The sequence below is a fragment of the Phyllostomus discolor genome, chromosome 1, assembly GCF_004126475.2.
Source record: "Phyllostomus discolor isolate MPI-MPIP mPhyDis1 chromosome 1, mPhyDis1.pri.v3, whole genome shotgun sequence".
Taxonomy (NCBI): Eukaryota; Metazoa; Chordata; class Mammalia; order Chiroptera; family Phyllostomidae; genus Phyllostomus; species Phyllostomus discolor.
The window spans coordinates 43,427,376-43,546,078 of NC_040903.2; the positions used below are offsets into that span (position 1 = coordinate 43,427,376).

Genomic DNA, 118,703 nt, shown 5'->3' on the forward strand with positions numbered 1-118,703 from the left:
AGTGTTATTCCAAACAGAAGGGATATTATTTAAATAGAAAATTTTAGATAAAGTACAAACACTGGAGATTGTGGGTTTTTTTCTTAAGAATTTTTCAAATTTATTTGACTAAGATATGTGTCCTCACTGAGTCCAGGGCTATATAATTTAAATGTTTCTGATACCACATACTGATACCACATTTCCAGATAACACATTTCCAGATAATACAGTATGTTAAAAGTATTTTGCCTAGTTTGTACAGAAAAATAATGTATAAAGCATGATCTTTTATTGATGAGAGCTCATATAGCTAAAGGAAGTATACACACACACACACATTCTCACTAAGCACACTCCAAGCCACATAATAAATAATAAATATATTAGTCCAAATATGTTTAGGGAGATCCTTGTCATTAGAAGGTTGTATAAAATGTCTGGGGTTTAACAATTTTAAACAATCAATTAGGTCACAGCACTTAATTAACGTAATATATGTAGGTTAATTAAATAGGTTAAAATTTTTAAAAACAGCTGATTATTTCATTTCACTGGACAAGTTGTAGAAATAACTTTCCCTTTGAAAATTCTTACAGTAAAAATCATCAATGACTTGATAAAGTATATTGAGGATCTATGGGAGAAGTAATGATAATTAAAATAAAACCCCTCTTTTTGCACTGGGCGCAGGATTGATGCCTAATCATCATTATCAAGAATTTATCCTTTATATAGAGAGGCCAATGTGGCATGTGTTTGCATGGGTATGTGTGTGTGTGTGTCCTGATGTGTGTATGTGTAAAAAAGGGTAGGCAGAAATTAGTTGCAGCAGCACCCAAAATTGGCAGGTCCTGAAGGTGATCACGAGCATCAGCTAACCTAACCACATGTGGAAGACAGGTTAGAACTGTAATTTCCCTAGGGATACAAGTTCCTCTTTAAATAACTGAAAAGTAAGCCTACATCAAGCCATGGCAGTTCCAGAGAGGCAGAGTTTAGGTCTGGAAAACTTACTTTATTGGGACATATTTTACGCAAGGAGTATTTTATTTTCTCTTGCTTACTTAGTTTTCTCTCATTTAAGAGGGTCATGAGTGAGGTGCTTTGGGAAATAATGAGGAAATCTATGTAAAGCATCTTATACAAGTGGGTCAATTCCATTTCTTTTCTTACCCTCCATTCATGATTTCCTACAAGTCCCAACAAGTCCCATTGCTGAAGTAAGTAAGTTACATTTTTCCCCACAGAAATCACCTACAGTGAAATTCCTGGCTTTGATTTCCATTTTGAGTATGCTTGTGCAAAGATCAGTAAGTAAAAGAATTTGAGAGAGACCTTTACAATTCCTTTTTAAAAATTTTAAGTAAAAAATATTTATATGGTTAGATTATATATTAAGTTATAAATTCAGTCACTAAGAATAAGAACACATCACTTTGATCTGGATATTTATTTTTAAAATCCATTTACCCACCACCTATAGTTTACAAATGTAAACAACTTGCAATATTGAAATTAGTCCTTTGTAGTAAGAAAAATAGAACTTAATCAGCCCTGCTGAAGTTTCCCCTAAGAATATGATTCTTCTTTGCCCTATCTCAGAAGTAAACCATTCTGAGTTTGTGTACATGACTCCCTAGCTTATTTATATAACTTTAGTATTCATGCATAAGACTCTTAAAATACATAAAAGGATTTTGTGAGGTTTTAGACATTTATATAAACAGAATATATAACATTGTATATCATTCTGCAACTTTCTTTTTTTACTCAACATGTATGTTTTTGAAATTTATCCACATTGATGAATGGATCAATGCTTTCACTTTAATTGATCTTTGTCATGCTAGAATGTGCAACATTATTTCTGAGTAAAAAGTAACCTTTATTTCCTCTATTATCTTATTAAATGATTTTTTAGGATTTTATTTATTTATTTATAGAGAGATAGGAAGGGAAGAAGAGAGGGAGGGAAACATCAATGTGTGGTTGCCTCTTGTGCCTCCGGCTGAGGACCTGGCCCATAACTCAGGCATGTGCTCTAGACTGGGAATTGAACCAGCGACCCTCTGGTTTGCAGGTCAGAACTCAGTCCATTAAGCTACACTAGCCAGGGCTAGATGATGATATTCAAGGCCTTTGCAGGTGGCCTAAACACACTTTTTTTTATTTTGCATTCTAAGAGTACTCAATAAAATACAATAATGTGTGCATCTGTGCATGAACATGTGCATGTATGTGTAGTATATGTATGTCTTATAAAAATCTTCCATAACCTATATGCAGAAATAAATTTCCCACTTAATTATCTTAATTATTTCCACAAGCTTCTCTATAGATGTTTCTATAATGTAAAATTACAAATCTAGCCACATACTTGACATTTATTTGCTTAATATAGAAAGAGATTTTGCTTATCTCAGAAGAGTTGTTCTTTAGCTCTAGCAATCCGAAGGATCAAGAAAGTGACAATAACCAAAGGACAATTTTTATTAATACCACCTACAGGAATTAATGCAAAATTGGCAATATCTTTAGTGTCCCCAGGCTCATAAACCTGTTCCTTTCTACCCCACTATATGCTCACTCACTTCCTGTTCTATTCCTATCTAAACACAATCTTGCAAAGGTAGCTTAACAGTATAAGTGACATTTTCCAACCACTTCCCCTTCATGGGGCTAGCCTGCACTTCCATTTCTGATCTTGTGAGATTCTAAGTCCTTAGTACTTATGCATTTAGGTAAATAGTCAAGCACTGCTTACAAGAGGCAGCATTTAAACAGAGCTCAAAACACTAAAAAAGACTGCATTTGAATTGAGGGAAACCAAAGTTTGCCACTTTAAATCTGCCTTTGCAGGATATTGATTTTAAACTGTTTACAAAATAAGATTCATACAGAACCTTTGATCCCCACCCCTCCACCACCACCACCCCGCCCCCCCCCCCCGCCCCCCCCCCCCCCCCCCCCCCGCCAACCGCCAGCTTCTTTCCTGAAAAAATTCCAACAGAAAAGCCTGCTGTAGGAAGAGAGCTTTGGCTTAACCAACATATCTTCACCTTCTCAGAAAGATTCCAAGCCCATTAGCTAGATACTCCCTGGTTCCAACTGTTTCTGAGTTGCCTACCCAGAATTCTCCTGCCATGTGTGCCCTGCTCTCTCTCAGCTACAGGTTAATCACCCATTCTCACTTCTAGAATCTCATATTCCATCCTCCTCTTTTTCTCCTTTGTCCAAAAATGTCTTACATACATACCTAAGATTACCTCATTGTCTTTAGAATTTTTATGGAATTATCATGACTACATGAATAACCCATGAGCTTGTATTAAACTTTCATTTTATCCTATTAATCTGTTTCTGTTAATTTGGTTATTAGAAGAGCTTAGAAGGTAGGAGGAAAAGTATTAATTTTTTAATACCAACAGAATGGAGTTCAAAATCTAGAATCAAAAATCAAATCACCTTCTTTGGGAGGAAAATCTGGCATCAGTGAGCAGGCAATAAGCAGAGCTCATGTATAAAAAAAAACTGCCCCGTGAAATGGCTAAGCCATATAAACAGCTGATAAAAATACTGTTTAATCATGCTTTTACATATGCACACAGGTGACTGGCCTCTGGTCTTTTCATTTAAACTTCAGGGAACCAAATACCAGTGTTGTCCACAAAACACTTCGAATTAGCCGCTTGCCTTCATTTGGGATGAATTCAGTTCTATTGACATTTCCATGTGTCTTTGTTTCTTTTGGCTTTTCTCTGGTTGGCAAATGACATGTCTCTGTTCTTATTTGTGAATGTCTTCATTGATTTCAGTTATCAGTTTATTTTCCTTGTGCTAAATAAACTTTTATTCCTGGTATACACTTTGGGTGAGTTTGTTCCTTATTGCCATGAATGACCTTAGCCTATGCCCTTCTAAGCGGAATTCTTACGGAAGCAGGATATACTTCTTAACGTTGTCACAGGGCTTAAGGGATCATTCTGAAAGCTTCTGAGTTGGCACTGAGTCTCTTCTAGCATTTAATATGGGGCATGAAAGCCTGCCCCATTAAAAAAAATCATCTGCAGATTTTAATTGATTCTCACTGCAAGGGATACCATTATGTTGCCTTACTTTCAAATGGTCATATATGGGGGCAGGAAAAAGCAGGTTTACAGTTGTATGTGAAACACAGTTTATTCCTATATTGTTCCTCATTAATTATCATATTATTTTCCATTTGAACAACTGTAGACCTACTTTTGTATACCCCTGTATACTGGCATTATTTAATAAACAGAAGAACCAAACAAATAGCACCTATCCATCACAAACTAGATTTCATACTTAGATTTCCAACACTTAGAGAATTCTTCTAATAGAGGAAATTTGATTTTGTTGTTTTACACTTCCATATTTAACTTACAAAGAGTAAGAGATACGCATCCACATTCATGATTCCAATGAGCGAGCACCTTAACCACAAATCATTCCAGCATAATTTGTCTTTCAGCCTTAGTATCTGTAGCCTTGATGATTCTTCAACATATCCAGTTGGTTGAAATTAAGTTTGAGTTACCTACAATTGTATGGAATGTATTTTAGATGTCATGGGTCCAGCATGTCTTGAAAATTTAGAATGTACCATAATAATTTGCAATTTATACTTCTTACGAGAAAACAAGGGTTAAACTGAAGAAAAAAATGAAACACTAAATTTGTTTGTCTTGTGGAGAGAGTGCCCCCATGTGGTGGTGATACTGCATGCAGATATTGCATGCACGGGTAGCCACCTAACCTGCTTCATGGCTGACAGTTTTATCATCTCAGGGGGCCCACCAAGTGCCTATGGAAGCCATTACTAATTGATTTAGCCTTACAGATCTATCTTAAAACAACACTCTAAGAGGCAACACACAATCAGTTGCCTCTGGCACTAAAGATAAAATGTTAATATGTTTAGTTAGCCACAGAATAGTTTAAGTGAAACACTCAAAGGTAATGAGATTCAGACTCAAGTGTTCAAGTCTCTGATTTTATATTATATTAATTTTCTTTAATTTTACTAACTCTATGTTAACAATCTGTCCAAAAACAAAGAGGAATAGGAAGAAAAGCACATCTGCAACGGTACCACATCACCAACCATATTCTCTTTCTCCCCTCTCTGTCACACACACACACATATGTATGCACACATCATGCTTGAGCATCATTTAATTTAGGGATCTTTTGGCCTGTTATCTGTAGCTTATTCTTATCCAGATAATCCAATGATATTTATTCTATCATTGCTCCATACAAATAGACTTGTCCAATGTGTAGTGTTGACTGGCTCTATGCATAGTTTATGGATACTGAGGATTTTGCATCCTAAAGTAAAATTTGACAAAATACATTCAAGTATGTATTCATGAATATGAACCATCAAGCAGCTGACAGTGTTTCAAAAGTGAATTTGTAGAAGTCATAAAGAACTGATAGCATTAAGACTATCATGAGATCAGTGGAGCTCAAAAAAGTGCCGAGACATCAATTACAGAGTTACAGGACTTGAAATTCAAAGGAAGACTGTGACTGGTCACTGCATTGATTACCTGTTATGGAAATTAACCACCATAAGTTGAGAGATTGAGATAAATAAAGTGAGAATATTAGCAATATCAATAACAATGATGGTTACAGCTTATTATTAATGTGATGGTTACATCACAATCGAACTGCCTTGAGTATCCATTATATGTCAGACAATGATAAAGTAGTTCCAAGTATGTATTTTAATTCTCACACTAGTCCCACAAAGCAGATATGATTAGTCTCAATTCACTCAGGTGTACAGTTTCTATGGCTCACTCAAAGTCACTTGGGTAATATTATCGCAGAGCTAGAAGGGCCTAATGCCACTACAGCTTATTGCTCCCACTGAAAACTTAAAGGAATGGAAAAATCCTAGGAAAAAAACTTAGGATTATGAAGAAAATACATTTGAGTAATCTACATTTTAATAAGAAAGTATTTGGCAAGATAATAATATGACAGGGTGATAATTGGGGCAAGCTAATAACAACCACCAAACCTTAGTGGCTTGAAACTACAAAATTTATTTCTCTTTATGTTACATATTCACTGTGGGTCATTTTGAAGTTCTGCTCCATACAGTCCTCTCTCAGGGGTCCAAAATCAAGGAATTTGTATCAATGGAAAAGGTAACATCTGGAACATTGCCAGTGGTGACAACGGAAAGAGAGTGGTAGGAGAATTCTCTGAAAGCTTCCAGCCAGAGGTGACACATGCCATTTCTTACTCACATTTAATTGCCCAAAGCAAGTCACTAAGTTCAAGGGCTAGAAAGCAGAACTTTATATGTGACCAGGAGGAGGAATGGAAATATATGCTAGACATTACTGATGACTATACATGCATCCCTTGCTTAACTGATAGATGCCAGTTGCCAACAGGATAAAATCCAAGCACATTTATTTGTCTTAGAAAATCCTCTATGATATGGTCTCTGAGTACCTGCCATACCTCATCTCTCATCACCTCCCACAGGAATCCTATATTCCAATTAATTTAAATCAATAATTATATCCCCAAAGTATCAAGCTATGTCATGCCCTAAGCATTTGTACATGATGTACATTTTGCCTGGAATTTTCATTCCACCTATGTCTGTCTGGTGAATTCTTACTCTTCTTTCAGGGCCCAGCACAGGGGTTCTCTGCCCTAAAAAGTTTTATCAGCCCACCCCACCCCTGATCCACACACACAGGGCCCTACCATTATTCTATCCTCATCAAAGAGTATCAGACCCATTTGTTTATATGTCACCCTCCTTTATTACATTAGAATGTAAGTGCTCTGAGTGTAATTACTCTGGATAATTGCTAGTACTCAATGTCTGGTTGAAGGAACAACTTATCTGCATTTTAATAGGGGATACCATGATTAGCAAAAAGAAGACATCATGAGTATTAAACTCATCAATGAGCCAGAAAATGTTTGAAAAAAAAATGTAGGACAGCAGGGGATAGGCATATGCGCATTAGCTTTTTATTCTTTACTGATAAATCTAACATTTTTTCTAAGTTACTCTTCTTTAATGCAACCTGGTTATTTTAAATTAAAGTGGAGGGTCACATATATGTAAATCAGTTTGGAAAGCTTTTTAAAACCACATTTATCTCTTAGAGACTTCTCCCTGGAAAACCTGATGTGTCAAGTTTCTCTTAAAACGGGTTATTAAGAATCACTACTGTAGTGAGCAATGCATTTTCTCATGTAGAAGCATTTACTTTCATAGCTACCCTGGAGATAAGTATGTAATTTTTGCCATTTCACAGAGACAGAAAGAGGTTCAGAAGAGTTATATGACTGGTAAGTGCCTGAAATGGGATTCAAACTCAAGACTTTTTGATGATGAAGCCACACTATCAACAATACCATTTATGCAATAAATGTATTGGTGAATAAATTTGTCATACTCATACAAGTATGGAAGTTGATGTCCTAATAAATCACCCTACTCTGTGTTTTATTAGGAATTTTCTTCACAAAGTTTTTATCCAAAGAGCATCGATAAGTTATAAACTTCAGGTTTTATCACTTATATAGATGATAGCTTGGGACTCATAAATTTTGCTGAAATTGTACTTCACAAACAGTTGTTTTCACCAAAGTTTAGGATCTACTCTGGGCCTGCTACTTTGTGGTAGTTATATATTCAGGAATCACATTACCATCTCCCTTACCCTAACTGACACATGTCATTGGGTACATCATGTCCTTGAATTCTTTGATATTTTTGACAATTCAAGGGAAAAAGCAATGCATTTGTTTCTAGGAACTTATACTAAGAATTTCCTAATATCACAATTGAACTGCCGAAAATTTCTAAAAGGCATTTTTGTTAAATGCCCACATTTAGCCCCAGGCCAGGTTTTCACAATTATTCCTTTCTGGACTCAAATTGTATCCATTTGTGCCAACAGAATTTTTATCAGAAGGCTCATCTGCTCATTAAATCTAAGTCAGTTCTCTGAAGTACCTATGAAATACAGAACTAGGAACTTCATTCTATCATCCAACATAAAATGATTCTATATTATTTTATAGACATATTAAAAGTGTTTCTGAAAAATGTCTTTAGAATAGAAGTTGCACTTATTTCAGCTTTCAATAATATCTTCGACCTAGCATTTGTGTGAAGGCCTCAGGCATGCAAATTGCTTTTTCAACAAGAAAACCCCATGAGCACGCTTCACTGGAGCACATAATTAACATGACTGCTCAGTGAATTTTATTTTCCTGAGAAATCAGGATGGCTAATTACTTAAGAAAGAGGACCCATGTGGTTGGTTCTGCTGTCTCTGAACTGAGACAGGTCATGCTTCTTCAAATGATTTCCCACAAATTGTTTTATTCCCGTCAGTTTTTAAGAGAGTCATTTCCACCCAACCTGACACTTAACTCAAAGTCTGGGCTCAGACAGGTAACCCATCATCCTCAGACATTTCACAAATCATAGCACAGTGTTTACTCATGGACTGCTTGCATCTCCATTATACAGATTAGTTGCCAATTTCATCTCTTGTTCTCAGTAATATTTTTTCACCCATTCATACCTTCAGGGTTAGAACTTACTTTGTAGTATTTTCAATAAATTTATCCCAAGTTACTAGTTTTTCAAAAGTCTTTGTCCAATCAATCAGCATAAGAAATTGATCTTTTTCTCAATAATGTGAACTAGGTATGATAACAGAAAGGAATATTTTAATAATAAATTATCAATAAACATTAAATTTCTTCAACTTCTATGTATGGATGTTACAACAGGGCACACAAAAAGTACATTTGTAGAAATGTAGGTTCATGCCCATTAGACCCATGTCAAAACACCATTCATTTTGCTAAGTAGGATTTTTTAAAATGTGCATGTACATGAAAAAGCAAACACTAAGGTTATGCAGTGGGTCTGTAATACATTTTGGAGTTGCACAAACCTTGGTTCAGACACTGGCTCTGGCACTCTTTAATCACATACCTATGTGGAGATTCCTGAACCAGTGATCCATATGTTACTGATCTATAAAATGAGAATATCAGTATCTAAAGCATTAAGGTTGCAAAAGGATTAAAACAACTGAATTGATTTATATAAATAAAGCACTTAATATAATATCTTGCACAATCTACATGTTAGTAAACATTATTTTTCCAATTAGCATTATCATTCATAAATAGGTATAGAATGAGATGTTACAGAAGTTTGCAAATAAATTTTTACATGTTTGGTATACATATTCATATCTGGAAAAAGAGAATGCAAAGGCAAGAATATACTTTGGAAGATAATAACTCATACATACATGTAGAAATGTGATGAGGCATCTCATGTAGTCATGAATTTAATCTCAGAAGGAAAGAAGAATCCTTTGTAACATTACCATTTATCAAAAATCACATGGGATTCTTATTTGAAAAACCAGAAATTGATTGTTAATTTATAAATGTTTTGGGCTACTGAATCTAAAATATCCAATGAAGCAGACATTTTAATGAAGACACAATATTGGTGTTTCCACAGTTTCTACATTTCTGAAAGCAGTCCTAATGACGAAAGTTGTCTATGACACTGGCTTATTAGTTCTTGGCTTCTGATGCTGTGATTGTTTCTGCAGATAGAAGACCTTCTTAGAAAAGGAATAAAGAAAAAAAAAACTTCCTTTATTGAAATGTGACCAGAACAATAAGCACTATTATTAGGTGACCTTCTTGTTTGGTAATCTCAGCTGAGGACACTTAAGCTGTAGCTGGAACAATCTTGGACATATTTCCTCATATCAAAATGAGTTTTTTAAGGCTACTAAAAAAAGCAGAAATAAATTGTCCAGCTTGGTATCTCTGTCTTTGAAAATTCCCAAGCAACCTAAGGCAAGCTTTTCAAAATTCAGAATTAGGGAGATACTGATTATAACAGAATATATGTCAGAGATTATGTAATTCAAGACACCTGGGACTTGGAAACAAATGATGAGAAAAATTTTTATCAAGAAATTATGACACTTATTTAATATATCTCAAAAGTATATGGGAAGAAAGTATCCAATATTGGGTTCTGTGCAAAGACATAGAGAATGGTGTTTAAATAAACTTTTACTTTGGAAAAAGACCTGTGTTCCAATCTGAGCTCTATCACTAAAAAATTATGCCATCTTGGGCAATTACTTAAACTATTTGAGTTTTAGTTTCTTTATAAGTATAATGATGCCACTAATCCTTTGAAGATTCTTATGAGAATCAATTGAAAAAAATGTATTTAGAGAACATAACCAAAAACCCGACACATGGCACTAAACAAGTGTTAGTTTCACTTATCTCAAAATACCTACACCCTCAGAATAAATTGGCAGCTGATTTATTACATTAGTTGAAATACATCATATGAAATACTTCTGACCAGGGCAACCAGATTATATGATTCAACCATTACCTGTTATGTAAAGACATTAATTTTGGAGCTGTACCTTGAGATTCCATCTTTAAATACGTAGAAATTTTAAAATCCAGTTGTTAAACAGTTGGTAATTGGATGTGGGCCTTGGTGTTAATATTTATACTATGGAAACTGGGAGATAGTACAAATAACTGTTTTCATTTGTTTGCTTTTTGTCAGAGCTCTTATTTAATAGCACACTACTGACTGAAAAAGAAAGGATAAAATTTGAGGAAAAGAGGGGTTGGTGGAATCCAGTGAATTCTTCCTAATGAAATATTGAACTTGATTTTTGGAAATTTTCAAGAGTATTTTTAATTAAAGGATGAATTGATTGATAATTTATATCTTAATAATTGACTGATAATTATTTAGTTTTGGTTCAGGGGCCTACCTCTACCCTAGGGCTCTATGGATCTCTTATTTCTAATACTATACCGGCTCCTTGCTTTTCACTTTTCTTTTACACAAAAAACCATTCAATTCACCATGTTGGCCTTTGTAAGAATAGGTATTTCTGTGTATTATTCTTCCTTTTTTCATTCATTCACCAAATATTCAGTACCAATCTTATGTCAAACCCTGAGACACACAAGGTACCTACAGTCTAATGCTTAATGTAACTAACATTGGGTGCTTTCTATATGTTCAGACCATTAATTATATCAACAACCCTATGAGGTATTTCCATTGCAGAAAGATAAACTGAGCCTCAGAGAAATTTAAAATTTGCCTAAAATTCAAGAGCTTGCAGCTGGCAGTTAGTGTTAGAGTCAAGCAAAATGACTGCAGAGTTCATGCTCTTGATGTTGACCTTATACAGCTCCTCTTTGAGATAAGGATGAGTTAAAAAAGACTAGGTAACAAATGAATGCAATATACTGGGAGGTTTTATGGTGCTTTTTGAAAATTAAATTTCCATAGGCCTGGTTTGCCCTGCTCTTAACTTGGTATTCCACAAATGCATGCAGTGCTAATCTTCCTGGTGCATGCTCTGCAAAAATGCCAGGTGCTGCTTACACTGGTATGGTCTCTGTTCTCTCTCTCTCTTTAAAATGCTTTGAAATGACATGGTAGAGGACAAGCTTTATAAACCATTCTATAGTAAGAATAACCTGCAAAAATTTCCTACCATGGACTCTGTAGGCAGGGCTTTATGGTTTTGCGTCTAAGCATGTTATGCCCATCATTTAAATTATGCAGGATCTTATTCAATATACAGCTAATTGCTAGCATATATAATAAGTCTAACGAGAAGCTTAAGTTTAGATGTTAGACTATGGTCCAAGGCACTAAGATAGCATTAATTTTATAAAAGAGACTAGCAAGTTAGACATTATTTCTCAGAAATAATTCATTCTCATACTGATTCAGGGCTACCTAACTGATGAGAAATAATTAACACCTGATGGTCTATGATCAAATCTTTATAACATCACTCAGAAATAATATTTTCATGACTGAAGACTTGGTGACTATCTCAGGTTAAGATCCCCACAAAGCCAGCTGAAGTAAGGATTAACACGCAGAAAGTTTGTTAAAAGCCTTTGGAATTAACACCATGGGTTGGAGGGAAGGGAAGCAGGAACAGGCAAAGGGAGAACTCCAGCTCTGCGCAGTTAACAAAGGCTTCAGTCAAACTCATGGGAGTTTCTGGAGCTGGGATGCTGAGAGGGCTGACCTTTAGTGAATTAGGGGAGGGTGTTCCTTGTTCTGCAAAGGAGGAATAGCCTTAGGGGAGGCCAGGGAGGCAAATCCTGTTGAGGCTGTTTGATGGCAGCACTCCCAGCAGCCGGGGTATTAAGTCCATTCCTGAGTGGGGTCTGGTTGGAGAATCACAGCCTCCACTGCAGAGACTCATATGGAGTTCTGAAAAAGGAGAGTTAGAAACAAAAGATGACTTTTTTCTTCACTAACTCCAGAGGTCAGAGTGAGGTGAAGATGGATGACCAACTGACCAACACTGGTAATTGAGACAATTATTCCCTGAGTGGAGAGTGAGGCCTAACAGTCCTTTACCTAATTTGTTTCCATAAACTGAGCGTATTATATTGAATGACCTTCAGCATACAGTTCCCTTTTATAACACCACCTTTCATCAACTTAAAACTGATCTTTTCCTACTTCTGGTTCTTCCGTCTACCAATCTAGCTGCCATTTCCGTCCTTGACACAATGATTACATTTGACATTTGGCCTTATTTCCCAAGCAACAAATATCAGCTCCCCTTTGACTTTTCAAATAGCATCGGGGGGGAAAAAGCAGTTTGTAACACTGCTAAGGTATGGATTAAGGCACTACACATAGAGAAACACATAATTACAAATGACCACTCCCTCCTACCAGTAATGAGGTAACAGATTCTATCATAGAGATTAAATCAAGCTAGATATATAATTTTTGGAATATAAAAAATATAGCATTAACAATATATCTGTATGACAGAGTACATTTCTAGAAAGAAGAGCAATTATATTAAACAATGTAATGTCTTAAACACTTCAATGATTTTCAGTATTTGTCCATTTTGTAGGTAACATTTAATTTCATTATGTAAAAGTATCTTTGGAATTACCAAGTAAGAACAGGTATCATATAATTACTCAACAAATATTTGAATGCTGATTATGAGCCAAACACTGGGGACAAAGAAGTAAACAAAACAAAGACTTTGTACTAATGAAGTTATACTCTTATATTCTAATGGTATTGGGTAAAAAATAAAAACAAATAATTATAAATAATGCTAACTAAATAAGTAAGCAATTACATCAATTATGAGACAGTTACACAAATTTTGAAGAAAATCAAAACAGGATTATATGTATGGAAGTTGCTGTTTTAGTTTGGATAATCTGAAAATATCCTTTTGTGGGATGATTCCTAAAATGAATGTCAAGCAGGCATCAGCCCCTTCATGGTCAGAGAGAGAGCATTCCAGGCATAGAGCTTAATGAACAGGGACCTGAGCGAAAAACAATAAAGTGGGAAAACAAAGCAAGAGCCAGATCATTAAGGGCTTTGTAAACCAGGTTAGGGAGAAGAAAAGGAAAAATAACAGGGTGGCAGGTAAAAGAGAATAAAAGAGTAAATAAGTACTCACAGATGGAAGAAGGCAAGGAGAAAGGAAGAGGGGAAAGAGAAAGGAAAACAAGATAGAAAAACTTTTGAACAATAAAATGCCATTGATATTAAAAACATAAAACCTTGATAAACAAATAAACCTTTAATGTAACCGAATGAAAAACAAAAGACAATCAACAGAATTCTGAGGGAGAACTAAGGTGGACTCACCTGGGGTACTTGTCAGTCCTCTTGACTGGAACATTCTCAGGACCGCAGCACAGGCTTGGCTAGATGTCTGACAAAGAGAAAGCCAGAAATCAGCCCAAAACACTAATCTTAAATCAAGTTCCTATAAGATTGTGATTAAAATGGAGTTGTTTCTGGGAGGTTATAGTACAGAAACCTGGTTGGGGCCAAACTCTGATTACAGTCTCAAAAAGAAGAGACAGACAGGAGGAGCATGAAAGTGGTGGGGTCTCAAATTGACAAGAGCAAAGGTCAGAAATAAGTACTATAAAGTTTCAATAGAAAAAAAAAATTCAGGCCAGGGGACAAAGAAAGTGATTTTCAGAGAAGGCAAGGATTGATCATTCCCAGACCAGAATGGGTCATATTTGAAAGGATGTGCCTCTCATCGAGTGTTCTGGAAGCCACTCTAAGGGAACCACGGGCAGTTGCTAGTTTGTAGCCCAAGCTTAGTGTTGTGGGCTGGCCTCTCTCAACTACTCTGAAATTCATGGACTCTTTTGTGAAAAGAATAGGTATTCACTGTTTTATTTTTCTTAATACCTCTATTCCTGAAAAAATTGCTCTTGGAATGATATTTTATAGTCATAATTCACATTCACATACAAGTCTTAAATATAATAAAATTAGACTCATGCAATCAAGCTAGAGCCATTAGGCTAGGATATATTGTCATAGTGGACATGTAATGATTAATATTAAGTAATGTACACTACTTAATGGAGAGGGGTACTTTAGCAGAGTTTTGTAAAAGTTAAAAGTAAATACCCTATGTGCCAAAGGATATTTTACTGAGAGCTTGCTTGTTCTCTTTATTTACTGCATAAGTTACTAATAAAGTAATTGTTAAAGATACAAAACCTATTACCTTCATTGAGTTCAGATTCAGTTTTCAACTCAGGCAGCTTATAAAAACACTCATTTTTAGCATTTATTATTTTTATCTGTTAATTATCTTTGAAGTTGTGCTATGTCTCTCTCCTCTGTGGTTAGGCAGCTTGGTGCTTTAGAAAAACTACTTGATTAAGATTAAAAAGACCTGAATACTAACCAAAATTCTGGTACCTTTTTAATAGTTGGGGGGAAAACAGGAATTCCATGAACCCAGAGATTACATCTGTCCTATTAACATTAAGTTCTCAATGCTTAGCAAAGTTGTGGACTACAGCAACTGCACAATAATTATTAGTTATATGAATGAATGAATGAATGAAGTCCCTGAGCCTTCTGTACCTCAGCTTTCTCACTGAAAAGTGGAGGATTTTATATATATATACACATACACACATATACACACACACATATGTATATATATTCTCATGCCTACCTTAATATGTACTTAAAAGTTCCTGAAAAATTAAAACTCATATGTAAGAAAATTATTTTATTATAAGCAATACTAAAATTCAAATTTAATTTTTGATTCACAGAATATTGGTCTACTTCACAATGGTTCTCTGTAAGCCTCTTATTTAATTTTTTAGGCTAATTGAAGGGGAAAAAACACACAGAGATAACATTTTGAAAGGACTAACTTATAAGCCATTGTTGTTTCTTCATAATTTATGTTATTGCAACAGAGCAAAGATCCGGACAACTTTAATAGTACATAATCCAACAGTCATTTGTACTTGGCATTGATGTATGTTTTTGTACTTTTAGTTGAATAAAGGGTGTCCGATGTTCTGATAATTGAACTAAAACAAAATAATGAAGGTACAGTGACAATATCTGGTTCAGGATTTCCTCATCTTCAGGTTCTTCAATTTAAGGTTTCCACACATTAATCCACACAGACTGACATTGCTCTGGATCTGTATCACCTTTTTCTTCCCGGAATGATGAAATTCATTTCTTTCATTTCCCAGTGGGAATACCTACTCGGTAACTGACATAGGATAGCAAAATTAGTAAGTTCAACATAGCTGAATGGGAGAAATACATAGATAATATCCACACGGGGATGTGACATTGCTACTTCTTCTCCTACCCAGACACCACTTTGCCTCCAATGACACAGGGAGTTAGAAGCTACCTGCCTGGTAGGAAAGCATAGCCTGATCTTTACCACATTAAATTATAAAAAGCAGTTTCAACTGTTTTTCTTTAGAATATTCACATAATGGGGGGAAATGACAGAAATTTTCTTCCAACCACCTTTAGATTTGAGGAATATATATCTAGATGAAACTATTCATCATCAGGATAATTTCTACATTGATTATATATTTTGGCTCTATAATATAATTCCTAAATTTTTCTGTGCTTACCGTTGACAACTTTCTGGCTCAGAGTGAGGTTAGATGCCTAAGACCCTACACCATGCAATAGAAAATCTCAGAAGACTGAGAGTTTATGGTGTACTGCATTTAATTTGACAATACTCAGAATAGACCAAGCTCATCAATTGTAAATATGTGTCATTAGGCAATACAGCACCATCTACCCCATCTATCCACTCAACCAATATGCTGGATTTTCCAGACAACAATGGGTTACATTAACCTCCCAGCTCTTCAACCTGCCCTCAATAATGATTGACAAAGATAACATTCATTAATTTTGAGAAAGTTCCTTTCTAACAATATACAATCCTAGTAGTAGCTTTTCTTCTTTAGTAAAAGAAGAAAAATATGATTTTGTAAAATAACAAAATGATTTTGTTATTTTAATTAATAGTTGTCCTTCCAGGTTTTAGGCTAAATAACAAATGTCCTCATTTTAGTACTAAAGAGCTGTGCAAGTTTTAACAAGTGTATCATCCTGCTGAGAAAAACAAATCTATTTAAAGGTAATAACTTGTTTTCCTGCATGATAACACTACCATTAGTTGTTTAAGATTATATTAGTTAAAGACTTCTTCCACAATAGAAATTACTTGATAACACATTATCACGACACTCATTATCCTGGACTATCAGAATGAAGTCAATATTAACACAAAGAAAAACAAGACAAATAGTCATAAAGCTCAATTGGTAAAGAAAATTGAAATATCAATGGTGTACAGATAATAACACTTAACTGTATTTTGAATATTAATATCATATTTAGTGAAAAAGATTTTTCAAAGTGTAAAACACTCACCACTATTTTTAAAAATACAAAAGCCATCATGTTTCTATTTATAAAATTATTTATACCAAGCAACACACCATATGGGGACATACATGTCATAGATACAAAGATTTGGCTATTTTTTGAGGATTTATTCCACAGTAGAAAGAGATTTACTGATTTTTTAAGGTTGAATTTAAATGAAATTAGTTCATATTTACTTAGTCCAGCATTGAAGAACCAAAAAATCTTGACTGCCCCTAACTAGGTTTTGAATTTTTGTCTTTTATACCTATGCCTTATGTCTAATAATTCTATATTTTACTATTAAAATAAAATAATCATCCATTAATTTTTACCTTAATAACGGCTTTTAAAAAGTCATTGTATTAGGGTATCCATTTTATAGATGATTTAAAAAAAGAAGGGGCAGAATGAAATTATTCCAGAAGATGTAGTCATAACCAAAGCAGAAACCAGTAATGATCACAGGGAAACATTTCTCAGGGGATAATTTAATGACATTACTAAAAGTGTGGAATCCATATACCACCTAGATGATTAGGAAAGGGGTTATTAGCTAAGCCATTGTCTGAAACCCACTGAATCACAGGTCCTTTGGAAAAATAATTGGTTCTTTTTTTCTAAAGATGGGTTCTAAAATATAAGAGATGTTCCAAGAAGCAGAACTGAAAGATAAAAAGAACACAGACCTTGCATGGGCCTAGATATCTCTTCATAGGCAAAGGAGTGAGGTAAGATATCAAATTTTTTCTTTCATAATATTAATAACCAAAATCAGCCAACCCTACAGGATAGCCTGCCAAGGTCACCCTAATCAGCTGTGTAGGACAGTGATTTGAAGTAGGGTAAGGTTTTCACATCTAAAGGACAAGATGTAATATACTTCCATAGGTTGCACTATAAATCAATATTGCAGTTCAATTTCATAAACTTATTAGAATTAGAAAAATATTGACTCAGTTTCTTAATTTTAATATATACTTAATGTTATTAGACTTTTCAATGAAAATTATTTGGTGTTAAGCTGCTATTGTCAGATCTTTATTATGGTGCTTGTATTACTATATTAAATACACATTAAAATTGGTTTCATAATAAGGACCCAGTCACGGTCACTCCCAGGGTCAGAAGGACTCACTCCTTTCAGTGTAGAGCAGCACAAAACATGAGGCCATCTTATTTGTAACTCAATCAGCTACATCATATGCCACTGATTGACTCATTTGATCAAGTTAAAAGGATGAGCAAACAATTTTGGTTTGTCTCTCTATGCAGAAAAAAGAATAATTCCTATCATACTTTAAACTCTAATATATAAGCAAATACTGTAAAATTTATCTAACTGCTCTCCTGATTGAATAATACCAACAAATTATTTTCATGATTTTTATATAGTCTTTTTAAAGCTAAATTTCACAATTACTTTTCCTAGATATTTTATCTGAAAATGAAAACAATAATTCTTTTGGGGCTACTGGGAGCCACAATGTCAGCTCCGGTAAGTGATTCCATAGTACAACCATTACCAGTGTGTAGAACCTTTAACAAATCATTTTTTACCCTTTTTTTTTACCATTTTTTTAGCTTATCCCACAGCGAATTTTGTCTGCAAGCAACAGCAACGAGGTTAGTACTCAAGAGAATCTCCTCCTTTTTGTTTGTTTTTTTTTTTTTAAGACAGTAAGGTAGAGATAAAAGCCAAAAATTCAAAGCGTAGTTAGGGGCAATAAAGATTCTTTGGTTCTTCAGTGCTCTCGCATCTAAATGCATTTCCAACATTCGTGTTTCTTTTGTATACCAGGTTATTTCTAGAATACTATTTTACCTTGTTTGATTGTAAATTTTTGAAAAGCAATGAAAATATCTTGCATATTATTTTGTTTTAATAGCACCTAATACAGGTATATACAGGTATTTAAGAGAATAAAATGACTAACTAAACCAGGAATGTGTTTAAGTTGTACAATCTCATACACAGCAGGGGAGAGGTAGTTAAATCCCAGCCTCTAATCACAGCAATTTAGTATAAGCTTAGTGAGAAAACATCTCATTCCTAACAGGAAACTAAGATTAGTCAGCTCTGACTTATGCTATATTTGTAATAAATATGGTTCTTAATAATTGTACCATATAGTAACCTTGTTTTTATATTATTTTTCCTTTTCTAGTTACTTCTGAATCTTAATAATGCTCAACTTCAGGCACTACAGCTCCAGGTACCTCTACCTTAATAATTAAGAATATTTTTCTACTGCTTATTTCTTATTATGCCACTTTTATAAGAACAAAATGTTTTCTGATTCCATTTCTGAAATTTCAGTTTTTAAAGTTATGAATTTGTCCAATATATTTTAATGACCATACGTTTGAACACTAAAGTAAAAACTATAATCTTATTAGCATTTACTTAAGAATCTAATTAGCATTTATTTATTAAGAATCTCTCTCTGCTGCAATCCAGACAGAGATACTCACAACTACAAGATAGTTAACTATTTTACATAAAATCATACTTAGCTAACTGGTTAAAAAAAAAAAGCTTTGAATCCAGTTTGACAACTGCAGAAACTATACTCTTTATTGACCTCATTCTGCCCCATATTTCTCATGGTCATTGGGAATTTAGCATTCTTCATGCCATTTGCACGGCTCACAATGTGTCAAGATGTTATCTTTTTTTCATAGAAATTATTTACTTGCTCAGGACTGATTTCAATGGTTTCTGAAATTAAAGAGGAAAACTTTCTTTTTTTTAAATTGTTTGATTTAATTTTATTACTTTTAAACATTTTTATTGTTGTTCAAGCACAGTTTTCTGACTTTTCCTCCCACCCATTCTTCCCACCCCAGCCCTCCCCACCTCCCTCCCCTGTTTCCACCCCCCCTTGTTATTGTTCATGTGTCCTTTATAATTGTTCCTGCAAACCCTTCCCCTTTTCCACTATAATCCCCTTCCCTCTCCCCTCTGGTCACTGTCAGCCTGTGATCTCACCTATAACAGGAATCTTTCTTTCTTTTATGTTCTTCCAGAGCCCATTTAATTCATGGATTCCTCCTTTCTCTGGGATTCTACAACAGCAAGCTCAAATTCCAGGGCTTGCCCCATTCTCTTTATCAACACTAGACCAGTTTGCTAGACTGCTCCCAAATCAGATACCTTTCCCAAGACAGGCCAGTTTTCCCCAGGGAAACCAAGTGGGACAACTGGACCCCTCACAGCCTCAAACACCAGTGCAGACCCAACAGGGCCCTAACCACGTAAGTTGCGCCTCTTCCATCTTACTCTGAGGAGAGATCATATGTGTTGAATGTGAAAATGAATACAAATCAGCTTTAAAATAAGACAGGAGTTATTGAGCAAGAATTCTTCTTCATAATATGTTTCTACAATTGCTGAAAGTTCCTTATCTTTTCTGATTTATAACATTAAAAATACCACTTAATCCAACTATTGTAGGATCATAGCCGCAAATCAAAAGTATTAAAACATGTTTTGGAAAATATAATTTGCATTAATGATAGTGCATGTAATAGATAACCTTCTGTTGTCATAGAAGTCTGCTAATATATAAATTTATATGACTAGCTTTAAGAAAAACAGCTCTGGAATTTTAAATTAAAAAGTCAAGTAAAACTTTTTTATGATTCTTTTTTTTTAGCAGGCAATGCCTTATGTGTTCTCCTTTAAAATGCCTCAAGAGCAAGCACAGGTAAATAAATAGGATATCGTCATTCCTATAGAGAGAGGGCTACTAACACTTGCCATTGAATGAATGCTTTCTTTTATATTTGTAGCTCTGACTCCTGTAGCAGGGCTATAAAAACCCATTGGCATCACCGTTTGGATACTGCTATTGCTAGGCTCACATCAGTTTGTTAAAGGCAGGTTCACTTAATAACTCCTGAAGAAAGACCAGCTAGGGAGAGTCCACAGGACTCCTGAGTTCCTAGGACATTACCATGTTGGGAATAAAGGAGCTTACTAAGCCTTAGGTTATGTCCTCTCTGCATCTAAAGTGCTGGCATTTGGGCATAATTCAAAAGAAATACCATGGGCAGATTTTGCCCAACTCGAAATTTTTTTTCAGAGATGCATTAAACTGATAAAATATGATATGATATGCTTTGAGATAAGAAACACTTGGCCACATTATTTGATGGTTATCAAGTTCTGGTCAAAACATTTCCAGGTTCTGGTATATTTTAAATTTAACTCCATGTTACAGTCAAATGATTGATATTTCCTAAAAATATGAATACACACTAGTAGAATCATTAGAATAATATAGAAAACCCTCTCAAGATTAGGCTAATTAATTTTTTAATATCTTGGGTTCAAAGAAATTAGGATATAAGTAAATCACATTATTCACCAGTAGCATACTGAGCATTCACTACTCTGTTAGACTGACTCTACTGTAATCATAATTATGTAATTTTGTCCCACCCAAAACAAAACAAAAGTTACTTCTAGACATTATCTCATTGTATGTCATAGCATTTAGATAGATATGTGGCATGTGGAATTACTTCATCTTAAAGATCAGAAAAATAAGTCTTAACGAGATTAATTTTCTATTGTAATGGGAGTAAATAGCTGAGTTGAAATAGAATTCTTCTCCCTTTTTTAACCACTAAACCAGTGGCTCTCCACCCTGGCTTTGCATTAGATTCTTTAAGGGTTATTTTGAAAATTACAAATGCTTGGACTCTGCCCATATCTTATGATGCAAAACTCCCTGAGTAGTTCCCAAATATGATTATCTGCTGAAATGCTCAACAGGTGATTTTGATTCTTAGCCAGGATTAAGAATCATTGCACAAAATATATTTTTCAAACCAAAGCTTTTTTTAACTCTTATATCTAATCTACTCTAATTTAATTATGTAAGGAAATAAAACAGCATACAAAACTCTGTGTCTGCACTATGAGCCTGATTTTTATACACATATGCTTGTTTAGACATAAGTGGAAGCAATACATGATGATGTGGATGGTAAAGTTGCAGGTGACTTTATTTGCTCCTTGTCTTTAGATTCTCAGAATATTCTAAAATGCATATAGATTGTTTTAATAAAATGTCAGCTACTAAAGGCAATATATTCTTGATACTGTACTCATTATGGTAGAAGGACTCATACCATGTCCTGCAGAATGATTCTCAAAAAGTGTAATGGAAATGCTACATAGGCAATTCTCTTCTTAGATATTTGCAAGATAATTTGTATATAAAGTCTAAATTTTGTGTATAAAGTCCAAAGCATCCTTTTTTAAAACCTGTTATTCAGTTGAGCACACTATTTCCTAAATGTGTTTGACCAACCAGCCTTGAAACAAAGTCCATTCCAATATCATATGCAATACAAGTCCTTTATAAAGTTTGGGAATGAATGTGTATGTGTTTTTTTGTTGTTGTTGCTCACAAAATTACTATATATATATATATATATATATATATATATATCAGGTTTGAGCTAATATTGACTTTGGAAGACTGTTTTTTAAAATGCCTAGGATGATTCAAAGGAAGCTCTTATCTGTGTTTCTGTTTACAAATAGATGTTTCAGTACTATCCGGTTTACATGCTCCTGCCCTGGGAACAGCCTCAGCAAACCGTCCCACAGCCGCCTCCACAAACGGGACAGCAGAAATTTGAGGAGCAGGTACTGCAAGTGTTTGATTTTAATCTGGCTAGATCCACCTGAGAAAAGAGAGGATAAGGTAAATTTTCAGAAAAAAAAAGAATATCTGAGTATATTTAGTGCAAAAACTCAGCAGCTTGCACTGATGGTCATAAAAGATTATAGCGCTTTCTCCTAACATATGGCTACTTTGGAAATGTTCTAAGGCTGGGCTTTAAAAGAATGAATCAATGACAGGACTTAACAAAATCAGGGGTCAAAAGCTAAATTGTCTTAGGAATTGAAGTTTTCTAACTTTAAAAAAACCTACCAGCATCCCTCTTATCGTATATGTGTGATTATTGTTTAAAATACAAATAGCTACCATGATGAAAGTTACCTGTGGTCACCAGATCTTGAGATACGATTAGATAACCTTACATTAAATTTTGTGAACCTGTAATATTTTTTTTAGAATTCTAATGTAAATTCAGGTGGGTCATAATAAGTAGATTTATTTTACTAAAAATGGAAAAAATATAATAGCTTATCACCAGTATAAAATTTGTCATCCAAATCAGAGAAAACTAAAAATTATGCTTTAAATGACTAATAGTGGTAATTCCAATTGCCATCTTAAATTAAAGAGAAAGGAAGAGTTTTAACCTAGAAATTATATAATGTTAAAAAGATGCTTAGTGATTTAACAAAAAATTTTACTGCCTAAAACATATGAGCTTTGAAAAAACATTTAGTATAATATAAAAAATATAGTTTATGTAATCATTTACCACAAAATTATGACAAAAATCATCAGAGCAAATCTAATGCATTTTTTCAAAAATCTGACAGATGCCATTCTATACTGAATTTGGAAATATTCCACAACAAGCAGAGCCTGTAAGTAAATGCATACATTTACATGTAAAAACAAAACTAACTTTTCTCCAGTTCTACTTTACTTTTTTTTATTTTTTATTTTTTTATTGTTGTTCAAGTACAATTGTCTCCATTCTCACTCCACCACACCTTCCTGTCCCACCCTTGATCCTACCCCCTTTGGCTTTGTCCATGTGTCTTTTAAACAAGTTCCTTGATGGCCCTCCCCCTATTATCCCTCCCCCTCCTCCTCTCTGATTACTTTCAGTTTGTTCTTTATTTCAGTGCTTCTGGTTGTATTTTGCTTGCTTGTTTGTTTTGTTGATTAGGTTCCACTTACAGGTGAGATCATACGGTATTTTTGAAACTACTTGCTTCAGAATATTAAATATATCAGTGCCTTTTAGCCAAAAACCACCAGGAACATATTTGATCCTTAGTTGAACAAAGGTGTATTTATTTATCATTGAAACGAGGGAGAACACACACCATAGGGAACTGTAGGGTGTTTTAATAGGAAGGAATTATAGTATCTGGGGTTTTGTCAGGTGATTTGGGGGAGAATTCAAAGCATGATAGTTCACTCTGGTCCTATAATTGAGTAACAATGATTCTTACATCAAAGGTACTAATGGAGCAAGGCAAGGTTGTGATTGGTAAAGATGCAAGTTACTCAGATTAGCCAGAATATGAGGATGCCTGAGGATGCCTGATATTTTCATGTCTCACACTGTGATCTTGCATTAGACAGATTACAAAGTGATCTTGTTGTTGTTGTACTTCATTGTGTTCAGAGGCAAATCTGTCTAATGTGGATGCTCTATAGGATTCTTAATGTTTAAGAGAACACCCAGGCCCTGTAGAGAGTGGCAGGCAAGAAGCTCCTGAGAACATAAGCACAGCCATTGTGTCAAGCCAGTTTCCCAGTGTCAGGAGCTGCTTTTCTGTTTCTCAAATCTAAACGATTATTTTTGTTTTTAAGAAACTAAGAATTTCAGAAGTGTTTAACTGCCTTGAATGCAAAACAACATATTGTAGAGGTTAATAATTCAGACTTTTGTAAACTTCCCAACTTTTCAGGTTATACCAGGAGGACAGCAGCAACTAGCCTTCGACACCTTCCTAGGCACAGCTCTTGAACCCGCTGTGATGGTGAGGTCCCAACCATGCTTCACTAGCAACTGACAACCTACAGGTTCCTGCACTGTTGTTCATGTTAATGAAAATCATTATTATCATTCCATCAACAATTATTACATCTTGACCCTAGCTGGTGTCATTCAGGGGATTGATTGAGTGCTGGCCTGAGCACCAAAGGGGTCACCAATTTGATTCCCAGTCAGGACACATACCTGGGTTATAGGCCAGGTCTCCAGTAGGGACGCTTAAGAGGCAACCCCACATTGATGTTTCTTTCCCTCTCTCTCTCCCTTCCCCACTCTAAAAATAAATAAATAAAATCTAAAGAAAACCCAATTATTATATCATGCCAGTCAAGATTCAATTTACTCAGCTCCTCAAATATTTATTGAGGGACTACCATGTGTCAGATACTCTCCTATGTACACTCATTTAAAATTAGGTATTAAAAGACATCCACATTAGCATAGTCTTTCTAACAGATATATTATATCTAGAAAATATTCAAGACATTTACTTCTTAAATTAGTTCTTTGCCCTACATCTCAGTCCTGTTGCTTTATATTCTCCCTGATTTTGGCCTTATACTTGAACCTGAAACCACTTTGTTTTCTTTCTCATTCTCTATAGCCAGAAGGAGGAGTGATACCATATTTACAAAAAGAAATAATAAATTTTAGGCATGCCAGTGGAGGAATTTTCACTCCTTCGACTTCACAAAAACCCAGCACAACAAATATTTTTGCTTCTGCTATAGATCCAACTAGTACCCCAGAGCTCATGGAAGAGAAGGTAGAGTAATGAAATATTCATTTTATGTAAGACATTGTTGTCTAATAGAAAATATAAACATAAGATTAGTGCTTAAGTTATAAGACTTAGTTATGAAAATGAATTGATACAGTAAAATATATGGTCTTGACTTTGAATGAGGAAGCCTATAATTGCTTACTAATAATTAATCAGTATATAGTTTAATTTTGATTTATAAGAACTTCTTATGAATGTCTTTCTTTCTCACTAGGCCAAGACTGGTAGCCTAAAGGAACCATAAGATGTTGTCCTAATTATGCAGAGGTTTTGGTAGGTATTTGCCAAGAGGCCTGCATTAAGTACCATGACATATCCTAAATTAAAAGAGGGGGAAAAATTAGAGAAACAAATGAAGAGGTCTTAACAACAACAAAAAAGTTATATATTCCTACAAAGCTAATAATGGTTATGGGAATTTAACAATTTTTTAAACCTCAATAAATTTTTGAGAACTATCTATGCCTTTACCATCAACTTGGTATAAACTCTGAAAACACAAATACTAAATATACTGGGTCCAAATAAAAGTCATTCTGCAAACACTATTGACAGAGTCAACTTTCCCAAATCAAGACTTTGCTTTGCAAGCTACAAGTTGTAATTTTATCAGCCAACCTATGATAGATTGGAATGAAATAGTTTCAGAGATAAAAAATTACACAATCACCTGGAAATTTAAAATGTCATGGTTTTCATATTAAATATAACCTTAATTACCTGTTCTAATGTGCTTGGCTGGCTGTGAGGATAGTGAGTGTTTAAGTGAAGGACAGGCTGGCGTGGCACCAAGAAGTAAAAAATACATACTAAAAAGCAAACAATTTGTACTGAAGGGAAAACTAAGAGGCAAGTTGTTGTTGTTTTTTTTTTATCTCTTCCCCGCTGCCTATAAGTCTCTTCTGATTCTTCCTTCTGTTAAAATGAATATTCAGCATTCTTTGGATAAAAAAGTCTATAATAATACAACCAGAAATAAATAGTGTTAGCACTTTTTTAGAAAAGATTGTTTTAGTATGTAAGGTTTTATACAATGCAAGTTACAGTTATTTAATCAGAAATATTAAAGGAATTTCAGCATAGTGTGACCTTAACTCTACATGGCAGTAATGCCAGAAAATGTAAAGTTTTCCATTTTTAATCATTTTTTATTGTTATTCTATTACAGTTGTCCCAATTTTCCCCCTTTGCCCTCCTCTGCCCATCCCACCCCCAACTCCCACAGTCAATTCCCACACTGTTGTTCATGTCCAGGAGTCCATTCATACATGTTCTTTGTGTAGTCCCCATACCCTTCTTTTATTAAACAATTCAGAAAATATCTAGGAAATTTTATACAGAACAGTCTAATGATACTAAAATGTTCTTCTATCTTATTTTTTAGGAAAGAAGACATGACAATGCCTCAAATATCATTTTAGGCTATTTGCTTCCTCACTGCTAATATCAGCTCTTTGATATATGCAAAACATCTTCGCTCTTCTCTGAATTTCTTTTTACTTATCATTTTGCACTCTTTAGAAAAGTCACAGAAAACTAATACAATTATTTAATAAGTCATGTCTTTATAAAATTATATTTCTTTTCAAATATTCTGCCATTGCATAATCTGTAATGTAACAATTAGAGTAAAACTAATATCACTGAATAAACTACATAATGGCATTCATAAGAGGTGGTTCTGGTAAATGGTATACTTGATGAGAATAAAGATAAGCTGACATTGGAATTATGAGTGTGGTGATTGGGACTGACAAGCTGAAGTATGCACCTAATTTTAGCATATCTAATTTCTCCCAGGCCCATTCAGCTAGACTCCTTGCATGTAGTCTCCATTAAAATCAACATTATTTGGTGGCAGATATCATGAAGTACATGCTCCCAGTATGTCACAGCTACAGAAAGAGGGAGACTGTCCTCACCCAAAAGGATAAGTCCCCAGGAGGATGAATGATGCTTTGGAGAGGCAGTACCTGGTACATGATAGGGCACAGATTTTAGATTTCAATCTGGCTTTGAACCTTCAGCAAGTCACTTATGCTGCCTGGGTCTCAGTTTTCTCAGGTGTAAGACAGAAATAACCATACCACCATTTAGAAATTCTAAAAGGACTACATAAACTAACACTTATAAGAAACCTGACTCATACAAAATACCCAGAAAGTGTTGTTTTCCTCTTTTACTTATAACTATGAAAGTGCTTTTTGCTTATTTTCTCAGCTTTGAACCTTTACCTGAAATTCTGAGAAAACAGAAAAATTGACTTTCAATACACTTTACATATTTTTATGTAGATATGTATTGATGTGTGTGAGTGTATGCACAAGAAAAGAAAAATGAATGAGTGAGTAAATAAATGAATATGTGTTAGGTGGTTTCAAACAAATTTGGTTCAGGTTCTAGGCTTTAAAGGTGATCACAATTCATAGAATCATACCTTTTCCAACAGTAGTAATGTTATAACTCTGGAATTTGCTACTTACTAGTGAAAGAGTAATCTACTAATCATTTGTTCTACCTTCATCTTATACTGGATCCTTTTACCCTAAATTGGTGAGTTGAATGAGTGTAATTCTGGGTAATTAACTAATAATATTGTACATGACACAGCAACTTAAACACGAATATACCTGATAAAACATAAGTGGGTCTTAGAAGATATGGGGATTATATAAGTACCATACTGACATATACAACCATAAAATGGATAAGAACTACATAAAAATACAGTGATAAATATTGAGAAGTTACTTCAAGAATACATCTTTTGTTAAAATGTTAATTTTAACTCAGCATGGTAAATTTATTTACTCCAGGCAATATTAATAGGACCTTATGATTCTCTATAGTTTTAACAGATCTGATTCAATGACAACTTCAAAATAATTCCCTAATCTCTGTTCAAGATTCAATCTCTGTTCAAGATTCTGTTCAAGGTATTCTTGAGCAACAACTGTGTTTGAAAACCAGCATACTATAATTGCTACCAATGAACTATTCTATATTTTCAAATATATGTAATAAAACAGCTTTAAAATTTTTTTAACCAAAGTTAAGAGAACAAGAGCATACAGTTTATAAAAATCCACTAGAGTATATGCAAAGAATTAAGCTTTGTTTGTTAGTTTTAACGTTGGCATCCCAACCTCCACATCCCAGGCCAGTAAAAGAAAGATAAAGCTTTAAAAGAAGTTTATAGCAGCGCTATTTATAATATCCAAGTACTGGAAACAGCCTAAATGCCCATCAGTAAATGAGTGGATCAAAAACCTGTGGTATATTTACACAATGGAATACTACACAGCAGAAAGAAAGAGGAACTCCTACCTTTTGTGACAGCATGGGTGGAACTAGAGAATATTATGCTAAGTGAAAGGAGCTAGTCAGTAAAAGGCAAATACCATCTGATTTCACCTAAAAAGAATCTAATGAACAAAATAAACTAATGAACAAAATAGAACGGGCATGGAAACAGAACAGAGTGAAAGTGACCTGGAGTGGGGGATAATGATACAAAGAAGGGAGGGGGGGAATGATGGTGGAAAGAAGGAGAAGGGACTAGACAAAAAACATGTATGAATGACCCACAGACCTGGACAACAGTGTGGAAATTGCCTGTGAGAGCAGGAGGTGGGATGGGCAGAGGAGGGCAAAGGGAAACAAATTGGGACAACTGTAATAGACTAACAACAAAAAATTATTTTAAAAAAGTTTAATTTTGAACAGATGTAACCAGAAAAATATTATGTGGAATGTAAAATAGTTTCTCTGGAATCAGCTTTGCTTAGATTTAAACTCATAATACAGGGTGGGCAAATGCAGGTTTACCGTTGTGATTACACAAAACACAGAGTTTAGATTTCCAGCCAGGATGGAGGCATAGGTAGACACACTGTGCCTCCTCACACAACCAAAAGAAGGAGAATAACAAATTTAAAAACAAAAAACAACCAGAACTGACAGGAAATCAAACTGTATGGAAGTGCAACAACCAAGGAGTTAAAGAAGACATATTCATTCAGACCAGTAGGAGGGGCAGAGATGGGTAACCGGGTGGAGAGGACTCACAGCAAGGCGGCTGCTGGAGGACCGGGTGAGGTGGCAGATTGTGGACTGAGAGGTCCCATATTTGGACACAGATAAACTGGGAGGAACAATTGGGGAGCAAGACAGACCTCACACCCCAGGGCTCAAGCACTGGGAAATAAAGCCTCAAACTTCTGATTGAAAACACCTGTGAGGGTTGAGGCAGCAGTGAGAGAAACTCCCAGCCTCACAGGAAAGTTCATTGGAGAGACCCACAGGGTGCTAGAACATACACAAGCCCACCCACCCAGGGACCAGCACCAGAAGGGCCCACTTTGCTTGTGGGTAGCGGGAGAAGTGACTGAAATCTGGCAAAGAGCAGAGCAAGCACCACTGTTCCCTCTTTGACCCCTCCCCCACATACAGCGTCACAACACAGTGATGTGGGCTGCCCAGCCCTGGTGAACACCTAAGGCTCTGCCCCTCATATGTAATAGGTGCATCAAGACAAAAAAAATGGCCCAAATGAAAGAACAGATCAAAGCTCCAGAAAAAAATATAACTAAGCAACAAAGATATAGTCAACCTATCAGATGCACAGTTCAAAGCACTGGTGATCAGGATGCTCACAGAATTGGTTGAATTTGGTCACAGATTAGATGAAAAAATGAAGGCTATGTTAAGTGAAATGAAGGAAAATGTACAGGGAGCCAATAGTGATGGGAAGAAAACTGGGACTCAGATCAATGGTGTGGACCAGAAGGAAGAAAGAAACAATCAAACAGAAAAGAATAAAGAAACAAGAATTCAAAAAAATGAGGAAAGACAGGAACCTCCAGGACATGTTTAAACATCCCAACATCTGAATTATAGGGGCGCTAGAAGGGGAAGGGGAAGAGCAACAAGTGGGAAAGTTATTTGAACAAATAATAAAGGAGAACTTCCCCAATTTGGCAAAGGAAATAGACTTTCAGGAAATCCAGGAAGCTCAGACAGTACCAAAGAAGTTGGACCCAAAGAAGCACACACCAAAGCACATCATAATTACATTACCCAAGATTAAAAATAGAGAATCCTAGAAGCAACAAGAAATAAGGAGGCAGATACATACAAAGGAGTTCCCATAAGACTTTCAGCTGACTTCTCAAAAGAGACCTTGCAGGCAAGAAGGGGCTGAAAGAAGTATTGAAATTCATGAAAGGCAAGGACCTACATCCGAGATTACTGTATCCAGCAAAGCTATCATTTAGAATGGAGGGGCAGATAAAGTGCTTCTCAGATAAAGTCAAGTTAAAGGAGTTCATCATCACCAAGCCCTTATTATATGAAATGTTAAAGGGACTTATCTAAGAAAAAGAAAATCAAAAATATGAACAGTGAAATGACAACAAACTCAGTTTATTATTAACAACCAAACCTAAAACAAAAACAAAAACAAAAGCAAGCTAAGCAAACAACTAGAACAGGAATAGAATCACAGAAATGGAGATCACTTGGAAGGTTATCAGCAGGGGAGTGGGAGGGGGAGGGGGAGAAGTTACAGAGAATAAGTAGTAGCATAAGTGGTGGGTAGAAGATAGACAGGGGGAGGTTGATAATAGTATGGGAAATGTAGAAGCCAAAGAACGTATATAAAACCCATGGACATGAACTAAAGGCAGAGAATTATGGTGAGAGGGGGTGTGCAGGGTAGAGGGGATTAAAGGGGGAAAAATGGGACAACTGTAATAGCATAACCAATAAAATATATTTTAAAAACAGTTTATTGTATTATTATTTAATTATTGGTTATTATATTTTTATTATTATTAACCTCCTTTTGCCTACCCCTGTATAGCTTCAAATTTTTCCCTACGAATCTCCTTCATGGGGTGCTTCTTATCTAAATGGATTATAACAGCATTAGTTCAAGCCTGAAATAGAAAGTCCATGTACCTCTTCTCCAACATTACATCCATATACATTCTAATAGCATAGTCTAGTAGCACTTTTAAATGTGTAGACTTTGTGTGTAGTCTAATGATGATGACGTGTGTGTAGTTAATTAATGCTGGAGGATCACACTGATCTTGTGGAGGCTTTTGTTTTTATTTACTCATATATTCATATATTTATTTCACTTTTGTCCTTGGTGCTATGGCAAAACTAACTCCTGTCAACATGGTCTTTACACCTGTGGGGTTGACTTCTGGCCTGTGGTGTTTATCAAGCTCCCCTACGTTGGTGGAACTCTAATTCCTATTCAGTCTCCACAACAATACGAAGTTGTTAAAACCTGTATTCTGCTTTTTCCACTTTTCAGATATTATTTCCCTCTGGATCCTTGATATTTTGTTTTGCATATGCATATTTCAGTGGTCAGCCAAGGATTTAGACAGAGTTTAGTCATAGATTTTGAGGCTTCCAGCTCAGAAATTCCCTACATTAATTACCCAAACTCCCTCTTTTGATGTCTCAGAAACTATTACTCTTTTACTGAGGTTGAATTGGCCCTACACCGTGCAGCTAGGGAGTCCCTATTTTAAAAAAAGGTGATATGAATGTAGATTTCACCTTTATTACAGGAATCTAATTTCCTTTTAAGTTTCTTCCTGCTTTTGGTCACTCTCCAATGCCTTTCAAATTGTTTGTTTGTTTGTTTGTTTGTTTGTTTCCATATTATGCCCAGAGCTTATAATTGTAATTAGCAAGGAGGTTACTTCAATATAAACTTTTCTACCACTAACAGAAACTAGAGGTCTATATTCTGGAGATTTTTCCTCATAAGTATCTTTTGAGTCTTTTTATGTTTGTCTGCACTACCTCTCCTGAAGACCATGCTCATCTTCTATGAGGATTAACATATAACCACTTTCATATTTATTCCTCTTGAAAGAGTGGTACATCCCTGATTAAAACCATGTAACACCTTCCCATTGGTTTATACTTAATCTCCAAACTCCTTTAATTGGCTTAAAATGTCTATGTTACTTGCTCCTGCCGATACATTTTCCATAGACCTCTTGATCATTACATCTCAAACTAAACTCATTCTTATTTCACAAAATATGCCGTGAGCTCCAGACACCTGAAATTTCACACTCTGTTCCCTATGCCAGTAAAATTGTTCCTTCTCCTCTTCATTTGACTAATGTCATATAATTTCTTAGGTCTTTACTTTCTCACAGACCATTTTAGGTAGGCATACCTGTCCTGTATTCCTACAGTAACTTTAGTGTAACTGTACTCCCTTAATCGTTTTGCTTACAGATGCTATTGTTAATTCTGTTTATTATGTCTAATAAGCTGTAAGCTCGAGGAAAGCATGGACAGCATCTTCTCTGATCAGTGCGACACAGCGACTTGCATAGTACTTTCTCTCTAATTAAAGCACAATAATGCTTAATATAATAAAATTATACATAACATTAATGAGCAAAACCTACTTTGAATACTACCTGATTTTACCCATCAATAATTTCATGACTTAAACAGCAAGGGCCAACAGCTGAGCAGCTCTGTTTGCTAGTTCTCCCCAAATCATAAGACATATAATGCATTTTATGTAAAGTATTTGTCAGCTTCTAATAATAAGCATTTTGACAGTGTTCCCTTAAATAATGTAAAGGTAAAAGGGCATTTTCTATTTAAGTGGATCCTTTAGGATTTAGTGTAATTAGAATCTGTTAAATACAGAAAGCTTCTTACATTTTGATAATTCAAAATATAAGAAGTGAACCATGAACATGGAGAAGGTTGGATGTGGACATGAAGGAGACCCATAGGCCAAGACCTTTGATTTTCACATGCTGCCATAGATAAAACATAATTTTTATGTAAATTGTTAAAGCTATAAGACAAACGGGGAAATGTTGCTATTGTTATCTTAATGCTCAACTGGGTTGTTATAAAAGGTTTAGAAATTCATCCAAATTAAGGAGAGCAGTGTGATTCAGATCCTGGGTGTGTGACTCTGCAGGCCACTTTCTTAATCTCTCTCTGCCTAAGGAGCAGACATCAGGGGAAACAGGGGAAAATGTCTGCTCAGGAGGAGCCACAGGGAGTGTCTACAAAGCTCTGTGTAACACAGACTGGGTAGTAGTTCTGTAAGCCATGTTTTCTATCAGAATGGTAGGTTCTGTTCAAATATTTTAGGAAAAAATGCGAAGTGCATAGGAGGGGGTCATTAAAATTTTAAGGTTTTGTATTTACCATCTTTAGTTGGAATTTGAGAAAAGGATGGATATACAAGGTCCAGCACAAATAACACCCCTTTTTATTAGAAAATCATTAACTACAAAAGCATAATCATGTAATTCTGTAACATAACACTAAGACACTGAAACATATCATGTGATGTTTTAGATGAAATGTTCAACTGAAAATTATAAATTATTACACCCATATTATTACCCTACCAACCACACTCCAGCAGGTGTTACTCTGCCGGATCCTGTATTTTGCAGAGGGAAAGGGGAGTTTTGCAATGGGCCACATAAGCTATTTGTAATATATATCAAATATGGCTAATTTCCATCAGTTAAGCCATATAAATCATTAAGCCTATCAAATCATTAGTAGAATTTGGAATAAAATTGAAATTATAAAAAGTTATTATGTCCCACAAGTATGAAAAGAGTTAACAAACAGGGCTTCTCAGCTTTTGGCCGTAGGGTTTTAAGATATGGTATAACTGGTAAAGGGCACCAGGAAATATCCAAAGAAGTTTTTGAAGACCATATTTTTTTAACTCGAGAAATATTTATTAACCACATACTGGGTGCCATTATGAGCCAGACCCATTCCAGGGAACACTATAGTGGGCGTGCAGCTGTCTGCCCTTAACTCTGGCACCCAGTTCTTTGCAGGGATCCACAGTCACCACAGTCACTTCTGGTGAAATGTACAACATTTGTACAGGCTTTGACGAAAATGAGGGTATTTGTCTGTATCCACTCTCTTAGAGGGATGATGTCAAAAACTTTTTCAAGTCAAAATTCCTCTTTAGTATTAACATGTCTGCAAATCTATTACAGTTTAGATCGTATCTCCTGGTTTTCAATTCACACACAAAAAAAGTGAGAATGCCTAAAGAACGAGGTTCTATTGAATTTCTACAAACTTTGTCAGCCACAAAATATGGAACAAGATATTTCTGCTCTCTTATTGACGCCAGAATCAGTTAATCCACTGCTAAGACTTCCCATATGTGGCTTAAAATGAGCGCTTCCCTACCACCAATTCTAATCCTTTTGTGAGAATAGGCCTGTGGGCCTTTTTCCACCCTTCACCCCACTAATTGCTAAACTTATTCTGGTAGGTAGTCTAATCCCAGTTTACAACCCAGTCTGAGAGTCATAACTGAAAGGGTACAGAGAGGTCATCTAGTAAAATCCATTGACTGCACAAAAATCCCCTCAGCTATACCTCAGCCTTGGGCCACTCAACCTTCCTGGAATATCTGCAGAGATAGATGTTTTTAAATTTTAAAAAGCTTTTCCTTACAGATTAGTTTTAATGTCTTGCTATACTAATTTTCACTACTGCTATCTGCATCCCCAAATATGAACTCAAGTCCTCTTTCACACGATAGCCTGTCCAGCTTTTGAAAACCACTCACAACCTCTTTGTGAGCAAAACATCTGGGTTGCTCCTCCTTGGCTGACCCTTGAGCTTTGAAAGACAACGATGTGCTCAAAACTTCACAGAGGCGATTTTTGTTTATTAGATTCTGGCCACATTAAGATAGATCAACAGAGGAAAGTAACAATAATTGAATTCACTCAGAATTACACCTATGAGCTAGTTCTTGGCTCTTTGCATGGAGGGTAAAGTTAAATCAGTAACCTGAAAGAATGATCTCTGCTTTTCTGATACTGCTTGGTTTAAAAAATCTTTTATATATATTCAGATTTAACTAACATATTAAGTAAACTCCTATTCAGTTCCAATAGCTATATAAGGTGTGATCATATACCTTTATATTAGCTAAGGAACCTAATTATTTGAGGAACCCTAAGGATATATGGCAAAAAGAGGACTGATTTACTCAAAACTTCTTTGATGCTGATAAAACCATCATTTATGAAGTCAGACACCATGATGAGTGTTTTTATACATTTCATTTCATTTCATTCCCAATTTCAGAGATAATTATCTTCACTTTAAAGATAAGAAAACTGAGACTCAGAGAGTCTGACTTGCTTTCTTACAGCTAATAAAGAAGATCTACAAATGTAAATACACACCTGTCAGATCTAGAGTTCTTCCTTTCATTTAACTCAGGGGTATCCATGGCTGACATCTTCATTATTCCTGTTGCCTCATAATAAGGAGACCTTCAATAACAGGGTAACCATTTATGCAACTTGCTAACTTAATCAGGACTATCTGTGGGCCAACACAAATGGAAACCAAAGAATAGGAAAGCAAAACTTTTTTTTTCAAAAAACATATTGTATGATCTTGCTTATATGTTAAATCTAAAAAACTAGAACAAATTCATTGCCTTGGCCTGTGTGGCTCAGTTGGTTTCAATATCATCCCATAACCAAAGGGTTGAGGGTTTAATTCCCAGTCAAGGAACATGCCTGGGTTGTGGGTTTGGTCCCTGGTTATGGTGTGCCAGAGGCAACTGATCACGGCTTCTATCCCTCTCTCTCCCCCTCTGTTCCCTCTTTCTCTAAAATCAATGAGCATATCCTCAGGTGGGAATTAAAAAGTCAAAAATCAAAAAATCAAACTCATAGAAATGGAGAGTAGATTGGTTGTTGCCAGGGGCTGGGGAGTGGGGGAAATGGATGATGGTGATGGAAGGGTACAAATTTTCAGTGATAAAATGAGTAAGTTCAGGGTACCTACTGTCCAGCACTGTGACTAGTGTTAACAATATTATATTGTATACTTGAAAGTTACTGAAAGTTAGGTCTTACATTCTTATCACATATACACAAAAAGGTAATTACGTGAGGTGATGGATGTGTTAACCAACCTCGCTGTGCTAATCATTTCACAACATATACTTATAACAAACCATTGCATTGTACACTTAAACTACCCAATGGTATATGTCAAATAAATCTCAATAAAGCTGGAAAAATCTTATTCATTTAAAAAGTGTAATATATAAAACTATTATGTATTTTAAAAACCCTCTTTCTGTTGTATGTGTATGTATACTCAGTTACAACATGAGTTGCACTTTAAAAGGCTTGAAAGTCACTTTAGAAGATAATGAGAAAAATGGAGAGAAAATATCGAAGACAGGGAGCCTAATTACGAAGCTATTCTTACAGTTCAAAAGAGAATGAGGAATAAATGAAGGAAATAACAATAATGATGCAAGAGACTGATTCTAGGAATATACAGGAAGGCAAACTTAATAAGCATTAGATGCCAAAGGGAAGAGGCAAAGAAAGTGTAGGGTGAGCTTCAGATTTCTAAGTAGGATGAATAAGTGATTGACAACCATCCTCTGAAGGATTAAATAGAAGTAAGGAGGAGCTTTGGAGTGAAAAATAACAAGTTCAATTTTCAGTCATACTTATCAGAGATCTAAATGGAATATGCAGTTGGATAAAGATGTCAAACTGAAAACTTCAAGCTGAAGACATAGGTTAGGAAGGTACATGTAGATGTTATTATTCAGGCCAAGTAAACTAAAAAGATAAGAGGTTATGTACAATGAATTGAGGAAAAAGAATCAGCAAAGACTGAAGGTAGCTATCAGAAAAGTTGAAAAAGAACAAGAGAGAGTGCTTTTAAGAAGCCTTTTAAGAAGCCAAAAGCTAAAAGAAAAATAAGCTTCCAGATGGGAGCAGACACCACTAGTAAATGCCAAGAAATATCAATAACATGAAGACAGAAAAGCATTTATGGTTTTTCCAATTAAGAGGTAATTGGCAGCTTTTAGAACAATTGTAGGAGTGGAAGACAGGCTGGGTGGCAGCTCTTAATATAATTTCAGATAAGTAAAAGAAATTGAAACACAGTTTGTCAGATAAGGAAGTGAAGAGTATGTTATGCACACACACAAAGACATATTCACACACACTTATTTTCCCTAGTCCTGGGGAAATCTACTCTTAGATTGGTCAAAATGAAAACTGATACAACATGATACTAAATTTAATAATTAAGTTTCTAATCAAAGCAGTTTTCTTTACATCGATGAAATAAGATTGAATTTGCAGTTACAGATAAAGAAAATTTAATGTTTCTCCTGCTTTGCACTGATTTTTCTAAACTGCTACAGTGACAATATAAAAGACTAATGGATAATGTGGGTTTTAGAATGAAATCGTAGGTGCTTGATACCATATCTGCCAGAGTACTAGCTATGATGCCTTAGGCCTGTTGTGAGCATTCTCTACTTCTCACTCTTTTAATCTGTAAAATGGGGCGATGTTGATAATAGCACTTTACTCTTAGGGTTGATTGTTTTAAGGATTAAATAATGCAATACATACAAAGTGCTTAGGTTTGCTCTTAAGCAATTCAAGTCCTCAAGAAATGTAACTTGTTATTATTTTTCTGAGATATCTTGATAAAGGAAAAAGGAAGAGAAGGGGCATTGATACATAATTACTATTTGGATCATATAAACTCTGCTGAAATAGAAATTGACCTCAAGGATTCAATATTCTTGAGAGCTCTCAAGTAAATAGTAAAAGTCCCAAGTTTTATGACTTGACTATAGCACAAACAGTATACACACATATATAATGTGATTCTTGAATTTTTTGAGGTCTGTAGGCTTTAGTCCTACAGTTGATGGTTATACCCTTTCTGTTAACTAAAGCTTTGATTGAAAAAGAGTATAATATTTCATAAGGTAATCACAATGCTTTTATGCTCCAAAACTATGGTCTATTGCTGTGAGAGGCTCTAACCCTGCTTGCTAAAACCTAAGAACTGAAAGCAAAATCATGCAAAGGGTTTTCATCCCATCTTTAACATTTTTGAAGATTCTTTGTCTTCTTAAAATTACACTACCAAAAAAAAAGTTTTCTAATAAATTATGATGAATAAAAACAGGATACTTAGAAAATAAATTTTAATTAGGGAAATTAAAGAAAAATTTTAAATAAGAACAGGAACATCATTAGGTGAAATGACAGGTTTTGCATATACAAGGTACACAAAATTTCACAAGAAACCACAAATAGATACAGTCGGTAATCACTCAACCAAAGTTTCAATGAAACTGCAGATGTCTGTTATTCTCCAATTTCAACACAATGTGAGGGCTGATGATTCAACTGAGTCATAACTGATCCCAGGGGAGAGGCCTTCAAGCCACCACCTTCACTCCATCCACTTCGGAGTGTATAAAACAGCTGTAAAATCCAGGTCCAGTCATTCCCCATTGCCTGCAGCAGCATCCTAGAAAAGAAACTGACTGGAAAGTTTCAGGTGAGAAAATATTAAATATCATTGCAAACTAAGACATATATATAATTTTATATATGTGTGTAAATTATAAATTATATGTGTGTGTATATATATACACACATATCCTGTAAACTGTCAAAAGTAAAATTATTGAGATTTTCATGTAATGGTTGCTTGGGAATTTGTAAGCTAAGTAATTAGACAATCATTTGGGGTAAATATTTCTTAAGATCTCCATACATAGTAAGTGTGTATTTTAGAATGGCCAAAAATCTCAGTGGGGGTGGAGGGCTGGCTGGGTGGCACACTGAGACGGTTACAGGGTGAGCCTCATCATTTTGATTTCATGGGTCTCAAGTCAGGAAACAAAGGGAACATGCAATACCAGACACTCTCGAAAGCATGAACAATTGCACTTTATTTGTAGCCTCTGTTTGACCTTTAAATTTTGCTGTAGTTATATTGCACTCTATATCATGCTGATTTTAATATAGAACTACTTAGTTTCTTATAAATTCTTGAATAAAGGTGATGCTCCAGAGTGATGCATCTTTCAGAGACATACATCCATATACTGCTATGGGTGGTGCAGCTTGAAAAGTAAAAAAAATAAAATGTGGTAATTGGTGATTATGCTATGTCCTGAGTGCAAGACTTAATCTGGAAGTCTGTGATGATATCATTTACTCTTTACTTCATCTGGTTTTGAATAACCCGTGAATTCTTTAATATCTTCCTATTGTAAATGCTCAGCTTGAATGCTGTCTTCTCTAAAATTGTCTCCTGAATTTGTTAAGTGATTTGCCCAACATCAGAGAGCTATTGGTAACTTAACATACACTATACCTGGATTTTTTTAAAATTCATGCTAACATTTGGTCTTTCTGCTGACTTCCAGGCTGTTTCAGTGTAAGATGAAGCTGCTGCTTCTGATCGCAGCCATCTTGGCAATAACAGTTGGTTTCCCGGTAAGTATGCAGTTCTACACACCAGAGTAACCGGTATTATTTTAGTCTAATCAGGAATCCAAATTTTTTCCCTTCACACACACTGTATTCTACTTCATAAACATGTCTAACACCTGCTCTTTTAATACTATATTCTAGAAAACATTATAAATGACGTATTGTTCACTTCATAGTTCAATTCCACATAGCCTTGATATAGTGGAATTAGTGTCATTTAAAATACATGTTAGGACTCGTCAGAAACTGGTTCTTACATTATATTATGGACACTCAAATCCTAGATATTTTAAAGAAATGAATGCTATGAGAAAATATCAGGTAGTGAGAAGTCAAATTCTTTCCTCCATACAATGTGTACAAGTCTCTCAGTTTGTGTACTTTGCCAGCATGACAAATTAATTTCACTGTTTGAACTTCAGGTCACTCCAGGCCAGGAAAGAGAACCACGAAGTGTAAGTTACATTTCCTTTTTTTAACATATAAAGTTTTCATGTGAAATGTCTGTAACTGTAGTTAAAGATACTCCTTTATCCAAACTTCTCAAACTCTAGAGAAATCTTGAGAGTTTATTTATTAGCACTCAACAGTGTAGACTTCAGGGATTTGATCTCTGCTTACACGAAGGGAATAATGGGAGTTCCTCATGTAACAATGGGACCCAAATTGAAATGTGTATCATTCTGTGATAAATTGAGTTATGATATCTTTTCCTAAAATTATCAAGCCTTATTTAATAAAGGTTCATAATTTCTAATTCCTCCACTCTGTTTTAACTCTACAAAGTCTATTCCAGAGAAAGTAAAAATAATGATAATTAAAACCTGAGAACTAGGAAATGTGTGCAAGCATTGATAATCCCACCGGAGGTAAATTCAGTACTGGAACATTTAGGGTTAAACAGTTCATCAAAAAAATGTTTTTAGAAGAGGAAAGAAAATTTGAAAAGAAGGAGTTTTGTTTGGGAATTTGTTTATACTCATAAAAATCTTTTTTAAAAATATGTATTTGTTAGAGAGAGGGGGAAGGGTGAAGAAAGAGAGGCAAATATCAACGGGAGAGAGAAGCATCCATCGGCTGCCTCCCATGCATGCCCCACCCCGGAACCCCCGCATTTGCTCTGGCCCAGAATCAGATCAACAATGTTTCACTTTGCGGGATGATGGCTGACCAACTGAGCCACACAAGTCAGGGCTCATAGAAATCTTTTCACTCAAAAGGCAGCATAGCTTTGAGGCTAAAACTGTAGTGTTAAGGAAATAGAACTTGGTAAGGATATAGATAGAAGATGGAGAGGGAAAGGGGGGAGAGAGAAGAGATGAACAGGAGACTGTGTCTAACACATGGTTTGGGTACAGACCTTGTATAAATGCAAAGGGAGACATTTGACATCCCCTCACCCATATCCTTCCCTTTGGCCTTATATTTATACAAGTAATTATCTGAAAATTTGGCTATGAGTAGAAAAGTACAAGAACATAGTTATCTTTAAGCAATTTCCTAAAATTCCCTAAAATGATGTAAATTAATCAAATCTCTGTTCTTAGTACACATAGAAAACAACAATTAAAAACAAAAAAGTTTTAAAAATGTGAAATCATCAGATTTTCACTTCATAGTGCATTTAAAATACTATGCATGCTATTAAATTACATTATAACAGAAAAATTATACCTATTTTATCACCTACTGTAATAAAAGCAGATACGATTCATTGATTTTTATTTATTCTTTAACTTTTTTATTGTTGTTCAAGTACAGTAGTCCTCAAGTTAATTGATTTTTAAATATACTTAGTTTTAATTACACAAAGAATAGTTAGGTTTTTTTTAAAAGATTTTATTTATTTATTTTTAGAGAGGGAAGGGAGGGAGGGAGGGAGAGGGAGAGAGAGAGAGAGAAACATCAATGTGCGGTTGCTGGGGGTTCTGGCCTGCAACCCAGGAATGTACCCTGGCTGGGAATCGAACCTGGGACACTTTGGTTCCCAGCTCGCACTCAATCCACTGAGCTACGCCAGCCAGGGCTAAAAAGTTAGTTTTTTATAAGCAAAACAAAAGAAAGGTAAATGATTTTAGAGTTTCTAAAGCCTTTTACTTAAAAATGAAGACACATGTTAAAAGATTATCTTTGTCTTTCCTTTCAAAGGGTAAAACAGCCTTTTTAATTTCTTTTTTTTCCCCAGCAGCTCAGTGGGAGCAATGAATCGCCTTCGCAGTTTTATGTGCCTCCTTACCCATACCCACCATTTGGCCCATATCCACCATTCCCCCCTGGACGGTACCCATGGTTTAGATATTGCTTCTTTCCTCCTCTGTTACCTCTGCCTGGCCCCACACCTATCAATGAACAGTAAACAAGAAAGTCCTGGTGCAATGTCAGATGCAATAGGTGGTAAGTATACAGAGTACAAGGCATGTATTTTTTACTTTTGTTGTCTGCAGATTGCAATGCATCATTCCATGAAAACAAAAGGTCACAATGTTTTCACTTAGCCACATTCATTTACAATGTTTCAACCTTTTTCTCTGATAAAGATTGTTAGCATCTCTACTCAGAGATACACACGTGTCCTTCCATGATCTTATCAACACCGCAGTTGGAAACCCTCCTTTCCTGTGATGTAATAGAAACAAATACTTTCTTATTAAAATACTTTTACAAAAAAGTTTTGAACATTTTTCCACTATCATCACCATATGTGTATTTTGGGACTGAATCAGAAGGCTAAAGAAGGCAAAACTTTAACCAAAGTGGAGATTATAATAGATGAACTTGTAGATGTAGTATCTAAACTTGATTTCTGCCTACTCCTTAGAAAATCATGTGCTTTTCTAATTAGTATTAAAAGCTCAAACCTAGCCTATGACTGTCACATTATTAAAAAATTCTAGAGGCTAAATGCTCCACTTATAGTAGAGGCCCCTTTCATCTTCCCATATCAGAAACAAAGTTGATGGTCTGTCAATTACCTGATGAATTAAGGGAAAGTAGACTATATTAAAAGTATATTAAAGATTATATTAAGACCCAGAGAACCATTCTGTGTCCTAGTTTCTAGAAAAAAAAAACGCTAATACCTACCACTGAAAGAAGACCTCTGTCTTCTTTCTTGTATTTACTGTCTCCTTGAGCAGAAAGTTTCCCAGTTCTTAAAGTAGATGTACTTTGAAGACACTTAAAAAGCAAAAACCTTGCAAGTTCACAAGTAAATGACCCATTAAGATTAATAACTGTATGCCTGTTATTTTTTTCAGGTCACTAAAATGGAATGCAAGCCACTTCTTTGAAGAATTAATAATCCTGTTAATCAAAGAAAAATAAATATGATTAAAGTTACATACAGTATTCTGTCATCAATTTCTTTAGTAGTCATCTTTTGTTAACATAAAAAAGATTATAGTTTCCTATTTTCTAAATGTGTGTTATCAGTAGTAATACAAAATATATTTTCACAAGTTTTTTTAAAGATTTTATTCATTTATTTTTAGAGAGGTAAGGGAGGGAGAAAGAGAGAGAGAAACATCAATGTGCGGTTGCTGGGGGGTCATGGCCTGCAACCCAGGCATGTACCCTGACTGGGAATCAAACCTGCGACACTTTGGTTGTATTTTCACAAGTTTTAATGTACTCTTCTTGATAAGTAAACAGTCTAGAGAAAGTACAATGAGTGGAGGTAACCAAAATTAATCAGCCCTGGAAATACCTTAAATGAAAGTCTATTCGGCAGCTTATGCTCTGTATTTGCACTGACTGTATTAATAGAGCCAGAGGCTGATTTAATTTAATTCAAAAAAGTATGAGTAACTGAGTCTCAATAGTTCAATTAAATCTGTAATTTATTCACAGTAGGGTATAAGCATTGGTAAAAGATCTCAAAACCACTCAACTACTACCTCTAACTTCAAAAACTGGTAATGGGTGAGATACTAAAATAGCATGTTTATCATCCTGGTATCATCATTTTTGTTTGTTTTGCTTTGTTTTTGAAGGATAATTTTTATTGCTCTTATGTACAGAAAACTCAACAGTGTAGACTTAGGCCAGTTTGGTGGCCATTTCCTTAGCCTTGGCCTTTTGCAGCTTGGCACTGTGAGCCATGACTTTGGACCCAGGATGTTGCCTCCCATGGTAGCAGATGGGAGAGATGGTAGTGATTTCATCATCTCTCTTGTTGTACTTGGCCCAGATAGCTTCCACCAGCTTAGCCAGAACTCTCTTGTCTTCTGAGTTAACCTGTGTGAAGGCAACAGTGGTGCAATTGTTCCTGTAGACTGGATATCCCAGCCTGGCCTTCTCCTTAATAATGCAGTAGGGAAACCCATCTTCTGGCACAGGGCAGGCAGGAAGACAACCACCTTGATGGGATCCACATCATGTGCAATCACTACTAGCTGGGACTTCTTGTTCTCCACCAGGCTCGTGATAGTGTTAACCTCTACTAGAAGGACAGGTGGCATCTTAGTGGGGACATTTCCTTTGCTAGCAGCTTTTTTCTCAGATGGGGCCAGCCATCTCCACTTCCTCTCTTACTTTGTCTCTGATCAGTACTTGTGGGCCAGCCTGAGCAGCTGTATAGCTGTTTGGCAACCAAAGCCAGGTGAACTGGTTAGTGGCAAGAGGCACTTTCAGACACTTATAGACATAGCCCTTGGCTACTGCAGCCATTTATAGTGGGGCCATTTGACAAAGCAGGTGAGGTCTCTTTTGGGATGAATGTCCTATCCAATGCCAAAATTCTTGGTTTTTTCCTCAGATAGAGGATATACCACTTTCTTGGCCCCTGCCTCTTTATGACAGCAAGGGCCAGCACCACCTTTTTCCCCTTAGCCTTCATTCCCTTCAGCATCTTGGACAAAGGGAGAAGAGAGCCAGAGTCCTTTCTCTGAGTCATTATATCATCAAATCCTTACTTAATCTCTGTACAGTAATCACATTTCAACAGGGATACTGAAGATCATGAAAGTCCTGTGGACCTACCAGTCATAGATCTAGTATATGGCAGAAAAGAAATACACCACCAGACTATTCCAACTCCTATTCTTCTGTTTAGCTGCTGATCTAGCAAACAAATTCTGAGTCCAGGCCTGTGTGATAGCAGTGCTGAAGAAGACTAGTTAAGTCAATGTTTTCACTTCATTTCAGGAGGAAAATCAAAACCATGCTAAGAAAGGAAACAGCCACCCATCACCTCCTCTGTTGATCTATCTGCCCACTACCACCAGTGTGATTTTTCAGAACATGTATTGACTTATATTTTGACTTGCTCCAATGCCTTGGAAGACTTCTTACTGCCTGCGATATAAAATCTGTTTTCCAGCCCTGGCTGGCGTAGCTCAGTGGATTGAGCACGGGCTGTGAACCAAAGTGTCACAGGTTCCATTCCCAGTCAGGGTACATGCCTGGGTTGCAGGCCATGACCCCCCAGCAACCGCACATTGGTGTTTCTCTCTCTCTTTCTCCCTCCCTTACCTCTCTAAAAATAAATAAATAAAATCTTTTAAAATCTGTTTTCCTCTGCATGGCATTCAAGGCCTCCTACATACTAATCTTTAAGTACTTTGCAAATTCCACTGCCACCAGCCCAGCCTCCCTAACACCCCTGCTGTCACACTAGGCCATTGCCATTCGCCACAACTGGCCTTCACTCCCACACAGCTGTGCCTTTGCTGATGTTATGCTCTCTTCACTGAATGTCCACTCTGGGTTTTAGTATGTAAACCCTTATCTTTCAAAGCCCAAATCCAATATTATGACTTTCATGAAAAACTTTCTCCTCTCTCCAAACACAATGAGTCACTTACACCTTTTCACCCTTTCTCACCACATTTTGTTTTTGCTTAGATATGAATCTTATTAAGTTTTACCTTCCAAAAAATAATTCATTTATATTTCTATATCCTTCCTGAGGAGATTGTAAGTTCCTGGAATATCACAATAATATAACTATTCTCCAGTACTTAGCAGAGCTGAAGGTATCCAGTGAATGTATAATAAATAAAATATACAATAAAATGTTCCAAAATATATTGCTTCATATCACTGACCTATATCAACATATGTTATCAAAAGATTTTTTGTAAGAAAAAAAAACTTCTTAAAGTCAATATTTAAATAGTTAACAGTTTTTTCTTACTCGGTTATAATATTAATACCTACCTACACTCTGCTGGTGAAATTGTAGGACCCATAAATGTCAAGTTGTGAATAAAATTACTTTTTCAAAGACAACGTAAGATCACAAAATATATGCATGTCTATGTCTCAAGAACTTAACATTTGTGCCAGATTTGGGAAAAGACAAGTTTATAGGCTTTTACTTTAACAACTATATTTTCTCTTTTGTATAAAGTAAATGCACATAGCAGAAGCTTTGTGAATTTTGAGGGACCATTTGTCCTGCTCATCAGTTCCCATAAATCCCATAATAAACATTCTAGAAACAAACTCTGAAGGAGGAAATGGTAGCAGGCGGTGATGAAAATAAACTCTTTTGTGGTACACAACAAAAGTCACCCAACGAGATCTCACAATAAGCCTTCCATTATGTCACAATGGCAGCCTTTGTCCCTACAGATAAATTATCAGGAAATTATAAAAATTCTCTTTAAACAAAGATTACATTTCTCTGCCCAAGTTTAAATTGTCCATAGCTGAGACCTTTAGCATCAATGAGGGAACTTCTGCCCTGACGCATAAGCTGACTGTGAATCAAGGCCAGCCTAATGAGACTTTGGCCGGATTTGAGCAGGGAAACTGTTGTCTCCCTTGGCCATTTCCAGGGATTAAGGGTTCCTCAAACAATAAATATCCTTTCTTTGGGATTAAAGCCAGTGATCCCAGTTAAAACTATGGGAGAGACAGCAAGAGTATCAAACTGTCCTCAATATAATTTGATAAATTGATTTTTATAGGGAATATTTCCCAACTTTAGAGCTGACAGATTAGAGGCCATGGCATGACTGAAGAAAGGCAGAATGGGAAACCTAGAGGAAGACATAACAAGAAGGTAGGAAACCAGAGCATGAAGGGTGGCCAAAGGCAAACCTTGGCAGCTCAGAACTCTGGGAGGACCAGCTCTGTAATTTACTATTTTTCTTCTGCCTGTGTATGTGTGTTTAAGTCTTTGATATATGTCTTTAACTCTCATATTAGAACTTTTATTCATCTCAAATTATGTCATTGTAACTTTCTGGGGAAAAAGACACTGTCAATAAGTTTTAACTTCTAGGTTTGTGGAGCAAATGCATTCTATTAAAATTAATCCATTATTCTCCCACTAGATTAGGGCAACATCATTCCTTTGGTGATTGTGATTGGTGGGACAGTTTCTCACCAAGCCAGTCAGCCAAAGCCCCGCCTTCTTTTTTAATCTAATGGTTTATGATAATAAAATCCACACAAAAGCACTGCTTCCTAAAATGTGCTTCTCGAAGCATTATTTTTTACCAGATAACCCCCCCCCAAATAAATATTCATCCTGAAAATAACCATTGGAAATTTACAGTATATATACGTATGAAAAAATTCTTGAGAATGCCAGTTTAACAAGTCATTTTGCTTGACTACATTTCCCAAACTAGACTGACAACAGAATGATCCCCATCTAAAACAGCTGATGAAATCGGTATGTACGGAGCACCCTATGCTATTTTAAAATAGAATTAGTTATAAAGACACTAAGCACCACTAATTATTGACAAAGGTTTTTATGGAAAAGTAAACAGAGAGCTAAATTCATCTCTACTATTCTGTTAGTTCCTCAGGGAGAAGACTCACAGGTCTTCCATATAATCTTTCAGAGTTTATTCATTCTCTAAAAAAATAAATACTTATCTTGGGCCAAGCATTATGCTAAAACCTAAGGATCTGGAGAAAGTTTTGTTTTGTTTTTTTGCCTTTAAAAATCTTACAACCTAGTGAAGGGAGATAAACATGCATACGGTTTCAATATATAAGTGCTCCAATAAAGCAATTACAGAGATGTTTGTTTTTAAAACAGAAGGGAAACAAGCTCCACCTACACAAATTAGGAAAGACCCCACATGTGACTTTGAGCTGAATCTTGATGGGCAAATATGCTATCGATGATTAGGTAAGCACAGACTAGTGGTTCAACAGATGTTTACTGGGTAGGAAGTTTTGTACGCAAATTGATCGTTTTTTTTTCTTCACATTTTTTATTGTTGTTCAAGTACAGTTATCTCAATTTTTCCCCTACCACTACCCCCAACCCCAGCCATCCTATACATGTTCCCAACAATCTTTCCCCCTTTTTAATGACATTTAGCTTCACTGGACAAAGTAAATTACAGCAAAATATGGGAATTAAATTATTTAAAATCTATTTCTAATGAATATAAGTTCTTTTAACCTTAAGAGAAACTTCTGACCTTAGAAACAAAGGAAAAGTAATAAATATCTTGGTAATATCTTTGTTCAGTACATACATTTCTGTTCATTTTTTATAGAGATTCAGAGAACAAATATCATCTGATGAGCTGATATTTATTTGTAAATGGGTAAGATATGGAAGAGAGTAGTTTCCCAAAATTCCTTGTCAATTCAATAATATCCAGGCAGAGTTGAAACTTCTGGGAAAAGTTGGGTCAATCCAAGGTAGCTGAAGGTAGTTAATGGCAATAGAACAATGTGAGGCATTGACAATTGATGTGTTCCTCCTCCCAGTAGCTAAAAAAAGCTTCTAATTTCAACTACCCAAGACTTTCACAGGGGAATAAAATAAAACCAGAGTGCCACACTGAAATCTAGCTTCAGTCATCTAGAGCTCAGCTTCCTTGACAGTTGAGGGGAAATCAGTTCTAATGCTCCCACAGGAAAATCAATTTCAGAAAACCCATCTCTTATCTGTAATATCAGCTTTCAGTGAAATAAATTAGAATTCTAGGAGAAAGAGATAATATACCATCCATCTTAGTTCTTCATGACTGGGTTCTGACTTCATCCAGAAGAAAGTAATGATTTCTAAACTTTCTTCCATGTAAACAATTATTTATTAGGTGTTTATTAACCATGAAGATTTCTAGGAACATCCCTTCTGTAAAAATTTGGACTTAATAATGTAAGGTGAGGCAAGAATTTGAAACTTAAACAAATAGTTCAGATATTTAAACATTTGCACAAAACAAATTTATTTCTAATATGTGTCAGACTTAGATGTATGCATTGAGAAACTTTCCTTCTAGTGGAAGAAGAATAAGAATAGTAAGTGAACATATAACAATTTTAAAAATCATTGCATATTGTAATATGTTATGAAAAATAAAAAGTGATGAAGGGAAAAGAATGACTATTTTGAAAAAGAACCAGAGAAAGTGCCTCTAAGAAGAAAACATTCAAGCTGAAACCTGAATAATATAAATGAGACACTACTGAGAATAATCAGAGTAATAACATTTCACAGACTATGAACAAAAGTGAAAAGTTCTTACTCCAGGAAAGGAAAAGAAAGACTATCAAATCTGCACATAGTGAGAGAAAATGCATAGAAGACAAGGTAAGAGTGATGGAGGGAGACTAAGTTATATAGAAACCAATAGGCTCTGAAAAAATATTTGAAATTTACTGTAAGTGTTTTAGAAGGTTTGAAGCAAGAGAATAATTATATGAGTAATATATCCCCAAAAATTCCATTTCCATAACTGTGTGAGGGGTAATTATAAAGTGGCAGAGTGAAATCAGTGCTACAAGGAAGGGACCTATTGGGATGATAAGGTGTAAGATGTCACTAGATGGGACCGACCAATGCAATAAATATAAGACTAGAAAGTGATGGCAGATTTAGGGTATGTTGTCAAGATAGGGTATATCATTTTTCCAATAGATTGTTGAGGAGGAGGAGGAGACAAAAGATGACAGAAGAAAACCCATAGGATTTTCTCTTTAGCCCCTGGTATCATTTACTACAGAGGAAAAGACTAGAGGAGAACTTGGTTGAAAAAGGAGTATGTTTGAAGATCAAAAATATTCCACCTTGTTCATGACACATTTGTTGTGTATATTTCCATACAAATCAAGATGTTAAAAGAATTTTTTGATACCTGAATCTCCAGTGAAGTTAACAGAATGTAGATGATATTTAAGGGTATACGAATGGAGTAGGTCAATTATAATGATACTCAAAACAGAGAGGGAGAAACAGTAAAAGGGTAATAAACTCAGAAAGACTCCTTGAAGTTTTCCCAAACTGAGAGTTTGAGGAACATAAGAACCAAAGAAAAATTAAGAGCAGCCAATAATTTGAGAGGAAAAAACAAAAGAAGAAACCATTACAAGTGAGAAAGACCAATCACCATGCCAAAGGCTGCTGAGATTGACCAAAGGAGTAAATGGTAGCATTGGACTTGGCCACATGAGTGTCACAGTTACCCTGGCTATCTATTTCAAATGATGTGAGATGAACTAAAGTCCTATTAGGGTAAACATAAGATGGCTACCAATGGCCTTGGAATCATAACAAATAAATAATGTTTTACACAACTTAAAAGTATTCTTGATTACTTGTATTTTTAAATCTGTGTTCTTACAATGAACCTAGATACCCTAGGGTCCTAAAAGTTCCTGAAGTGTGAATTTACATGTTGGGTAATGCTAAATTCATAATGACACTTATTCTGGGCTCCAGGTGACATGAAATATCTACTCACAGCCTCAAATGGGTCTCCCTATCAATGTCCAACAGAAAGCATGATCTCTTTACAAGTTTTCCACAAGCAGAGATTGTGACTGTCTACCATATTTTTCAGGGTACTACTTATTTTTATAAGTGTGTGCATTATCTATTTAAGTAAATTATTTACAGGAGAACAGAAATATGATATTCCATTTTGCTAGTGTTAAAAAATGTAAGAGCACCTTATGCTCTTTTCCTATGATTTTTACATTATCAATGGTTTCCAAATTATACAAATTTGCACTAACATGTTAATTTTATGATGCCTTAAGAATTAATTATACATGAATGTATGTTAGCCATTTACATTAGAACTACTGTCATGAACATCTCCGTGCTTCAAGCCCTCAATAGAGTATTAAGGTCAGCCTGGCACTAATGAAGTAGCTGAGAAATGAAAGAAGATGGGGGGAAAAAAACACATGCATACAAATACCACCAAAAGAAGGGAAAGTAGACATAAAGTATGTATCAGATGTAAGAAATGCTAACAGAATAAAAAAAATGTTGCTACAGATAAAAGAATGTATATTGATTCAATAATCATCATTTCACATATTACAATATGTTTACTTCACAGTGCTTGAAATGTGAATGTATGAACACACAATAGCCTCTTACCCACTGTGTGAGAAGTTATGCAAATAGACACTGAGTATCAGGACTTAAATGAAAAGAAGCTGCAACTTGACCCAGAATCCCTGCTGGTCTTCTTCCCAGATCCCAGGGATACTTCAGGAGTAGGCCATGACACTTAAGATGAATATGTAACTAGCTCAAGGTTGGTGTATCAGTTCCAGGCCACAAACACTGTAAGTTTTGTGACTTTGTTCAGCGCTATTCCAACATCCTGTGATGTCCTATCATGGGACTTGTGACTTCACTGTTGTTTTTCTTTGGAAAACAGCAGGGTATCTGAATGGCTCCAGTACAGAATTCTTCCAGTTCATCTACAGCTGTCATTCAAAATGCCTTTGTTCTCTTATATTGCCATATGTGTGTGTGTGTGTGTGTGTGTGTGTGTGTGTGTGTATACACACACATATACTCACTAGTAATCAAGAAAATTAGACTTGAGTTCCACAGGGCCAGGATCTTTGCCTGCTAAGGTTATTAATTTATCCCTAATGTCTGGAACAGTACCTGAAATAATTTAAGTTCACAAAGAATAACACCCAGCCCTGCAAAGCTCCCAAGAGAGCCAGATTCTTGTTTGAAGTAAATGAGTGACCCCACTATACAAATGGTTTTCTTTTGGTAGGGGGAAAGTTTCCTAGCATTCCCAGGTAAAATATACCTTCCTGATAAAACAATGTTTTAAAATTGTTCTGAGTCTCTAATACTTGTAAATTAAAGACTCAGCTAACATCAATATCATTCGATGGCTCTACCACAATGACTGAGAAATTACCATGTGGAATAGAACACCTCCATAATTTGGAAATTGACCAGACCACATTCTCCCAACTGTCACTCGATCGTCACAACCAAAGGAAAATGGTGTGACTAAACAGTCCAAATAGAGTGGCCCATCTGATTACTTCAACAGCTTGTTTGAGCCATTTTGAAACTCTGCCATCTTTCTCTGAACAGCAGAAGCCAACTATTCTGAGAAACAGAAAACCTATACAAACTGCTTAAACATTCTAGGGTTTTGAACTTTGTTCCTAACTTTCAAAGACAAGAAATATTTTAAGAAAAACACAGGAATGTAAAAATTACCACAATGCTGATATTATCTCCTGTTTGTATTCTGGCAGTCGTACACTGATCCCTGTAAACACGCCCATTAGCCAGGCCTTCACAGCTCAAGTCACAGTTAACACTTTCCCCAGAGAAATGCAAGCAAAAGAAAATATTCTGTTCTAAGTTATCTAGGCAAATTGCTTGTTAAGTTGTATTTTACAAAAATATCCCCCATATTGGTGGTTTTATGATATATACTATGTAAGACAGAAATAGCTGTCCTTGAAATGGAAAAACTATCGCCATTTTAATAATTTAATTTTACACATCCAAAATGATTCACATTATTGAAATTTAAAAATCTGAAAAGAACTTTGATTCATAAAAAATTAATAATCAGCAAGTTGATCACTCACTTATTGAATGCTTATACCATGTCACAGCTCAAATGCAAATAAGTTCCTACTTTATATTGATATAAATATTTTATATTTGGATTTACCTTTTGTAAGAAATTGCACTTGTGTGTGTAAGAGGTGGTAACTTTTCTCATTTTTTAAATACAACAGTTGTAATTCTGGAAGGAAAAAGTCCAACCATAGCTCATAATATATGTAGGGTTGCCTGATATATGGTTTTTTTTAAAAAAAAGGACATTTAAAATATGAAACTGTTTTGGCTAGTTGCTTTTCATTTTAACAATACTTTAAATTCAAATAGGTGGGATTAGTTGATTAAGAGTGCCATTAATATTTTTTTAAATGCTTTTATATCTCTTTATAAAAAATAAAAATCCTTTAAAAAGTATCAATAGTCTCTTTTCAATCTTTATGAATAGCAATTCTATTCCCCCCTCTCCATTTCATTAACTAAGATTGACTCCAAAGATAATTCTGCTGTCATCAAATCTTTCCTTTTTGTCATTTTCCTATTGGGTAAACATAGGAGGAAAATAAATTGCATGACGCAGGACATTAATACCCTTTAATTAGCCTTCAATTATTTGCCTTGAGTCTTCTCTGCAGTTAGGAGGCCAAAGCAACCTGCTGCCAAGCAAGATCCAACAGACACAAGGAAAGGTAATTATATTGAAATATCAAGGGAATGATTCCTTTGCATACCAGTTAGTGATAACAGCACCAAAGTTACTTTAGAAGTACATTTTCTTTTTCTGAGCTTTAAATTGTTAAGCTTGAATACATACTGACATCATCTTGAGATTAGTTTCTAACCTAATCTTAGATTTTGTATGGTTTTATGATCTAATTTATTTTTTAAAGACTTTATTTATTCATTTTTAGAGAGGGAAGGGAGGGAGAAAGAGAGAGAGAAACATCAATGTGCCGTTGCTGGGGGTTATGGCCTGCAACCCAGGCATGTCCCCTGACTGGGAATCAAACCTGCGACACTTTGGTTCGCAGCCTGTGCTCAATCCACTGAGCTATGCCAGCTGGGGCTGTTCTAATTTATTTTTTATTTTACTTTGGGTTAAAGTCAAAGTTTGATACTGGCTAAACTACTGAAGATGATGAAAATTTTAAAGAAAAAGGTGTTCAAGATAATGAACCTATCTCTACAGACAGAGGACTAACTTGTCATGAAGATGGGTGTGTTATAATAATCCATGGGGATCCCTTAATTAATTTCAATTTTTATTTCTATCCAAATGTCATAATTTTATTTTTCATAACTATTGTCTTAAAACATGCCTTTCATATCCTCACAAAAGCTGAATAATGCTACTGTTTCACAATAAAGCAAACTTAAATACTCACAGGTTTGACTAGGTAATAACTTAAATATGATCCTCTCTCTCTGATTTCTGTTTATGCTAAAAAGGGAGGAATTACTATCATTTTACAGAATGTTTGCATGTGTCATATAATTTTGTATGAATTGAAAAGATGTCTTTAATTCATCACAGAAAATGTTATAATTTAGTCTATAATCTTAAATAGTTGTTTTTCCCTTGCTCTTTTTGCAATACATGGACTTTTTTAAAGTCCAAGGTCTATGCTTCCTGAAAGATGAAAAGTCTTTACAGTTTAGTGTTGCCTCACAGAATAAATGACAAGTTTGGCTTTGAAAAATAATTAGGTTTTATAAAAGTAACAAATAAATAAGAACAAACATAAAAAAAGGTAGCTGGAGATTGTAATAAAATATTGCTATCTATATTTACTATTCCCTATTAAAATCATCAAACTTGCTAAGGTATTAGATCTTAATTATTCAAACCATAAAAATTATAATTATGTGATGTGATAAAGGTGCTAATTACCACTATGAGAATCATATATCAATGAACACATTATACATCTTAAATTTACACAGTGTTATATGTCAAATATATTTTAATTGAAAAAAAAGTTAGCTGGCAAGTTAATAAGAAATTCCATCCTTCTCAGTGAAACTTGAGTGTGATATAGGTTGTTCAAATTTAATTTCACGTGAGTTCTTTTCCATTCAGTGATATCCTATCAGCAGTTCTGAAGTCAGTTGAGTAACCTTCCTAGTCAGTATTACCTGAGAATCTGAGACAAGAGTGGACTGATGTGTTCCTCTGTGACCCTCCTTTGTAAAACTCCATTCATACGACTCAAGTCTGTACAAGTACAGCATATCGATAGCTGCAAAACATATAGTTAAATATGGTTAGTATTTACTTCACAAATACAATATGCACTTAAATACTAAAGTTTGAGGTGCTACATATATCTCTCTGAAGACGATTTATTGAAAAAGGATCATATAAGCAAATGTGACAACCCAATACTTGATTAGAAAGGTAAGACTAATTTATTTCTTTCAACATTTCAGTCAAATCCACAATTGTCAAATCTATAGTTATCATTAAAACAATAAAGTTAATCATATTATTTATGAGTAATGGAAAAGCAAATTATTAAAAAAACTTTTTCACAATACCCTCCCTCCCCTTCATCTTAAATATTCCTGTTTTATCAATCATGAAGTTACAGAATTTTAGAAATCACTTAGTTTAAACTTCATTTTATAAGCAACAAAGGTAAGGCTCAGACAAGGAAAATTACTTGCCAAAGTTATACAGGTAGAGATAGAGACTCAGATAGGACTCAGTCCTCTAAAAGAATATATAGTCACATCATTCGCAAATTCAAAACCATTCAACTGGTTTGGGTTGTTTACAGAGCCATGCCTACCTCTTTAACCTGGCAAATAAGGCCTATCCCTTTTCTGCCTTAAACTTGCTTTCCAACTTTATCTTGCTCTTCTTATAAAACACTTTATTTGCAATGTGCATGGATATTTCCAAGGTTTTTTCTTCTGCCTGAAAAATTTCTTTCCCTATTATATTAATATCTGCATGGGCAAGTCCCACCCATATACTACCGCCTACACAAAGAATTTTTTCCTTTCTCAGTGGAAAACTTACCTGTAGAAAACCACTTTTGTGGCATTTTTACTTGCTCACTTCTCACAGTAATTTGTGGATAGTGCAGTTCTCCTCCTAAAATTGGTGCTACCTGTTGACAAGACCAAATCAGCCTGATAAACTCACCTCTTGACACACTGCCTTTTTCCTAGTAGGTTCTTGGTGCACAGTAAGTAAATAAATAGATAATTAACCTTGTAATGACACTTTCAGCATTATAGTCAAAAGTTAAAATCATAAACTTTATACTCTAAATTTAGTTCTAGAGGTTTTGACAAAATACATTTCCATATTGGCTAAATCTACCCATCAATCTGTTTTTATTTCCTTAAAAAATAAAGCATGTTCCAAATCACTCCTAAATTATTAATAGCAGATCCTTTTAATTTAATACTTTTAATTTCTATTCTTAGGTGCAATTATGAAGAGTTTTTTTCTAGTTGTGAATATGCTGGCATTAACCCTGCCATTTTTGGTGAGTTAATTTCATCTAATGCATTTATTTAATGGTTCTAATTATGTAAATTTCTCAATACAGTTATACTTTATAGAATTAAATAACTGCAAGATATATTTCTTAAAAGTAATTTATATTTATTTCTATTATAAAATTAAAGTCATGTATTTCTGAATATCCTTTTAGTTCCCAGGAATTAAGAAACCACCCCTCATCATGTATAGAAATCTTTAAAATCTTGCTGTTATAGAGAAAATACATTCTAAGGGGAAAAACAATACTGAAAAATTTTTAATTATAAATTACTTTAAAAATAATTTATTAAGAAGAATACAGACATCACAGTCCAAAATCACAAATTTTAAAATTAAATTCCTATCTCACACAGACTCCAATCTCTTCAGGCACCAAATCCTTAAAAGATTAAAAGCTAATTCAAGTTTTCCCACCAGTTTCAAAGACCTTGACACATTTACCTTTAACATTCAAGTTTTATGGAAACTTTTGTTATACTCTTCCCTTTATGTCAACTGACTGATTTCTTCCCAGGGATCATATACGTAAACAACATTGTGGTTTTCATTTTCTTCATTAGGTGTTGTATATTAAAACTATAAGACCAAGAGAAAGTTTTAATTTTTTGACTAACTTCTATTGTTGTTTTGACTATTGCTCTGCTTTGTTTTCATGTTCATTTGGGCAATACAGGCAATTATTTGCCAACAGCAAGGATAGACAATCATGGAATGATGGGATATGGCCGCCTCTCAGGTCATAGAATTTGGGAGGGCACAAGTCCTTGTTTCATCTTTCATTTGTTATTAAATTTACATTTGCCACTAAGTTCATATCTCCTAAACTATTCTATGAGATAAATTCTGGAGCCAAATGCTTTAAATATTTGAATTATTATGACTCTTATTTATTTTCATTCACTTATTCCTTGAAATTTCATTTTATTGTGGACACCTGCACATTTTGAACTTTGCTTTTATTTTTAAGTGACAGAAATTAAAGTGAAATTAGGAAATGATCTACAACTGCCTGCCCAGTAGCAACCTTTTGTTGAGCTACTAGAGCCTGCTCTAACCCTGGACACTCCCATTTCCACAAAAGTTTCAAGTCCTATGGATTTTAACAAATAATTCAAAAGAAGAATAAACAATGTATAGATTTTATCATTCAATCTTATGAGCAGTCAAGATTATACAAATTAAAAGAGCAATGTGATAGCCTCTTTTATGTGCTCGTGTATTCCTTCTCTCCAAAATAAAATAGTTCAAATAATATTTATATTAACAATTATGATGTGAACTGCATAATTTCATATCCTATTGGTGGCATTATAAGTTGTCACATTTCTGTTCAACAATTTTGTAATTCCTATTATGAATTTTTGTAATTCCTATTATGAATTCCCAGTGAACTAGCTGGCATTGTTGTGAGAGGCTGCATTCAGCTTCAGTGAATTTTTTCTGAAGACCCTTTTAACACATTTGCCCATTTCATGATGGGTAATTTATGAGCATACCTACTGACACCATGCTGAGTGTTCAGCAGTTTTTGACCAAAACTGGCATGATCACCTTGCCCCATCCTTTCTCTTCACCCAATCTTGCACTCAATGTTTCTCTAAATAAAGAAAGTCCTGCCCTGGCTGGTGTAGCTCAGTGGATTGAGCGCAGGCTGTGAACCAAAGTGTAGCAGGTTCGATTCCCAGTCAGAGGACATGCCTGGGTTGCAGGCCATGACCCCCAGCAACTGCACATTGATGTGTGTCTCTCTCTCTCTATCTCCCTCCCTTCCCTCTCTAAAAATAAATAGATAAAATCTTTAAAGATTTTATTTATTAGGGCTTTATAAAGAAAGTCCTTGAAGTGAAATGTTTCACCAATGTGAAATTCGTGAAACAAAAAATGGCAGAAACAGTAAAAAAGCATCAAAATTGACAAGTTCAAAACTGTTTGGGGCAGTGGAAAAAATGTCTCCATAGATATTGCATCAGATGGAGAGCACTTCAAAGGTGACTGAAGTTTAAACACATAAGAATAAATACATAATTTTTATGAAAAAATTTCTGATTTTATGAGGTTCCCCCTTGTATGTTTTTCATAATTTTTATTTAAACAAATATCAAGTAAATTTGTTGGCACAAAAGTCAGATCATCATTTTCAACCTTGAATATTTCTCTGTAGGCAATGGTTTTTGAAGACAATTTAACCATGAGGCTCTTTATTACTATTTTAATTAGTAAATTGCTATTACTTTTTGAGTGACTCACAGACTTTATAGATTAAATAACCATAAAAATGTTTTATAATATTTCACAATACCATAATTAAAAGGAAACATGTTTTGTCTTTATTATAAAAGTTTTTAAAAGCACAAAAAATAATCTAGACCCTGCCTTACTTTTTAAAAATCTTCTCATTTCTTTTTATTTCTTTGAACCTCACCAGTGTGCAGAGGTGCAAAACCAGGAACTAACAGTAAGTTTACTTTAATATTTCTGGTAGAGACATGAACTTCCAAGTATAACTCTTCCAAGTTCAGTAATATTAAAATGCATGTGTCTAAAAACTAAATAAATATTTAAATTCCATAAGTAATCTAGTAACTACTATAAAAAAACTCCAGCAAACCATGATATGAATCAACCTCAATTTTCACCTGAAAATCTTAACTTTGTTTTATAGCCTAAGTCATATGGTTTTCATTTTCAGGTATACTGAGCAACATGAGAAAACTGTCTCAAAATTTAGTATTGAGAAAAAATGAAAACAAATGCAGAATTTAATGTCTCTCCAGCCTATTTTTTTAAGACTTTGGGAAATATTCTGCTCTGAGCACATTTGAATATTTTCCTGTACTTGTATCTACTTCTTCCTTTTTTCCCAAATATGTTTAAATGGATATATTTAAATGTTTCTCTTTGTGAGAAATGCCTGCTTGCAGTGTAATTTTGTTCATTTGTTTCCATTTATATGGAAAAATCTAGACATATTTGGTAACTACACATAATCAGTAGAATAGAGACCAATACAAACAGAAAACTCCCTAAATGATGTTTAATGAATAAAAGAAGAGGGAATTTCAGGGGGGGATGGGTAGGGTTTACAGGAACAAATTTGGAGGACACATGGACAAAAACTAGGGGTGGGGGGTAATGGGGGGGAAGGGGGGAGGGTTGGGTGGGTGAGCTGGAATGGGACTAGGGGGGAGAAAACTGTACTTGAACAATGATTAAAATAAAATTTTAAAAAAGAAAGGTTTTAACAAATTCAATAAATATTTAGTCATTATAAAAAAAAAAAGTAAACTGAAAATATTTAAACTATAAGTCCAGGAATTCTCCCACATCATATTTTACTATCCTGTTATAATTCATTTAGAAAAAAACAAGTGTCCCCTCAGCCTAATCTCTAGATTAAATAAAATTCTAAACAATTATGAATATGTGGTGAGGTTATATATATATATATATACATACATATATCTATATAAAAATCTTGATTTTTCTCTGTGTGCTGTTATGTTTGTGTATAGTTTGTCAAAGCTTTCTATGAGATTTTTATAGCTACTGTACTTATCATAATGCTTGACATTTACTGAGCACCTTATATATGCCAAGCTCTTGCCAGTGTGGTTTACATTATGGATTAACTCATCTAATTTGTCTGAAACTAATGTTATTTTTAATCTTTGTTGAAAATTAAGTGGAAGGAATGTACCAGTCATGTCTCACAAAATAATATGGTTGCTGGATTCACTACTTTTAATATTGTACTTAATGTTAAATACTACAACACTATTTCAAAAAAATATCTAATTTAAGATATCATTACATTCTACTGTATAGTAATACAATTCTGCTTAATTTATTCTTTGCAGTGTCATGAGAATGATAAAAGACTGTTCAATCAAAAGACAGTCAAATATATTCCAATTCATTATGTTCTGAAGAGCTATCCTCACTCTGAACTCAATTACTACCAATATAGACCAGCTGTATCAATTAACAGCCAATATGTGCCTCACCCATACTATGCAAAACAAGTGTCAGTTAGACCATATGCCCAAATTCCTCAATGGCAAGTTCTGCCAGTTATCTACCCACCCACTAGAGTACGTCACCCATACCTATATCCACGATTTATTGTCGTTCCCCCAAAGAAAATTCAGGATAAAACAGTCATCCCTACCATCAACACCATTGCTGCTGTTGAACCTACATCTACTCCTACCATTCAACCAACAATTGTAGTTATTCCAGAAGCTTCCTCAGAATTCATCACAAGCACATCTGAGGCCACCACAGTCACATTTACTTCACCCGCGGTTTAAAAACTCTATGGAAGCATCAAAGAAGACAATACAGGTAAATGAGCAAAAGAAAAAATGAAGACAAGATTTATGGATTTATCAATACAATTATAAACTCTAAATAGTATAAATGGATAAATTAAGTCTGTTATGAGGACAGGAAAAATGAGTTGATTGTAATTTTAATTTGATGGTGTCATAGGATTGGTACACTAGATTCCATTCCAACAAAAAATGAAAAATAATCTTTTAGGAAATGAAGAAAACTTGGAGATTTTACTATCAAACTTTTTTTGACAGTCGGAACACTCCCAGATCTATTAGTTTCATTTTATTAGTATTCACACATAATAGAGTAAAATATAATGTTTAACTCATGATTTTTCTTATTTCAAAAATAAATTTTCTTTGAGTTTAAATACATATTAATCATTTAACAGTATTCTTGCACTCTAATTTTTGTATGAATAAAGTGAAAAGAAGTATGTTTCCCATACATACCTTTATATCAGACATCATTTATGAAAGAATCCATGCCATTAAGTACCTCAAATGTTTTTTATTTTAAGATAAATCCATGGAAAAAAATCTAATTCTTAGCTTAAAAAGCATATACACATTAAAAGAATACTTTCAGAATCTTAACTGTGATGAAAAATGTTTCCATTTATTACCTGAGACCATGAATAATGGCAGAGTCTAAAATAATTTGAAACTTATGGGAAGAAGTTAAAATAAAGAGAAAGATTAATGAAGTAGAAAAAGATCAAAGAGAATAAAATAATATGGGGAGAAAGTCACAAAATTCTGAGTCTTTACAATAAATATCTTCAGTGCATTATACAATGTCTACATGTTTTGTGATCTAAATACAACACTGTTATGTGACATAATGGTAATAGAGGCAGATAGAGAAGATGTTTCTTCTACTGTGTGACCTTAGGCAAGTCATTAGTCTCTCTAAAATTTCATTTTCTCAGAATTTTGGTTACTATGAGATGTCAATGAGACTGCATATTGTAAAAAAAAATTGTAAAAATTGATCAACCTGTAAAATGTAATGCATTAGAAAAGAAAAAGTAAAAGTAATAAATATTAAGATTTCCCTATAGCCAATGCCTCACATCCTTATTGAGTTTACATAGTAAGGGCTAATTGCTATTCACCTATTTCCATGCACTAATTTGAAAAAAACAACAACAAAAAACATTTATTTACTCAAATCAGCATATATATAAATTTTATTATCTAACTGATATTTAATAGAACGTGTAGTAGGAAAAAAAAGGTAACAATAAATTTTTGATGTAAAATTTAGAAAATAAAATTAGAAAACTAACAGAAATAATATGAAAGCAAGTAATTTAGTATGTAGTTACATATTTTATTAATCTAAAGTATATTATTTTATTATGATGATTTTAATGGTATAATCATGATTTCTGTAGTTGTATTTGTTCAAAACCCACAAATCTAGATTTCTAAGTTAAAACCATTCCAAAATATCACTTATAAATAAACATGTAAAGGACAGTATCTTTATGTAAATATTAGATGAAAATTATTTTCAGTTCACTATATGCAAGTTTAAATATTTAATTTTATAAACTCCTTTGTATACTAACTCCTTGTATATAAAAAGACAAGTCATGAAAGCTAAATAAAATCCACATATCCTAAAAACTATTAACAGATAATGAACTGTCATTATTTTTTGTAGATCTTGCTGAAATCAAATCAAGCTCTCCTTTGGCCACTTGTCTATCTTCAGTCAAAAAAGAAATGTGATTTTCACAGATTCAGCTCTGTCTCCTTCCCTTATATTGTCCTTTCATGCAACATTTAATTTTTTTGTTTTTATACAATAAAGCCAACTGAATGCAACTGTACCTCCTAACTTAAGAAGAGTCTGTGGATATGCCTTAGGGATCTTTAAAACCTTAAAATTCCGAGGCAAATTTAATGTGAGTTTGAGTACCCAAGTTTAACTGGGGGCAAAGTTCATAATTTCATCTGATTCTCCAAGTGCTCCACGGTCTAACACTGATCAAGAATGTCTTCTCCAGGATAACACTGGAACGCCTAAATTTGCAGCCTAGTCATTGGGCCCAGAGAAGAACTAAGCCATGGTGTTTCAATCCAGGTGACCCAAAAGTGATTCTTTGGAATCATAGGACCCATAGAGTTAGCATGAAATTTATGTGCGCAAATGTATTGCTAACTTACAGTCATCCCCAACAGCAAATTCTGGGCATAGGCAGGCTACAGATAACCACATCTACAAAAAGACTCATGACGACAATCAAGGAGTTGTTGATTGAGGCTCTTGACCTGCATGGCCAGTTTCCTCCAGAATCAAAGCTACAGTCTTACATCTGTTCAAACATATACACACACACACACAACCATGAAGCCTCGGAGATTGAGGTTCTCCCAGCTTACAAAAATTGATGAATACTCAATATACAAAAATATGACAATTTTTTCTTTAGTCAAATATTGTGAGGAAAATGAATGGGTCATTAATGTGCTTACTCCATATTTAACACACTGTGCCAGGAAAAGTATAAATCACTCAATCCTTACAAAGTGCTTAGTAGTCACCCATAAAATCTTTTGCTGAAACCCTCAATAGATGTGATATTATTAGGAGTGATTTACAAGTTTTCATTTTCTCTTTCACCCAAATGCTAGAGTCTGGAAGAAAGGCATGTTCAGGAATAGGATATAAACTAAGTTTCAAGTACTATGACCATTAATTTGGGTGAAAGAAAAAACTGTAAATTGTGAAAGAGATTGAATTTAAATTATTTTTTATTGGTGTTCAGTTACACTTGTCCCACCTTTTTCCCCATTTTTCACCCCTCCCCCGTTCCCCCTACGGGGGAACAGTCAGGATGGACAGTCAGTCCCATCCATTGTCTGTGCTCGTGAGTCCTCTAGTAGTGTTCCTTTGCTTGTCCTTTCCCCTTCTTTCCCCCATTAATTAAAAAAAAAAATCACTCTAGCTGGATAGCTTAGTTGGCTGGAACATCATTCCATACACAAAGTTTGCACATTGGATTCCGGTCAAGACATGTACCTAGACTTCAGGTCTGATCCCAGTTAAGCAGCGGGTTCACAAGGCAGCTAACTGATCGATATTTCTTTCTCACATACATCTCCCTCTTTCTCTCCCCCGCTCTTTCTCTCTCCCTTCTTCTCTCTCTAAAATCAATAAACATATCCTCTGGTGAGAATTAAAATAAAATAAATGTAGTAGCTTGAAAAAAGTTAGCAATAGTTCTAAGCTTATAAGCCAAAAGAAAATGGGCCCATCAGTCCTACAACCACAAGGAACTAAATTTTGCCAACAATCCAAATGACCAAGAAACAGAGGTTCCCCCAGAGACTTCAAAAAAGAAATAAAGTCTACTTACACCTTGGTTAATGTTTTGTGAAATTCATCTCAGATTTCAGACTTTAAGAACAGTAATATAATAAATTTGTATTTTTAAGTCACTAAATTTATGGAATTTGTTATGGCAGAATAACAAACTAATACAATAAACTTTTATAGTTTTCAGTACAGAACTTGAACATATCATTAAATTTAATAAGTATTTTATGTTATTATAAATTATAATTATTTTTAAATTTTATAGTCTTTGTTGATATATAGAAATATAATTGGTTTAATTAACTGCTTATATAATGATATTGCTATATTCTCTTAGTAATTGTGATCATTTTCCTGTATATTTCTATAAATTTTTTACAGGTAACACATGTCTAGAAATCATGAGAATTTCCTTTCTTTCTTTCCAGTCTTTTATTTACTTTCCTTGCTAGGATCTCCAGTATAATATTGTATAGAACAAGTGATCAGGCATCTATCATTTTGTAGCAACAGAAAAATAATACTTGTTCTTGTTATATTCAGCTAATCATTGAGCACTAGAATGGAATGAAGGGAGATATTCACTTTCTGACTATATAACCAGTTTCAGGATAAAAGAAGAATGGATATATGGGTGAATAGCTAGGTGTCAAAGGCAAAATAAGAAAAGAGTATGGACTGGAAAAAGGTTAATGTAAAATCAATGGCAGCTATACAAGTCTTCTCTCAAGGGAAATATAAGCATATAGGAATTGACACAGAAAATAAACTAAAAATTTCCCTTAAAAGAGATTTTAAATAGATCTATATACTATTATAAAGTCATTTTACATAATAAAGTCAGAAATTTTGGAAAAACTAATAAATATTTCATTTTACTACAAGCAAATTTTATTTTACTGTAAGTATAATTACTTCAACACTGTTAAAGAGCCCAAATAGTTCAATAAATCTATAACTGAAATATTGTGTTGGTAATTAAAAAAGCACCATATTGAATGTTAAAGTACACATGTTTGAATTCTGACTTGTTTATCCATTCAACAAACCAATTTACTAGCTTAAATTATAAGCTGTTGAGGGAAATCATATTTCATTATTCTTGAAAATGGTGAGTTAAAGATGGTGTGACTGTGAGCAAAGAAAAATAAGCATTATCAGAAAATTGAAAACACAAAAGATAAAAAACATTTCACAGTGAAATTATCATCACCAAAATGTCCATACTACCCAAGGCAATTTATAGATTCAATACAAACTTATTAAAATACCAATGACGTATTTCACAAATATAAAACAAACATTTCAAAAATTTACATGGAACCATAAATGACCCCAAATAACCATAGCAATTTTGAGAAAGAAGAAAAAGTAAGAGGAATCACAATACTTGATATAAAACTATATTACAAGGCAACTGTAATCAAAACAGCCTGGTACTGGCATAAGAACAGACACATAGACCAATGGAACAAAACAGAGAACCCAGAAATAAACCCTTGGCTTCATAGTCAATTAGTATTCCACAAAGGGGGCAAAAGCACAAAATGCGGTAAATATAGCTTCTTCCACAAATGATGTTGGGAGATCTGGACAGCTACATGCAAAAAAACAAAACCTGATCACCAATTTACACCATGCACAAAAATAAATTCAAGGAGGATAAAAGACTTAAATGTAAGTCATAGCACCACAAAAGTCCTAGAGGAGAACATGGCAGAAAAATGTCAGATATTGTACGCAGCAATGTTTTCACTAATATATCCCCTAGAGCAAGGGACATAAAGGAAAGAATAAACAAATGGGACTTCATTGAAATAAAAAGCTTCTGCATGGCTAAAGAAAACATCAGAAAAATGAAGAGTGAACCAACCATATGGAAAAATATATTTGCAAATGGTATCTCAGTGTTGGGGACCACCCTGCTTGGTCTCAGGAAGCTGTAACTCCCTGTGACTTAGGCTGAGTGAAAGACCTCTGGACCAGGAGCCACTAAGGAGACAAAACTTATTTCCCTGGCATGAACGCTACCTGTTCTAATGGCTGGCTTCCCTTTTGCACGATCGACAGTCAATGATGGGTAACAATTCTCTAAGAGAATGAATCTAATACAGATGCGATCATGTGGGAATGCCCTAAGGGAAGAGACTCAGGGCTGTGAAGGGGTGATGGGCATCAACCCCTGCCTCCTTGGCTTTGTCAAAGCCTGAGTCCTTGTGAGGAATCCAAGTCTCCTGGCTGCCTTTGTCTTCTCTGTTAACTCAGGCCTGCAGGGGCGGCCCAGACCAGAAACGAAATGGCGGACCCCCAGGGTAATCAGGCCTGGGACATAGAATGTGCAAGATCCTATGAGATCTGTTTGCTGGAGGGTGTTATTAGATTAGAATTTAAAGGCACAGACAGGAAACCTTTGGAGCCTGTAGCCCTTTCATATGATAAAACCCCAAACTCTGCCCAGAATCACAGCAGGAGTTCTGTCTGCACCTTTATAAGTTACCTACTTCTTTTGATCTTTTCTGCCAGACTGTGAATCCACAAACTAAGTCTGTTTTCTCAATAAATATCTGCTTGGGAATGGAAACAGGGCGCTCTCCCCACTAGAGAGAGGATAGCCATTCCGTTTTTACTTCCCCACAGAAACTGCTTGTCTCTGTGTATGTCCTTCTCATATTTCGACAAGCCATCCACAGCGTTCCACACTTACTGCTGGCAGGTGAATGTGCGTCATCTCAGACAAGGGCTTGATGTCCAAACTATATAAAGAACTCACACAACTCTACTCCAGGAAGACAAACTACCCAATTAAGAAATGGGCAAAGGACCTGAAAAGACACTTCTCCAATAGGGACATACAGAGGGCCCGAAGACATACGAAAGGATGCTTGGCATCACTAGCCATCAGAGAGATACAAATTAAAAACACAATGAGGTACCACTTCATACCAGTCAGAACAGCCATTGTAAAAAATCAACAAACAACAAGTGCCAGCGAGGATGTGGAGAAAAGATAACCCTAGTGTACTGTTTGTGGGAATGCAGGCTGGTGTAGCCACTGTGGAAAACAGTATGGAATTTTCCCAGAAACCTAAAAATGGAACTGCCTTTTGACCCAGTAATTCCACTGCTAGGATTATACCCTAAGAATCCTGAAACACCAATTCAAAAGAACATATGCACCCCAGTGTTCATAGTAGCAAAATTTACAATAGCCAAGTGCTGGAAGCAACCTGAGTGCCCATCAGTAAATGAGTGGATCAAAAAAACTATGGTACATTTACACAATGGAATACTGCACAGAAGAAAGAAAGAAGGAACTCCTACCCTTTGTGACAGCATGGATGGAACTGAAGAGCATTTGCTAAGTGAACTAGTCCAGGAAGTGAAAGTCAAATACCATATGATACCACCTATAAGTGGAACCTAATCAACAAAACAAACAAGTAAGCAAAATATAACCACAGATACTTAAAGAACAAACTGACAGTAACTAGATGGTAGGGAGAAGGATAATGGGAGAAAATAGGGGAAGGACCATTAAAGAACATGTATAAAGGACACATGGACAAAGCCAAAGGGGGTAGGTTCAAGGGTTCAAGGGTGGGAGGTGGGGATGGGTGGGGGGTGGGGCATGGTGGAGGGAAAATGAGGACAACTATACTTGAACAACAATTATATATATTATATATATTAAATTATAAGCATACAGATTTTATATATGTACATATGAGGTCTCTCCAGAAAAAGTCCAACCATTGTTAATATAATGAGAACAGTTTGAGTGACATTGATGTAACCTAGTAGCTAAGGAGAGTGGACTGGAATGAGCATTGCATGAACAATGACAACTTCGCTGTACTAATCAGTGGGGCAGTAAACACAGTTGAGTGATCATGTGTACTGTGTGGCTATTTTATTCAAAATGACTGAGCAAGTAGAGCAATGAATCTGAATCAAATTTTGTGTTAAGCTTGAACATTCTTCTGTGGAACTATTTGGATAATTCATGAAGCCTCAGCTATGGGCAACTGATGATTGGCAGCTTCATCACAAGAACGCACCCACTCATGCATCATGTCTCATGAAGAGTTTTTTAGTGAAACATCAAATCACCCAGGTGACTCAGCTGCCCTACAGCCCAAATCTGTCAATCTGTAACTTCTGCCTTTTTTCATAGCTAAAATCCTTTACTTTCCTTTGAAAACCCTTTCCTTTGAAAGAGAAAAGATTTCAAACTGCTGATGAGATTCAAGAACATAGGACAGGGTAGCTGATGGTGATTGGGAGAACTATGTAAGGTCCCAAGGTTCCTACTTTGAAGGGATCTTAGGCGTCATTGTCCTATGTACAATGTTTCCTGTACCTTGTATCTTCTTCATTAAATATCTTTATTTTCATAGTACGTGGCTGGATACACTCTGAACAGACTTCACATATATATATATCAGAATGAAGGTATCTCCACTTAATACATTTTTCTTGTTCCTCAAATGGCACTATACCTGCAAATTCTAACCTATTTTTGAATTGCTACCTACTATCTGGAACCTAAAACCATAGTTTCTATTTATTTAATCACTCTTTTCCTTCTTTCAAAAAATATAATATATTTATTTTCCTTTCAAATTTCTACTAGACAATAATTTCACATTGCCTTGATTTTGTAAACAGTATATTTTAAGACAGACAGGTAAGTTAGTATGAAACTCCCTTATTTAATTATTGGGTATGAACCACATGTCAGCAACTAGTCTCCTACTTTTTTCAAAACAACCTGATAGAAATATGTCTAAGGTCATGTTAATATACAAAAATTTTATAGAAATATATCCAGAAATATTTTATTTTATCTTGATTGGTGTTTAAATGTGAAATTTTAATAATTTATTTTCTCCATGTCAATAACATGTAAATAACTATATAATATGTTATATTGATGGTCAAAAAAAAAAGCTTTTCTGAAACTTCCTGAATATCCTTGAATTCATGTTGGAGAAGGCATGAATAATTTTTATATAAACATAGAGCTTATAATGTTATATCATAAAGTTTTCACATAGGTACTCTCTTACAAAAATTGTTAAGTCAAATCAAGTAATAATGTTAAGTATAAACTGTGCTATAGAATATGCAGATCAGCCTTTAGCCTCCAAAGTTATTTCCACTATATTCCATTTTCAATCAAAATAAAAACCATAAATTGGAACACCTGAAATATTTACTTCATAAAAGTGTTATGATTAGTGTTCCAAAGTAATGAGGAACATAAAAGAGAAAGGAATCACACCTCATTATGAATCAAAATAGTGTGTCAGTCATGCAGATGTATAATTGTATTAACTTTAAAGTGATTACCTTAATTCTCAGAAAAGACAATATTGTGTATTGTTATTGCACAGTCTTCATAATCATACAAGCATCCAACTATTTAAGGTCAGCCAAACCCTGACTTTGATCTTCATGAGGTTCTTGGAAGAAAAGGTAAAGAAAATTTGTCCAAAAGAATTGTTGAATGAAAGTGTACTTGCTAAGTTAACCACATATCATTGGATGAAAGCCATTCTTTTCTGTTTGTGTTATACTGCTTTCCAATGAACCCCTACCCCACCAAAGTAGGAACTGAGACTCTCTTGCTCCTACTGCATCCACAGTACCTTCTTCAGGGTGGATGTCTAAAAAATATCTGTTAAAGAAATAAACAAACCAAAGTTGTCATTCCAAAACCAATAATGTTAAAATTAGAAGTTATATTAAATATACCTATAAATAATAAATTATTAGGAAAACTCAATACACAAGTTGTAAACAATATTGTCACGTAGTGCTCTAGAGTTTACAAAGTAAATGAATATTCTAATTTAATCTTAACATCAACTCTTTCAAATAAATAGAACAGGGGTGATTCTCATTTATAGATGAGAAAACAGCATGGCAAATAAGTTTACCAAGATCATATAGTAATAAAACGACATAGCTAGGAGTTAAACCTAAGTCTGCCAGGCCAAGTTCAGTATTCTTTTTGCCATTCTAAAATTGCCCTTAAAATCTTTTTGCATTTTTTTCTCAAACACACTGGTGATTTTTCAGTTTTTTAGGTGGGAATCAGAGACTTTGACATGTGTTCTGATGTGTGGGTTAACATCGTGAATATGTAGAAATGGTAAATCAGTATAAAATGAATAAAAACAAGTATGCCAAATGAAAATTATCTCAATTTCTTGATGCACGATCACAACTGAAAAAGTAGTGAAAAATTTTATTGTGAGATCATTAAATGTGTGCTCTTCAAAATTTGAGGCATTCCAGTTCAAAGAGAGAGTGGTATGGGGGTGCAGTGGGGTAGACATATTTCACTAACATGGGCACCTTAAGTTTATATGCTTATATCTGTTTTCACTGAGTGGTGGAAAGAGTATACCTTCTTGTTACATTCTATCAGACATTTATCTTTTCAGTTCTCTTAAACTTTGGAATATTGAAGTATACTGCAAAAATTAACTTGATCAACTTTCAAAAAATTGAGAATGTTTGACAATAATGAATTATTTTACAACAGCAATTAAAAAACTGAATCATGGTTTTCTTAAAATGAGTAATATACATAGAAACCTTATACTTTAACGATCAGATATTTTATGAATTTTTCTATCAGGTTTATCATTACCTCTTGCACATAAAAGATGATAAAGAGTTCTCAGTGTTCTTGGCACAGAAAATCTGAAGGGAAATTTTTTAAAGATTAACCTGAAATAATCCCACGTATTAAAATTTTTTTCCTGGCCCCTGCTTCCTACCACAACCAATAGGCAAAAAGTAGGAGGTACTAAGGGAAGGTACTATTGTCTTAGATGGAAGAACCATGCAATTAGTTCTTCTTACATGGGCAAGCATCAAGTCTTACAGACACTGGATGGATCAAAAAGAATCAAGTCCTGACCAAGATCTCAAAGAGACATTGCTTTCAAGGTAATTGTGTGGATAATGACAATGCTTCTAGAATCTTTTTTTCTCTATTAACACCTGGTTTCTTAATCAAGAAGAGGCCAGAGCTTCAGTTTTGTCAGGCTGGGTTAAAGGTGCAATAGTACAACCAAATGGAGGTGATCATGAAAAAGATGAATATAGAAGTCTTGATCAATAAACTTAAAAGTCAGCATATAGATGGATGCTGTTTCAAAGTAGAAGAGCAGGAGATGGTGCAGGGATATTACTACAGAGGGAGGGAAAAACAGGACTGATACCAGAACCCTAGTGTGGAGAGGAAGAAAGAAAATCCATAAATATAATTTAGAAAGAATTTCAGAGAGGTATAAAGAAAGCCAGAATAAGACAATTTCACAAAAGCCAAGAGAAGAGAGAATGACTGCTTGTTGTACACTAGAGAGAATTCCCTCCTTTAAGATAAGAATTAGATTGACAATAAATACATCATTAGCTAACTTGATTGAAGTTATTTAAATATGTAAGTAGAATAAAAGCCCTTATTTCAGTGAATTGTATAATAGAATATGTATGTAAAGGCCTTCAAAAAAAGCAGTATCACAAGCACACACATACAGTGTGGGTGAGACTAGAGAGTGTGACTGAAGATCAATTAAAGGCAGGACTGAAAATAGTTTTGTAAGCCACATGAAGAATTTTTTTTTTGGCATTAGGCTAAAGAGCAATAGGAAACCAGTGAAAGCTTTAACCAGAGAACTAGAATAATGAGATTCATATTTTATAAATAGCACAATGACTGTAATTAATTAAAAGCAGGAGTGTGGGCCAGTTAAGAGACTATTTTGGTAATCATGAAATTGAAAACCCGATAGGTCAGGGACACTATATCTTCATCTTCCACAACAGTGCTGATTACATAATAATATTTGCTGAGTTAAGAAGTGGCCCAAGTGAGATATGATGCTAATTTGCATAAGCTGATGTTGGTGAAGATAATAGAAGTGAACTGATTCAAAACACTATCTGGGTAGTAAAATACAGAGAGGATTAAGTGATTGAAGGGCATAGGAGAATGAAAAAGAGTCAAGACTGACTCAGGTTTCCAGCTTATACTAACTGCTGGTGAATAATGTACCAGTGACTGCAATTGGGAATGCTTGGAAGAGACTGTTTTGTGAGAAAAGATGGTGATGTAAACTAATTCAGTTCAGACTTCAACTGAAGCACCATGTGGCTTCAAAGGTTTTCTGAAGATGATCTAAAAGTTGATTTGTTGGCACTGATGGCAATAAAAGCTGGGGGTTCCACCATCATTCTCACAAGCTACACACCACTAGAAGTAGCTCATTTATGCTGAGCTTGCTTGGTAATTCTTAACATAGCTACAGGATGCCTTCATTTTTCATTTTGCTTTCACAAAATCCTAGTAGGAGTTTTTTTCTGTATACTCATCCTGATAAACTGGCATCATGGAGACATCATACACTTTGCACCCACATAACTGTCTTATATCAGAAAGAACACAATAGTGTTCTTCAAAAATTAGATTAATACAGACCAAAAATAGATTTGATAGTTCAATAACTTTAACTGTGATGTGCACCTCATCCAAAAATGAAATAGCAATAGGCAAAGTACACAATAGTATTTTATAAAATATTTTAAGAAGAACAGAATAGCATCCGGCAGACTAAAATTATAATTTGGAGGGAGATGAACAAAACACAAATAGTACCATCTCAGGACCTCATGGAACTTGTTATTGCAACAGAGTAATACATAGGACACCTTGTCATCCATCATGCATATAGGAACTGAGTTCCATAAGTTGAACACTCAGTAACATACCATATAGCTTCCTAAGACTCTCTTTATGTCACAACCACTACAGTTTTCCTAAATGATGGAAGTTGGGAGAGTATGGCAAGTAGGATTTGTGTGTGGTGCACAATTCACACAGTGAGTGGAAGATAGGTGGGTGAGGAATTTCTTAATTAATATAATTCCCAATAGAAGACGAAACTATTCTCATAGGTGAGAATTCAAAGAAGTCTCATCAACAAACCAAGTAAAAAACTAATTTTTTAGTGTTTTTAAACAATGATGGTGTCTTCAGAAAATATGTGTCATTTGATTTTACATCCAAATTTAACTTTAATTTTAGAAAAATAATTTTTCTTTATTATTTAAATTGCTACTGAAAGTTTAATTTTGTATCACAAAGCAGTTTGGTAAAACTCATCCTTCCATAGTCAAGTGGGTAACAAACATTTTCTCTTGTTTCTTTACTTATAGGAGTTAAAAGGACAGGATGAAGGCTTTAATCCTGACTGGACTTATCCTGGTCTTTGCCTTTTGTTTCTCGGTAAGATTCTATACACTTGAAAACTAAAAGAACTACCTAAAATTGAGAGCTACATAATATTGAGATGGGGTTCAGTGTAAGACTATGGCATTATATTTCTTTTTTAAAATATATTTTATTGATTATGCTATTACAGTTGTCCCATTACCCCCTCCTTCATTCCCCTCCACCCTGCACACCCTCTCCCACCCACATTCCCCCCTTTAGTTCATGTCCATGTGTCATAAGTTCTTTGGCTTCTACATTTCCCATACTATTCTTGCCCTCCCCTTACCTATTTTCTACCTACATTCTATGCTACTTTTTCTCTGTACCTTTTCCCCCCTCTCCCCCTCCCATTCCCCTGTTGCTAACCCTCCATGTGATCTCTCTGTCTGTGGTTCTGTGTCTATTCTAGTTGTTTGCTTAGTTTCTTTTGGTTTTGTTTTAGGTGTGGTTGTTAATAATTGTTAATAATTGTGAGTGTGCTGTTACATGTTTTTTATCTTCTTTTTCTTAGATAAGTCCCTTTAACATTTCATATAATAAGGGCTTGGTGATGATGACCTCCTTTAACTTGACCTTATCTGAGAAGCACTTTATCTGCCCTTCCATTCTAAATGAAAGCTTTGCTGGATAGAGCAATCTGGGATGTAGGTCCTTGTCTTTCATGACTTGGAATACTTCTTTCCAGCCCCTTCTTGCCTGCAAGGTCTCTTTTGAGAAATCAGCTGACAGTCTAATGGGAACTCCTTTGTAGGTGACTGTCTCCTTATCTCTTGCTGCTTCTAGGATTCTCTCCTTCATTTTAATCTTGGGTAATGTAATTATAATGTGTCTTGGTGTGTTCCTTCTTGGGTCCAATTTCTTTGGGATTCTCTGAGCTTCCTGGACTTCCTGGAAGTCTACTTCCTTTGCCAGAATAGGGAAGTTCTCCTTTATTATTTGTTCAGATAAGTTTTCCACTTGTTGCTCTTTCCCTTCTCCTTCTGGTACCCCTATAATTGGGATGTTGGAACATTTAAAGATGTCCTGGAGGTTCCTAAGCCTCTTCTCATTTTTTTGAATTCTTATTTCTTCATTCTTTTCTGATTGTATGTTTTTTTCTTCTTTCTGGTCTACTCCATTGATGTGAGATCCAGCTTTCATTCCATCATTATTGGTTCCCTGTGCATTTTGCTTCATTTCACTTATTGTAGCCTTCATTTCTTCATCTAATTTGCCACCAAAATCAACCAATTCTGTGAGCATCTTGATCACCAGTCTTTTTAACTGTGCATCTGATAGGTTGGCTATCTCTTGATCACTTAAAAGTATTGATGGTGGAGCTTTCGATTCTGTTTGAGCCATTCCCCCCCCCTTTGGTCTGGTCACACCTGTTATGTATGAGGGTCCGAGCCTTAGGTGTTCACCAGGGCAGGGCATCCCAGTCACTGGGTTGTGATGTTGTATGTGGGGGCGGGGTCCAAGAGGAAACAATGCACTTGCTCTGCTCTCCTTTGGACCTTGGTCCCTTTCACCGCTTCCCTAGAGCAAACTGGGCCCCTCTGGTGCCAATTCCCATGTGGGTGGGCTTGTGCACCCTGTGGGACATTCCAATGACCTCTCCTGTGAGGCTGGGAGTCTCTTCCTGTGCCTCAACCCCCACAGGTGTTTCCAGTCAGTTCCCCAAGGCTCTGTTTCCCAGTGCTGTGATCCTGGGTTGTGCGCAGTGTCTTGCTTCACAATAGCCACCTCACTGGGTCTGCAGGTTGGCCCCCCTCAGCCAGGGTCTGCCAGCTGCCGCTTGCATGCTCAGAGTCCACCCCCTGCAGTCTTGCACCCCCTGATGCCTTAAGTGCCCTGTCCCAATGCTGTCTGCTCTCTGCACTGCAACCTTCGCCTGGCTGCCCAACTGTGCCCCTCCTACCGGTCTGGATGAATGTGTCTATTTTAACTTCTTGGTTGTCCAGCTTCCATACAGTTCAATTTTCTGTCAGTTCTGGTTGTTATTCTGTTTCTAAATTATTGTTGTCCCTATATTGGTTGTGTGAGGAGGCACAACCTATGCCTCCATCATGGCCAGAAGCCTTGGCATTGTATTTCTAAAATCAGAACTGAGTCACATGAGATGGAAGGAAACATAAACAATTACCTTCTACTTCTAACACCCGTGGAAATATTGAAAATCACCTGGAATTTGAGGAGGGGGGGAAAGAGAGACAGACATGAAAAGGAAGTAAAGAGAAAAGAGGTAAAGAAGCAGAAGAGAATGACTATTAGTTGAGGAGAATAATGTATGAGAAAATCTCCAAATAAATTTGCAGAAATATGACTAAACTTTAAGGAAATCACCAAGACTTTACTTTTCCTAATGTCCATGTTCCCCTACCACTTGTATTTTAAGGACAGCCCCTTCTGAAGTTTGAAAAATGAGGGTGAGTTTATGTATATGTCAAGTTTGTTTTTCACTCACCCTCCTAGTCTTATTAAGTTCTCATGGTCAAAGGCTATAATATGTTCTACTACTTAAGATATAAATGTAGTGAGCCCTGACCAGTGTGGCATGCTTGGGAGTCATACCACAAAGTGAAGTGTCACTGGTTTAATTCCCAGTCAAGGCACAGGCCTGGGCTGTGGACCAGTAGAGGGTGTGTGAGAGGCAAACAATCTATGTTTCTCTCACACCAATGTTTCTTTCCCTGTCTTCCTCCCTTACCCTCTCTCTAAAAATAAATATTAAAATTTAAAAAAGAAAAATTAAGACATAAATCCAGTGAAAAGAAAGAATCTCTTCTATTGGTATCTAAAGTAAAATTTTGTTGTATGTCACAAATTTGATTTATCTAAAATATAAATATAGGTTTTATATACTCTTCTGAGAGCCTGGTTCTCTCAAATTTTATGACATTTCTTTCTTTTTCTCTTTTATATCTCCTGCAGAATCTTAAGAAATACCCTCTTCTGCTCTTCTGATTTAATTATGCATGCACTCATCACTAGTTCCTTATATCTCTTTTTGATCAGATAGCATTGTTTCTAGTAATACTATGATTATATAGGCAAGCTTCAAGTGTCTGTTGAATTCTGTTTAACCAGCCATGCTTCACTCCAAGGATCCTTTCTTCTTATGCCACCACTATTATTTTCTCATAGAATTCTTCCCACATCATTCAATGCCTCAGACAAAGCTTTTACAGGCGAAAGAAACTGAATTTTTGTTTAATATTGTTAATATCCAACTTTCTGCAGTCAAATATTTCTCTTTCATATAATTTCTAAACTGACCTGTTGCTATAATACTTTCAGTGAGATTCATGTAACATGGTTGCCTATTTGATTCTTTGGTTAATTGCTAAAGGATGTGACAATGATAGTCACTCTGCAGTTTTTAAGGAAAAACAAATTTTCTTAGATTTACTGGTAGTATTTCAGAAAACCAACTAATTGGATTTCATAAAATTACATTTTTGTATTTGGTTGGAGTTTTGTGCTAAACACATTAGCATTGAAAGTAATGACCAAGTATTTTTTCTAATCACCCACATATTGTGCCTTGTGATTTTAAATTCATAGCACAATTTATTCCAAATTTATATTGCACTCAAAATCAAAGCACTTCTCAACCTAAAGAGCAGACCAGTTTCTGTACTTGAAATGAAAATAGAAAACAATAATGGACTGAATATTTCACTTGGTAACATCTTCTGTTTCCTCCCCCTACAGTTCAGTGTAAGTCAGCAATCACAGCGCCAGGCAATAGGAAAGGTGATCAACAGTCAGCCAGTGCGAAGTTCCCCTGCCAGGACATCACAAGGGAGGTCTCCATCCAGCGAGGGCATTGGCAAACCTCAAGGCTATTCTCAGGCCTCTGCCCCATCTGTACTGACTAACAAAGAAAGGGGCCAGTTATCTTCAAATTCCAGGACATCAAATAAAAAGAAAAAACCTAACCAGGGACCAAAAAGACAAAGTATACCAGTCAGGCCTAAGAAAAATACACTGACTTCTACCAAGGAAGGATTGACCTTCCATTCATCTACTCTAACAAGACAAAATACCCCATTGTGGGCAAGCAAAACTCTAAAACAACCTAAAAAAAGTCAAAAGACAACTGTCAAGAAACAGTCAAAATGGACAGCAGCAGCATCAAAACCACCTGCAGCCATAAGGAAAAATCAAAATGCATCTGCAAAACCCTCATCCACCTCTGCCAGCAAGGGCTTGTATTTGCCAAACACTGTTAAGGCAGCATTAGAAAGAATTTCAGCTACAAAGAAAAGTTCACAAAACTCTAAGAAAATCCAGTCTATACATGCTAAGAAACAGTTAAAACAACCCACAATTGGGACCGCTTCAAAAACATCTCTACCTAAAAAGAAATTTCTTAAGACTTTTAAAAATACCTTGCCTGAAGTATCCAAAAAACAATCACCTAAGTCCACAGCAATAAAAGCTTCCCCCAAAACTTCTTCAACCTCAAAGAAAAGACCAAGTAAATATCACAAAACTCTATCATCACCTGCCAGAAAAAAACAAAATCAGGCAAAAGCAGCTAAAAAAGCCCCCCAGAAAAGTTTGGCCAAAAAGAAAACTTTAGAGAAAGAAAAAAATAAACAGTTAACTCCAGTCAAAAAAGAGCCAACTAAGGCAACAGCAACAGGAGCAGATTCCAAAGTTAAAAAGAAAAATCTAACTAAATCTAAAAAGACAGTGTCTATATCTGCCAAGAAAACCCTCAATCAGCTAAGAGAAGTAGCAACAAAAATGAAAACATCTATAGCCAAAAGCAAAGTACCAAAAAAGTCCCAAAAAACCTTTACTGCACCTGCCAAGAAACAAGTGAATCAACCTAAAGCCTTTAAATCAACAGTAAAAACACAACCAGCCTCTGAGAAGACACCAAATCAGTCTAAAAGCTCCTTGTCTAAAGCTTCCAGGAATCAGTCAAATCAAGCCAAAGAAGGCAAAACTCCAGCCTTCAAAGAAATTCTAGCCAAAAAGAAAAACCTAAAAAAATCTAAGCCAGCTGCCAAAAAACTGCTCAATCAGTCTAAATCTGCTCAAGCAGGACCAAAAAGATCCCTAGCCAAAAAGAAAATTCAAGAGAAATCTACACAGAAACAACCCACATCAGGTAAAATGGCTGCAAGAACAGCTCTTGCCGAGGTTAAATCTATAAAACAACCTAAAAAAGGGCAGCCTACATCTTTAACAGTAAAGAAAAAAACAAATAAATTAAAACAGAGATTCTCTAAACCTCTTAGGAGAAATGTAAATCAGCTTAAATTCCTTCAAGGAATGAAAATACCGCCCCACCTAGTAGACAAAAGTATAAAACAATCTAAAAAAAGGAAACCTACACTGGCCAAAAAGAGGTTGAAATTATCTCAACCAAAAAGACCTAGCTCTCTTCAAGCTGCATGGAAAAAGTATCCACATAAAGTCGTTATACCATTTCCTCCACATGTTCCATCTTTATATCATCAAACTAAATTTCCTTATCCACAACAAAATCTACCACATAAGTACCCACCTCAATTCTATCCACCTCCACCAAGACCATGGCCAAATGGTCCACATTTCCAGGCACACCAGCAGCATCACCAACCTCATTTGCCTTGTAAGCCACCCTGTCATAAACCAAAACCTCCAAAAAGGCCAGCTGAAAACACTACAGCTAAAGGCCCAACCACTGTGACTAAGGGATCCAATGTAGTCACCAGAACACCTGAAACTCTATCCTCAGTGGCTGCCACCACAGTCCAGGTGACATCAATTACTAACTCAGCAATTGGTGCTGCCTCCACTATAACTTCCCCAACATCTCTGGTGGCCTCCGTGACACCTTCAGTGGAACCCACATTGCAAGGGTCTGCTGCTTCTAGTGCTGCAACCTTCATAAACCCAGGGGCTGGCTCCACAGCTCTCTTAATCTCTGCCCCCACCATTACCCCTGATGTTACCACAGAGGCCTCAGAAGCTGAAGCAAACACAGCTGATGACACCACTCTCCTAGATGATTCCACTGCTCAAGGTGCCATTACAATGTCAGCAAACACAGGACCCACATTCCCTGCTATGGCTGCCACCACTGGTACAGCCACAACCTCCACAAGTGTTGTCCCAATGGTAACACTTTTCACAACCCTAGGGATTGGCGCTGCCAGCACTGATGCTACCTCATTATCAGTCAGTGCTGCCATGACTCTTGCTCCTGCTACCACAAAAGCAACCAAAACTGGTATGAATAGTTCTGGTTCTGTCACAGACACAGCTGTACCAGGTTTCAGTACTATAGTTGCATCAAGTTCTATAACCACTAGGGTATCTGACACTGCCACCACAGCTGCAAACCATTCAGTGACACCCACTGAAACAGCAGATGACACAACCACTGAGACTGCTACTATAACAGGTGCTTCATCTGCAACCACAACTATTATGGCAACCGACACAGCAATAGCTGCCACCTCCACAAGTCTTGCAACCACACTGTCAGCCTCAGATACCACAACTATTGCCCAGTACGAGTATACTGGCACTGCCACCACTATTGTAGTTACTTCTGTCTCCAAGGAACCTGATTCTTCAACCACTGAAGATACAACTAGAAATGAGGCAATCTGAGGCTCAGTCTGTAAATGTAACTATTCTTACAGCTTCCAGTATGACTCCATCAGTTTCCATCTCTAAGAGTGCCTCTGAAGCTTTAGTTACTAGTCCCAGAACCTGAAACATCTGCCTCCATTGATGTCAGTATTTCCTCAGCAGAGAATGCTACTCTCCTTTGCACAAATACTGCAGCTACCCCAACATTTGCAGAATCCACATAACTCACTATGGTTTCCTCACCTGAAGCAGATTTTTGTATTCACCTCCACTGAAGGAACCTCCACTGCCCAGCCATCACAATGGTAGAAGCAACCACACACCTGAGGCTTATGCCATCGCCAATGGCCCAGATGCAAGCACCCATTCCACAGCTCTGGTCACCAAAAATACAGTTGGAACCACCTCTACCCATCAGTAGCAGCACACAACCATTACCAGATGCTACAACCACAGCCAATGTACCTATAACTGGCATTAACACTTTCTCACAGTAAAAGAAGTACAAAGGCACATCTAACATGTCTCAGTAGAGTAAATTATGACATGCAAAGAGTTAGATGGGGAAATTTAATAATGCTCTGTATATTTCCAAACACTTTACACAATTGCTGGTTGCTCCTCATCTGCCAAAAATATGATTTTTTGCAATTCTGTGAAATAGAGCAGATATTCTTCCATTTTACATGCAGGATACAGAGGTGTGGGATTTGCTCAAATTCAGAACACATGGTGGCAAAGCCAGGGCTAGAATTCACATCTTAGTAAAATATTTCTAACAGCAGTCAGAAAGCTTAGAATTATAGAACAGTAATCCCAAAAGATAGCTTCATAGATAGTTGAATTACAATTACTTGGTTTCTTTTCTCCAAATAAAAATTACTGAGATTACCACACTAGAAAGTATATTTTTTTAACAAACTACTCAGGGGGTGGCATGAGGAAGAGGAGTCGGATGAGGTTACAAGTGTGAAAACACCCAGACGTTAATTTAGGAAGGGAAAATGGCAGGTATACAAGCTCAAACACAAGAACAAGTATCATAATCAATAAATTGTAATCAGTTGTACTTGACTGAACTATATCATGCACCACAAAAAATTGGGATATATTTTGAGAAATGCATCTTTAGCTGATTTTGTCATTGTGCAAACATCATAGGATGCACTTTTACACAGCTAGAAGATAAAGCCTACTACACACCCAGGCTGAATGGTGCAGCATATTGTTCCTAGGCTACAAACCTGTCATCATGTTACTGTACTGAATACCAAGAGACCTGGGAAACATGAGATGTATGAGGCTGTTGCAGCACAACACAGCATGCAGATTTAGAGCAGCTTTTTATGAGTAAAAAACAGGGTTTTTCTGAGTAAAAAGGAGTATACTCTAACAATACAGATAAAAATATAGTAAATACATAAATGAGTAACATAGTTGTTCACTATGATTATCAAATATTATGTTTTACACATAATCATATGTGCTAAACTCTCATACAATTGGTAGCACAGTAGGTTTGTTTACACCAGATTCACCACAAACATGTGAGTAAGCATTGTGCCATGATATTATAATGGTGCAACATCACTAAATGATAGGAATTTTTCAGCTCCATTGTGATCTTACAGGACAACCATCATATATATAATTTATCAAGGAGTAAAACATCAGCATGCAGTTCATACCTAGATAACATAAGTAACACCTCATTTAAGTTCAGCTGGAAATGAGGGGAAAATGCTACCATCAATAAAGAACAGCCATGGAGATGAAAACAATTTAGAAATTTTTATAGTCATCAACATGCCACATGATAAAGAATTAGTCTACATTATAGAACCACAATATAAGACTCTAACAAAGAAGGAGCAGATCTGAGACTATTTTAAAGAAAAGATTTACCAGAACATATAATCTACAAAATTTTTGTATGAGGTTCTGTTTTTGTTAAAGTAGATGAAAATATTCTAAGTCATAGTAATGAAGGACTAGGTTTTAAACATAGGTAGCTAACTACTACACATTACTCTTACCATAAACCATGTAACTGGGTGTGTTTTGGTCTAAAATAGAATTACGAGCTGTCATGAAAATAAGAAAGTGGTGCTGGGGGCAGGGGAAGGCAAACAGAATGAAGTTAATTTCATCTAAAAATAGAAAGTAGAAATTTTAAAACAAATCATGTTTGTAGGACTATAGGAATTAACTTGGTATTTCTGAAAGTTCTTTTGTAGGTTCTATTTTACCTAAATATTAAACTTCTGACCTTCACTTTTGTCAATGCCTCAAGAATTGACTGTAATCACATTTTAGAAATGAGACCATTCTAGAAATTCTGCTTTTCACTCTCACTTCTTAAATGTAGTCAATTTTACTTCTTCAGTTTTTGTTCAATAAATCATTTTGAAGATCATTTGTTTTCTGTATGAATTTGTATCACTCTCACATAGTTGGAAATGAATTAAAAGATTAATATGTTTATCCCTCTAGAAAGCTCCCAAGATGAGCAAGACTTAAATATAAGGTTGACCAAGCTTAACTAAACTTTAGACAGGTTTCTTCCTGACTCCAGGCCCCTGGAGTCTGAGGATATTTCTTTAGAAAACAAGCAATTATAAATTCTTTCTCTGTCACTTTGAGATACTGCCATCTTTCTACAAGCCTCTTTCCAACTGTATAACCCTGGAGTTGCCCCTATCTTTCAGTCTCTATGGCAGGTTAGGAGCCTAAGTCAGATAAGCACCAATTAGCAAACACAAATGGTCTAATCACAGAGAAAAACATTTGCAGACTCAAGAATTACAGTGTGTGTGGCACATCCCATTTATCAATATTCTGTTAACATCCTCCAGCTCATTGCAGCATTTAAGAACCTCTCACTCATTTTGTTTCAGCAGACTTGACTCTTGCAATAGTTTTGAATGAAGTCTTTCCTACCTGTTTAATTTCGTCCTGCAATTTTTGCTTTGACAAGGTAAATGCGTGAATGCAGAAACCATAAATAAGTAAAGTTTGAATGAAAACTCCCATCAGCCAAGCTCCACAAGAAGACATCAAAGGAGCAAAAACAGAGAGTCCATGCCCACTGACATAATCTGAAATGTTCTTCCTATTTTACCTATTTTTAAAACCATGGAAAATACATATTAAATTTTGAGACAGAAATTTTGGATTAAGTGTAATAAATATACTTTTGTTTTTAATTATTTTTTATTGTTTATACTATTACAATTGTCACCATTTTCCCCTTTTGCCCCCTCCACCTAGCTCCCCACTCCTTCAGGTAATTTTTAAATCTCTAGCTGACTTTTGAAGAAAATAAGAAGGTAAAACCACACAATACAAAATGGAAATGAAATCGAGGGAGGGGAAGATATGCATGGAGTCTAAGACTGCCCTGAAGGACATGATTGGTCTTGGTAATTCAGAAGCTTGAATTTTAAAAGCCAGGTAATGGGCATTGAGCCTATTCCAGAAGAAGAGTTGGAACTAAGTCTCTCCACATAAACGTAAGACTCTCAAAAGCCACATCCTTCCAACAGATACAAAAACAATTGATTAGTAATAAAAGGAAGTGAGAAACTGTGGTGGACTCCGGCCGGCAGAGTACACCTGTTGTGACTGAAGATGAGAATAAATACACAGGAGACAGCAATCCTGTGGAGAAAAGGGGGACAGCACGGCTGCTCTCCCAAGGGGAGAGTGCCTCTGAGTGCCTCGGCCACTCTCTCAAGGGGAGAGCACCCTGACCCTTGCCTAGACAGGCTTTTATTATTTTTCTCAGGTCTTACATCAAAGAAGGATTTATTATCTATTACATAGAATATTATTGTCTACATTCTAGGTACATTCAAGGAAATGAAAATAGCATGCAGGAGGGAAAAAGGCGAGCTGATTAGCTCTGTCCTTGGGAAAATTCACATAGGCTTTGGAAATTACCTTGAAGATAGATAACGCCCATTTGTTGTTTTAGACCAGAGTAATGGAGTATTAGCAAGAGCAAGCCCTAACAATCTGAGTGCATTTTCTAGGCCTGATTCCCATGGGAAAACTCAGTTTGAAGGTCTGACTCCTGCCCACCACTTCACTTCTGTAGGTTTTCAATACAGGGCTGAGTCACATTTGCCAGACTGAAACAAACAGTCCCCTATAAGAAACAATATGCTGTACTCACTTCAGTCTGAAAGATTAAAGAAAATTCAATGGCCATATAATATACAGCATAGGGAGTAGAGTCAGTGACATCATAATAACTACATGTGGTGACACATAGTTACTAGACCTGCTGTGATGATTACTTTGTGAAGTATATAAATGTTGCATCACTTAAAGTTAACAGACACTCAATTAATACTTGAATGACTAAATAAATGACACTAGATGTTGTTATCACTTACATTCCTTTCCTCCTAAAATAGATTATAAATTCTTTGAGAATTTGTGTTATATCTTCTACTTCTGTTTTTCCACCAGTGCCTTTCACAGAACTAAATAGATATTTGTTGGACCAATATATTCTCATCCATTCAATGTATGGTACTGATAAAAAATGGAGATTCAATCAAACAAAACAAGCATTCTGTAAATGTCAATTAAGACTACGCCTTTAGGCTTCCCTTTTGCCATGTAAGAATCATAACTACATGTGAACACTAATTAGTCTGTTTTGTAATCTGTAGCTTCTGCTTCAATGTGATTATTTTAGTATACAGAAAAGCATTGGTGTTTGTCTACTTACTTGTTATAGAGGACAACTTCCAGAAATAGTGAGTAGGCCATTAACTGCAAAGCATGTGAAAAAATAAATGAACTATTCACCTGCATGAAGAGGGAAAATGGATTAAGAATTCTTGGAATACTAAAAAATAATTTCAAAGATGAAGTTTCTTAACTGACAAAGCTTTGATCCTATTGTTCCAGGTTCAGCTTTGGAAACCATTAAGTGGAAATCTTAGCTCTCTTTGATCTTCTAAAGATAAATTAGTGCCAACCAGTAACTCTGAGCCTGACAGCTTACGTGAAATGAAAAGACCTGTAAATATCATCTTTAATTGAATGAACATTGAATCCTTAAGTATGTATTATTGCACTAGTTTTCCAACAATTACTTCAGTTCCCTTGAGGAACAAAAACTTAATGTCATGGGAATGGTATTTCCAAGCTGCTAAAGTGATAACATTATAATTGTTCAACTCATGACACATTGCTTATCTGAAGGTAATTTATAATGTATGTAGATGTTTTATACATCAATCCTCCTCCTGATAAAAAGAACAATTCAATGACAGTCTTGGACCTAACTGTAGGAATTCAGTATTTGTTCCAGTGTATAGTGAAAGAATGTCAGCTACAGAAAAGTATTAAGATGAGCCAGAGAATAGGGAAATTAAGGAAGCCTAAAGAAAAAAAAACTGCAAGAAGTTTGACTTTGTCTTTCTGCCTAGTAAGATCTGGTAAAATTTATATATCAAAAGTATTCTTGAATTTTAGGGTCACACGATATGAAAGAACTATGCAGAGTACAGAGAAAGTTGTAATTGTCAGTAAGATTTTAGTTGTCTTCAAACAAGGACAGCAAACCAATTATGTTCAGAAGGAGTCTCTATATTGTTCTAGAAAAGTCTTGCTGTGCCATGCCTTGTGTAGTGTAGCATAAAGAGAAAGTTAATAGCATAAAAGGAATGTAAGTTCAGATTTTTATGGAGGCTTTAGAATATATAGCAGTGAATTACCTCAACAAGTGGCATAATAGGAATAATGTATTTTAGTGAATTCCACATAAATGAATTAGCTTCAGAAACTAGAGTTATGAGCTCAATCAGCCAGTTTTGAGTTTACCAAAGGAAGCATCTGCTTGAGAGGTCAGCATGGGACTTATAGAAATCATGTAGAAAAAGGGGGGGGTTGATGGCTATAATTCTGTTATTTTAAAAAATATGTTCCTTGTCTGTGAGTCCTTTATACAAATACCTTGACTTCACCCTTCTCCTTTTTTCTCCCATTATGGGAGAATGGTTGACTGTGGAAGGTAGAGGGTGAGTAAAGCAGGAAAGAGTAATGGGGGTGGGGGAATGGCAACAACTGTAATTGGACAACAATAAAAAAGATAAAGAATAAAAATGTATTCTTTTTCCTGTATTATAAACATAATTTCCAGACACTCAACCAAATACAATTCTGTCCTTACAAAAACCAGAACATTATAGGGTGAATCCCAGTGTGAACTAATAAATGGCAATACATGTTAAATAATATTATAATGAATCAAATTTTTGCTGTGGAAGTAGCAATTTTTTAACAAATAGCAGGAAAATAGGGAAGACATGGCACTACAGTCTAGAGAGTTAATTTTTAAAGGGCTTCTTAATATTTAAAAGATGAGCCTTACCCCTTTCAAAATGATGTTAACAAGGTCACTGCGTGCCTGAGAGTGCTTGCACAAAAGCCAACTGCCACTTCCTTTCTTTTGTTTTGGGATTAGCTCAGAAGCAATCCCTTAGAGTGAAGCCTCTTCTCTCCCCACTGAAATAAAGAGGAGAACTAGGAGCTTGTTTCTCAGATTTAGACAACCTCAGCAAGGATTTCATCTCCATGCATTGCTTAACCAGGCTGATTTGGTCAACGGTTAATGTTAGAAGGCAGCTGAAAAGAAAGATTTCTTTGCAAGGTAAGTATTTGAATAAATTAGGTTTGGAGCCATTCTCTCACCAAATACCTAATTCGTTCTTTTTAAATGTATTTTTCTATTGTATTTTTTCATTACCATTTGTCCCCCTTGTACCTCCCACCCCACCCTGCAATCACCACACTGTTGTCCATGTCCATGAGTCCTTTTTTCCTTTTTGCTCAACCCCTCTATCCCCTAACCTCCCCACCACCTTAGCTCACTATCTTAGACTCTGGCTCTCTATCTATGAGTTTGTCTCTATTTTGCCTGTTAATTCAGTTTGTTCATTCGATTCCACATATGAGTAAAAGCATATGGTATTTGTCTTTCTCTGACTGGCTTATTTCACTTCACACAATGTTCTCCACATCCATCCATACAGTTGCAAAAGGTAAAATTCTCTTCTTTTCTATGGTCAAGCAGTATTCCATTGTGTAAACATCCATGGTTGTTTTATCCACTCATCTACTGATGGACACTCGGGTTGCTTCCATATCTTGGCAATTATAAATGTGCTGCAATGAATATAGGGGTTCTTATGTTCTTTTGAATTAGTGTGTTGGGTTTCTTTAGATAAATTCCAAGAAGTGGAATTGCTGGGTCATGAGGCTGGTCCATTTTTAATTTTTCAAGGTATCTCTACACTGCTTTCCACAGTGGCTGCACCAATTTGCATTCCCATCAACAGTACAAAAGGGTTCATTCCCCTTTTTCCACATCCTCTCCAGCACTTGTTGTTTGTTGATTTATTGATTGTTAGTGACATTAAGCATCTTTTCATATGTCTATTGGCCGTCTGTATGTCCTCTTTGGAGAAGTGTCTATCCAGGTCCTTTGCCCATTTTTTAATTGGATTGTTTGGGTTTTTTCAGTGTTGAATGTTATAAGATTTTATAAATTTTGGATATTAAACCCTTATCAGATGTATTGACCTATATGTTCTCTGATTCAGTGGGTGTTGGGAAAATTGGACAGACGCATGCAGAAAAATAAAACTACACCACTTTCTTACACCACACACAAGAATAAATTCAAAATAGATTAAAGACTTAAATGTTAGACCTGAAACCATAAAAATCATAAAAGAAAACATAGGGAGTAAAATCTTGGACATTGCACATAGCAATATTTTATCTGATACATCTCCTCAGTCGAGGGAAACAAAAAATATATTAACAAATGGGACTATATCAAACTAAAAACTTTTTGCACATAAAGGAGACCATCAACAAAATGATTATTTCCTATAACCTTTTTGTTTAAGGAATACATAATTAGATTGATTTAAATCTCTGGCTGAATATAAGTTGAATAAATTAACTTTTGTCTAAATGCTCCTGAAAATGCAACAAATAGATCATTATTAACATGATAATAAGGGTGAATTTATATGATGAAGTCCTCATTGAAGTATTCTGTCCAAAATATATTTGCTAGTTAGTTTACTCCTTGATTCTCTATAAGTTATGGATAATAGCCAAAATTCTTCCTATTCATACTGTTAAAATAGTATTGACCTTAGAACTACAGTATTCTTTTCCACGTATTATCATTTCTAATAATGCACTAGAACTTCTTGGGTAGTGTGTGTATCTTATTAGGAAAGCCAGCATTTTAATGTCAGTAATACTAAAATAAAATAGATTATTTTTGATGTTTTTAAAATTGTCACTTAAATTATCAATATGTTAACATAACATAAGACAATCTTGTACCTTAGTTGCAGGAAATAGCAAAACAAGATGAAGATCCTAGTTCTGACTACGACCATCTTGAATTCTGTGGCTTTCTTCCCGGTAAGTTTCAGTATTTTGGATAACAGTATCCTCATGGAACTAAAAATCAGATGGAGGGAAAGAATAGATATAGATCATCAGCCTAGGTTTAACACAAGAAAGAATATTTTGCTAAAAATGTCACTATATTTTTAAAATTCTATTATTTTATTTATAAATTTCCTTCTTTTAAAATTGGTCATACACATAGTAAAATAAAGATAACAGAGGGTATAATGCATGATAATATAGGGTCTGAATGGGGCTGCTCTATCCTTTCTATATGGTAAAAAATTTCTTACTAAATGTTTAGCATGGTATACCTGGGTTTATATTTACAGAGCGTGCTCAAAACTGACATATTAGCTGTTCCTTTTTATATTGATATTGTGTATTCCTAACTTGACTAACATAAAAATCAATGAATAAAGAAGAAAGCAAAGACCTGCAGAATGTTTATTTGATCAAGTTAATACAGTAACTATTAATTTCAGATTTTTAATGAAATATAATCTGCAAGGGGAACCTCAAAATATGTTGTACTTCTTTCCCTTTACTATATGGGAGTCAGGAAACATACAGTCAGACAGATCAGCATTTGTCTGCCAATTCACCTTTGTCCTTATGAGACAGTCCAACAGCAAGGCAACTCTTTTCCATCCTAAGAACAAGAGAAATTTCTGTACCTACAAACTATTTAAATACCTACTCTGAGTCTATTGATAGAGTAACAAGGTTTTCCGGATCTCTTTCAAAGAGAAATTTCTCAGAGACGCTTCAAGCTAGGGTGTATAACCCCATGTAGGGGTTATGCTCCAAGTAACCCTTCAGCTTTTCAGACTTCAGCTAGTTTTGCTTATGCTGAGGGTATAGCATACAGTTCTACCCTGGCAAAGTCTTCAAAGAATAATGCTTCGCCTTCATCTGATGCTATGCAGGATACACCTGCAGCTATGCAGGATACTTCTGCTGTCAGTACCACAACGTCCAGATTTCCCCCAACTCCAAAATAGCACAGAGCAGGATAACTGTTTCAAGGGACAATAACATCTCAGCACCTGTATCCATGACCTCCCACCCATAATAAGTCTGCTTCCATTGCAATTCCTCCCCTTACAGAGAGACACCAAAGCAGCTCAAAGAGTTGAACCCTTCTTCCCACCCACTGGAAGATCTAAACCATTCTTTGCCCCTAATACTGCTGCGCACATCCAAAGTACTAAGAATGAGAATGCCTCCGTAGATGACAGTACCATTGCCATATCAAACGCAAACAACCTCCTTAGGACTTACACCACTACTCGAGAGGAAGAAGCAGAACCAGCGATTATATCCTTTATTGGTACCACAACCCTCATGAGAGAAAGCAGTACAAAAAAAACTGATGCCACAGCTATTCTAGAGAATTATACAGCTCTGCTTGATGTTCCTGATTTGGAGAACCAAAACACAATTAATGCTACTTACCGGGAAAGATATGGCAAAACTGCAAGCAACATTACTGATCTTTCACAGAAAGACAATTCTATTGTAATTAATGCTACAAACAGGAAGAATGATCATAGAACTACAGTAAATACTCAAATACCTAGCATTTCCTCTGCAAAAAATGACTTTGAATCTATTCCTATTTGGAGTACTTACAAGACTGATACTAAATCTATCATGATTGCCACTGACATTGATGAAGCTACTTCCAATATCAACCCCATTAATACTATTTCCAATATTAATCGGATAAATCCTGTTCTTAATTATAGAATGTATAAAGAAAACAGTAATCTTATTGGTAATTCTGATGATACCAAAACAATGTTAGATGTAGGTAAAAATATGCATGTGGGGGACTTGATTACTTTCAACACAAACGGCATTAGTTCTATAAAGGATCGTGCTAACCCTAACCCCATAGAACCATTGCCAGACACCAATATTAACTTTAAAATAACTTCGCCTTCAAAGGATAATCCAACAATAAAAGGCAGACACACTGTTCGGATAGAAAACATCAAAATGCCTAACAATAACTATATTGCTAAAGCAACTAGATCTAAAGTAGATGATTTAATAACTAAGCGCCATTCTAATATTCCTGCAAATGCATATGTCAAAACAGATAGGAACAATTTTAAGTCTGTGAACACTGATAAAATTGAGTTTGTTATTCCTTGGGTCCAAAAAATTACAAATATGGACCAAGATGATGAAGTTGGAGGAGAAGTCATCTTCATTCATCCAGATACTTCCATGAAAGAAATTGGAAGAAAAGTTTACTCTCTTTACCCTGATGTAGATTATGCCCAAACAGCAAGAAACAAAATCATCCTCTCTGACATCTCTGATATGTTCAATCCTTTTTTCAAATACAAAGTAAAGCTCATTAGTCTCTCTATCAATAATGACCATGCTTATGGTGGTGCAGGACCTAACCCTAAAACAGACTTTCCTATGCACAAAGTATACACTCTTCTGTCAGCAGCAGAACCACCTGCTCTAATGCCTAATGCTCAAAATAATCAAGCTCAAAAGCCCCTGCTAATTAAAGATCCTTTGAGTGGTGCTTGGATATCAGATTCTGTGACTGAAAATCCTCATGTCATTAATGATACCATTATACAAAAACAGAAAATCAATAAAGGATCAGAGGATACTTTGAACCATCCATTGGAGTCTACTTTCCTTACTGCTAATTTCACCTCTCCCAGTGATGTGTACAATGTCACTGCCAGTGCAAGTAAGCAGACCACAAATACAACAAACAGTTCTGATCTGGTGATTGATAAGGCCACCATGCCAGAAGGAAGGCACACTGTAACCACTGCCTCTCTGTCTGCAAGGACAGCTGGTATTCATACACCAAGAAAAGGATTTGGAAGTCTGATGGACAAAAAAATGTCTGGTGAGGAAGAATCTACTCCCTATGTGGAAGTAAAGTCTTCAGTGGGAGATGATGCTGTTTTCCAAGTAAAAGAAGACCTTCTACCTGCACATAATTTCAAGTACTTTGAATCAGGAGACAGTGGCTTTGAAAGGAATGGATTTGTGGCTGTTGATACCACAAAGTCTCTTTCCCAGTTAAATAGTATTATACCTATTGCTGAAGTAACAATAAGTGAGAGAGACCTTACCAATTCTGGAGAAGATTTTTTTGATATTCTGTATGATTTCACTAACCCAGAAAATGGCAAAACACATTTTAAGACAATGGCTACTGATAGTCTGAGCAACAGTGTAGCTGTGAAAGAGAACATGGCAGCAGAAAGCACTGAATTCCTTCCACCTCATAATTCTATCTTCCAGACTGGAAGAGTGGATCACCATATACTCCCTAATGCATACTACAATGTAATCATTGATAATCCACCTACTATTACCAAAGAGAACCAAAATCTTGCTCAGAGCATCATGAAACATAAATTATCACTCCCCACATTGGGCAATGCACACCTTATTAATTATAGGGATGGCCATCAAACCCCTTTTGCTGTCACTTCAAGTAATAATAAAAGACTGACCAGTGATGACAAAATGGATGGGGCTGAAATAGCAAACACCCCTCTTGGCATTAGCTACACCCCTGTAGCTAATGATATTTACTATGCAGATCAAAACACTGAAGTTATAACAGACTTGGCTTTAACAGCTTCCACCTCACCAGTAAAGAAAGGCCTTCTGACCATGAATAAAGTTAGTACTTTTAGCTATAAACCTAATAAACCAGGAGATGACTTTACCATTTCCAAAGATCTTGATGTATCTAGAGATAATGGCACTGTATTAATAGTTGATCCCTCTATCTTTACAAAGTCTATTGCCCCTAGTCAAGCAACAAGCCCTGTAAAAAAAACCTCTTTGGCAGATATCATAATACCAAAAACTTTTTATATTAAGTCTACCCCAGTGACTTTGACTGTACCTGTCACCACTGCTCCTCAAGGATATATTGATACCATGTTTTATATTCCACAATATGAATCTGAAAATACTTTCAAGGAAGATATAACACTGAACTATGAAGCAGATCCTCCAAACAACATAGACATTATGGCAGAGGAAGAAGACATACTTACAGAAGAAAATGTGAGGGATCATATTTATGTTACACCTATTGCAGGTGATAATGTTCCTGAAGGCAATAACTTGGCAGCTAAACACTGTTCTCTTAATTCTGATGTATATAACTCCATCGGCTTCAAAGGAACAACCAAAAGCATAGCTGGCCAACTTGACTTTGAGGATCCTGCATCATCCTATATGACTGAAATCTCAAAATCTCCATTTGAGAAATCCATTCCTGAGTTTCAAGAAAAAGTTGTTGTAAGAAATAGTAATAGTGGTGCTGAACATGTTGCATTTTTTGGTGATATTTATCCAAAGATGAAAGAAAATGTCCCAAAAGGATATACTTTTCCCCCTAAAAGAAGACACAACTTTAAGATTCCCATGAAAGATAATATAAAGTCTGCTCTGGAAACCACTATGTTATTAGATAAAGGAACTTCCAGCAAAAAGTATTCATCCTATATTGATGAACAAACTCATCCAGGAACAGAAAAAGACCAAGTTGCTACAGGTAGCATAACTAATTCTCATATGATCATTATACCTGTGACCTTCTCCACACCTGTTTTCTCTGAGGACATAAATGTGGGAAACTATTACAGTGCACCAGAAACAAGTCCTCCTTTATCACTGAGATATGCAAATACATTGAGAGATGATTTCTTTATCCTTAGGCCAGTGGCCACTCTAGCAAAGGAAAATAATCTAGATGGCATGGACTTGATCACCATTGAACCTGATAAAAGTGATTCTGAATATATTTCAAATAAGCATACTTTTGAACTAGAAAAGGAAGAAAACAATTCTATTAAGAAACCTGTTCAATCTACACATGGACCCAATAGATTTTTGTCTTATATACCCTCCCCTAAAGGTGAGACCTCAAAGAGTCTCCTGTATAGACTAACTCAACCTGAATTTAAAACTAAAGAGAAGTATCAAACTATTATTCTCAAAGAAGAAAATTCTGACTCTGATATTTTTGCCACTTCTTTCAAAGATTACACCAAAAACTTCAACACTAGGCATCTGAAAACCCTGGTGCCTTCCCTAATTGATGAAGATGAGATGTTGTCCCCTGAGTTCCAAGAAAAAACATCTGCAGGAAAGAGCACGCTAAGTGAAGATGATGTTATCATCATTCTTCCTGAAGTTTCTGATTTGGGAAATAAAAAAAGCAACTATTTCCCTGTACCACACACAGAAACAATTATCATGGAAGAGAGCAGAACATCTAACGATGTCCCCACTGACTATGGTGTGATGGCCAGCCCCATAAAAAGTCAAGGTCATTTCTACAGGAAAGGCATTTCATCCAATGTTTACAACACAGCTCCTGTGGGGTTGGCTGACTCCATCACATCAGAAGACTCAAAAGTCAATGAAAATAAAATGGGTTTCTCTGAAGTAATGCCTTCAGATGATCACATTAACCCCTTGCCTCAGGACATTGCCTCCCAAGTTAAGAACATCCCCTACGTTAGTGAAATTACTAAAGGTGTAATAAAAACGACTTCAGTAGCTTCTCTGAATCCTGTTAAAGCCAACAAAATGCGAACAAATGCCACCACTATTTCACATAGCGTCTCTGCCTTGGACTCTAAGGAAAGCAATGAAAATGGTGAATCCATTATGCCTGCAGTGGATGGTATCCTGTCCAACAAATTAAACTCTCTATTAATTCCCAATCAGAAAATACCTAGAACTGCAGTTGTTTTTAGTAAAATTGATGGTTCTTTATCTGATAAACTGGTGTCACTACAAGAATCAGAGCCATTGGGTGAAGACTCTGTTATTATAGACCAAAATAGGGGAGTCACCAAGGAGCACAGTGACCCTCAGTTCTTCTCTATGATCTCCTCTGTTCCTCTAGATGTTACTACTCTTTTAGAGAATTCTACAAATGTAGTCACTGGCATGCCTACCACTGAAAACGTAGGCATTAATAATAAATCTGACATTATGGCCTTTGTACCTAATATATCCCTTCAACCTATAATCTATAAAAATGAGCAGATAAATAACACTTCTGACCATGTTGTAAATAAAGCAGTTACCAATCCATCTGCAAAAGAAGTCACTACCTCAGAAACTGAAGCCAATGCATTCCTCAAGAAAAATACAGGTGTTGTAGAAGATGAATCTCATACTTCTGAAGCCAAAATTCCAGTGAACTTAAGAGACATAAATTCAATGGACATTAATCTTTTCACTCTTAAACCTGATGTTGCTTATGTTGAACAGAAAGCACCTGGAACTTTAAAACAAATATTTTACCCTGATTCCACAGTGAGCACCACAAAGCCAACAAAGGCCAGGACTATGAGCTCATTTTCTCTTGATAATGATAACTTAAAGAGATCTACTACAAACTCTTATAATAATAACTTATACCATCTACCCTTGAAACCAACCCCTCCTCCTACTGATTTTGTTGCTGATTTTATTAAAATCACTCACTCTGAACTTAATCCAGCACTCAATATGAGAGAGAGCAACAAAAAATTGACTGATGAGTCTATTATATCTAATAGTATAATTCTCCTACCTGATAAAGAAATCATTTCACCTAACAATATTATCTTTTTGGATGACATAAGGAATATTGCAAATGAAAAAAGATATGTAGATTCTACAGAAAAAGATAAGGTAACTCAATATGAAGATTTTTCAGTAGACTCAGATGTGGTTTTTCCTGCAAGGGAAAACAATCCAAATAATATAAATCTATCAACTGCTGGGCTTGATAGCAGTACTGTTAAATATGTAACAGAGGAAAGTACCTTTAATGTTGAAGAAGAAGGAAAGAGCCCCACAACAGAAGTACCTGCTTTTATTCAAGGTCTCCACAGATTTGAATCTCCCTTCTCCACTGCCCATGTCACTGGGAGTTTATTGAATGAAAATCCTGTAGGATTCAAAACTAAACAAAAATACCAAATTCTGATCTCCAGGAAAGAAACCCCTTATTCTTATGAAGATGACCCCTTTCTCAAAGATTATACTGCCAAATTCATGAATAAGTCACCTGGAACCAGGACTCACTCCCTAACATATGAAAATAAAAAAATGTCCCCTAGGTTTCCAAGTGATTTAGCTCTGGAAGGTGGTACCTTATATGGAAATGACATCATCACTATTTTTCCAGAAAGCAAATGGATTGAGCAAATCAATGCCCCAGAGCTAGACTCAAAGGAAACTGTAGGAGAAAGCAGGTCATTCCCAGATGAAATCACTGATCTCACCTTAAGTGAAACTCCAATAATAAGCAAAGACCAGCTCAACAGGAGATATGTCACATTCACTTTTCTTTATGACCAGAGGAAACCCACTATTTCACTCAAGTCAGAACATAATCAAGACAAAACTTTGAAGGCTGAGAATTATCATTTACAGGATGTCACTACTCCTTTAGTTACATTCAATGTCAACCTTGATAATGAATTTCACTTTGTTGAGGAAGATTCTGAGACTACAAAAAACAAGCCTTTAACTTCTTCAGCTATGAAGACAGCTCCTACTATGGCTGGTACCCCTGTTCTTCCCATTCAGAACAATTATGAAGTGAGTAATTCAATGCAACCCGATAAAAATAATGTTAGGTCTAGAGAATTCCAATTTCCACTAACAACTGAAAATGACATTCTCATGCCAGAAGTCTTAACTGAGGATTCCATCCTAAAGAGTAATAACCCCTTAACTGACTCCTCAAAGTCAGTATTGGGAGTATTAGAGACAGTGACTGAATACCTTGATCTTATTGATGGAACTGATATTTCAGGAAATCAGGGCATTCAAATTCAAACAGACCTTCAGCCCCACTCCTTGGACTCCATTATTTCTCCTATTGATTCAACAACTTTTACCAGCAGTTCTACAGATGATGAGGCTGATTCAACACCTACTATGGAGAGAGACACTGCTAATTCTAAAGTTAAGACAGATGCCCAACCTCTGAGCACAATAATGAAAATCCTTTCATCTAGACAAAGAAGACCTTTCCCTTCTGAAATAAAGAAAATAGCTAAACTCTCTGCTGAGGAAGAACCACCTGCTAAATTCAATTCAGGTCCCATTATAAATTCAACAGCACTTGTTCCAACTTTGGAGAAAACCCTTGTCTCAACCCCTGATTCCAGTGCCCTCTCCAAGAGCAATAACAGCAAGGGGGAGGAACACAGTATTTCTGGAGCAGGCAATTTTGCTTTAGGAGATTCAAGGATGTTGAAAGATGATTCATTTATTGATAAATTTAATATTTCTACTAAAATTCAAGCTCCTCCCAATTTAAAAATAATCCATTCAGCTGATTCCTCCATGACTTTGGGAAAGACTATAAAGCTTAAGGATGAAAACTCCACTTCTTTTGATGAAGATACAGGCACAGCAGGTTTGCTTCATAATGCTCCCACTGGAATCTATGAATTACTATGGAAGTTGAGTATTTCTCCTAATTTCACAACTTCTCTGAGTTCATCTAAATATTCTGAACTTGATCCAGTTGTCAAAATGAAAAAAAATACTACAACAAAGACTAATAACAGTGTTCCATTTCAGGAAAGATACATTCCATCTCCAAAGCACATTACTTCACCAAGTAACAATTCTTTAACAAAAGATATGTTGAACACTATTCTTAAAAGAAGATTTGTGCACAGATATTTTGTAGGGAAAGATATAATCCCTGAATATGAAGTATTATCTATTACAGAAAACATTTCAGATATTTCTTTAGATAGTGAAAATATTCCAAATGATGATTATATAATAAGCACTGCTCTTGACAACAGAGGTCTTGAGTATGTTGCAAATGAATATGTCTTTGAACAACAGGAGGAAAAAAACAACTCCATTACCAAGACACCTACTCTCAGTTATGACCCCAAAATAGTTGGGTCATGTCCATTATACTCCAGTGCTGATACCTCTGAATATGCATTTCAAGATGCTCCAGTTGAGAACAAAATTAAAGAAATACTACGAACTTTGATATCTAGAAAGGAACTTGCCAATTCTGAGCTTGATGCTATTGTTCCCAAAAGTTCCACTGACAATTTGAATTCTAAGTCTTTCAAATCCATAATTTACCCCCTAACTCACTCAAGTGATAATTTTTACAACATTTTTCATGAAACAACTCTAAAAGAGGACAGTCTGAGGGAAGATGACACTATCATCATTCTCCCTGAAGACAAAAGGATGGAATATATCCTTGTCCCTGACTCAGAAATAATAGTAACCATGGTAAAGGAAAAGATGTTCCCAAATGAACCCACTGATCCTACTGTGATCACTTCTCCATTAAAAAATAAGAATCAATTCTATAGGAAAGTCACTTCATCTATTTTTAACATTAATGCCCAAGATGAAGCAGAAAATATCTTATTATCCAAAGTGGACAATGTTAAAGATAGAAATCATATGGCAGAGACTCAACACTCATGGGACAGCATAATTCCTTTGGCTGACCTCAGTGCCATCCCTGATGGTAAATTTCCTTTTATCAATGAAAATACTGAAATTATAAACAACAGGGCTTCAACCTCTTCCTTACCAGTGAATACAGTCCACACTGTAAATGATATAACTACTCTCTCCACTGAGAGCAGGTATGAAGAAGGTGATTCTATGCTACCAGAAGACAATAATAAATCAAGAGGATTCCTAGCTCTCCCAATTCCAGAAAAGCCCATGTTCATTCCTAATGCCTTAAGTACAAATCTTGAAATCTCTGACCCAGCGGCAAAAAACTTCTTGGCTAATTCTTCAGTCCTATGGCCAAACATGTTTAAGTCAATAATTGAATACCCTAGTTCTATTAATGGTGGTGATAATCCCATTAAAAATAAGACTGACCTCAAGCATTACTCCTTAACCTCAACTAAACTTCCCACTGGTTCCATTACTTTTTCAGATGATCTCACAAATAGTGAGTTTGATTCCTTGCCCTTAGTAAACAGAGAAACTCCTGATTTTTCTAAAACCGATACAGGTGAAATATACTCTGAATTTCAGAGAACAGTCATGAAAGCCTTTTTTCCTACAAAAGTCTCTCAACACAGGGTTTATGAAGAAAGAAAAAATGCTAATTTTTCTGATCAAGATCTAGATACTAAATTTGACTTAAGCCACATAATAGATGCAACTATTCTCAGTTCGGTTACAGAGAAAATACTTCCCTCAGTAACCAAACCTAGTACTCTGTCCAAGAGTGACACTAATGTGGAAGAAGTCCATATTTCTAAAGCAGGCAATTTTTTCCCAAAGGATGCAAGTTCATTGAAAGATAATTCTTTCACTGTTGAATTTGGTGCTACTCTTACTGAACCTCAAGCACCTCTCAATATAGAAGAAATATTTTCAGGTGAGTCCACATTAAGTCTTCCCAAAGCATCTAGGTATAATGATCAAAGCTCTTCTCTTGAAGTCACTAGAGGAGAAGGAATCATTGCAAACACTCCCACTGGGACATATGGCCTACCACCATGGAAATCAACTCTTCTTCCTTCTGATTTCGCAGTCTTCAGGCATTCATCTAAGTATTTTGAACTTGATCCAGTTACTAAAGTGAAAAAAGATACTACAACAAAGACTGATAATATTATTCCAACTGAAGAAAGAAATACTCTACCTGACAAAGTCACTATTTTACCTACTATCATTATTTCAACAGAAGACATGAAAAACCCTATTGATACTATTAATAACAATAAATTTGGATATAATACTTTTATAAAGGAAGATATACCCACTGAAGAAGTTCCTTTTATAGAAAATATTTCAGAAGAGGCATATAACACCCTTTTGGCAGGTGAAAATATTTCAAACAATGAGGATATAATAACTATTATGCCTATTGACAATGCCCTTGATGATGTAGAAGATAACTCTGTTTTTGAACTAATAAAGGAAGAAAATGTTCCTCTTATAAGAAAGATCACACTCACTGACTCCAATGTCTTTGAGTCTCATGCACCCTATGCCAGTGTGGCAACCTTGGAACATTTATTACAAGGATCTCCAATTGATATCCAAACCACCAAAAATCACCGAAGCTTAATCCCCAAAGAAGGGAATCATAATTCTGACACTGATGCCACTCTTCTCAAAAGGTCTACTATCAATTTTAGTATTAAGGCCCCTAGATCTGAGATTTATCCTCTAACTGATTCAAGTTGGATGTTTTTACCTGAGTTTCTGGATGAAGCAGATATAGAAAATAGTTTCCTAACAGGAGATAATATTGTCACTACTATCCCTAAAGGCAAAAGACTGAATTACCCATTTATTAGAGACCCAGAATTAATAACAAGAATGGGAAAGGGCAGTATATTCACAACTGATCCCACTGATCCTGCTGTGATGATCAGTCCCATAGAATATGAAGACCAATTCAACAGGAGAGATATCTCACCTGCTTTTTATAACAGTGCTGTCCCAGATGAAGCAAAAATCACCCTATCAGCCAGATTTGATGCAATGAAACATAAGCCAAGCGTGGCAAATATGCTCCATTCACAGAACATTATTCCTTTGGCTGAGTTCAATGTCATTCCTGATGATCTCCTCTTTATCAATCAAAATACTGAAGAAAACAACATAGCTTCAATCTTTTCCTCACTTATGAATAAGGCAGCCAGCACTATGGGTGATTCCATTGTTCTTTCCACTGAAGGTAGTTATGAAGGTGGTGATTCTATGTTACCTGGAGAAGATAATGTTAAATCTAGACAATTCTTATCTCTATTGACATCTGCCATGCCTATTCCTAATTCCTTAACTGAAAATCCTGAAACCTTGGGTCTAATGACAGATAACTTTTTGTCTGAATCTTTGATAACCATGCCGGAAGTGTTAGAGAGGGCAACTGAATATGGTGATGTTCCAGAGAGACAAATAATAACTCAAGCTGATATTCATTTCTATCCATCGACATGGAATATTCCTCCAACTGGATTGACTTTTTCAGAAGGTATCACAGATGGTGAAGTTGATTCATTTTTCTTTATGAGTAGAGATATTCCAGACAATTATAAAACTAAGACTGACAAAATGCATTCCAAATCTCAAAGAAGAATAATAAAAGCCTTTTCCCCTAGAGAAGACTCTCAAAATAATATCTACAAGACAAGAAAAATAACTAATATTTTCAATCAAGATCCAGCTGCTAAATTGGAATTAAGTCATTTTACAAATGCATCAGTTTCTATCCCAGCTATAGAGAAAATCCTTTCATCAGCAACTGAGTTCAGTCCTCTCTCCAAGGATGACAACAATATGAATGATTATTTCACCCGTAAATTTGGTGCTACTTCCTTCAAACCTCAAACACCTCCAAATTTAGCAGAAATCTTCTTAGCTGATTCCACATTAACTCTTCCAAAAACATCTAGGCCTGCCTCTCCTGATGAAGTCACTAATACAGAAGGGTCCATCACAAGCACTCCAACTGGTTTATATGGTCGACAATGGAGGTCAATTTTTCCTCCTCCTGATTTTACACAATCCATGGGAACTTCAAAATATTCTGAACTTGTTCCTGTAACTATTATGGGAAAAGACACCACAAAAGAGATTGATTATAATATTTCACCTGAAGAAATAATTATTCTATCTGATGAAGTTAGCCTTTCACCTATTATCATTTCCCCTGACAAAGGCATGGCAAGTACTTTTAAAGGGAACATACATAAGCACAAAGATCTAAGAGAGAGAAAGAGGGCTGATGAATATGATGAAATCATTTATTTTACAGAAGGCACTTCAGAAAGTGCGGGTGATAATTCTGCAGGTAAAATCATTCCAGTATATGTGGACCCTATAATTGTTATGTCTGATGACAGTGGTTCTGAACAGGTCTCAGATAAATATGGCTTTGAATTAGAGAACAGAGCAAATAATTCCCTTTAAAAATGAATATAGTGGGCTCTCTCCAGAGCATACCCATACCATTCCTCCCCTGATGTGTCCTCCTTTAGCTCTAAGGGTCCCCACAAGACTTGCAACTGGGGGAAAGTGGGCAGTGGCAGTTCATCCCTGGTTTATTCCTTGAACCTGTCTCCAAGGGCCCCTTTTCTCTGGCTTTTTAGTGAGCCAAAGCAGCCTTGTCTAGGCTCTCTGCTGTTTCTTCTTCTATCCTAAACTCCTCCTTGTTTCATTGTCCCAAGCTTTAATAAATGTACTCTCAAGATCAAAAAACAAAGTAAAATAAAAATGATTATATGCATATATGCCTCAAAGACATGTGTTTCATGCACCATATGCCACAATTTCTGCTTCAGGCAGCCTACCTAAAACATGACCTTCAGCATTTAAAGCTAAAGAAAACTGCCAACCTGTGATTCCTAGACAGTAAAACAAGAACTCTGACACTGATGCCATTGTTCACAGACCCACGACTCACTACATGGTTGATGCAAGTAAGAATTTCCTTCTAGTTTATCTGACAAAACTTCTGTGGGGAAAAAGCACCATAAATGTTCATGATGACAATGCAATTCTCTCTGATAACCTTGACTTAGGAAATAAACTTATTGAGTATTCCCTTTTTGAAAACACAAAACCCATCACTGACAGCAAGACATTCACAACTGATGCTACTAATTATGCTTTAAAAACAGTGCTAATTGCCTCAGGAAAAGTGTATCAGCTGCCATTTATAACACATTTATACCCAGGAGAGTAGACACTGCATACCTAGTATATCTGATTTGACTGAAAATGAAACATGTATAGCTTCAGTAATTTTTGTTTAGCTCAGCTTTCCAGTGATGACATCACTAGTGAGAATGAAAACACAGAAAGTGTAATTGACATAGCTCTTACTTTCTTTTAGCCTTTGAAAGAGATGTCTGCCAACATGCCAAATGTTCCTGCTATCTCCACTAAGAACAAAAATAACATTGGCCATTATAGCCTACCATCATCAGAGAGCATTGTCTCTAACTTACATCTATGGAACTATTTCAAAGTTTCATCCTAACTTCTAATTCCCCTAGTAAAGAAGCTGCAGCCTCAGACCTGTAAAAGATACAAATCTATACTACCCAGCGGTATTAATATTAGCAGCATCAAAGCCTGCTCACCTTACTTCAAAGAAGGTGTCTGAAGGGAAAAATACTAAAAGTCAAAAGGGCCCAAAGGCTCTCTACCTTAGTCTATAGTGTTTTCCCAACTGATTCCATTGGACCTTCAGAGAGTATGGTCAAAGTCAAACCTAAAACACTACTGCAGTTGTCATCAAGAATTAATTTTTTAAAATATTAATACCTATTGTAATCAAAATTTAGAATCCCCAAAAAGAACCACAAAGTTTTCTACTATTTCTCCCAATGAATATAGTAAACCAAATTTGTATTACACAAAGTAAATAACAAAACCTTCTGCAGTTAAGCCATAGCTACTAAATTTGAAATGAACCACCGTATACATGCAAGCATAATCATAGAAAATGTTATTCAGGTAAAAATAAATTTCCCAAAAGATGTTGTCCAAAAGCCTTATCTTGTGAAAAGAAATAGCATTGCTGATAATAAATCAATCAATAAGGATTATGACAATGTCTTGTAGAAGCTTATTCAACCTTTCACATGCTTACAGATTCCCTCCCAAATGAATCTGTTCAGCCACTTTATGGCTGAAAACTCAAACTTGCTCCCAGAAGTAATTACCATTATTCACACTGATAAAAATATCTTCATCTGACATGGAGATCATTTCCATAGTAGAAGAAAATTCCCAGTTGGAATTTAATGTAGCCAATCTCAGAGCAACAGATACTGAATTTCAAACTTCAGAAAATACAAATGTTACCATGAATCCATTGTTGAGGTGGAAAAAATATATTACCTAGGTTTCCAGAAATTTATATTATACTACAAGTTAACAAGGAGGTTGAAGTAAACATTCTTTAGGGCTGATATTGCTCAATCACAGACAGAAACAATTACTTCAAAGGATACCCCTGAGAAGCCTACCAACAACAAAGCTGATATGAAGGTCATGACAGACCCTGCTATAAATACCATCTTTCCTGAAATCAAAAAATATTGGCCCCAAAGGCCAACACATCCTTCAACTGCCATTTCCTTACTCATGTACCTAAGATCATAATAAAAGAAAGGGAAGAGGGCAAAAATGTGGATGTGGATAGAACCAAATCTCACAACATAATTGTTTCTCTGACTTCTTTTGTTATTTCTGAAGGTAGGAATTCTTTTGTGAATGAAGTTATTGAACCTGAAACTTCCTCAGCAACTACATTCCAGTGATGATTATAATTGCTTCAATGAAGATTAAAAACTGTTTTTTTCAAATAAATATACAAAATCCAAAGCTACATAAAATATTTTTAATCCTCACCTAAGGATACGTTTATTGATTTTAGAGAGAGCAGAAGAGGGGGAGAGAAAGAGAGAGACATCAATGTGAGAAAAACATGGACTGGTTGCCTCCCATTCACACTCCAACCAGGGATCAAAACCTAGGTATATGCCCTGACCTGAGATTTAAACCACAACCTTTCGTTGTATAGGATGATGCTCCAACCAAGGGAGCCACCTGGCCAAAGCCAGACTCTTTCTAAAAGAATTCTAGTATCTATAGGAGACACTGCTTGTGTCAGTTGATTCTTTTACAATGGTACATAACAATGGAAGAAACTACTATTCAGATAAAATTAAATTTATCTATAGAATGTGATCATCTGTCCTTAAGTCAGATAATATTGTTGATGGCAATGACCTATTGGTCAAATGGAAGTACACTGCCCTGCCTCGGGCAGATGACTCCTATTCCATCTTGACTATTGCTAAAACTCCAGCAGTGCCATCAGGATTTTCACCATATGCTTCCTGCTCTTTGATGAATGGCACACACTCAAACTAAGTGTCCTTTTTGACATCAATGATTTAAAAATGTGGGTGGAGGGCACACACAGATCTCATATTGTAGAAATGTAAACTTGAAACCTATATAATCCTATTAATCAATGTCACTCCAATAAATTTAATTTTAAAAAATAAATAAATAAAAGATTTTGGAGCTTGAAATGTTATAAATAAATAGATACATACATAACATAACATAACATAACATAACATAGATCCAGGTAATAATATTCCCTGCTGGGGAGAAAAGCCCATTTTGCTATAATCAGTGTGATTCCACTTCACAGCTCTATTAATATAAGCAGAGTTAGTATGATAACCAAATGAATCCCTGAAATTAAATACTATTTGACAAACTAGTATCTCTGAAGATATCATTTCAACTGACATTTCTAACCACAAATTAAATGCTCAAAAAATGAATATTTTGTTCCTTATTCTAACTCTATTCAACAGAAATGCCAAGTAGTCTGGAATAACTTGCAGCAGCTATAAAGCTAACATCCACATCTTTTTTTGTCCTCTTGTACATAGCAAAATATTCCCCCTAAAAGGACACTAAGTCTTCTTTTATCAGATCTTATCCTGAATTAAGCTTTACAAACACTAAATGTTGAGAACAAAAGTAGAAGTTAAAAAACCTGCCGTTAAGTTAGACAACTCAGATAATGCCTTTACTTTGCTATTTTCTTTGCTGACACTGGAACTGACAATATTTCTATTAAGAAGTAAAGAACCTGTGCCTATCACTAACTTGAGATGTCCTTCCCTGTTCCTGATGCTGACATCATTCCCTACATCAATTAAAACAGGGAGCCCTCAATAGTCACATCCCTTTGAGGGAAAAACACTTCTAGGGAAGCTGCCCATATCTTTAAAGTAAAAATCCTATCTTAAAATCTATCCAATACTTCTACAGAGAGTGCTAATATAGCTACAGGTGACAAATGACTAAGAGAAGACACTATATTTTGAGGCTGAGTCCACATCTAAGAAAAATAAGCATTTGCTTTTGAGATGGAAACTATTACTGTGGTTCATGCTGCTGTCACTTTTCAGATTTAGCTGTGTGCAAGTCCGAAAATCCTCTCTGCTACTGACATTAGAAAAAAAGTTAACATGAGGCTACAATCTCCTTTTATCAATTAGCTAAACCTTAAAGGTGATAGTTAAACAAAAGGATGATGACTGGCATTGTCAGAGAAAACCCTCGCTCTGAAATTGAGGATATAACACCCAAGGCTAATACTCTTATCAAACATCTTGATCTATTTCTGGGTGATTTTTGACATACAATGCCAACTCCCTGCAAGAAAACTTTTTTGGGGTTGAAATAACACTGTACATAAAAATATTCCTAAAGAAATTAAAACTCAAATCCTGACATTCTCACTGTAATTCAAGAAAGAGTAAGGAGTACAATGAAGAACAAAACTGCAAAGACCTTAATAAGCCAGTAACTTATTTTTTATTATCCCTACTGAAAAAGTGAGAATTTCCTCTTTTAAGAAGAGAACTGAAATCTCATTACCTAATTACTTCTGCAGCTCCATTTGCCGACAAAAAAGTAATTAATTTTTTTAGATATTTAAGTACATGAATCATAAGAGAAGATGCTTTACCTTAATAAGACCCTGTCACTTACTTGAAATAAAGGCAACTTGAAGCTGATGCTGATAATCTTGTCTCCCACAGTTTTCCCCATTTGATGCTAAACCCACAAATCTTGTGCCTGGCAGACTCTGCTATGTCTGTTTCCAATGTCACTAGCTCCACATTGGAAGGCATGCCCCTTCTAACATGGGAACTGTCTCCATGTTAATAACAAGTTCCTTGTGATTAAAATATTGGGCTGTGAATTCCTCTGTTGATTCCATAATCAGAGAAGACTCTGTTGTCTTTTTATCTAATATCAATACTAGACGCCCCGTCAGAGCATAGAAACAACCTCCAAGGGAAGCCAGTGCCATTGGCCCTGTGGCTGATGTAACAATCACTATGATGACCAGTGCCTCAGTCACTATAATAAATACCACTCTCCTGCCGAGAGACACCACTGGGCCCAGAGAAAGACCTGTGATTGTGCATGGTGCCGCTTTGTCTCATGGCTGAAGATGGTTTGCCAAAAATTTATTCTCAACCTCCAACGGAAAGCAGTAAAACAACACCTGAAGCAACCATTCCCTTTGAGACTGACAACACTATTCCTCGATCAGAAACAACTATTTCTTCAGAAGGAGACCACATTATTTCCATAAGTGACTACATGCTAGAAAGTGATTTTTCAACAACTACGGGCAACAAGCTTTCCTCTCCAAAGGAAAGACTAAATTCAGAAGGTAATGTGGAATCCCACATTAAGTCATCAACCCATCTGGAAAAAGAAGTTACCACTCTGACAGGTGCCCCACTCTCCACGGCTAATGACTCTATTACTGAAAATTTCATTGCAGTGAAAATCAGTGATTTCTCATCTCCAGTCACTTCTGTTTCTTTAATAGATTTTCCTACTAACATGTCAAAAGAAGATATTTTCTTGGATGCAACTGAGCCAGGAGATAAAGGTGTGTCAATAACTTCTGAAGTCTCTGGCTCACTAAAGAAAAGCACCGCTGAAGTTACTGACACCTCTGTCCTTTCAGTTAAGAAGGGTGGACTTGACCTTAATAATTATAGCTCCTCAGTTAAACCTGACGTCACTACTGATGAGGCTATCCACATCACTGACTCCTCTATTCCTAAGACTGAAGGTTCTCTCACTGCTGAAAAAAACTTCACAACTATTACAGACATAGCTGCCCTTACAGAAGAGAAAATAACTGAGGTTGACTTACTTCTTCCAGAAGATGACCCCAATGCTGTGTCTAAACTAACTGATGCAGATGAGGAAAAGCTCATCACTGTGTTTGAACTTACTACCATCAAAAGAGATGAAGATAATGCAGAAGATATTCTGCTAACTGGTGAGGAGTCTATGGATGGACTCAACGTTTGGATGGAGAAAGATATTGCCAATGAAGCAGAGAACCATCCTGTTTTGCTCACTGCTGTTGAATCCAGGTATGACTTTGTTATTCCTAAATCAGTAGATATGAACCTCATGGAAGATTCATCTCCTATGACAAAAGAAGATTTGCCTGAAAACAGTAAAATGGAATTTGTAGCTAAGGCTACTGAGGCATTCTCCAAAACTACCCCTGATTTAGATACCCCAAGCCAAAATTAAGACACTTTTACAACTGAAATGGGTGTCTTTAAACTCCTGAAAGAAGAACCAGATGAGTTCCTGATTTGAAAGCAACAAGAAGACACCACATAGAATTGTGCAGTAGCCTAGACAGCTAGTTTTAATATCTAAGAAGTTTGTCCAGCAAGCAAAAAGGTTAATGAAAAGAAGAATGTGGACATTTAAGGCAAGTATTGGACTCAACAAACACAGATGCTAGGAATAGAGGTCATGCAACAGAGTGTGTTTAAGGAAACTTACAAACCTGGGCAGTACAAGAGTTCCCCTAGTCTCACAAAGTTTAATGGAGTTATCCAATAATTGTTTTAATATAAAATCTTTAATCCCAGACTTCATGGATATGAAGAGAGAGCAATAAGGAAAGCTCACTTTCTGCTACATTGAACAATTTATGTCATTTCCAGTAATTCTCAACTGCATAATTTACTGTGAATTAAAGAGATGAAGAGAATCAAATTAATAACATCTCAAAAAATTACTCTAATATTAAAAGATATAAAGCCTATTATAAATGGAGTTTTTCATTAGTATGTAACCAATAATTCTCATCTATTAAAAAATATAACTGCAATCCTCACTCATGTAAGAATTAAGGCTCTTCAGTAACTGTTTTATAACCACACATAAGAAACATAAATATTGCAGATTTCTAGGATATGTTGTGTGCAAATTAAGGCAAAATGATATTTTACAAATATGTACATTTGTCAAAAACAGTATTGTATGTGAATATATGAATCAATTTCCCTTTTTAAATTTCTTTTCTGAATATTTGTCAATTTTTTTCAGGTCTTAAATACTGGTATGGCACTCTTATGCTTTGGTTAACAATTCAAGGACATATATCTTCATCCTTTTCTGACACAGACATTTGAAATCTGTCTGTTTCACTTTGTTGATTTTTCTTCAATAAATCTTGACAGCAACTGATTTACTGTGTATAGGTGTGTTTGATATTCTAGCATAGAAATTCTCAAATTAGGAGGGATGTAAGTAAAATGAAAATTTACTGGTTGTTTAAAGAAAAACTTAGCTCTGGACACCAGGAATAGAATTATTCTATAGAGACTCATAATTTTATTATATATTAAAAAGAAAAAGCGCTAGCTGAATAGTAAATGTCACATATGAGATGTGAGGGTAATTGGGAGGAATACAGATTTACACCATTAGGTAAACTATAACCCAGAATAACTGTGGTAGCATATTAAAACACAAAAACATATTTTAATAAAAATGTAGCGTGTGGTAAAGCAGACTTCAAAACCATGGTCTATGGTGGTTAATTACTCTTGCTTTAATGATCAAGTATTTAGGGGGAAAAAATCAAGCTAGAATACTATTTAAAACCATACTCTTAAAAAGAATTACATAAATCAGAGACTTAAAAATAAATCATACAAAACTTATAGGAACACATGTATATTTATCTAAATGGGGTTGAGAAATTTAAGCATATAAGAAACTACTATATTAATAGATTTGACATCATGAACACTTGAAATTTTGTACAAAAGAAAATTAATATAAAATTTAAAAGTAAAGGATACTGGGGAAAAATAATTGCATCATATATTGCAGGGCAGTTATCTCTGAGAAAGTGAGATTTAAGCTAAAGTTTGGAAAATGTGGAGAGTTAGGGACACCACATGCCCAAAGCCCTAAGGCTAGAAATGGCTCCTGAATCACAGGATAAAACAACCACAGTTCCCTCTGATACAGATACCTCCATCAAAATTTCCTTCTGTCCTAATGGAACCTAGTGTAATGTTCTCAGCCCTCACTGTATCCCTTACCCACAGCTACTCCTACCCTGTGACATAAAACTCTCTTATCTGCCCTGGCTGGTGTGGCTTAGTGGATTGAGCACCGGTCTGCATACCAAAGGGTTGCCAATTTGATTCCCAGTCAGGGCACATGCCTGGGTTGCAGGCCAGGTCTGGTCCCCAGTAGGGGACAAACAAGAGGCAACCACACATTGATATTTCTCTTCCTCTCTTTCTCCCTTCCTCTCCCCTCTGTCTAAAATAAATAAAATCTAAAAAAGAAAAATAAAAAAAACCTCTCTTATTATAAGGCATTCCTGATGGCAATTTGAGAGAGAGGGTGAGAGCAAGACAGAGAGAAAGAGAAGTTTTAAGATGAAAGGACTACTGACCACAAAGAAAGACAGTGTGTGGTATATGAGCATTGCTTAATTCTTCTACCTATTGTACATTAATTGATTAATAAATAATACATGAATTAAATTTTGAATCTGCAGTCTATTTTCACAACACTATTTGTATGTTCTTTTGTATTTCTCACATTCACCTCAAAAATAACAGAACTTTCTAATGATATTGGCATTTCCCTTCCCTCAACTTTCTCCTTTTCTAGTATTCTCCATTTTACCAAAAGATACCATCTGCACAGTTGTTCAAGCCAGTGACTGTGATTTTCCCTTCACAGCTCTCTCTCATTCTCTACACCCAACGAAAACCAAGTTTTTACCTACAGGCCCTCAGAAATTCACTTGCCTCCATTCCCACTGCCCCTTCTTCATGCCGTTTTATCAAGCAAGAGTGACATTTTATTTAAAAAATTGATCATGCTACTCCTGTCTCCATACTCAAAATGCTCAGTAACTTTGCATTTATTTAAATTAAAGTACAAAATTTTCATGATATTTGTGAGATTCTCCACAACTTGGACACTGCTTATCTAAAAAGTGTCATGATATGCTCTTGGTCTTTTTTTTTTCTTGCTCTTAAATCCCAACTATATAGGTCTTCTTTGGGTTTCTTTAAAGTATCAAGTTATATCTTCTTTCTGAATCATTAAACCTGCTATGTTGTCCCTGAGTCGTGCCCCTAAATGTCACTTCCTCCAACCATGTAGTCAGCTGTATTGTCTGGCCCTTCACAATGCCCTATGGTAAACAATATCTTGTTTTATGTAACACCCATAATTATAAAAAGTTGTCTGTTATGTTAATTTCCTAGGGTTGTGTTAGCAGTTACTACAAACTAGATGGCTTAAAATAATAGAAATATATTCTCTTACAGTTCTGAAGCAAATAAGTCTGAAATTAAGGTGTTAGCCAGGCCACGTTCTCTCTGAAGGTTTGAGGAGAGGATCTTTCCTTGCTTCTTTCTACCTGCTAATGGTTGCTGGCAATCCTTGACATTCACTACAATCTCTGCCTCCCTCATCACATAATGTTCTCTTTGTGTGCCTCTGTGTGGAAAGTTCTCTCAATAGTAAGGACACCAGTCACTGGATTAGGCTCAGTAATCCAGTATGACTTCTTCTTGACTTGGGTACATTTGCAAAGACCCCATGTCTAAATAAGGTCACATTCTCAGCTTCTGAGGGTTAGGATTCCAACGTATTTGAGGGTGAGGAAAAAGACATAATTCAATCCATAACATGTGTTTAATATTTATCTTCCCTACTGGATTTTATGTTTGGGTAGTTAAGATCACATAATTTATCATCAAAACCAGAACACTCTTGAGACTGAAAGAGGATACTATTCATAACAACTCCAAAACAACAGAAATAAAATATGGGTGTCCATTCTAAGGGAAGGGATCATATCCCCCTTGTCCACTGCTCAATTCTGAGAGCTTTGAATGCAGTGGGTGTTCAATAAACATGTTAAATGAATGAAAATTAATGAATTAAATGAAATGGTGAATAACGATTTTATTTATTAGGCTATGAATGCTCTCAGAGAAAGAATGGTATACTGGATACTTAGAGGTAAATATGAGTTTATCAGGACAAGAGGATAACCGGTTTCAAAGAGAGGGAAGGGCAGGGGCAAAGATCTAGAGCATGAGGATACTTGGTGTGCTCAATAATATTGAAGCAAGCTTAGAGCACAATGCATCTGAGAGGTAATGCTAACAGATATATGTAATTGTGACTGACATTATAACCTTACAAAAGCGAAAGTGAACACATGTACAAGACCATATGTATTAGTCACAATTCTCTGGGGAGTGGGGAGCAAACAATGATATATGATATAGATAGACAATGATATAGATGATAATAGGTAGATGATAGGTAGATGATCATAGGTGATAGATGATAGATTAGGTAGGTAGGTAGATAGATAGATAGATAGATTAGATAGATAGGTGATAGATAGCTAAATAGATGATAGATGTTTCTTTTAAGAAATTGGACCATGTACTTGTGGAGATGAGAAAGTTCGAAATCTGTAACACAGGTTAGTAGGCTGGAAGTTTAGGTAAGAGTTGATACTGTTTTCTTAAAGCCAAAATCCACAGGGATAGTGAGTAAACTGTAAATTAGACAATGTTTCTATGTTTCAGTCTCAAGGCAGAATTCCTCTTTTTTTAGGAAACTTCAGTCTTTGCTCTAAGGCCTTCAACTGATTAGATGAGGTCTATCCATAGTATGAAAAGTAATCTGCTTTACTTAAAGTCAACTGATTGTAAATGTTAGTCATATCCATAAAATGCCTTCACAGCAACATCTAGTATTTGACTACAAAACTAGGTATCATAACCTAGCCAAGTTAACACAAAAAATTAACCATCACACCATGTGTAGCTATTTAGGGTAAAAAATTCACATAATTGACAGTTCATATTTCCTAAGCTAGTTTCACTGGAATTACCGTAATTTTTTTTCTTTGTTGTTTATTTGTTGGGGGGGAGGGTTGTTTTTGTTTTTGTTTGCAGGATCGAAAAAGAGTTTCAGGGTAAAATGCATTGATAAAATGTGATAAATTTTCTGCAACCTTTAAATGAGAATAGATATATGAAGTGTTCATGTAGCTCCAGGAATTCTAGGTTCTAATGCTTGTGTAACATGGTTTGGGAAATGCTAGTGTAGACAATGGTAGGCATCCAAAGTTTTAGGCAAGCGGTAAATATATTAATTGTTTCAGAAAGGTTATTTTGATGAAAAAGTTAAAGTTCAATTGGGAAGGTAGAAAAAACAAGGAGCAGAGAAACGAGAAACGATAGCAGGAACCAATAAGAATAATTAAGCCCTGGCTGGCGTAGCTCAGTGGATTGAGTGCGGGCTGGGAACCAAAGTGTCCCAGGTTCGATTCCCAGCCAGGGTACATTCCTGGGTTGCAGGCCATAACCCCCAGCAACTGCACATTGATGTTTCTCTCTCTCTCTCTCTCCCCCCTCCCTTCCCTCCCTAAAAATAAATAAATAAAATCTTTAAAAAAAAAAAAAGAATAATTACCAATATATTCTAATACTCATCGGTGTGTTAGATTTATACTAAAATGCATACAAGCTCAGCTACATAGACCCCTTGACATAAAAATTCTATGCAGAAATTTGTAAGTTCAAGTATCAGCCAATTTGTCTTTTTTCCCAGCCAGGTTCACTGCCTCTCTTTAAGAAAAACAAGCCTCTCATGATTTGGAATTCTGACATTTTCTCTCATTCTATAGAATTTTGGATAGATATAACTTACAACAAGTTAGAAAAGAAAAGGGAGCTCATATACACTCACTTGGTCAAAAGCATTATTTATCACCTAAATTTATCCCAGAAAATCTAGCTGATAGGGACGCAAAACTGCTTAAAACAGTCTGTCATACTCACTATAGTAATCAGAAATTCTCTGAACAGAAGTCAAACACACTCTAAAATATCCTGGTCCAATGAAAAGGAAAAACTGTGAAAATAAACAAATTTAGGTTAAAATGCTGGCTCTTGAAACTATGAGCTAATTAAGCTTTAAGCTTAATTGTGAACTAGCTAAACTATAAGCTTCATGTACAAAATTACTTTGTATGTAAAAGCAAACAGACCTAGGTCTGTATCTTTATCTAGATTTTAGGTTGTTCTCTTAAAAAATGGTTTTAAAAGATATGGTCAAATTGGAAAACAAATAACCAAGCAGACAGTGTCCAGGGCCTTCTAATGTACCTTTAGGATAAAAAACCTAGATCCTCATCTGACCTTCAATTCATCACCAGGTAAATTAATGCCAAGATACACCATGATTAACAGTTAATGTGAAAGAAAAGCATCACAAATCCAATTACCCACCAGTAGAACTTCCACATGTAAGTATATAATGCTTTCCCATCCTTCCAGTGATAACCAACATTTTCAAGAAAAGTAAAACAACTGACATCAAAGCAAATGTCAAACTACTACAATGTTCACATTTTGTATTGTTCAATAACTAGAACATTTCACCTGAGCAAGATAATTATGTGGCTCACAACATAACCTTCTTTTATAATTTATTTAAAGAATTATTATTGGTCCACTGATAACAAGTATAGGATATTATTAAGGGGTGTCAAAATGGTTCATTTAGTCATCTTTTTAAAATTTTTATGTCTCAAAAGGTCAGGAAAGACTGCAACTTTTGCAGCTGCATTCCAATTACTAATGTTTAAGTTTAACTCATTTTGTAATCTCTAAAAACTACCATTCAAGAATGAAGTACTTTACCGTAAAAAGCTAAAAGTACACACAAAAGAAACTACCATCTTTAAATGCTTTCTGCCACCTTTCACTCTACAACATACAAACTAGCAAGGCAAATATTATAAATACCGGTCTTAATTATGAAAATGTTCATTAGACATAGAGTTTGTAGTCATTTCACTAATTATTGCCTTGTTAATAAAATGTCAGGTTAGTAAAATGTTAAGTAATAGGCCTTCTCTTTTTCTGATAATTAGCCATGATATTTCTGAGGAAAATGAAAAGAACAAAAGTCAACTTTTGAAGATTATACCACACCTTGTTTGTTTCAGGAAACAGTTGAATTAACTCAGAGGCAAATGCTAAAATAATAATAATATTTTGCTTAACAATAGGAAAAAAGTAGGATAAAGGAGTGGAGGTGGGGGGAATCCTTTAAAAGGCAGGAATCATCTTTACTTTTCCCACTTCAGAAGCTGAGGTAAGGCTGACATTTCTGGACAAACAGAAGGAGAGTTCCTTATTATGGTATCATTTTTAAAATTTCAAAGACTTAAATCAATTTTCTTTCAAATTTAATTAAATCTAGTTTTTAGCTAGTATATTTATTATGAGATCTCAAACTCTGTTTTCAATGAAATTCTCATAGACAATGCATTTTAAAGGAAATATTAGACATTTTTAAAAAATGGAAATGCTTTAAGTCATCAGCCTACAGATTTTATCCACTTTTATTAGTAAAATGTTAATAATGTCAGTAATTATGATAATAATTAAAATAGCTTATACTCTGGAATAGTAAATAGCTCTGGGCTGAGCCTTTTAGACATAAATCAATATTTTAGTTTTGCATCTATAAAAATGAAAATTTTTTCAATAGTAGAAATATCTATTGTACTAAATTGTGCAAGAAATCATTGGGTCTGATTTTTTTCAATTAAACAAATGTTTCCATTTAATTTATCTTTTTTATTATAAAAGGAAGAATTTGTAAATGTCTAAATGTATCTTATATTTTACTTGAGATTGTGACTGTTTTACGTGATGGAGGTAAACATTAATTGGGTTTACTATTTTTATTCTTCATGTATTGGGATGTGACATTTTCATCAAATAAATTAACCACTTAACTTTAAAATTTTTAAAATAGGCCTCAGATAAGTTCAGTAATGTGGCCAGAGTTTGACAGCTGAGTGAAGCTCAACTCTATGACTATAGATACAGTGGTTTTTCTCTCAAAATCACATGATGCCCTATTGAATAAGGTCATTGTTAGAACAGCAATTTACCATCAGTTATGTGGGAAATATGGCTATCATGTTTTTAATATGATGACTTAAAGATTGGAAAAGCAGTCACATTTGAAGCTGAAACTTTGTAAGTATAAATAATCAGTTATTACTCTATTTAGCTACTTTTCTTCCTTGGGAGAAAAATTAGTTAAGCAAATAGTGACCAAAAAAAGTGTTTTATTATTGAAGTATGATATGTGAATGCAAAATAATGAAGAAAATATAATTGCCTAATAACTTGAAGACATTTAAGTTTGGTTTTGGTTTTTCTTTTTTTATTTCCTTTGACTAAGAGAATTCAACAATAATGATCATTTCAAAAAACTTTAGGAGAAACAGAGGTGTAGACACATGGAACAGACTGACGTGGCCAGAGGAAAGGGCGGTGGGCAGACTGAATGAAAGAGGGTGAAGGGATTAGCGGAAGAACAGGTATGCAGGACCCACAGACAAGTGATGTCCTGCGGGGTGCGGGGACTGGGAAGAGGTGGGCAGAGGGGGGAAAAGTGGGGACAACTGCAACAGTATAAACAAAAAAACACAAAGAAAAAAGAAGAGAACACAATTCCTGAATGAAATCTTTACTAATTATGTAATGAGTATTTTTTAACTTCAGACACAAAGAACCTCCTGTTTTAAAAAATTAATAATAGCTTAGCAAAAATGTCATTTCTAAGTTACTCATAATAAAAATAATACTAATGAGATTAATAAAATATTCCATATTTCTACCTATATACTTTTTAAGTTGTAAGTTAATGTTTAAAACTTTCTGTCTAGTGTATTTCCTCTATCTATTTAAATTATAAAATCAAGAAACATCATAAAATTTTTAATAACAGAAAATTCACACATAAATAAAAACATCATACTACACATTTTAATTTTTGCTTACATTTTTCTGTCCTTACCTATTTGGATAATTTATATACAGTATCATATTAAACTTTGTCATTAAATATAAGGATTTTTAATTTCTGCAAAGATTTTATGTTTGTCAGTACCCATAATTTTCACTGTAAATGTCTTTCTTTTGGTTAAAAGTTAGAAAAACCAAACAGTATTGCTTTTATTCTCCCACCACTAGTGAAGCATCTCTTGCATCCTACTTCTAGAAAACCCTAAGACAAAGTGAAGGTTCTGGTTTTGATTGCTATCATCTTGACTTTCACTACCTGCTTCTCGGTAAATGTTATATATCTTACATACAGGGTCTGGCACAAATAATGCTCCTTTTTATTTCAAAATCTTTTATTACAAAATCATAAGCATGTACTTCTATAACATAATAATATCACACTCAAGCATGCCATATGATATTTAGGTGAAATCTTCAAATAAAAACTATAAATTATTACACCCATATTATTATTAACCAACCAACAACACTCAAGTAGGCATTACTTCTGGGTACTGTATATATATATTTTTTAATTCTTAATCATAAAATATACAATTGGTTCATTGTTTTATGTCAACATAGTTTATACTGCACACCTGTTGTTTTAATTTTATATTTTGCCAAAGACCTTAATTTAACTTCCTCTGTGATCATTTGTTGACCTTGAGATGCAATCAATAATTTTATTTTATTTTTTTTACATATCAGTAGCCTCTAGAATCCCCAACATTAGTAAATAGGACAGTGTAATGTCATGATTTTAAGTTGTATGTTCTGATTCTACCTCTGAAATAGCATTTCTGTAGAGTATTTAGTCTTTGGTAGGCTCCCAAAAAGAAAGATATGTGAAGAAGAAAACTGATTATAAGGCTATAAAATAAATTTGAAACCATATAGTTTTAATGTGCATCAAATAAACTAAGAAATTCATGGTATGATAACTTTCAATCAAGAATGTGTGCTTGGTATCATCTATCATTTTTTAAGTTTACATTTAAAGAGAAGGGAGGGGAGGGAGGAAAAGATCAATGTGGGAGAGACACATCAGTCTGTTGCCTCTTGCACATTCCCAAATGGGGAACTGGCCCGCAACCCAGGCATGTGCCCTGACAGGGAATTGAACTGGCAACCTTTCAGTGCACAATCCAGCTCTCAATCCACTGAGCCATACCAGCCAGGGCTCACCTAACATTTTTAAATTTGTTTACTTAACACCTGTATCTAACTTACACTATCTGAAGTGTAAGTTATACTGTCTAGGGCTTATTGCTGCAAATATTATCCAGCATCATTTTGTGAACTGATAAAGTCTTATGGGCTCTGCTAACTTCAGGAACTCCCTCTTCCATGTTGTCCCATGCTAAAATGTAGCAAGGAGGGTTTTTATCCAATAAAAAACCCTGTTCTAGCGGTCTTTGGATCACCCATTTTTCTCTCCCACAAAAGACAGTCTGGTTTTTCCTTGCACCAATTAATAGAGAAGTTGGTTCCAAATGGTCTCCAGGCTTGGCACCTGAGTGAATAGTAGTTATCATGACACAAGAAGCCAAATATAGTACTACCAGAAAATTGGAGACTGGTTCAACACACCCATCAGAATGAGGATGGAGAGAAACTTTTCTGTTTAAAGATATCCAGAAAAAAAACTGATCATCCTTATCCCATGAAGTGTGTACACTTTAATCTGTTAGAAGGTCCCGCCCATTTAATGATGACCCACAAAACCCTGTTGTATTCCATTCCATTCACTCTAACCCAACCACATTTCATTCTCATAAATAATTATAATCAATATTCTTAAAATGCCATACAAGGGATAACCCCCCAGAAAACTGGAATAATCTTCTGGAGGGCTGACTCCTGGTAGTATAGACTTCCCCCACTAGATGAGTGTTCTAGGAACCCATCTGTATCAGTGTAGCAGCTGGTGTTAAATATTACATGCAAGGCACAAACGATGATAAGCAAATAAGAAAGAAAGATATTTATTCATTTTTAGGGAGAGCAAACACCTTTAGAAAACTGTAACACATAAACTAATATCGGAGAAACAGGAAATCACAGAACTTGGTACAGAAAGGTTGAACACAAATTCTCTAGTTAATGCAACACAACCTACTTCAACTACTCACCACACTATCAAGTTGCTCCTAAACCCCTGAAACAGATGCCATCCATGGACATCAGATGTACCTAGAAAAATGGATATGGGAACGGGAATGTATAAACAGATTAACAAGGACCAGGATTAAGAGTTCTATAGGAAGAGAAAATTAATAAAGGTTTACCTAGAAGATTAGAGAAAATATACCTTGAAAATAATAAAAACATTTAATTTCTTTTATGTAGCAAACTCTGTTCTCAAGTTTCACATGTAACTATTTAATACTTACCATTATCTTATAATTCCCATCATTATTGACATTCTACAGATAGGAAAACTGAGACACATGGAATTTAATCAACTACCAAGAACACATAGTAGGTAAATGAAGGGCAGGCATTCAACCTGGCTGGTGTGGCCCATACTCTTAACTTTTTCACCATTAATGACATCTAGATGCCTAAGACATCTAGAATGTAAAAACAAACAAGGAATCAATCGTGATGGTCCAGTCAGCTTTGTGTTCTGCTTATCCTGGACTTTTATACAACAAAAAGTTTTACTCAACTAGGACTGCACAAACTCTACATAAGTGTAATTCAGATGGCCTTTACCATTAGATACAGTTTGGAGCACATTTCTCCTAGAAACACAAGTTCTTCTGTATATTTATTGTTGTATAGTAAAGAGGAAGAGGAAGAAAAGGAAGAGTGGAAAAGGAGAATTGGGGGTTTGGAACAGGACTGGTGGTGAGAAAATCAAAAGGAGGACTGAAAAAGGTAGAATCATGAGGGAAACCCATTCTTAGACCAAAAGAAAGACAGGAAAGCAGATAGAAAAG

The 118,703-nt window shown here is 35.4% G+C and overlaps 5 protein-coding genes, 2 long non-coding RNA genes and 1 pseudogene across 14 annotated transcripts; 6 read left to right on the forward strand and 2 right to left on the reverse strand.

Moving 5' to 3' along the window:
• Window positions 1-5,163: 5,163 nt before the first annotated feature.
• On the reverse strand, window positions 5,164-13,964 carry LOC118499669. The gene is made up of 3 exons (XR_004902180.1): window positions 13,754-13,964; window positions 8,967-9,049; window positions 5,164-5,337 (listed from the first exon to the last, which is right to left on the reverse strand). It is a non-coding gene; the product is annotated as an uncharacterized LOC118499669 (long non-coding RNA).
• Window positions 12,314-27,033, forward strand: ODAM (odontogenic, ameloblast associated). Of its 4 annotated transcripts, none has more exons than XM_036021612.1 (13): window positions 12,314-12,425; window positions 17,479-17,583; window positions 18,285-18,350; window positions 18,437-18,478; window positions 19,021-19,068; window positions 19,883-20,110; window positions 20,512-20,562; window positions 22,413-22,517; window positions 23,328-23,375; window positions 24,435-24,506; window positions 25,125-25,286; window positions 25,519-25,577; window positions 26,689-27,033. In XM_036021612.1, the coding sequence occupies exons 3-12, from the start codon at window positions 18,300-18,302 to the stop codon at window positions 25,546-25,548; spliced, it is 837 nt and encodes a 278-aa protein (XP_035877505.1). In that variant the 5' UTR covers window positions 12,314-12,425; window positions 17,479-17,583; window positions 18,285-18,299; the 3' UTR covers window positions 25,549-25,577; window positions 26,689-27,033. The 4 variants fall into 4 exon arrangements, with proteins under 4 accessions (XP_035877505.1, XP_035877495.1, XP_035877489.1 ...); XM_036021602.1 differs by lacking the exon at window positions 12,314-12,425 and adding an exon at window positions 15,716-15,813; XM_036021596.1 differs by lacking the exons at window positions 12,314-12,425; window positions 17,479-17,583 and having other exon boundaries at window positions 18,101-18,350.
• An 11,611-nt stretch (window positions 27,034-38,644) lies between these two features.
• LOC118499670 lies at window positions 38,645-43,012 on the forward strand. 4 transcript variants are annotated; one of them, XR_004902185.1, is made up of 5 exons: window positions 38,645-38,723; window positions 39,601-39,670; window positions 40,090-40,122; window positions 41,853-42,061; window positions 42,925-43,012. It is a non-coding gene; the product is annotated as an uncharacterized LOC118499670 (long non-coding RNA). The 4 variants fall into 4 exon arrangements; XR_004902181.1 differs by having other exon boundaries at window positions 41,856-42,061; XR_004902187.1 differs by lacking the exon at window positions 38,645-38,723 and adding an exon at window positions 39,257-39,368.
• A 560-nt stretch (window positions 43,013-43,572) lies between these two features.
• LOC114491870 lies at window positions 43,573-44,967 on the reverse strand (annotated as a pseudogene).
• Window positions 44,968-52,822: 7,855 nt separating this feature from the next.
• On the forward strand, window positions 52,823-60,305 carry CSN3 (casein kappa). Its single transcript, XM_028505606.2, is given in 4 exon segments — window positions 52,823-53,125; window positions 55,875-55,936; window positions 58,379-58,408; window positions 59,811-60,305. Coding segments are annotated over 3 exon segments (579 nt in total). The 5' UTR covers window positions 52,823-53,125; window positions 55,875-55,882.
• A 10,127-nt stretch (window positions 60,306-70,432) lies between these two features.
• On the forward strand, window positions 70,433-81,911 carry LOC118499677 (muscle M-line assembly protein unc-89-like). Its single transcript, XM_036021666.1, has 4 exons — window positions 70,433-70,584; window positions 72,856-72,925; window positions 76,610-79,153; window positions 79,355-81,911. The coding sequence occupies exons 2-4, from the start codon at window positions 72,872-72,874 to the stop codon at window positions 79,511-79,513; spliced, it is 2,757 nt and encodes a 918-aa protein (XP_035877559.1). The 5' UTR covers window positions 70,433-70,584; window positions 72,856-72,871; the 3' UTR covers window positions 79,514-81,911.
• Window positions 81,912-85,864: 3,953 nt separating this feature from the next.
• On the forward strand, window positions 85,865-101,228 carry LOC118499675. Of its 2 annotated transcripts, XM_036021659.1 has the most exons (4): window positions 85,865-86,165; window positions 87,886-87,961; window positions 89,060-97,523; window positions 97,644-101,228. In XM_036021659.1, exons 2-4 carry the CDS (start codon window positions 87,908-87,910, stop codon window positions 100,910-100,912), a joined length of 11,787 nt encoding a protein of 3,928 aa, XP_035877552.1. In that variant the 5' UTR covers window positions 85,865-86,165; window positions 87,886-87,907; the 3' UTR covers window positions 100,913-101,228. The 2 variants fall into 2 exon arrangements, with proteins under 2 accessions (XP_035877552.1, XP_035877547.1); XM_036021654.1 differs by having other exon boundaries at window positions 85,866-86,165; window positions 89,060-101,228.
• A 4,614-nt stretch (window positions 101,229-105,842) lies between these two features.
• On the forward strand, window positions 105,843-107,256 carry CABS1 (calcium binding protein, spermatid associated 1). Its single transcript, XM_028505466.2, has one exon. The coding sequence runs from the start codon at window positions 105,977-105,979 to the stop codon at window positions 107,114-107,116; it is 1,140 nt and encodes a 379-aa protein (XP_028361267.1). The 5' UTR covers window positions 105,843-105,976; the 3' UTR covers window positions 107,117-107,256.
• Window positions 107,257-118,703: the final 11,447 nt, after the last annotated feature.

Bases quoted from the DNA above. Each gene is read 5' to 3' on its own strand.
- ODAM (XM_036021612.1), top strand. From the start codon at position 18,300: ATGAAAACAATAATTCTTTTGGGGCTACTGGGAGCCACAATGTCAGCT. The intron at 18,479-19,020 runs GTTAGTACTCAA...TTCCTTTTCTAG, and splicing joins CTGCAAGCAACAGCAACGAG to TTACTTCTGAATCTTAATAA. The intron at 25,287-25,518 runs GTAGAGTAATGA...CTTTCTCACTAG, and splicing joins CAGAGCTCATGGAAGAGAAG to GCCAAGACTGGTAGCCTAAA.
- CABS1 (XM_028505466.2), top strand. From the start codon at position 105,977: ATGGTGCCGCTTTGTCTCATGGCTGAAGATGGTTTGCCAAAAATTTAT.
- LOC118499677 (XM_036021666.1), top strand. From the start codon at position 72,872: ATGAAGGCTTTAATCCTGACTGGACTTATCCTGGTCTTTGCCTTTTGT. The intron at 72,926-76,609 runs GTAAGATTCTAT...CTCCCCCTACAG, and splicing joins TCTTTGCCTTTTGTTTCTCG to TTCAGTGTAAGTCAGCAATC. The intron at 79,154-79,354 runs GACACAGCTGTA...GCAATAGCTGCC, and splicing joins ATAGTTCTGGTTCTGTCACA to ACCTCCACAAGTCTTGCAAC.
- LOC118499675 (XM_036021654.1), top strand. From the start codon at position 87,908: ATGAAGATCCTAGTTCTGACTACGACCATCTTGAATTCTGTGGCTTTC. The intron at 87,962-89,059 runs GTAAGTTTCAGT...CTCCCCTTACAG, and splicing joins ATTCTGTGGCTTTCTTCCCG to AGAGACACCAAAGCAGCTCA.